This window comes from Chelonoidis abingdonii, chromosome 5 (genome assembly GCF_003597395.2).
Source record: "Chelonoidis abingdonii isolate Lonesome George chromosome 5, CheloAbing_2.0, whole genome shotgun sequence".
NCBI lineage: Eukaryota > Metazoa > Chordata > Testudines > Testudinidae > Chelonoidis > Chelonoidis abingdonii.
The window spans coordinates 100,446,226-100,550,122 of record NC_133773.1 but is presented as its reverse complement, the minus strand read 5'-3'; the positions used below and the strand labels follow the sequence as shown (position 1 = coordinate 100,550,122).

Here is a 103,897-nt window from a genome sequence, read left to right as displayed (position 1 = left end):
CCACTGCATTGCACCTCTTCCGCTCCAAGTCTACCAGTGATGCCACCTCCATCACACACTGGTCTACTTCTCCATAGACACTGTCTGGGCTGCCTCCTTGTGCATTGAAATGCCCTTCCCCAAAATTAATTGCAGAGCCATTGCATTAGTTCAAAGTCCATTCCCAGACTCATCTGGCTGGGGTGTCCTATTGCAATGATGCATGGCTTAGGCAGTTTGGCCGTTCAGGAACTATTGATAGGCATAAATAAGCCAGTTTATTTATTTATTTAACAAAGTATATATTTTTGTGCAAACTGCTAGTTGTTGCATGGCTAAAAGATGGAAATAGCATGTTCTTCAACAGTTATCCCTCACTTTTTTTCTTCGGTCAGTTTGTTTTTTCCTAGCAACCATTGTACTTGTCTTTAGTTAGTGTAATCTCTGTGGGTATGTCTCTGTGCAATCAGACGTGTTGTTGCAGCAACACGGTAGGCATACTCAAGCTAGCTTTGATAGAGGTAGTTCATCTAAAAATAGCAATGAAGTCAGCGGCAGCATTGGCTAGCTGGCTCAAATATGTACCCAAAACTTGTGAGTGGGCTTGTAACTTGGGCAGCTGCCCCAGGGCCAGCAGCTTCACTGCTAATTTTTCACAACTCGCTTAGACTAAGCTACCCCTACTAGCAATCACACGCTCCCAATATAGTTACGGAGCTAGCATTTTAGTCACAGGTTAATTTTTAGGAAAAGTCATGGATGTCATCGGGGAGTAAACAAAAATTTCATGGCCTGTGACCTGTCCATGACGTTGTTCTATACACTCCTTACTAAAACTAGGTGCTTGCTGGAGGCAGGGGGTGGCTACAGGCACCATGGGTTGCTCTGGGGGGCGCAGTGGCCCTGCGACCCTAGTGGCTGATGAGGCAGGCGAGAGGGGTGGTGCTGGTGGGGCTGGCAAGGCTCCCTACCCGGCCTAAAGCGTGGCTAGGGAAGTGGCCCATGGTCTCTGTGTCCCTAGGCGAGGCAACGGCCAGGAGGGCTCCGTGGCTCCCCCCACCACTCTAGTGCTTAACTCGTGCCTCTCAAATTTGACGCAGAGCACGGCCGGCCAATGGGAGCTGCATGGGCGCGCCTCCGGGCAGTAGGCTCTGTGTGTGAGTGTGTGTGTTGTGGTAGCCCAAGACTGCCCTGCCAGCAACTGGCCCCAAGGGCTGGCCCCCAATGCTTAGGCGGCCCGCGGGCCAGACTGCAAATCTGCAAGTTCCCGAAGCACAGAATCCGTGACTTCTGAAGACCTCTGTGATCAGACTCACAGCTTATTACGTGTACACATACCCTATAAGGACTGGTCTTCATTGAGCCAACACAACAAGGGCCTAAATTGTGAATGGACTGCAGGGTCACTGCTGCATAATACAATAAACGCTATCTCGTTCATGCCTCCCTGCTCAATGCAATGGTTGAATATTTGTTCACATTTTAAAAATGTGAATTACTATTTAAGTTTGGGTTGCAACCTCTTGAGGTACAAAAATGGGACCACCCACAATGAATAGAAGCTATACAAACTGGAACAGGCTGGCAGTTGCACTGAGCACCTTTACAGAATTTCTAGGGACAGCTACTCAAAAAAGGACAGCTGGCACTTGTTTACTGAAAACGCCTTATAGATTTTCTGAGACAGCTACCTCAGAAAGGGACAGCTGTCAGTGTTACTGAACACCCTTACAAGAGTATTCCCAGCGACAGCTACCTCAAAAAGAAGGGTGATCCAGGGAAAAACTGAACAGGTGGCAACCCTAAACCAACTGTTAAGAATTATTACTAACTAAGATGAAAAATGTTAATATAATTGCCACAAGTTTCTCAAGAACAGCACTACTTCATATTTTTTTACAGCTAGGGTTGACCAGATGGGATGAAGAAAATACTCGAGACATGTAGGGGGCAGAGTCCCACGCCGGTAGAGAAAAAAAAGCGGGAGTCCATGCGGCGGAGCAAAAAAACAACGACCAGAGATGTAGAAATATCGCGACGTGGGAACAAACCCTAAAAATTAGGAATGTCTGATCACCCTAATTTACAGCACCGTAGAACTTTAGGCCATATTGCAAATATGCACAATATCAGGTTATTTTCTTACAATCAGGAAACATAAACAGCTTCCTCACTCCATGTTAATCTCTGCTCAGCCACAATGGCATAGATACTATTTTTCCTATTGTTCATGCATACTGTAATGTGGTTACCCTTTTTCCCCCCTCCTAAAATACGATGCTACAGAAACATCCAGTGAGACATATAATATAGGCCTGGTCTACACTACATGTTTTCATATCCGAATTGTAACAGAGTTAAACCCGATTTAACCCTGTACCCGTCCACACAATGAAGCCTTTATATCAATATAAGGACTCTTAAAACCGATTTCTGTTACTCGCTTCCGACGAGGGGAGTAGCGCTGAAATCGGTAGTTGGCCATGTCGGATTAGGGTTAGTGTGGCGCAATTCGATGGTGTTGGCCTCCGGGCTGATATCCCACAGTGCACCGTTGTGAACGCGCTCTGGAAAGCCATCTGAACTCAGATGGCATTTGGCCAGGTAGACAGGAAAAGGCCTGGTGAACTTTTGCATTTCATTTCCTGTTGGCCAGCGTGGAGAGTCCAGCACAGTGGACCATGCAGAGACTTCACTCAGCACCAGGCAAACAATGCAGTCTTCTGAGAATCGAAAAAGAGCTCCACGCATGGACTGCAATGGGAGGTATTGATCTGATCACTGGTATGGGAGAGGTCCATGCTAACAGAACTCCGTTCCAAAAGATGACATGACCAAAACATTTGAAAAATTTCCAAGGCCATGAATGCAGCAGACGGCCACACAGGGACTCAGTACAGTGGCCGTGTGAAAGTTAGGACTCCGACAAGCCTACCAGAAAATCAAAAGAAGCAAACGAAGGTCAGGGGCAGGGCCGAAAACATGCTGCTTCTACACTTGAGGCGCATAGCAATCTCGGGGGGTCCACACACTACCACACCCCCTGTCCGTGATTCCGAGATGGGGGTGGTAATACTCAGGCCATAGCTGAGGATTCTGCGGGAGGGAAGACTGAGGAGGAAGGAGGAAGACTAGCTTGCAGAAAGGCGTAGCACTCCGTCTCCCAACAGCCAGGCAGCTTTTTCTCACGCCTGACGGGATTAACCCTCCCAGCTCTCCCAAAGGCCACTATCCACCAATGAAGCCATGGAAGGGACCTCTGGTGAGTGTACCTTTGTAATTATATAAATCGGTTAAAGCAAGCGTTTTAATGATTAATTTGCCCTGAGGACTTGGGATGCATCTACAGGCGCCAGTACAGTTACTGGAAGTCTGTTAACATGTCGTGGGATGGAGTGGAATACTCCAGAGGACTCTCCATAGCGCTCCCTGGAGGTATCCAAAAGCCTTTGCAGAAGGTTTTGGAGGGCAGCCTACCGTCCTCCATCGTGTAGGAGCATCTTGACCACATGATGCATGTAGCAGTATTCTGGTATCATGTGTGCATAAAGCCTAGCTGCGTATGGTCCCGGTGTTTGCTGGCATTGAAGCAACATCCGTTCTCTATTCGCTGTGTTATCCTCAGGAGAGTGATATCGTTCAGGGGTAACCTGGTTGAATATCCAGATTTAAATTAAGGGGACAGACATGCGCATTCTTCGTGGCTGTTTGTGCCTGTTGCTAAAAGAAATCCTCTGCGCAGGTAGCCAGCAGAGGGAAGGGGCCGGGATGTAGTTGGCGCTGAGCTTTTTCGCGTTTGGCTAGCAGGGATCTTCCCTGCTACAAGCCACGCGTGGAAGGGGGAGAAGAGGGGGGTGTTTTGCAGTGATCTTCCATGATACCAGCCATGTGGTGGGAGGAGGGTAAAGCGATCATCCAGAGAATTGGATGGGGGGTGGTTTTGCTGCTGTATGTTAACCAGGAAGAAGCAGCACTGAACAGGCTTTGCTTGCTATTTGGTAAGGAAGGCACTGGCTATATGAAGGCTGCAGAAGACAATGGCTTACCATGGCCGCATGCAAGCCGAATTCTGGCTGCCTGGACGTGGCGTCTGTGAGATCTCTACACAGAGCTGCGGTGCTCAATATTAAGATGCAAAATGCGACCTTGTAGTGAATTACATGTGCTATGTAAGGTGAATAGTGTTGTTCACCGTGAAGAGTATAAGCATTGTTCTGTAAAATGTATCTTTTTAAATACTTCTCTCCCTTTTTTCCCTCCCTCATGCAGCTGCACATTTTTCAAGCCTCCTTACTCCATCTCGAAGGCTATCTCAGATAAGGCGGCGGAAAAAAAAGATGCGAGACGAAATGTTCTCAGAAATCATAGAAGTGGCCGGCAATGAAAGAGCTCATGTAAATGAGTGGAGGGATGTGGTATCAAATTTACAGAAAAGATGCCAGTGAACGGGAGGACAAAAAGATGCTTGAGATGAGAGGTGGTGCAGAAGATCAGAGGTGTAGGCAGGAAGATCAGAGGTGGTGGGATGCAACTCTGGGGCAGCTGCCTGATCAAACTGACATGCTTCCAGTGTCTTCTGGAGCTTCAGGAACAGCAGCAGGATCACAGAGTGCCGCTGCAGCCCCCTGTATAACCATCCTCACCCTCATCATGTCCACATCCTTCTCACCCAGAAGTGTAAGAACGTGTGGGGGAGGCTCCGTGCACCTCCCCACTCCACCCCGTGGACAGCCCAACCAAAAGGCTGTTATTACTTTGAATTTTTTTAGTGGTCTTTTCCTTCCCCCTACTCTCCTCCCAAACCACACCTGGGCTACCTTGTCAGTTCTCTCCCTCTTTTATAATGAATTAATAAGAATATATGATTTTTAAATGATAGTGACTTTATTTCCTTAAAGCCAGTACCTGCGTCTGACGAAGTGGGTATTCACCCACGAAAGCTCACGCTCCAAAACGTCTGTTAGTCTATAAGGTGCCACAGGATTCTCTACTGTTTTTACAGATCCAGACTAACATGGCTACCCCTCTGATACTTCACTACCAGGAAGAGGCCAGACAACAGTAAAGCTCCACTGCACTGGGATCTGGACTCTGCAGGGCTGGCAGGGAGAAACCAAGCAAATGACAGTGAGGCTCACAGTCAGACCCAGGCTGGAAAGGCACTCGCTCGTCCATCGTGCCAGTACTCCCAACATCCCCACATTCAGAGGCTCCAGCCTGGATCCTGCCTGTCTGTGCCTGGGTTCACCCTGCGGTAGTAGAGTGACCTGATGTCCTGATTTTATATGGACAGCCCCAATATTTGGGACTTTTTCTTATATAGGCTCTTATTACCCCCCACTCCCTGTCCTGATTTTTCACACTTTCTGTCTGGTCAGGTGTTCAGTTTTCAACCCAACACCCAGTGGAAAAAAGGAGCCTCTCCAGCCCCCTGAAAATGAACGAGGGAGTAAGCCTGGGGGAAAGCAAGCGACAGAGGGAGGGAAGAAGATGGAGTGAGCCAGTCAAGGGCTCCAAGAAGGGGCGGGGCAAAGGTCCTCCCTTTTGTTCAGTCAGACAATTGGCGACTCTCTGGCTTCCTCTCGCAGACAAGCTGGGCGCGGGTTCTCCTGCCAGCCCCAGGCTGGGGCGGGGCGGGGCTGCGCGGCGGGCGGCGCTGCTGGGCCAGGCCCCGCGGGGAAGCGCGGAGCCTCCTGGGCTGTTCTTCCCCGGCCGGACGGAGAGCGGCACTGTGTCCCCGCGGCGTGGCGCACGCTCCGCCTGACCCGCCCCCGCTCCTGCCGCCGCTGCTGAGCAGCCTCCTTTTCCTGGGCAGCGAGCAGCTGAGGCCGCTCAGGGCTGCGCCACGTCGGAACTGTGTGAGGTAAGGACGGCCCCGGGGTCGCTATAGGGAGCCGGGCGCGGGTTGGGTGAGGGGCCGCGGCTGCTGGGGAGGAGCCTGGGGGTGGTTGTTCCGCCTCCCAACGGGGGCGAGCTGCCCGGCTTCCGGGGCTGGCCGATCCGGGCTCTTATGCAGAGCGAGGCCTTGTTCTACTTGCACAGGCAGATGCGTCGCGGCGCTCGTCCCCTCCCACCGCTGCTGGCCGCCCCACCTCGTCCCCTGGCCAAAGGGGCACCGGGAACTGCCCTCGTCCCGTCCTGTGTCGCCCGCCTTCCCACACGGGGCTGCCCGGGGGTTCTCCTCTGGCCCCTGCACATCAGCCCGCTGGACTCACCAGCCTGCTCGGTGCTGCCGCTGCGTTGGGGGCTGTGCAGCAGCCACCGAGCATAGTCAGAATTAATGACAAAACAGAGCAAGAATCCCAGTCCCAAATGCGCTGGAGATGAGCTGCCTGCGGCGGCGAGTATCGCCGAGGCAGCGCTTCCTGTGGGGTGGAAGGTTTCCCATCTTTTAGTACCCGTATGGGAAACACTGAGCAGCCTGATGGGGCTCCGCTGGCCGGACTTTGCAGACTAATTGACTAAGGGCTTGACTACACTGGGAAATTGACTGGATGCCCTGGAATTATTAGCGAAAAACAAGGAGGAACCTTTTGGCACCTTAGAGACTTAACACATTTATTTGAGCATAAAAGCTTTCCTGAGCTAGTGCATTTCTAAAGCAGAGTGATTATTCTGGAATAAAAGAACTTGTAACAGAGCAACTGCACCACCTACACTTTTAGTTGACGCTAGCACTGCAGTGGTGCGGAAGGATCCTGTGCAGTATACAAGTTCTTGGCTGTACACAAAGTTGCACTAGGAGTAGGACCTTCTTAACTAGTTAGTAACTGCCTTTTTGCCACACAGGAATGATAGCCCATCAAAGGCTCTTTTATTTTAAATCAATAAAAGTTACTCTAGTTCAAAATGGTAACTGTATCCCTGGGAGTTTAAATTGATTTAGGGACAGTATGGACATATGCATTCCATTTCTAATGTAATGAAACCAGTGCAAGAAGGCCTACTCTGCACCTTTCATGGCAAAAATGGCCTTCCTGTTTACATTTCTACACTTATTTTCTTTGGGGTTACGCAAACCAGAAATCAAACAACACTGGCAAGTGATAGGATTCCATTTGTGAGCCTCCAAGCAAATCTAGGTATTACAGTGGTGCTGGCAGTACTTGTAATATACCTCATGACCACACATCAAAGTGATTGGAAAGGTGCACAAGCATGGAAGCCAGTTGCAATACCAAAATTCCTGACAAGATTCACTCTCTTCTTGCTAATCTAGAAGTATGTGTAGATGCTATCGGTCCTCCAAACTTCCATACCCTAAATTACCTCACACCATAACAGCTGCCATGTCAGGGTGGTCTATTACAGCTTGTTTCCAAACACTTAGTTTGGCTATAGCAAGATTCAGATTTACTCAAATTCACCCCAAAATATAGATTTTTTTGTTTATTTTTTTGTGGAAAAGATTCTGAACATGTATAACTAGTGGAAATGTTTCACTAATTTGTTTTTAAAACCTTACAAAGTATAAGGAATAGCTGTTTGCCGTGTTCTCAATTCAAAAAGTGAATGCTTGATAACCTTAAAGCAAAACTAACAATGCACAAAATGATACTAATTTATTTTAAAGCAAATAGTATTTATAGACATTTTTGTTTTTGTTTTTAATAATCTCATGTTTGTTTACAATGTGATTTTTATGTTTTGTCCATTTTAAACATGATTTTAATATATGCTTTAGACTTGCATTACAGGAATAATGAGAGTGTAATTATGTGCTGCAACATGGCTGATTTTGGTAGAGATGTGATTTAAAGTATTGGATGGGAATATTGCACTCTTGTTTTCAATACTCTTAATATTTCTCCCTTAACTCCTTCCTACCCTTACTTTAAACTTGTTCTAACTAACGTAAACAACTTGAGTGCTAAGTTTTTAGACATTTACAGTTCCTCCTCTGTGATATATTTTTCAGCATGCTCATTACAACTTGTGGTTGACTTGTACCTAACTTGAAGTCATGGGTGGCAACCCTACTAAAAATAAAACAAAAACCTGAATACAAATCCTACTGGAAGTTAGCCTCCAGCTAAAGAAAATAACATTAGCAAAGAAGTCAGTTGGTTCCTTCTCCATATATTTCATCTCACTGACATGTTAATTTCAAAAGGGTCATTTAAATAAAAGCATTATTTAACATAGCAGTCTGAGGGTTTGTCTACACTACTGGCTGTAGCTGTGTTGCTGTAGTGTCATTTTCTAGATGTTTCCTACACAGATGGAAGAGATTTTTTTTGTCTCTGTAGGGAATATACCTCCCTAAGTAGCAGTAGGTTGGTCAGTGGAAGCATTCTTCCATCAGCTAGGGATGTAAATATTGTTTAAAAGGTTAACCAGTTAAATGATTAAAATTATATAGTTTAAATGATTAACTCATTAAAGGGAAAGGGCCAGGGGCTGCTCCTTGGGTCGGCCGGCTGGCTGGCGTGGCCTGGTGGCTGCTCTCTCTGGCGGGGCTGGGGCTAGGGCTGCTCCAGCTGTCTGGGGGCTCGGAATTAATGATTAAGCTGGGTTAACTGGAAAAGCTAATGCTTATCAGTTAACTGTTTAGCCGTTTACTATTTTACATCCCTATCATCAACCTAGCCACATCTACGCTGGGGGTTAGGTTGGCATACCTATGGCATTCAGGGATGTATTTTTTCCACGGTTGAGAAACAAACTCAACTAGGAGCAAAGAACTTCTTAAAAACACTTACAGTATTCTTTATGGTTCTCCCCATTCCCCTTTTCTATGTTCTTCCCTCACAGAATGTATTTATTTTCCCAGTTGTTTTTTTTATTGTTGGCCTTGTCAACGCTTTCATTTTTGATAAACTTCCCCATTGTTGCATTGGTAGTGGTACCAGTGGGCGTAATAATGGAAGCACAAATATATGCTGGAGGCCAGACTACACTAGTGTTGCAATTGCATTGGTGGAAGATTTTAACAAAAATACAAACGTAGGAAAGGCTTTAGGGCCCATCAGCCCCATTTTAAACTATTGGGGACCCAATTATAACACAGTTCTGTTTTGTACTGTAGGTGGGATGTTAACTGTGTTACAAAATAGAACCATGTTGTAACTGAATCACTGGATAATGGTAATATATTAATAGAGTCTTGTGGGATTTGTAATTGTCTTGCCCTTCCTCATAATCCCACCACTGCAATTACACAGCGCCCCACAGACCCCCACTGCCCAGCACCAACACACACACATCTCCCCTGGTGCCCCCCCAACAGGCCTCCCACTGCCTAGCATCCCAAAACACACAAACCTCCTCCACTGCCCAGCACCCTCCACCCCCTCACAGCCCAGTGCTCCCCCACAGACCTTTCAGACACTCCCCCACGCCCTGCCCCCTTCACTGGGTGCACTCACTGGCCCTTCTGAGAGGTGAGGTAACTGTCAACTGGGCTGAGCTGGCAGCGTGGCCAGAGCTGGAACTGGGATCATGCATCCCTGCCCCACAGCTTCAGCCAGGTGCTGGAGCCATGGCCCTGCGCCCCTGCCCTGTGGCTTGTGGTAGGGGCTGCAGCAGGGGCCGTACGCCCCTCTTGCAGCTTCCTAGGGCTGTGCACCCCTTTCCCCCATGTGTCCTGATATTTTACTCTTGCGATCTGGTCACCCTAATTAATACCGCCTCCCTGAATGATAGTAGCTTTATAGACAGAAGCATTCTTCTGTTGCCATAGCTGTGTCTGCACTGGGGGTTAGATCAGCATAGCAATGTTGGTCAAGGTTGTGTTTTTTTCACACCTCTGACTGACATAGCTATGTCAATCTAACTTCTAAGTGTAGAGCAAGCCTTAGGATGCAGCCTGCTGGGGTGTGAATGTAAAATACACTAGTCTGCTGTGCACTGTCACCGTGTGGACCCTGTTCCTGTGCACTAAAAGTTCCATGTAGATAAACCCCATCCGTAGACAGTCTTATTCCAGAATAAGAGTGCCGTGTGCCTGTTAGTTTACCCCACTTTCAAAATGCATTAATTTAAATAGGAACCAAGGCACTCTTTTTCTGGAATAAGTTTGTCCACACATGGAGTTATTCTGGAATAGTTAGCCATTACCACCCGAGATTGTTTAGCGCTTACTCTGTTAGGAAGTTTTGACAAAACAAATTTGAAAACATGGTTGACTGAGCTGGCTGGATCAGTATGTTAAGGTCTTTTAAAAATTGACAGCATTCTGAATTCATATGTCTAGTCTTCGATGGTTTTACTTTATTTTCTACCACTTCGATGCATCTGTGACAGCTTGTTTCACAAACATAAATTTGGGTTAGAAAGCGGGATAATCAATTTTAAGTGCTAAAAGAAAAGAACTCAGGATTTTGTCCATCAGCTATACTCCAACCTCTTCGTCCTGTTCTGGACACAACCTCTGATCTTTATATTAGAGATGAGTCTTGTTGGCTAAATTAATAGAAATGTTTCAGAAATCTTCTGGATTCTACTTTGAAACTACATTTTCAACAAGATTGGGATGGTAACGTCAGGAGCTTGTAAACTGTCAAGTCTTTCATCACTTTTGTAAATGCTTTCCTCTTTGCTAAGGACTGAGTTATGTAAAATATGCTCTATGTTTTAATCAAAGTTCTCCTTATACTTAGAAAAATTTCAACATACTTTGGTGCAAATGTGTAGATAATCTTCTTAAGAATTCCATAAAGTGTCTTTAGGAAATTAGGGCATCAGTCCTCCTCTTTCAACCAACCAACCATAACAATGGTTGTGGAAGAATGTTTAAACTTCCACAGTGTGCCTTAGGACTGTATCTCCATAGTCATGGTCCACTAATTTAACTAGATTGAAAACGCCACATAGCACCAGTGTAGACATGATTTAACGCTTTAGTTCAGTCTAGGAGGTCCAGTTTTAGCCTTATGCCAAAATATCTCCATTAGTGTTAGATGGGGTTTTCAACGGGTTAAGTTAGCTCTATTGAAAACCCCACTTAAGACTAATGTAGATACATTAGGGCTGTTGAGCTAACTTGACTGAAAAATGCACTATTTTCCTCATCTAGACAAAGCATAAAAAAGCTTAATCACTCTGGCTGTAAGGGATATATTCTGATTTCTGTGCACCACAGTTTCCCTGTTTGCTTAACTCCCCACATGGTGAGCTGAATCTCTTCCTGACCATCACACTTTCATGACAGCTTGAGAGCTACAGTGAGGACATAAGAACCAAATGAAAAAACTTATTTCTAGTTTGAACTCTGTTCTGTTTTTACAGTTATGGTTGGTGAGTTATGCCTATGTCTAATGCAATTCAGATTTTTCTAAATTAGTGACTAGAGATCCTTAGCTGAATTCAGAGTTATCTTTGTCCTTTAGAAAAGTGAGTTAAATCAGACTGAGCTTATTGCACAGGTGCCAGGGTAATTGTCAGTAAATGTTAGAATACCTGACTGTAAAAGAACTTATATTATCTGGTCTTTAAATTTGCTCAATGTTATTAGATTGTTGGAAAATTATGTACAGTGGTTTATTTGTATTTTGATTATTTCTCTTTATAAAAAAAAAAAAGTGCACCTACACCAACTGATTCCTGATTCGTGTGTTCAACAATATGGTTTCCTGACAAGAAGAAAGCAAGATATCAGATATCTACAAACTCTTCAATGAATGTAAACATCAGTGCTGGTTTCTACAAGATGTGAAGGGACTCACCATAGGGAACCTAGTACGGTGTAGTCAACAAAGCTCAAAATGTAAGTTCCTTTAGAATTATTATTTTACTTGAACTATAAATGTTTTTTTTTCCAGTCTGTAGAGATCTGTAGTCTTTCAAAACAAAAAAAGTAACAGTGAAATGTTTTGAGTGTATGCAGTTTGAAAAATAGAATGTGAAATAGACTTAAAAGAATCAATATTTCTGGTCACTTAAATGTCCTCTTTCAAATTTCTCTGAGTGATTTAAAATTACCATAGCAGTCATACCACCCGAGATTGTATGTTAAAAGCTATGCTGTTTAAGGCCATTTCTGTGTATGAACTGGAGGCCTCCACAGTAAAAACATATGTTTTTTCCACTTGTCTGTAGGTCTGCTTTTTTTTTTTTTTTTCCCTAGGACTGTTCTGTGCTCCACAGACTTTGCTCAAGCCTTGCCCAGCATCATGATGTTTAGATGCAAATTTCTGCCGCTGATTATTTCTTGGGGTTTTGTTTTTTTTTTGATCAATCATGCTTATTTTGGGTGGGCTTATTGAGAACCGTTGGTCCACATTTGTGTATGAAACTTAAAACCAAATTTGAGACCACTTCTAGTCATTAATCTCATGCAGAGCTCAAAAATTTACCTGACATGACTAAGTACTAAGAGAACTAATATCTTTGAAAAATTATCTGTACTTGCATTCCTCCCTTGATGGAGTGCCCTCTGTGAATTAAAGATTGCAACTTTCTAATGGTACAAAACTGAGCAGTCGACGCCCACCTCACTCACTCCATCCCCTCTTCCCCTTCCCTACCCTCACTTACTCGCTCATTTTCACCAAGCTGGGGAGGCTCTAACTATCAGTAGCCAGAACTTTATTGATTTGGGGGACTGTTGGAACATTGACAGAGGAGAAAAAGGAGTCACATTGAGCCATTGTCCTCTGTTAATGCCACCAATTAGCATCTGGCAGCATAACAACACTCCTGCCCATCCTTCCAGTGGACTTTAATATACTGACACCTGAATGGCAAACGAGAAATAATTGCTTTCCCTTCTGGGAGCTGTGGGTAGAATACTCGGCCATCAGGGTGTAGCCAGAGGGAGAGGCAAGAGAAGGCTTCATTCTTGCTTCCTTCCTTCCTCTTTCCTAATGTCCTGCTGTGGCAGTCTGTACCCCTATGTTTATTCTTTTACAGGATTATAATAAATTTGGTGCAAAGTATGCCTTGTGAGGTATCATTTGAAAACTCATAATCTGCTGAATATTATTGTCCTTTTAAAATATGTGTGGCAATACTGTGTGTGATGTTATAAGATTTTATTGCATAATGTTACTGAAGTATGTTGTAATTTTGGGGAGTGCCCACAGACCAATTCCTCAGAGACAGACAGGCTAACCAACACCCGACCCAGGTTTCAGCGAGATCAACTGGTTAAATGGCCATTCTTTAGCAGGAGACAGGGTGTGAGTGAGAAAACCTACATCTTGAACAAAGAAGCAGTTCGAAGTTCCCTCCAAACAGACTTTCATTCATGACTTAGCTGGAAACAGGTTTTGTGAAACAGCTGGAGATGCTTCTAGCACAAGAGATTAGATTATAAGAGAGGACAACGCCTTAGGGCACTCCTCCTTTTCTCTCTGTTCATGGTGTCAACAACTCCTGAAGTATAGGAGAGGGGGAATCCTGTTTGAAGAGGTGTTCAGCCAGTAAAAGACTGAAAAAAAGCATGTGGTGAAAAAAACCTTTGCTTTTAATTCACTTAGCTTGTTAAGTTAGGCCTTGTCTACAGTGCCACTTTACAATGCTACAACTTTCTCACTCAGGAATGTGAAACCCTGCCCTCCCCTGAGTGTTGCAAGTTTCAGCACTGTCAAGTGGCAGCGTAGGCAGTGCACCCAGGACTGGGGGCCACTTCCCTCGTGGAGGTGGGTTTTTTATAGTGCTGGGAGAGCTGTCTCCTAGCACTGATGCCGCAAGAGTGGCAGCACTTTAACGTTGCTAGTAAAGACATACCTTAGACGTTAGTTGTGTTTTACCTTTTATTTCCTTTGTAATCTCATTACTTTTAGGCTTGATGTACACTGGCAATTTTTTTTTTTTTGCTGAAAGTCAGCTTTTGGTGATGAAACAGCAGAGGTGTCCACACTGACAACCCATGGGGGAGGCAGGAGCTGAGGTCAAGGCTGCCGCCTCCCCCATCTTAGGACTGGTTGCTTCCTGCGGCTGTCTGAATTTACAAGGCCACGTCTATACGACGCGCCATTTCGGCGCGTTAAAATCGAAAGCTTGGAGTTCGATATTTCGCGTCTCGTCTAGACGGGGATATATCGAACCCAGAGCGCGCTTACATCGATTCCGGAACTCCACCAAAACAAACGGAGTTCCGGATTCGACATGGCGAGCCGCGCACATCGATTCGGCGTGGTGAAGATGGGTGAGTAACTCGATTTTAGATATTTGATTTCAGCTACGCTATTCTCGTAGCTGAAATTGCGTATCTAAAATCGATTTTCACGCGTCGTGTAGATGGGGCCCAAGAGAGCATGCCGACACATTCTCAATCCCCTCCCAGTGCCTGCATGCCCTCCCCACACACCACCTCTTGCTCCCAAACTCCCTCTCAGAGCCTACACCCCCCCCCCACCAATACACAGGCTCCCTATCACACACATTCCCCTCCGCACTTCAGTTGAAAAGCAGCTGGCAATGGGATTGAGAAACCTGCATCACGTGATGCTGTACCTGTGTGTGAGTAGACCAGGAGTGGTTGTTCCCACAGTGAAGCACTGTAAAAAGCACCCCAGGTTGGAGAACTGAGAGGATACAGCAGTTCAATGGTCCAGATTGTACCCGGGGGAATGTCACACCTGCTTCCTCAAAGCCTACTCCAGGTGAGGTAGAGAAGTTGCCAGTCGTTCACCACTCTCTTCCAGTCTGGGGGAAGGAAAGGTACGTTGGGGGTTGGAAGGGAGGAGAGACCAACAGAACCCTTGGCATGATGAGAAGAATGGGGGGCCCTGATTTGGGGCACGAGGGGAAAGGGAAAGGAACAGAGGTGCTGGCATAGTGGGGAGAATGAGGGATCCTGCTGGGGCATGGGATGCACATACAATCTGTGTCAGGAGATTAAGGAGATTTGCAGGGTGTCCCTGAAATAGAGATGGATGGGAGGCTGGCACACAGAGAGCTTGTAGAGTGAAATGGAGGATTGCAAGGAGCCCCTGGTGTGTGCAATAAGCTTGGCCTACAGAACCTACAAAGCATGCATCCCCCTAGATTTGTAAAGAATATATCACTTGCAAAGTGAAATTGGTTAAATAAATAGTTTTTAGACTGCACCTGATATTCTGGGGAGCAAGGTGGTGGAGCTGTCTCAGTAGCAATGCTTCCTAAATATTTCATAGTAAAATTTTCAAAATCAGTATATATATATTTTTCAAAATAGCTGTAAAGTAACTTAATATTGGGTGTGAAGAGAAAAGAAGAGTGGTAGTCCTCTTTCATTTTTATTCTTTTATATAGGGCATATCAATATGGATTTAACAGTTTTAACCTCAGTTCTATGTACTAAATTCAACAAAGAAATAGCAGTAATTGAGATGAGAGGGAAAGAACTTTTTTATATTAGCACACTTAACATATAAAAAAATGTATTTGTATACAGATAATTTAGATCTGTGACAACAGTGGTTTGGAACAAAGCAGAACCTGAAATATTCAGTGGAGGTATTCATGTGTGTTTGTATACACCTCTATTAAAAAAGGTGCCATAAATAGTGGGAGTGGCAAATATTTTCTTCTGCCTCTTTTCTTTACTTTTGCCATTATTGTCATTATTACTAGAGAGCTGAATCATAGCCTTACGAAGCTCCAAACAAGAGACAGCACATTGTTATGCTGTTCCTGGAGAAGGCCAGGAAGCAGATTGTGATTCAGTCAGTTGCAGCCAGCTTCTTAATCTCCCTTTTCCAAAGTCTCCTCCCCGCAGATGCATGGAGTGAAATTTACAGATGCAGATGCCATTAATTTTCACTCCTTGTTGTTTCTGTGGATACAGACTAACACAGCTACCTCCCCATACTCCCCCTGGTGTTGCTATAATAGCCACTGCACTGCAGCGCTCACCACCCCTTTCCGATTCTGAGGCAGATAGGCCTGTGTATAAATATTGAACAACACAGTTGTGATTTTTAGAAGGAAAAGACTTTTTTGTTCTGATTAAGTTAATCTAACCTTTCAGCCAGATTTTGTGTGTGCAAGTCAAACTGTTGAGTACCAAAATATGAAAGAGGAAGTTATAAGCATCTGTCTGTAGAACAGGAACTATTCTACCTGCATGGCTGAGTGAATGTATGATTGGTATTTTCGTATTGTTTTATTTTCAATTTTTTATTAGCCTTGCATTTAAAAAAAATTATTGTTGACCTTTGACTTTTGTAGGTTTTGTTGAGATAATGTCTGTAAACTGACCCATGACCTGAAGTGCATCAAAATATGTATAGACCCGCTGACTAGATATATTTTTGGATCTGTGAGATTTCAGAGCCCAGAATTGCTGGAATGGGGAGTTGGGTTTTTTTTGTTGTGTTTTGTTTACCTAATCATACCCCTTTGGGTGATGTCAGGGACTTTAGAAGAAGAGTATCTCATTCTGATTCATCCAAGAACTTAAAAGGAGGAGAAATCAGGCAAGCCACTGTCCTAAAAAAGTGAAGGAAAGGAAGAATCCTTAGCTTTTTGGCTAATGGCTTGTTGACTTTACTTCGTTGGCTTGCTTGCTTGCACTGGCTGCTCACCTCTGGCCATATGTTGCTTCCACGTCTGACAAAGAGGTCTGTACTTCCTCCATTTTCCCAGCTGGGCAGTGAGGTAGGAGGCCAGTAGAGTGCAATGTCAAAATCTACAATCAAGGAAATTCCAGTTGATGATGGGGAATGGGGTGGGGTGCATAGAACCACAACATTTATTTGAGAATGGCATTTATACAACAGTTCCTAAACAGCTTTTCTGTCTAAAAACTCACATTCATAAATATAATGAGTTAGGAGTTGTGAATTTAATCCTGAGAGGTCATGTTAATTTCATTTTGTGAGGGAAAGAAGGGAGAGAAACAGAATATTCCCTAACCACCAATAATTTGGGTAGATGGCCTTAATTGGCATCAGATCTGTAGTCTTGTTTAGCTTCATTCTCAGAAGGTTTTGACCATCCCTGTATCAGCAGTTTGGCCAGAATATAAATATGCCAGTTATCATTATGATTCATAGTTAGGCTTGGAAGGATTAGATTTTTATTGATACATGTTGATTTTACCGTACACTCATAAATCTTTGAAAAAATATTTCTACTGATAATTGAAATTTACAGATCAGCAAAATAAGAAACTTCTTGAGAATTTATTAGAGTTTGATTTAAGGCAATTTACTTTGTATATTTTAACATACGAAGTTGACAATTTTGTTTTAATGGCTATAAAGCTTTAACTTTTTTAATATCCACAAGTGTTTTCATTAAATAATTATTCCCTTGCCCCCACGCATACCAATTTCCCACAACTGAAAATTCAACTGTCCTTTTTTTAGGTCAGCATTAAATTAAAAAATTGTCCTTAATGTTTTTTCATCCATTGTTCGGATAATTTTGTGGATTTCTTTTGATCAATTTCATTGCAGTCTAGAAGCATTTTGATCTAAATTAGAAAGATTCCAGTTTCTTTAGGAAGTGTGGCAAACTCAAGACAATTAGCTACCAGGAGAGGGGTAGTAATTAGTCCCAGAGGGGTTAAAAGGCCTCTCCCTATGCATTGAGGGGAGATAGCCATGGGGAAAGAAGGTTCAGCTGGAACAGGGGTTACCAGGGAACTAATTAGCTTCAGCTGGCCCCAATTGCTGGGGATCTTTTTAAACCCTCCCTGGCAGGGAAGCGGGGGTGGGAGGGAGTGAGAGAAGTAGAGTAGCTGCCAGCGAGTAGGTGCAGCAGGACTCTGAAACTCTTCCTGCAAGGAAGATTGCACTCTCCCCAGAAGAAGAGAAGAACAGAGCAAGGGACTGACTGAGAAAGGATCAGCCAGACGCTGCACGACCGGGAAGGACTTTTGCTTTGCCCAAGCCTGTGGCTCCAAGGCAACAACGGACTGAGCCAGCAGAGGAGAAGCAGGTACTTTGCCACACATGGTGTTAGGAGTGGGATGGTTTAGTGAGTGAGGCTCTGTGGCAAGCCATCTCAGGGCAAGGTAAAATCACAAAAATAAATAAATAAATAAAAAAATACAGAGGACGTAGTGAAGGCGTTGATACAGACCACTGCAGCTCAACAAGAGGCTACCAGAGTACAGGTGGCGGCCCAGCAAGAGTCAGTACGTGTCCAACAGGAGACAAACCAGCTGCTGATGAGCCAGGCGGCCCAAGATCGAGCTACCCTGAATGAAGTAGTGAACCAATTGTAAGCCCTGACCACGCTGACGCATGGGGCCCAGGGGACCTGGTTGCTACAGGCAAGCAGCTATTTACAGAAGATGACAACAGATGATGATATAGAGGCATAGCTCCTTGCATTCAAGAGGACGGCACTGCGGGAGGCCTGGCCCCAAGACCAGTGGGCAGGTCTCCTGGCTCCATTCCTGTGTGGGGAGGCCCAGAAAGCCTACTTTGACATGACCACAGAAGCAGCTATGGATTACCCTCAGCTGAAGGGGGAAATCCTGGCGAGGGCAGATGTGACGCCAGCCATAAGGGCCCAGCGCTTCCACGAGTGGAAGTACCGGGATGACAAAGCACCGAGGTCCCAGCTATTTGACTTGATACACCTCACTCGGAAGTGGCTCCGCCCCAAGACCCATGGGCTGGAGAAGTTAATGGAAATCCTGGTATTGGACAGGTACATGAGGGGGTTGCCGCCGGACATACGGGGGTGGGTCCGCCAAAATGATCCCTCCTCTTATGATGAACTAGTTGCTCTCGTGGAGAGACACTTAGCAGCCCAAGAACTTTCTCAGACCACTGGGGAAGGAAGGCGCCAGAATCGGAGACCAGCCTCTGCGCCAAGGCCCCGGTTTGCCCTAGCTCCAGGCCGGAAAATGGAGGGGAGGCAGGAGGCGGAGGAGCAGCCAGCAGTCCCAGAGAGACTGGAGGAGTAGGGAGAAAGACTCAGGGGATAAATCCCAGCAGCCCGAAAAATAGGGGGCTGCCCCAGGTGGGGTACCGATGTTATGCCTGTGGTGAACTAGGGCATATTACTGCCCAATGCCCTAATCTAGGAGAGCCTATGCAATGTGAACTGGGAGATATAGGGGGACCAGGCGAGCTAATAAATCTAGTTGGGGTTGCGATGGTCCCTCATAGATACACTAGACCCATTAAGAGACCAGAGCATTAATAGACTCGGGAAGTGCAGTCACATTGGTATCAGGGAAGCTGGTCAGGCCGGGCCAACTATTCCAGGCCAAACGCTCAGGAATATCCTGTGTGCATGGGGATGTCAGCTATTACCCGACCATCCCCGTATGCATAGAAGTTCTCGGAAACCCCACTAAGTTGACGGTGGAAGTCGTTCCGAAACTCCCCTACCCTGTCCTTATCGGACGAGACTTCCTGGGGTTTGATGGCCTACTCCCCGGGGACGAGGGAGAAGAAAAGAAGGACCCTGGGACCCAAGGGGGTGTGGCCCAGATAGAGGACCCTCCCCCTACCTTCCATGAGTTTAGCCAGGATTTGTTCTCCCCACCGGGGAAGTCCAGGAAAACTCGGAGGGAACTCACTCACTCACTCATGCCCGTCACCCCAATCGGGGTATGGGCCGCCGACCACAGATCTCCAGAGTCTTCTATCCTGGGCCATTCTCTCTAGCTGGTTCCAAGTATAGCCCATCTTTTTGCCTCACATTCCATGTGCCTATGGTAATCCTAGTTGCAAGAAGGGTAATCGGCTTAGTGGCTTCCTCACAGCTTTCACCACCCAGTGTCATGCATCTTCGAGTTGAAGACCCTTCTTTTTCCAGGGTAAAAGTCTCTATTGTTGGCATTTCTGTAGCAAGTTGATTTTTTTTACGGGGTGGAGTTGCTATCCCCACGCCCAACCCTCCTCCTTTATCCTGACTTGGGACAGGCAGGTGGCCCCAAAGAACCTCTCTGGTGGAGTTGGAGGGAACGGAGGGTGGATAAAAGGAGGGGGACGAGGATCCTGACCCAGTACCTGAAGTCTACGCTGGCAGGGGAAAGAAGGGGCTCAGCTGACAGCAGGACTGGGTCGGCCAACTACAACCCAATCGTTCGGCCTGTTTCCCCAGGGACTGTTCCTGAGGGGGAGATGGAGGTGGACTCCCCCCCCCCCCCCAGAGCGGTAATAATTGTTGGACCGGGTTCCCCAGGGGCTGTCCCTGAGGGGGAGACGGAGGTGGACCCCCCCGAATTGGGAAAAATAGGGACCGCACGCGGGAATTTTGGTCAGGATCAGGCCAATGATCCCATATACCACAACATTCTTAAGGAAGTAGTCGAGGTAAATGGGGTCCCAGTGGAGGGGAGAGCTAAGGGCCCCGACCATACTTAAGGGCCCCTCTGGTACCTCTGGCCAATTATTGAGGTTCCATTTGAGCGAATAGCTATGGACATAGTAGGGCCATTGGAGAAGTCAGCCCGGGGCCATCAGTACATCCTGGTAGTACTAGATTATGCCACCTGATACCCCAAGGCCATTCCCCTACGGAATACCATGTCCAAGACCATAGCCAAAGAATTAGTCCAGATTTTTTCCAGAGTAGGGATACCTAAGGAGATCCTGACGGACCAAGGGACCCCCTTTGTTTCTAAACTGATGAAGGACTTCTGTACCATGCTCCACATATGGACCCTTAGAACATCGGTCTACCATTCCCAGACCGATGGCCTCATTGAACATTTTAATAGGACATTGAAAAACATGTTATGGAAGGTGATTAGTTGTGACAGAAAAGACTGGGATGCCCTGCTGCCTTATGTACTGTTTGCTGTATGGGAAGTTCCTCAGGCTTCCACTGGATTCTCCCCCTTTGAGCTGTTATATGGTCGACATCCCAGGGGCATACTGGACCTGGCTTAAGAAGACTGGGAAGAACAGCCGAACCCGGGGAGAAACATTGTGGAACAAGTGCTGCAGATGAAAGACCGAATAGCCCGAGTCACCCCCCTTGTGCGCGAACACATGGAGAAGGTCCAAGGGGCACAATGGACGTACTACAATCGTCAAGCAATGACCCGGAAGTTCCAGGTGGGGGACCGGGTGAAGGTGCTCATACTCACAGCGGAGAGCAAGCTCCTGGCCAGATGGCAGGGGCCATATGAGGTAGTAGAAGCTGTAGGAGAAGTCGACTATAAGGTCCGGCAGCCAGGTCACCAGAAGCTGGAGCAGATCTACCATATAAATCTGCAAAACCTTGGCAGGATAGAGAAGCTCCAGTAGTTGCGCTGGGGGCACCATCCCCTAAAGGCAATCAGCCCAACCTGGTGGGAATATCCCCAGAGCTGACTCCGGAACAATGATCAGAAGTGTTCAGCCTGATCAAACGCAACCAAGATGTGTTCTCGGAAAAGCCAGGTAGGACTACTGAGGTCCACCATCACATCTTCACAGAGCCCGGAGTGAAGGTGAACGTCAAGCCATACCGGATCTCGGAGGCCGAGAGAGGAGGTTAGGAAAGAGGTCAGGAAGATGCTGGCCTTAGGGTCATCGAAGAATCTCATAGTCAATGATCCAGTCCCGTGGTTTTAGTGCCTAAGCCAGACGGCAGTATGAGGTTCTGCAATAACTTCCACAAGCTGAATGAGGTGTCCCAATTTGACGCATACCCTATACCCAGGATAGATGAGCTGATTGACAGACTGGGAAAGGCGTGATTTATGTCTACCCTTGATCTTACTAAGGGCTATTGGCAGATCCCCCTGGCTAAGGCCGACAAGGAGAAGACGGCCTTTGCAACTCCAGAAGGACTATATCAGTACACTGTTCTTCCCTTTGGGTTGCATGGGGCCCGCGCTACCTTCCAACGGCTAATGGACAAACTGTTACAATCCCATGGGAAGTGCACAGCTGCCTACCTTGATGACGTCATCGTATATGGCCCCGTCTGGGAGACGCACCTAGAGAAGGTAGAAGCAGTCCTAGACACCCTGAGAAAGGCAGGACTGACTGCAAATCCCTCCAAATGTTTGATCGGGTTAGCTGAGGCCAAGTACCTTGGGTTTATAGTGGGGAGGGGCGTGGTGAAGCCCCAACTCAGCAAGTTAGAAGCTATACAGAAGTGGCTCCGACCACTCCGGAAGAAACAGGTCAGAGCATTCCTGGGACTAGTGGGGTACTATAGACGGTTCATTCCCCATTTCGCCACCAGGGCATGCCCGTTAACGGACATGACTAGAGTTCGGGGCCCAGACATAGTAAAATGGTCTGCTGCAGCCGAAGCCACTTTTGCAGATCTGAGGGTGGCCCTCTGCACAGACCCCGTACTAGTAGCCCCAGACTGAGGGAAGGAATTTATCCTACAAACGGATGCCTCTGAAGTAGGGCTGGGGGCGGTGCTTTCACAAATGGTCGAAGATGACGAACACTCCGTCCTCTTCCCCAGTAGGAAGCTCCTACCTAGGGAACGGAAATACGCCATAGTGGAGAAGGAATGCCTGGCAGTAAAATGGGCCATAGGAAGCCCCCGCTACTATCTGCTTGGACGGAGGTTTACCCTGGTCACAGACCATACCCCTTTGCAATGGATACACCAAAACAAGGACAAAAATGCGAGAGTAACAAGATGGTTTCTGTCGCTTCAACCCTTCCACTTCACAGTACGATATAGCTCTGGAACCCAACATGGCAATGCGGATGGCCTGTCGAGGGTGTACTGCTCTCTGACCCAAGTAGCCCAACCCTGTAGTGTTGAGCAGGGGGGCGGGATATGTGGCAAACTCAGGACAATTAGCTACCAGGAGAGGGGTAGTAATTAGTCCCAGAGGGGTTAAAAGGCCTCTCCCTGTGCATTGAGGGGAGATAGCCATGGAGAAATAAGGTTCAGCTGGAACAGGGGTTACCAGGGAACTAATTAGCTTCAGCTGGCCCCAATTGCTGGGAACCTTTTTAACCCCTCCCTGGCAGGGAAGCGGGTGGGGAGTGAGAGAAGTAGAGTAGCTGCCAGCGAGTAGGTGCAGCAGGACTCTGAAACTCTTTCTGCAAGAAAGATTGCACTCTTCCCAGAAGGAGAGAAAAACAGAGCAAGGGACTAACTGAGAAAGGATCAGCCAGACCCTGCGTGACCAGGAAGGACTTTTCCTTTGCCCAAGCCTGTGGCTCCAAGGCAACAAGGGACTGAGCCAGCAGAGGAGAAGCAAGTACTTTGCCACAGAAGTAATTCATATAACACATTGTAGCCAACATAAAACAATTTCGTAAGTTTCAGGGTATGGGGTATGCCTGTGGAAGGGAGAGGTATTGACTGCATCCTAACTTGTAATACAATTTGCTGAGACCTTGACTGATGATCATCTACACATGATAAGTCAGAAAGCTGGATTGACTCTGTGTCCTGTTTCTCATCCTCCAATTTCTTGATGGATGGCAGACACTTGCATTCAGTCCATCAAGAAATTAGAAAAAGACATGTATCAGAGGGTTAGCCATGTTAGTCTGTATCCACAAAAACAACGAGGAGTCCAGTGGCACCTTAAAGACCAGGGGTCGGCAACCTTTCAGCAGTGGTGTGTCGAGTCTTCATGTATACACTCTAATTTAAGACTTCGCATGCTGGTAATACATTTTAACATTTTTTAGAAGGTCTCTCTGTAAGTCTATAATATATAACCAAACTACTGTTATATGTAAAGTAAACAAGGTTTTCAAAATGTTTCAGAAGCTTTATTTAAAATTAAATTAAAATGCAGATATTAGTTTAGTGTGATCCTTGCCCTTGCTTTTCCTTGCTGAGTTTTCCAATGTCTGGATACTTTAAGCTACACACAGGCTTCTGAGTGATCAGTTGTTAACTGGCTGGAACCTCAGATCGGCAGCTGAGGTGAGTGGAGCTTGCCACTGCTCTGGGGTTTTGGCTGCTGGCTCCTGCCAGCTGGGGTCACAGCCCGCTGCCAGTCTGGGGTTCCTTCCCCCAGGCCAGGAGCAGGTGCTGAGTGGGACCAGCGGCGGGACCCCAGAACCCCAGAGCAGCGGCGGTCTGAGCGGCTCAGCCTGCCCTGCGTGCTGTAGGTTGCCGACCCCTGTTTATTTGGGTATAAGCTTTCGTGGGTAAAAAGATGCAAAAGACATGTCACTCATCAAACTTTGAAAACATTCAGGTACCTTGTATCATCAGGGTGCCCACCAATACCCTGAGTAAGGCAGTTATTTTGATACACATACTTTTATCCACTCACACAATACTACCAATTTTTCAGTATCATTCTTGGGATAGATGTCTCCTGTAGAAATTTCTAGAAATATCAGAGTGAAGGATATTGCCAAGTATCAAACGTGTACTCAGAAAATATTAGCCCTGCACATGTCTACAGTATACTACACTTTTGTTATTAAGCACAAAATCATTCAGACTCTGCATAAATCATGAGGCTAAAATTAAGAGGCAAATGCATACTACTGATAGGACAAAGGGATTACTCACTTCAGGTGCATGTCTTGAACCTTTGTAAAGAAACATTCACCAGATACTCATTTTCTGAGTAATTCAAATCTTTTTTTTGATGAATTAGTGTGTGTCACTGTCTTGCAGTGACTCATGAACGTGAGTACCAACCTTAGGGCGGACAGTTAGGAACCAGGGCACAAACCCCAAATTGGCTGTGATTTCTATACTTTGATATTACCAACCAATTTTCAAGTGTAATCTCCTCAGGCACTATAATAGCCTTAACATGGAGTCACAGACAGTTCCCTGGGGTGGTCTGATCTGTCTTCCCACACAGTTAAGTCTACCTTTGTGATCGATGGTCCCTTACACCAAGGAGCACAGCAATATTCAGGTTACTCTCAGGGCCAATTACCTACCCAAGTCAGTTGCACTTTAGATCTCACACCAAAGACAATGCTGGTAGCCAATCCTGTAATAAACTATCTAAAGATTTACTAAAAAGGAAATGAGTTATTTGCAAAGTTAAAGCAGGTAAACATATATACACAAATGAGTTACAATCTTAAGGATTAAAAAGGTAATAGAATTCTATAATAAGCAAGCTCTATATGTCCTTTAGGGCTAACCCAGGCTAAACAGCTAGGTCAGGGGTTCTCAAACTGGGGTCAGGACCCCTCAGGGGGTCATGAGGTTATTACATGGGGGGTTGTGAGCTGTCAGCCTCTACTCCAAACCCTACTTTGCCTCCAGCATTTATAATGGTGTTAAATATATTCAAGTGTTTTTAATTCATAAGCGGGGGGATCACACTCAGAGGCTAGCTATGTGAAAGGGGTCACCAGTACAAAAGTTTGAGAACGACTGAGCTAGGCATCGCTTGCTTATGTTTAGAAAACTTTACTCCTCTTCCCCCATCACTCCAGGCAGCACAGAGATGCAGTTCCTTCTTAGGGATACAGTAACTCCTCACTTAAAGTCATCCGGTTAACATTGTTTCATTGTTATGTTGCTGATCAATTAGGGAACATGCTCATTTAAAGTTGTAAAATGCTCCCTTCTAACCTCGTTTGGCAACTGCCTGCTTTGTCCACTGCTTCCAGGAAGAGCAGCTCATTGCAGCTAGCTGGTGGGGGTTTGGAACCAGAGTGGACTGGCAGCCCCCCTCATCAGCTCACTGCTCCCCTAAGTTCCCTGTGCAGCAGCTGCCCAGCAGGCTATCAATTGCTGACAGTTCAGCTTTCCCTCCACCTGCCGTGTGCTGCTCCTGCCCTCTGTCTTGGAGCTGCTCTATGAGACTCCTGCTTGCTGTGCGGAAGGCGGGGGGTGGAGAGACGGAAGAAGGGAGCTAATGTTAGGGTGTCCCCCTGCTTCTGCACCCCACTTACCCCATCTTTCATAGAGCAGGGGGGACACATGACAGGGCTCAGGAGGGAGGAAGCTTGTTGGCAGCAGCTGCAGTCTCAGCAAGCTGATTTAATTAACAAGGCAGTATACTTAAAAGTAGGGTCAGCATACTTAAAGGGGAAATGCGCATCTCTCTGTCTCTCTCACAGGGTGTATCTCTCTGTCTGGGATGCTGTCAGGGGTGGCTCCAGGCCCCAGCACACCAAGCCATGGGGGACACTCTGCCGGCGCCGCTGGTCTCGCGGCTTTGGTGGACCTCCTGCAGGCGTGCCTGCGGATGGTCCGCTGATCCTGCAGCTTCGGCGGACCTCGTGGGAGGTCCGCCGAAGCTGCGGGACCAGTGGACCGTCCGCAGGCAAATCACCGGAGGCAGCCTGTCTGCCGTGCTTGGGGCGGCAAAATCCCTAGAGCCGCCCCTGGATGCTGTCTCCTCTCCCTCCATTCCTGCTGCCTTGTAGAGTGTGAGAGTTAACCCTTGAGGGCTCAGTCAATTGCTAGTTCATTTAGCAGTAAGGCATTCCTTGGGAAATATTCACTCTGAGTCTTCCACTTCAACCAAGCTTCACAATCATCATTGCTGTGTACCAGTATTAAATTGTTTGTTTAAAACTTATACTGTGTGTGTATGTGTATGTATATAATATAGTCTTTTGTCTGGTGAAAAAAATTTCCCTGGATCATAACCCCCTCTTTTACATTCATTCTTATGGGGAAATTGGATTTGCTTAACATCGTTTTGCTTAAAGTCGCATTTTTCAGGAACATAGCTACAACATTAAGTGAAGAGCTAATGTATTTATTCTCTTCCCCTCTTCTGCTTCTAGCTCAAAACTTAGCTGATGGGAGGAATTCACTTACAAGACCCATCTTCATGGAGGAGGGCAAGTAAACAATAAATCTTTTGTCCTCTTTAATGTTGATGAGCCTTCCTTGTAAGGCAGGAACACCTTCTGTTGATGATCAGCATTTCACATGAGTTAATGTCTCTCTCCTGTCTGGTGATTTATACAGTTGTTGAGGCTTACAATGCAAGCACTCAAATATTACATTACAATAAGGAATACAAATATTATAAGTGAAATTAATGCATGCAACAACTCACAAGCATTCAGTAAAGTCTAACACTAGCTACGTTCTTATCATTCTAATACCTATTTTAACAATACAAATGTAGAGGTGATCCAAACTGATCAGCTGTGTAATTATCAGTATTCAGCTGAGGCATGAGGGCTTTGACATGAGGTGGAACCTGGTCTGCTGGTATCATGTAGTGGACAAATAACATAATTTCCAATTGCACTTCAGTATAGAGACCCGAGGGACAGCCTTAATTGTAGGTTCCAGGTAACATAACATGAATCAATCTGTATTTAAGGCCCTGTACTGAGCTCTGGATGGGAGTTCTTTCACCTAGAGTAAGATGGGGCAGTAACAGCATGCTTATGTAGATGCAGTGAAGGCTAGGGCTATGCTGAACATACAGAAATTGATTTCTAACTAGTTAGCCAGAGGCTGTAATATACTCTGCTCAAGGTTTAATTCTAGGTACCTCCATTGTACACATATCCAGGTAGAGTAAGCAGCTGTTTTATTTCAGCATTGATAAAGAACTGTGCTCCTCTGGCACAGTCTTAACTTCACTGTTTTCACACATACCTCTTCCCTGATAACTGCTTCATGAACACACATTTCTTGGAATTAAATATTCTCCCAGAAGATGATTCAAGTACACATGTGAGTGGGTGTGCAGAGTCCACTTTTCTGGAAATTGCTTTCTTAATAACTCTTCTATTCATAAAATCAGCTCATTAAGAAATGGGCATTTTCTGAAAAGTAAGATGGCTTTTCAAATCACAGTACCTAAGCAGTTATCCTTAGCCTGGATGAGAGTAAAGAGAGGCAGCTGCAGGGAGCCAGGTGCAGCTCTGGAGTGGACAGCAGTGAAATCACAGAGCAAGTTAGAACAGCAGGGCTGATGTAAAGTCATAGACCTTACATCAGTTGAAGATGAGTCATAGGGGATCTGTGATCCATCATGTCTCTCCCCCTAGAACACCCCTCCTTCCTCTTACACTGGTGGAGGAGGAGCTGCTGGCACAGGAGGTGGTGGAATTGTTTCCACTGGCAAAGGATCCCCTACAGAAGGGAAATTCTCCAATAGCTATTCCTGGCTGTTCAAGCAGCATGCAGCACTCTTAGCAGACTAGAGATGCCAACCCTACCACTCACTGCAACTGGCAGCTTTTTGGGTTATTCTTAGAATATAAAAGAGCTCCTGGATATAGCAAAATAGGAACTGCAAAAAAAGCAAAGGTGTGTTTCAGAGTAATAAATTGGGTTAGTATAAGCAGAGGGTGGCTTAAAAATGCAGCAGGTAATATTCTCAATTTGTGTTACTAGAAACCATGTTCTAAGCACAATGCACCACGCTAAGAGTGCACGCTTTTCTAAGGTGGAACTGCATTTAAGCTGAATTTATGCATTGTTTCATTAACTCTGTTCCTGGCTCTGTGGTAGCATGGCCTACATTTGTTATTCCTTCTTTAAATACTCCATTTTCAATGACATGCCAACCTTTGTGCGCAAGTCTGATTTTTTTTCAGTTTCCTCTTGTTTTGATGATTGAAACGCCCATTACTATTTGCCTAGGCTGACTTCACTTTTTTGAATTACCACTATATTCAACATAAATAAAATGCTTTCAGAGCACTACTTCTTATATATAGGACCTATTGGTGACTGGATCTTGCCAGGGCACTTGGTGGAGTGGAAAAGAGAGATCACCTTCTCTCCAGATAAAGTTGCAATATCTGCACTCTTCTGTGTACAGGGACTGCTTTCTGCGCAGAGGTTGAAACCATACCAAAAGGGGCAGAGAGGAGCTTCTGCCATGGCAGTAATTCTCCACAGCTGATCAGCAGAGCTGGCCAGAGGGAAGCACACTGCACCATCCTAAGGATTAATGTACAGAATGCACTCTCCCTGGATGTCAGGGAGTTATGGGCACAATCCCTCCGGGAGCTCCAAAGGCGGTGCTGCACCCAGAGCCGTCCTTACTCATACACAAACTACGCAGCTGCATAGGGCACCAGGAAATCTGGGGCACCAAATTGCCCCAAATTTCCTGGTGCCCTACGCAGCTGCTTACTGCTCCAGGGGCCAGCCTGATTTCCCGGCCAGCTGAGTCAGCCAGGAAAGCTGCCTCTACCCCCACCCCGTTCTCCAAAGCCCCTGCTCTGCCCTACCTCTTCCCACCCCTGCTCTGTCCTAGCCCCACCTCTACTCCACCCCTTCAACTGAGCTACCTCCAGGGGGATTCAGCAGGGGTCGAGCGTGCCCATGCACTCACGGGGAGGCAGGAAGTGGAGCGTCACGGCCCCAGCTCACTTCACTCTGCCAGCTCCCAGCCGCACCACCGGCTCGTGCTGGGAGGCGGTTCCCCCCTGCCTTCGAAGTCCCAAGGCTGCGAGCCAGGGGAGCAGAGTGGGCTGGGGCCGTGTCACTCCACTTCCCGCCACCCTGTGAGTGTGCAGTTGGGCCCACCATGCAATCACCAGGTGGCAGAAAATGGAGCAACCCGGCCCCAACCTGCTGCGCTCCGCTGGCTCGTGCTGAGGGGGCAGTTTCCCACTTGCCCCCAAGCCTGCTCCTGCCCCCCCACAAACCCTGGGTGCAGCATCCTCCCCCCAACCCCCCTCCTGCGGAGGCCTGGGGCCAACACCCCCGCTGGGGGGCTGTGTATGGCACCACAATGTCTAGGGACAGCCCTGGCTGCATCCCACCACCAAGGCAGGGTTTTGCTTATCAGGCACAGCTAAACTCACAATGATTAGACATTAGAGATGCCACTTCTAAAGTATTTGTGAAGAACTTATAAGAATTTGATGCTAGGCAGTTGTATGCTCTGCATAGACTTCTGAATATCATTAATGAGTAATACTGGATTTATTTTTAAAATATTGCCTCTAATGTTGGTGGGGGGTGTGTGGGTTGTATGTATAAGCTTGATATAATCAGCTTAGCTCATTTCAAAGGTTTCTTTCCTTAGTAGAAGTACAGTACAGATGCTCCCCGACTTACGCAAGCATTCCATTCTGGAACCGCTTGCATAACTCGAATTTTGTGTAAGTTGGAAATGTATACCCGACAATTTTGCACCCCGCCCCCTTCATCCCCCCCAAAAAACCCAAAACAAACAAAAAACCTTCCTATTTCTAGCTTACGGAACTTTTTCCGTAAGTGTAGATTTGCGTAAGTCGGGTTTGCGTAACCTGGGGCGTGTCTGTAACTCCTCATTTAAAGTGGTCCCATTTAACGTCGTTTCATTGCTGATCAGTTAGGGAACATACTTGCTTAAAATTGTGTAATGCTCCCTTATAACGTTGTTTGGCAGCTCCCTGCTTTGTCTACTGCTTGCAGAAAGAGCAGCCCGCTGGAGCTAGTTGGTGGGGGCTCTGAACCAGGGTGGACTGGCAGCCGCCCATCAGCTCCTCGTTCCCCTAAGTTCTCTGTGCAGCAGCCGCCCAGCAGGCTATCAATTGCCGGGCAGTTCAGCTGTCCGTCCCCCCACTACCTTGTGCTGCTCCTGCCTTCTGCCGTGGAGTTGCTCCCGGGAGCCTCCTGCTTGCTGTGTGGGGGAGGGCGGGAAAAGATGGCTGCTAATGTCAGAGTGTCCCCTCCCCTCCACTTCTTCACAGAGCAGGGGAGACACGACTGACTGTCGGAGGGAGCTTGCTGGCAGCAGCTGCTGTATCAACTTGCTGATCTACTTTAAAAGGCCATGTACTTAGAGTGGGGTCATGATGTCTTCCTTCCCTCCATTATGCTGCCTTGTAGAGTGTGAGGCTACATTAACAACAATGTGTTAACCTTTGAGGGCTCAGCTGAGTGCTAGTTCATCATTTAGCAGTAAGGCATTCCCTGGGAAATATTCCACCTTCTGCCACCCTCTGACTTTACCACCTCAATCAAGCTTCACAATCATCATTGCTGTGTACAGTATTAAATTGTTTAAAATTTATACTATGTATATCTGTGTGTGTGTGTGTGTGTGTGTGTGTGTATATATGTGTGTGTGTGTATATATATATATATATATATATATATATAGTCTTTTGTCTGGTGAAAAAAATTTCCCTGGAACCTAACCCCCCGTCCCTCCCCACTCCATTTACATTTACATTCTTATGGGGAAATTGGATTCGCTTAACATTGTTTTGCTTAAAGTCGCATTTTTCAGGAACATAACTAGAACGTTAAGTGAGGAGTTACTGTAGTTTACTTTCAAATGTTTATTTTTCATTGATGATACTGCATTCTGATTCAATGTTATAGCCAACATGGGAGATGTGAAATCATTTGAAAATATAGCTTCCATTTATTAAAAAAATACTATGCGTATTGAAAGAAGTGCTTAGTATGTAAGTGAACTTTCCTTCAAAAGGTGACTGTGTTCTGGTTTGAGCACCAGCTATAGGAGAACTAACTGTGGGATACTTCTGTGGGCCACTGTTAGATCCTTCACAGAGTTGTTTCTTCCATCTACCTCAGAGTTTCTCAGGTCCATAATCTTGACATCTAGGGAAAAATATGTAAACCAGACAGGTTTCCAATTTTATTAACTAAACTAAATAAATAAGCAAAAGTGTAAACAAGTCAGATTAGAATAAAGTGGGTAAATATAAAATTAATCTAATTATCAGGTTAACTAAACCATATCAAATAGAAAATTTAGTAACTGCCTGTACATAGTTCTTTGTAAAGTTGTTAAACTGAGTTTATAGTGTTTTCTGCTGCTATCAGTTTGAACGCACAACAATAAAACTTTGAAGTTCTGCATTATAAAGAAAAAGCAGTCTCAGTGTATACATATACTGGCTATATATAGATAACTAATTGCTTTCCATATTAGCTTGGTATAATAATTAGTGTGACACAAAGTGCTAGTTCATTTTGCCACCTGAAAGTCAAATAATTTTTTTTAAAAGAGCTTCTGCACTTTTTCACTTCATGATGTATAAGCACCTGAAAGGCTTTTAACAAGACTTCTTTCTGCTTGTTTTTATCTTTAGAAATATCAGAAATGTTAAGTTTAATCTTTCCTGATTTTGCTGGAAGACCTTTGGAAGATCTTGGAGATGTTTATTGTGATCTCTAACACCTTAATAGAGGAAGTGAGGGTGCTACATCTTTAACAAAGGGCACATTTCCCCAAAATGATGATTGGTCGTGGAAATTAAATGTGTTAACAAAAAAGGGTTTAAAACTGATTAAATAGTCCTTCCCCTTTCACTAACTTAACTTTCACTTTCTTGGATCTTGTAATACCATTTCACTAGTTCTTCTGTTTAGACAGGACCTGAATATCTAGTGTAAAAAATTTTAAAAATAAAAATAGAAGCTCTTCCTTCCCATCCCCTGGAAAAACAGAAAAGCAACCCCCCTCTCAAAAATATAAAATAAAAAACTTTTCAGACCTTTAAATAGTTAAGAGTTAATGCAGTGGAAATTCAGTTGCCTATTTTTAAACATTTCTCCATTCTCTTTCTAGGTCTGCTATTGGTAATGTGGCCATCGGAGAGATGAAAGGTATCTTGCCTTGTTTTCTCTGAACCTGACAAAATCAACATCATATGGGCAAAATAAAACAGAAAGGAAACTTGTTCTGAATAACAGAATGCCAAAGAAAAGGAAAAATCTGAGTGAGAGTCCCTCCAGGAAAGTCGTGGATTCGGAGAGAATGGCTGCTTCTGGTGAAGGACTGGTACCGCCTTCAGGAGATGTGTCAGTGTCACGAGCAATTTACAGTGTCAATCAGGAAGAGCTCTTAAACAACATGTCAGAAATGTTTTCTGACCTGGATGCTAGCGTGGTTTATATGGTGCTGTCTGAATGTGATTTTAAAGGTAAATAAAACATTTGTTATGTTAACAGTTGGATTTCATAGGCAAATTCTGCTCTCAGATAAGGAGTGCAGCTCCGATGGACTCCACTGTTTTTAGAGGTCAGAATTTAACTTTTAATGAATACATGTGTGTGAAGGGGGTGTTCACCACACATTAGTCCTGGAGGGGTCAATATAGGCAAGAGAGGTCAACTAACCATTGGCTGCACCCAAAGAGGAGCTGGGATGCGATGAGGCTTAACCGGGGATGAAGCTCTCCTGGACAGAAGCAGGTGGGGCTTCTGTAAAGCCAGGAAGCTGGCATCAGGTTGCAGTGAGGAAGCCTACAGTCATGCTCCCTGATACAGGGGAGCAGAGTAAGAGCCTGTACTAGGAGTGTGGGAAACAGTCCAGGGAAGGAGCAATAAGGGCTGAGAGAATAGACCTGAACTGCTGGTTCAGGGGCTCTTTGGTTGGAACCCAGTGCAGAGGGCGGGCCCAGATTCCCCTACAACCACTGCGGGAGTGGCGCACTTGCTGCAGTGGCTATGAGGACTGCCTGAGACTGTGGAGAGAGACTGGTGAGACCCTGGAAGGGGAGGATAATTGTGACTTGGCTGGAGGGCTAAGCAATGAAGGAGATGAATTGCAGCTCCTGACCAGTGAGAGAGGGGCCACAGAACGAGTGACTGGCAGTAGGCTGAGCAACTGCCGGATGGAACATGGATGGTGGTGAGCTAATTCCCTAGATGAGCCACAAGGAGACGCCATCAAGCAATGAGTAGCAAACACCCCATTACAATGAGTCATAATACTTAGGAATTTTATAGCACTTCCCATTAGAGCAGGAGTAGGCAACCTATGGCATGCGTGCCAAAGGCGGCACTCAAGCTGATTTTCAGTGGCACTCACACTGCCCAGGGCCTGGCCACCGGTCCGGGGGACTCTGCATTTTAATTTAATTTTAAATGAAGCTTCTTAAACCATTTTAAAAACCTTATTTACTTTACATACAACAATAATTTAGTTATTTATTATAGATTTATAGAAAGAGACCTTCTAAAAGTGTTAAAATGTATTACTGGCATGCAAAACCTTAAATCAGAATGAATAAATGAAGACTTGGCACGCCACTTCTGAAAGGTTGCTGACCTCTGCATTAGAGTGACCAGATAGCAAGTGTGAAAAATTAGGACAGGGGTTGTGAGCAATAGACGCCTATATAAGACAACGCCTGGAATATTGGGATTGTCCCTATAAAATTGGAAATCTGGTCCCTAACTTCCCATGTAGGATTCTCAGATTCATAACGTTTTTGTGATGATGGTAAGTAGTAATATGTTTTACTTAATGAAGTTAGGTGGCTTGCCGTAAACCATACAGCAAGACAGTGATTGAGAAGAGAACCCTGCTTTCCTGACTGACATTTCTGAGCTTTAACCACTGCACAAGACTGTCCCACATTCTGTATGGGTGTATGCTACATATCAATCTCTTATGATTTTACTAACCTGAGTGTATTGTACCTGTAGCTCTGTGTTTTGGGTTTTGTTTTTAAACTCCCATTTTGTGCCAGCATCACTGATCACTTCCCTGCAGCCCAGCTCATGCAGGATGCATTTATCTGTGTTTTGCACTGGAATCTTCAGCAGGCTTCCTTGGACTGATTTCCTTCTCTCATATTCCTTTGGGGTTTCCATTATCTCAAATTCCTTAGCCTCTTTCACTCTTTCTGGTAGATCTCTTCTATTTTTGTGTGTCACTTATCTATTTCCATTATTATCCTAAATCAGGGGTCGGCAGCGTTTAAGAAGTAAAAGCAGCAGAGAATCCTGTGGCACCTTATAGACTAACAGACGTTTTGGAGCATGAGCTTTCGTGGGTGAATACCCACTTCGTCAGATGCATGTAGTGGAAGTTTCCAGGGGCAGGTATATATATGCTAGCAAGCAAACTAGAGATAACGAGGTTAGTTCAATCAGGGAGGATGAGGCCCTGTTCTAGCAGCTGAGGTGTGAAAACCAAGAGAGGAGAAACTGGTTCTGTAGTTGGCAAGCCATTCACAGTCTTTGTTCAGTCCTGAGCTGATGGTGTCAATTTGCAGATGAACTGAACTCAGCAGTTTCTCTTGAAGTCTGTTTTTTGCTGCAGGATGGCCATCTTAAGGTCTGCTATAGTGTGGCCAGGGAGGTTGAAGTGCTCTCCTACAGGTTTTTGTATGTTGCCATTCCTAATGTTTGATTTGTGTCCATTTTTTCTTTTCCGTAGAGACTGTCCAGTTTGGCCGATGTACATAGCAGAGGGGCATTGCTGGCATATGACGGCGTTATTACATTGGTGGACGTGCAGGTGAATGAACCGGTGATGGTGTGGCTGATCTGGTTAGGTCCTGTGATGGTGTCGCTGGTGTAGATATGTGGCAGATTGGCATCGAGGTTTGTTGCATGGATTGGTTCCTGAGCTGGAGTTACTATGGTGCGGTGTGCAGTTGCTGGTGAGATACGTTTCAGGTGGCAGGTTGTCTGTGGGCGAGGATTGGCCTGCCACCCAAGGCCTGTGGAAGTGTGGGATCATTGTCCAGGATGGGTTGTAGATCCCTGATGATGCGTTGGAGGGGTTTTAGCTGGGGCTGTATGTGATGGCCGGTGGAGTCTGTTGGTTTCTTTCTTTGGTTTGTCTTGCAGTAGGAGGCTTCTGGGTAACGTCTGCTCTGTGATCTGTTTCCTTATTCTCGTGGGGTATTGTAGTTTTGAGAATGCTTGGTGGAGATTTTGTAGGTGTTGGTCTCTGTCTGAGGGGTTAGAGCAGATGCGGTTGTAAGAAGTAGTGTGGCGAGTCTTCATTTATTCACTGTAATTTAAGGTTTCACGTGCCAGTAATACATTTTAACGTTTTTAGAAGGTCTCTTTCTATAAGTCTGTAATATATAACTAAACACTTGTTGTATGTAAAATAAATAAGGTTTTCAAAATGTTTAAGATGCTTCATTTAAAATTAAATTAAACTGCAGAACCCCTAGACCGGTGGCCAGGCCACTGAAAATCAGCTTGTGTGCTGCATTCAGCACACATGCCATAGGTTGCCTACCTCTGTTCTAAATACAAGTTCACTGGCACTTGACACATAGGTAATGGGCGAAAATGCAGAGTGCAAGTCCAGGAGGAGTTATTTTGGGGTAGGGATGTCAAATACAGAAGTATTTTTAGCTATATATATAATGAATACACACAAAGTGGGATTTTACCAGGCATATTGCCAAGAAAGGGAAAGAATGAAATGTCGTGTGAAATATCTGAAAGCTAGTTATCCCCCTCCCCCCATTTACATCCATTCTTATGGGGAAATTGGATTCGGTTAACATCATTTCGCGTAAAGTCGCATTTTTCAGGAACTTAACTACAACGTGAAGTGAGGAGTTACTGTATTGTTACCTAACCTAAATACTATTTTTAATGTTAAGTGCAGACATTTACAAAGTTTATAATTTAACAGACTTTTCATGCCATTTAGCTATATGATTCTTACCCCTTTCTAAATTCAAGTGGATATCTTCACCAATTAAAAATGTTCTTTAAAAATTTGTTTTTTAAAAAATGCGTGGTAAAATAATAGATTTATCTTGAGATTGACTGAGAATACATTGGGTTATTAATATACCCACTAAGGGAATTGTCATTTGCAATAATTTTGGTAGATATGTAAAGTGTAACAGTTGCATGTTTTATTCAAAAGAATCTATCGACAAAGATAATCCTTTAAAAATAAAAACCAATAACACCCACGCACGCAGGTCACTTGTGTGACTTACTGAAGGAAGCATGCTTCATAAACAAAATGTTAGCAAAAAAAATGGATTTTAGACCAATGATTGAAGTATTAAAGATTTCCCTTTGCTTGTCTTTAAGTCTGCGCTGTTTGTGCGTGTGTGCATGTGTGGGTTTTTTTTTTAAACACCTCCAGTGTCTTTCCTGTCCTTCAATATATTCCTTGTTGTGTTTCTCTATACACATTTTGTCTGGATGTGTTTTCAGATAGGCCTGGCCAAGTACTCTGAGGGAGCAAATAAGATGGAAGAGGAGACAAAAAGTCTGTTTCTCTTCTCAGTAGATTCATTTTGTTGTCTTTCGCATGGAGGGTTGGTTTTTGGTTATTATTTTATCATCTTCCTTCTGTGAACAGATTCAAAAAGGGAAACTTATCACTTTCACTTTTTAATGGATTGGTAGTTGCTGTAATAAACAAGGAGGAAAGGCTAGCAAGATTCTCTAATTAAAGGGAAGATCTACCCAGCTGTGTTGAAAGAGCTGGACTTTAGAAAAAAACCTTTTTTTGTTTGTTTTTTTTAGTGTGCAATTTCTTTCTATGTAGCTCTCTGGAATAAACAGAAAAGTTCCAGCTTATTTGAGTCCTCTTAAGACTCCCACATCCCCTTGCCCCCAATTTTTTTTGTCATTAACGCTTTTAACTAGCCCTGACTATAATAAAAAAAAAAAAAAAAAGGTTTCTGTGCCTATCTTTTTTTTTAACTTGTACCTCTACAATTCTCCTTTTAGTGGCTATTTCAATTTGTTTAATCCTATTTCTCCTGTGTTGTATAGACTAGAAACAACTATTCCATTTAATCAATCTGTGTAATCTTTTTCTTCGTACCCAGAGTTAAATTTAGCTTCACAGTTTATTTACTTTTTTGCATATTATGCTTTTGTAGTGAAGTGTGTGCAGATTCAGTTTGGTCTTGTCCCCAGTGAGCAACATTTGTTGTAAAGGTCGGAGGAAGAGTGTGTTAGCAAATTATTTGGTAAAGTTTCTGTTTACTATCTCTGAAATTCAGGGTTTGATATAAATAATATTTCTTGAATTATACATTGTAAAAAGTTATTTAAATTGAATTAAAATTAGGCTTTATTCCTTACCATGATCATTTGCTTTGATTTATTTTCTTTATCTTATTTAACAGTTGAAAATGCTATGGATTGTCTGCTAGAACTTTCCACAGCTGCTAAGGGAGTAATATCTTCAAAAGTCTCAGGTTTTGATTCAATAGCATCATCTCTATCTCTTGTTAACCAGCAAAGCTCTGTTGCAAATGAAATAGTGGGTGAAAGTTGTGCAAAAGAAGATATTGTGAACTTTAAAGAAGAATCAGAAGAATCAGAAAAGATCTCGTCACCTGATATTCAGCTGACTGAAGAGCTAGATCCCTTGATACAAACTGCTTTTGAGAAATACAGTCTGAGAGACAAATTGTATGATTCCACAAATGACAAAATCACAGGAAAGCAGCCTGTGACATTGGACCAGAGTAATTCTAATGGCATTAATGAATTTCCTGAGAGTGAAAAATCCAGTTTAGAGTTTAATGTCCTGCTTTCTCTGCAGCAAGCAGAGACAGAAAATGAGAAGTTAGAAAACTTCTCCTCTATGTTAATCTCAGAGGGTCACAAATCTTCTCAGCCAGCTGTAAGTAAATCTAGCATTCAGACAAAGGATAGTTCATCAGCTGACATGGACATTTTTGCACAAGTATCAGTAAGATCTAGTCTGCCAGAAATTAATACTGACAATGCTCCAGAAGTCATTAAACCAGCAAACTCGGAAGTGGCTTGTAGGAATCTTAATCAATCACAGAATATTGTTTCAGACCATGGAAGTTTGAATACTTCTGGTCATTTCTTCCAGGGACTTGGAGAAGCTGGTACAACAGCTAGTGGAAATTCCAGCTCAAAATGCCTTGAACAACAGGACGGTGTAATGGCTGTGTGTAGTAGCCAAAAAAGCATTTCTCTCCCTGAAGTGTTTGAATCTCTTGAAGGATCCAGTTTCAAATCGCCACAACTTGCAGATGTTCAGCAGGGATGGAATTTACATTTTTTTCCACCAACACAGCACCCTCCACAGCCTCCTTGGAATCCAATGGCTCCTGTGTTTTATCCATCAGGTGGAAGTCACAGCTTTGTAATTCCAGTAGCTATCAGTCCGGGACAATGGAGGCCTGTTTCAGACTGCAGGACGCATGGCAAAAGAATGCCTTTTCCTCCTCCAGTGGTTTCACATGTCTGGGATAGCAACGCATCTCCGAAGGTATGGGGAAATCAAGATGGAATCCAAAAAATGAATCTCTCTCAAGTACACCAACCACCTGTTTGTCCGGTGATGAGAAAAAAGACACATCTTGTAGGTCAAGTACTTGTTCTTCTCAGAGGGGTTCCAGGATCAGGAAAATCCTTTTTGGCAAGGTAGAATGTTTGTTTATATTATGTGTTTATAAGAGAAATCACTTAACGCAGTGGTCCCCAAACTGAGGTGTGTGAAGGAATGTTTGGTGGAAGCTTGGTGGGGCCTAGGCCAGCCCTCACGGGGTGGGGAGGGAGCGCCACTCAGGTCCACTCTGGCCCCAGCCTGCAGGTCCGGCCTTGGTCATCAACTGTAGCTCCCAGTTACTGACCTGCTCTCAGTTGCAGTCCCTGGCTTGCAGCCTCGACAGCGCCCTGCACCCTAGCTGTGGCCCTGCTCCCAGCTGAGGCCACAGCTGCAGCACTGGTACCACTCCCGACCATGGCCCCCAGCTTTGACTGTAGCCTGGCCCCGTCTCCTGACTGTAGCTCCCAGAGTGTCATGGACAAAAAAGTTTGGGGACTACTGACTTAACAGTTTTATTGTAGGATTTATTAACAAGAGAAAGCAACAACAAAAAATAGTTTTCTGGTGTTTGCAAATGGCCTGATTTAAGTCCCAATTCATCATCATGTCCAAGCTGTACTGAGACATAATGGACATCGATAATTGCAGGGAGCTGAGCCAGTTGCATCTTCCTGATCCTTGGCCAGCTGTTGCTGGTGGAGGTTAGAGCAATTGGGGGCCTACTCTTAATATCTGTCACTGGTACAAGCTCCATAATGGAGCTTATGCCAGCAGAAGATCGGGTAAATAGAGCTCAGCTCCACCATGCCCCTCCTGTCCCTGGGCCAGTTGTGACATGCCCCCACCTCCACATGGCATCAGGGATGGGTTTAGCTGAGAATATGTCAGGTCTGACAGGTTTACAATTGCTGACATTCCCCCTGGCAGAATTCTGTGTAATCTCTGGCCTGTTTTTACGTTCATATTAAACCAAATAAGTAGTGTATAGTGAACTTGAGAATCCAGTCCTTTGTTTTCTGGGCAACTCCCAGAAAGCTTTTTGATAGTTAGACTTTTAATATACATCTAGTAATCAATTTCAGACTTCTGGAGAAATGTCATACTGCCAGTTATGCAAATAAAACTTTGTGTGGGACTATTGATGCAGAAGCATGTCATTATATACAGATATTTATTTTTCTATTATTATTATTAGGTATTTTTTAAAATTATATTTTTCCTCTTGCATTTTTTCTGTCAAGTTAGTCTTTAATTTCTTTTCTCTTACTCTATAGTATGAATTCTTGAAGTGTCTTCCCCACTCTTCTTAGATATGTTTTTACTCCAAACTATTATCAATTTTTTTCAATTACTTTAACTGTCTCCTTCCATTAAAAATATTTGAGGGTCTTGTCATCCCTAGCACAATATTCTCCTGCACAGAATACTTGGGATATGAGTTACATGCTCAATCTTCCAGCAGGGCATGGGGTTCCGCCACTCCACTGCTGCCTAAAAGAAATAGGGGCATTCTGCTTCCAAAATCTGTGAATTCCCAGGGTTTGCAGAGGTATAAGACCATCAACATGGAGGCTTTATCCTTCTCTACCCCCTCCTATTCGTCCCTCCAAAACCTCCCCTCTGCTCCTCAGCAGAAGGATCTGGAGGAACCACATACCCTAGGGCGTTTCCCAGCAGCTGCTTTCATATGGACCAAATGCCTATAACCTCCCCATTAGAGGGTGACAGTTATATTGTCACCTACCCTCTCTCTGGGGCTGAACCTTCCCTCAGATGCATTTGCTCCCTGTGTCCCTGGGAATGAATCAAGATGTGTGTGCAGGAGTCAGTAAACCTGTCATTGAGATGTATCTATTACTGGTTTGGAGGGTGTCTGCCAGGTCGATGGGTGTCCACCAGTGGATAAACCATGTATAGCACTCTGCACATGGCACAAGAAGAAATTTTGAAAGCACCTAAAGCACTGTCCCTTTTTCACAGAAAGTGCTACAGGATCTTTAATATCCATAAAGAGAACAGAAGACTTCAGTTTGAAAGGTCTTGTTCAAAAAATCTGCACACAGTAGACTACATGAAACTTAATTTTTCTGCAGTGAAAGAAAGTAGGGTTGAGGCAGCCTTGATAGGAATGAAAACTGCTTTTTAGAAGCTGAGGCTTAGATCACTTAGAGCTCTGTTGTATACCTTATGTAAACCCTAAAGGAGTTAATATTTGGTTCACATATATTGTTGATAAAAGGGGACAGAAATTGGAAAAATGTATTGTTTTATCTTTGTGATATTTCACAGGGCTTTGCTTGAGGATAACCCAAGTGGAATCATTCTTAGTACTGATGATTACTTTTACAAAAATGGACAATATCAATATGATGCAAATTGCTTAGGAGAAGCACATGAGTGGAACAGGAAACAAGGTAAGAACTATATAGGGGATTAGCTCAGTTGCTTTGCAGATTGCTGAAAGCTATTATAAAAGCAGGCTTTCCTGTAATTGCACCATGGGATGAGCTTTAATCACCTTTTAGAGGTATAAATTTTAAATAATATTGACAAAAATAGGATCCTAGACTCCAGAATGGCCTATCTAATGTGCTGTTTGCTAACAAATGTCCAATTCAGCGTTGAAGGATTATTTTCTCCTGGAATTATATCAGGGTATATATGTTGCATTAGTTCTACTTATCAGGTGGTAATCTGTGCTAGCTCTCGGGAGGATTCCTTCCAAGATTAAGATCAATAATCATTATTTGCACTCAGATGCTATCCATGACATTGGATGTGTTACACATATGGCACTTATCCAGATCTTTTCCCTGCCTTTGAACTAATGTTCCTTACAGAGCACTACATTATTGACAAAAGTTAGGAAACAACCAAAAATAGAGGAAACCAGTAAATGGCGATTTTCACCAAAAAAAGATTTTTTTCTGTTTCTCCTCCTGAAACTCTTCACTAAACAATTATTTTCAAGCTTTTATATGCTAAATTTTACATATGGTGACATTTTTGCAGGTATGTTCTAAACCTATTCAAAAAATGAGTTTATAGGAAAAGTACACACTTAACAGCAACTCTGGTTGTGCAGGCTACTTTAATACTGCCTTTTGTTATTTTTTTTAAAGCAACTGATAAACATTTTATTATTGTGTGTAAAAAAAAAAACTACACTTTTTTATTTTTCATATTTTATACAGTTTACAGAGTGGACTTATCTTAAGACTGTTATAAAGCCAAGAATTTTGTATGCAACAAAGAAGTCCACTTGAAGGTGATCATGTAGTTTTTAGTATAATTTACTGATTAGTCATATTGGTGTATTATACATCTGCATTTCCATTCCTTTATTATCATACATGTATTATTTCAATGTGTAATACAATATAATTGTAGTTTTTATGTTTGGAGGGTGGTGAATTTAAATAAAAAATGTGCTTGGGTGGCAGAGAGATCAGACTCCAAAAATAGTTATTTTGTCAACTGGTTAAACATGGTGTATTTTAAAAAAAAATTAAAATTAACGTTAGATGTCAATTTTTATTATCAAGAAATTAACCATACCTTGTTCTTTTATACTTGTTTGTCTTTCAGCCAAAGAAGCATTTGAAAAGAGAATCTCTCCTATAATAATAGACAACACAAACATACAGGCATGGGAGATGAAGCCTTACGTTGCTTTGGTTAGTATAATTTGAGCAATGTGAAAAGAGATTGGTAACTAACCTGAGAATATTTTAAAGTGTGGTTACGGGGCTCAGTCCAGCTTCTGTTTGCGTTCAACAAGAGTTGGATCAAGCTCACAATAAAAAAAATGTGTGAAAACGGTACCATATAATTAAATATTCTGCTTTGTGTAGGTCTGAGTGTTTTATCTGCTTATTTTACTGTGAATTTTTCCTGAGCTGCATAATTATGCTTACCTAATTTGCTAGCGTAGACCAGGTCTTAGGAATGGCAGAAATTCACAGTACTCTTCTGGTCCTTCTATATTTGGAGACTAATTCTGAATACTTAGGTCAATAATTTCAAACCGGTATACATTTTTAGGCTTTTAACAAAAAGTGGTCTTTTTTTTTTTTCTAAGGGTGCTATGCATGGGAACACGCTGTGACGGGCTGGGTCACAGGAACTCCCTCAAGACAGTCAGTAGATGTGTTGGGATACCACTGAGAACAAACCCCCCTGCCAGAACAGGCTTCCCTCCACTCCTGTCTTGCTGAGTTAGACATTTCAGTCAGCTTCTTAGTTAATAGGGACTTTCCCAGCACTCAGTATTCAGTCTTTTTGGGAGCCTAAACCCTGAATAATCTGTTTTACTCTGTATAAAGCTTATACAGGGTAAACTCATAGACTGTCTGCCCTCTATAACACTGATAGAGAGAGATGCACAACTGTTTGCTCCCCCAGGTATTAATTACTTACTCTGGGTTAATTAATAAGCAAAAGTGATTTTATTAAGTATAAGCATAAAAAGTAGGATTTAAGTGGTTCCAAGTTATAACAGACAGACCAAAGTAAATCACCATGCAAAATAAAACAAAACATGCAAGTCTAAGTCTAATACAGTAGGAAACTGAATATAGATAAATCTCACCCTCAGATATGTTCCAGTGAGCTTCTTTCACAGACTAGACTCCTTCCTAGTCTGGGCCCAATCCTTTTCAGACCAACATTGTCACTTATGGCCTGGGTCCAGCCATCACTCACTCCCCCGTATCTTTTGTTCCAGTTTCTTTTGTTCCAGTTTCTTTCAGGCAGTTTCTTTCAGGCATCTCTTTGGGGTGGAGAGGCTATCTCTTGATCCAGCTGAAGACAAAATGCAGAGGCTTCCAGGGCCTTTTATATTCTCTCTTGTGGGCGGAAACCCCTTTGTTCTGTGCAAAATCACAGCAACAAGATGGAGTTTTTAGCCACCTGGGCAAGTCACGTGTCCATGAATGTCCAATGCCATTGTTTACATGTTAGTTTGAATGTTCCCAGGAAACCTCAGATGTGGATTTGCGTCTCCCAAAGTCCTTTGTCAGTTAAGTGTTTCTTGATTTGGCACTTACTCAGAATAGTCCTTTCTCTAGAAGCTGACCAAATGCTTCACTGATGCTACTTAGAATCAAACACATTGAGATACAAGTACATAGCCTATATGCATAACTTCAAATACAAAAATGATACACACATACAGACAGCATAATCATAACCAGCAAAGTACAACCTTTCTATAGACACCTTACTTGACCTCCTTTGTACAAGATTTGGTGCAACTATAAGACCTTTGTTGCAACAATGATCTATACAGTCATAGTTTTGTCAATAACGTCACACACACATTTTACTACTTAGATTTTATTTAGTTTTTAAAGTAACTTAACTTAGTGAACTATTTTACAGGATCCAGTACTAGAGCTGGTCAAGAATTTTCCAACCGAACATTTTCTGGGGAGGTTTCTCAGATCCAGGGTAGATATTCTGATTAAAACTTCCTTATTTTCCATTGTTCCATTCATCACAATGTTTGTAAGATACTTTATATTTAAAAGGTACTTTTAAATCCTTATATTAAGGAAGCCCACTTATGCTTGTTAAAAAGAATACCAAGGAGTGGAAATTGTCTCTTTGTTTGGAACTCCCACTTGTGATATGGTGTTGAAGCCTACTTTTAAAAGTCATCCATGTCAGTATTGCGGACAAACCAAACCAGACCCTCAAATTAGAACTAATTGTCAACTTTGTTGGCAGCCTCAGCCAAGAGACTGAGAGTTGAATTGGGATGAGGATTGATCTACTTTCTTATTCCTAGAGGTTTTCATCCTAGTCTGGGTTTAGGCACATCAGTGGGAAAGTGTTAGAACCTTCTGCTGCCATTTTCTGTATTATAACTGGTTTTGTTGATAGAGGACTTAACCAAGTCTTAACTTAACTGTCAGATTGGTACTTTTCAGCACAGTAAATTAACTTAAAAAATAAAAAAATAGTTCTCCTCGGGATTTCTCTATACATAAATACCGTTGTACATATAAAAGCACTTCTTTCCTCAAATGAGATGAACACAGGATTGAAGTGGTTAGTAAAAAATATTCTACCTTTGCTGCATAGAATCATAGAAATGTAGAGATGGAAGGGACTTCGAGAGGTCATCAAGTCCAGCCCTTAGCATGTGTGATGGACTGGTGAAAGGTGGGACTTGTTTTAGATTCTTTTTATGAATGGAGTCTAATTTTATACCTGGTCATAGCTACAATGTTAATTGTGGAAGGTTTTAAAAAGGTACTTTTGAGTGCCATCAGTTCATGGCTATCTTCTTGGTAGTGTTGCATACTGCGTGAAAGTACAAGGAAAAGACTTCAGGTTCCAGGAAAGTGCTTTGATATATCTCCAGGACAATAGGAATGGTCCTGAGGTTAGAAATGGGTGACAGTCACCTCCCAAGTGATTTCTCTTGTCTAGATTTAAAGCAGATTTGTTTTTGCCTTGAGAAAATACCACATAGTATACTAGAAAGAGAAAGGGCTCCATGCTTGCAGCTAACTGAAATAAGAAAAAGTTGAAAAAAAGGAAAGAGATGGTTCTTAAAATAGTGAGATTTTTCAGAATGTTGCTTGGACAAAACTAAATTAGCTCTGTCATGTAGACACTGTGATTGAGATGTGAGATACATTTCATTAATTTTAAGGGAAGATACTGTATCTAAGTAACCTAGACTGCTTTGAAAAATCCCTATCTGTGTAACCACAAATGAAACCTGGTACATGGTTAGTGTATTTTTGGAATGCTTAGCTTGTTTTGTAAGATGGGAACGTGATATGTGTCTGTTTTGTACATTGTGTGCTTTTTCATGGAAATATGACATCACTGATGTATTTTGTATTCTATTTGTATTTTTATTCAGTCTCAGCAGTACAAATACAAAGTAATGTTCCGAGAGCCTGATACTTGGTGGAAGTTTAAACCAAAAGAGCTTGAAAGGTAAAAATACTGTAGAAGACATAGAAGTAAGCTGCTTCACCTTTCATTTATTCTCTTTAAAATAACTTTTTTTTTTTACTTTGACAATGGCCATTGAGGCTCCAATACATCAGTAAGCCCCTTGTTAACAATTGAACAAACACCTAACTTTTTATTTTAACTGTTCTGCTTACAACTTTATGATGTCTGTGCAGAGTTTGAGAAATTCCTTTAATTGTTTTGTTTTGTTTGTTTTTGTATCCAGTTTCAAAAGAAATTAGCTAGCACCCAGAAAGGCACCTTTGTCATTTATATGACACTTTAAATCTTCAGAAAGCTGTGCAAATGTATATTCATCCCTAAAATATCTCTTGGAAATCCAGGCACAATGATAGATCCAATAGGACCCCGGGGTCTGTCCTTGCATTGAGTGATCTATTCTGCTGTTAGCCTTCCTAATTTCAAATGTCCCTCCTACCTTATGCACTAGAGTAGCAGTCATGTCCTGAAGTGAGCAGAACAAGCTCCTGGGGACAAGCTCTGCTGAACCACCAGTGGAAGCTTGGTTATACCTTTTCCTAGGCATTACCATCTGGGTTGAACACATAGCTGATGCAGCTCTCAGATGGTGGGTGCTTATTGGGATCCTTCTAGAACAGCTGTGAGTTACTTTCCTTCCATGGAGTGGTGGGTATCATCATTTCTTGCTGCTAGGGCTTACTTGGGATTTTCTCTCCTCCCCTCAACACCAGTTCCCCTCTGCTTGCCACTCTGGCCAGGATTTGCATACCCTAGCTCAGGTCGTTGCCAAGCAAATTGCTTTCTGAGACCTAATAAAGTCAGTGCAAATCCTCCTCAGAGGGATAAGATATACTGACAAATGGCTAGAAGCAAGGAGATCAGAGTAGGCAAATATGTTTTCTTCCCACTCTGAGAAGTTCTCAAATGAGTATAGCCTGCAGGAGGAGGACTCTTGTAGGCAGAATCTCCTTTATACAGTTTGGCTCCCTTCCTCCTAACAGAAGGTGAAACACCAAGCATCTGGTTTACAACATCCCAGAAAGCTGTTTAAGAAAAACATATTTTAGCCTTATTCTTAGGTTTATTATAAGCAAAACTAGAAATATAACAGCATGAAGAGAAATCATTCCATATTTCAGTCTGTTTTGTTTGATTCTTTAAAATCTGGAATGTTACTTTTTTCATGTTTTAATCTCTAGGCGAAACATTCATGGTATATCTAAAGAAAAGATCAAAAGAATGTTGGAGCATTATGAACGTTGCCTTACTGTTAACTCAATCTTGAATTCTGCTATCCCAAACAAATCAGAAAATGCTGATTGGAATGAAGATCCTTGTCAGGGGGAAGGTTATGGGTAAGACTTACTTTCTCTATGTTCCTAAATAAAAAACTTTGTTACACAATTCCAATCTTAACTTTTGAAAAAAAACCAAAACAAAACAGTGGAGGCTGGCTAACTCCTCCTAACCAGAACTGTTCAAATTCCCCCTTCCCTCCCCCCCCCCCCCCAAATTAACGAAAATTCAACATTTTTTATTTACACAAGGTTAAGAATTTTAGAAGTGAAAAGTTAAGGGAATCAGCCATTTCTTCATTTCTATATGATACACTATTAGTCCACTAGATTATAGCTGTCCACCAACCTTAACTTTTTCCTCTTGTTTTCTTCTGTACTAGAAATATGCTACTGGGTGTACAGTATAGATTTTTATATACTAGCTATTAAATGTGTAATAAAGTTTTTAAAAGGAGTATAGTTCTATATATGTAAATACCCTAGGTCTTCATTTTGTACTTATAGAGTGGGATGTTGGTGGCATGGATTATTTTTATGATTAGGATTGGAGTGATCGATCTGTTTGGTATTATGGAATATATTTATTATATGGAGGCTTATGTGAGTATATGTAGACTGAGAGTACATTTCCAACCATATTTTGTAAGCAACTAACATCTGTGATCTTCTGTAGTGGATAATGTAGAATGTGTTTATAGTATCTTGGAAATGGATCCCTCAAATAGAATAATAGAACTGTAGTGTTGAAAGGGTCTTTGACAGGTCATCTACTCCAGCCCCCTGTGCTGAGGTAGGACAAAGTAAACATAGACCATCCCTGACAGTTGTTAGTCCAACTTCTTCTTAAAAACCTCCAGTGATGGGAAATCCACAACCTCCCTTGGAAGCCTATTCCAGATCTTAACTACCCTTCTAGTTAGAACATTTTCCCTAATATTTAACCTGAATCTGCCTTGCTGCAGATTAAGTCTATTACTTCCTGTCCTACCTTCAGTGGACATAGAGAACAATTGATCATTGTTCTCTTTGTAACAGACTGTAACACATTGGAAGACTGTTATTCAGTCACCCTCAATAATCTTTTATCAAGACTAAACATGCCCAGTTTTTTTAACCTTTCCTCATAGGTCAGGTTTTCTAAACTTTTTATCATTTTTGTTGTTGTCTTCTAGATTCTCTCTCTAATTTCTCCACATCTTTCCTTAAAGCATGGTGCCCATAACTGAACACAGTACTCAGCTGAGGCCTCATGAGTTCCGAATAGAGCAGGACAGTTACCCCCTGTGTCTTAGGCCAGGTCTACACTGCGACTTTAAATCGGTTTAATGGCCGATATACTGATTTAACGCTGTATCCGTTCACACGACGTCGTCATTAATATCGAGTTAAACGGCTCCTTAAATCGATTTCGGAACTCCTCCCAAACGAGAGGAGTAGCGCTAAATTCGATAGTGATAACTCGGATTAGGGTTCATGTGGACGGAAATCGACGTTATTGGCCTCCGGGCGGCATCCCAGAGTGCAGCACTGACCGCTCTGGACAGCAATCTGAACTCGGATGCAGCGGGCAGGTAAACAGGAAAAGCCCCGCGAACTTTTGAATTACATTTCCTGCTTGCCCAGCGTGGAGCTCTGATCAGCACGGCTGGCGATGCAGTTTGAAATCGAAAAAGAGCTCCAGCATAGACCGTACGGGAGATACTAGGTCTGATCGCTGTATGGGGAGACAAATCTGTTGTATCCAGCTCCGTTACAGAACACGAAATGCCAAAGCGTTTGAATAAAAAACTCCAGGATACACAGCGCTGTGTGACAAGCGTAACGGGAAGCCAGAGACTCAAATGGACGCTCATGAAGGGAGGGAGGGGGTACTGAGGACTCCAGCTATCCCACAGTCCACAGCAGTCTCTGAAAATTATTTGCATTCTTGGCTGAGCTCCCAATGTCTGTAGGTTCAAACACAGTGTCTGGCGTGGTTCAGGGAACAGCTCCTCAGTTTATTTCCCCCCACCACCACGTGAAAAAAAAAAGGGAAAGATTGCTGTGCTATGGCGTTTGCTCAATGCACTCCGCGAAAAAGGCGCCAAAGGGTTGTCTGCTGCCTTCACAAAGGGAGGGGTGAGGCTGTACCCAGCACCACCCGGGGCAGTGTTTTCTGCCCCATCAGGCACTGTGCTCTCAACACGGAAGTGGGAACTATGGGATAGCTGAGGAACAGCTACCCACAGTGCACCGCTCCTGAAATCGATGGTAGCTTTGGACCATGGACGCAAACAATCGATTTCGGGATCCCACTGTGGACGCGCTAAACCGATTTTATTAGATCTGTTTTGTAATATCGGTTTAAGCTAATTCGAAATAATCGTGCAGTGTAGACGTACCCTTACATACAATGCCCTTGTTAATACACCCCAAAATGATATTAGCCTTTTTTGAAACTTCATTACATCCCTGATTCACATTCAGTTTCTGATCCTCTATATCCCCCAGATCCTTTTCAGCAGTACTACTATCTAGGCAATTATTCCCCAATTTATAGTTTTGCAGTTGATTTTTCCTCCTTAAGTGTACTACTTTGTACTTACCTTTATTGAATTTCATTGTGTTGAATTCAGAACAATTTTTAATTTGTCAAGGTCATTTTGAATCATAGTTCTGTCCTCCAAAGTACTTGCATCCCCTCCCAGCTTAGTATCATTAGCTAATTTTATAAGCATGTTCTCCATTCTGTCATCCAAATCATTAATGGAAAATGTGGAATAGTACTGGACCCAGGATTGACCTCTGCAGGATCCCACTACATCTGTCCTCTTATTTTAACAACGAACCATTGGTATCTACTCTTTGAGTACAGGCTTTCACCCAATTATGCACCCATCTTATAGTAATTCCATCTAGACCGCATTTCTCTAGTTTGCTTATGAGCAGGGATCCCAGAAATCCGTTTGCGATGGAAAAATGCAGAATTTGCATTTTTATACAGAATCTTTATTTTTTTCACAAGATGTAAAAACATATACTATAGAATTCTGTTTATCCGAGCCTCCATTATCTGTCCCTCCGTATTAACCAAACCAGGATTGACAGCCCGAGCCCCAGGCCACGAGAGCCCTATCTGTCAGCCCTACTGCTCTCCGCATTATCTGAATTTTTGATTTTCCAGTCTAGCCGCAGCCCCAATTTGAATGGATAAGTGGGGTTCCACTGTATATTAATAAAATAGTGTGTTCAGTTGATACCTATATACAGTATATTGTGAAGAGGGAAACTAAAGTTCAGCATTTCATTTTAATCACAGAAAAACTTGGATTTTTATGTTTTCTTTTATCAGAGAATTTTGTTGTATTTATCACAGAAAACAAAGATCCCTGCTTATGAGAATGTCATGAGGGACTGTATCAAAAGCCTTACTAAAATAAGAGACATCATGTCTAATATTTTCTCCTATTCACTAGGCCAATAATCCTGTCAAAGAAGGAAATTAGATAGTTTTGGCATGATTTGTTTTTGATAAATCCATGCTGGCATTTTCTTATAACCCTATTATCCTCTGGGTTCTTATCAAATTGATTGTTGAATAATTTTTTTCAGTATCTTTCCGGGTGTTGAAGTTAGGCTGACTGGTCTATAATTAAGGCTGCAAGTCTGTCACAGAAGCAGGGCTGGCTCCAGGCACCAGCTAAGCAAGCAGGTGCTTGGGGCGGCCACTGTGGAGAGAGGCCGCACGTCCAGGTATTTGACGACAATTCAGTGGAGGGTCCCTCGCTCCCACTCAGATCGAAGGACCTCCCGCTGAATTGCTGCAGATCACAATCGCGGCTTTTTTTTTTTTTTTTTTGGCTGCTTGAGGGAGCAAAACTAGAGCCGGCCCTGCACAGAAGTCATGGATTCCGTGAGTTTCTGGAACCTCCATGACTTCTTCAGCAGCCGATGCGGCTGGCTCCAAGGCTGTCTGAGCCTGCCGCACCAGCCACTGCTGGGACAGTCTCGGGCCGCTGCGTCCCCCCTGCCCCGCAGAAGCAGCAGTGGGGGTTCCGGGCCCTACAGCACCGGCGGGGGTCCCAGGCCACATGCCTCCACCTGGCCACCCCTCCCCAGCACCGGTGGCGGTCCCAGCTACCTGCTGCTGCCCGGCTCCCTCTCCCTAGCACCTGCAGAGGTCCCAGGCTGCATGCCACCACTGCCTTCCCCTCCTCCTTCCCCCAGCACCCAAGATTTAGTCAGGGATATATAATACAAGTCATGGACAGGTCACTGGCCATGAATTTTTTACTGCTTGTGACCTATATATGACTTTTACTAAAAATACCTGTGACTAAAACGTGACCTTATCTATAATTCCTTGGGTGCTATTTGTTCCCCTTTTTAAAGATAGATACAGTACTATGTTTGCCCTTCTCCAGTTGCCTGCGACTTCACATGTCTTCCAGGAGTTCTTGAAGATAACTATTCGGAGATTGCTTCAGCTAGTTCCTTAAGATCCTTAAATGCTCAATATGAGTTTCAACAGGCATTGCCAACCTGAATACATTTAGCCTGTTCTTTCCCTGTTTTGTCTTGCATTCCTTCCACCTTGTTAACATTAATTGTGTTGAGTGATAATAAACGGGATTTCATTTTAATCTAGTTATTTATTATTTTGACATTTTGCATAAATTTTTGTATGCATTAGGGGGTACTGTTAAAGTCAGGTTGGCTGTGAAAATTAAATGGAATTACAATGGATTGTAAAACATCATATGGCAATGCGGACTTGGCTAAAACCCTTGCCTGTTAATTTCTAGAGTTTTTATTGAACATCTGAGTTTGGGGAAGCTATGAAACTCATGACATTTTAACATAGTCACTATATCTGTTTGTGGCAAATTGCCGGTATTGTTCTCTGGGTCTCGCGCTTTCTCTTCTCTGGGGTAGGTTCAGGGCGCTATTGCTTGCCTCTGAACCAGTTCTTAATCATTCCCCTAGTGTCCTTGGAAGAGGGGAGTGGAGAGGGAGGGACCTGGGCCCGCCCTCTACTCCAGGTCCCAACCCAGGGGCCCTGGGGTTGTGGTGAACCACTTGACTAGCGGTTTCTTCCCCTGGGTTACTTCCCTCTCATACCCGTCAGCTTGTGAAGGGCTTCTCGCCTCTCTTCTATACAAGCCTGGTGCCCCTTACCTAGGGTTTCTGTTGGGCTTCCCAATCCACCGCAGCACTCCTCCAAACCTTCTATTTCTCTCTGGACAAACTCTTCTCTTCTGCAATCTGCACTCTGCTCCAATCCAACCTTTCTCCTTCAACTACCACCCCCTGTCTGACTGAAGCAGGGGTTTATATCCCATGACTGGAGTCAGGTGCTCTGACTGGAGTCAGGTGCTCTAACTGGCCACAGCTGTTTTAGTTAATCTAAAGCAAACCTTCCTCCCTTGGCAGGGAATAAGGCCCCCTGCTAACACTCTTATGCTGCCCTCTGGCCATGCTGTATCACATGTTGCAAAGGTGGGAATATCATGCAGGCTAGTCCTCCTGTTGGAAATTGCAAGTTGGGGTAAAGCGAGATAGGGATTACATTTTTCTCTTTACATTAGTCTATTTGGAATCAAGGAAGGGCTCTTATCAAGTAAATATCTGTGATGTTTTGTTTTATTAGTGGGGAGTGTTCAGTTTTGAGCTAGTTCTTTTTTAACCTGTTTTCCTCTTCCTAGATTTCATGGATTGGGCGTGTGTGAACATTTTATGTATGTCTCAGTTCAATGATTGTATAATATCCTAAACTAAAATATGGGACCCTGGTTTAAAGAGCTTATGAGCTTTAATTTAAATTTATTTAGTAGCCAAGCCAGAATAGAAGTTTGTGGGGAAGTGGGGTTGGCTTGTTGTTGTTTTTTTTTCTTTTAAGTTTTCTTTAAACTTCTTCTGTTTAATTCTTTGTCTTATAGGCAAAAAGAGGTACATGCGTATGTGAAAGAAGAGAGACTTTTTGCTTCAGCTTCGAAGCCTCCTGAATTAGCTGAAGAGGAGAAACATGCATCTGCTACATCTTCAGCAGTAGAAAATAACTTAACAGATAAATATTTTCAAAAAGAAGAGGAGGAAATTGAAAATAATTTAAGAGAACACGTTTCTGAGAATAGCAATATTCAAGGTGGCGTGGATATCAGTTTATCAGATTATGAAGAAAAAGAAGTGCCTTTGGGGCAAAAAACTGTAAAGAGAGAAGAAATACATAGAATTACTGAAACAGAAACTACTAAAACTAATGAGGTGAAATCTGTAGAAACCACACACTTGCATATCTGTTCCTGTGAACATATTCAAGAACATAGTGACAAGATTCTGGAAGTTCAAACTGAAAAAGATCAGTACAATGAAACTGAAGTAGAACCAGTAGTAACACATGAAAGGAACATTATGAAACAAAATGGTTCATCTTTGGATGTATCAGTGAGGCCAGAATTATTAAACTTTCTGGGTGACTGGCCTGTAGAACAAACAATCAGGCAGAGAACTAAAAGGACTAGAAGAACAGATAAATTTTCGATGAAGCGTGATAAAGAGGATAAAGCAACCAGCCAGCATCTTCTTGATTCCCATAAGTCACAAGTGGACCTGACAGATATTCAGCAGGAAGTACTACCTGGTGAAAAAAGACAGGGGGAGGAAAATTTAGTCTCTGACTCTTTCTGTGTTCTTGGCTCAGATAAAATTACCCCAGAATTGCAAATGATGGGAGACTGGCCTGCTATGAGCTCTTTGCAGCAGAGGCAACATAGATCAAGGAGAATATCAAAGAGAAGTCTAAGTGAATCTGATGAAGCTGGAAATAATAAATGTGATATACACAAAAATGTTCTTGACACAGTGGATATGCTTCATGGAACGTCTGTGAACACTGAAGAGCTACAGGACACAGTGACATCAAATTTTCAAGAACCTGAAAGAGTAGCTAGTGAAAACATCAGTGAGAAAAAGCCCCAACACAATAAAAGAACACGGAAGCATCATAAATTAGCCCTCACATTTACCAACAGCAGTATGGCCCTCTCCAAACCAGAAGAACAGTTGTCAATGCTTAATTTGCTGGAAAAGGAAGCTGAAAAACACATCTGTAAACAACCAAGCAGGTATTCACAGACTGAGCCACAGGATTTTGCACTCTTATGGAGATTAGAAAAGAAAATTATTATTTCTGAGAATATTATTTCCGAGAATACCAAAGTGTTACATGGCAGATTAGATGCATTCAGACCAAAAGATATGGATGCTGCTTCAAGTTCTCGAGAAAAAATACCCTATAGAGTTATGTATGATAAAAGCACACATGTGGAAGAAAGTGAACTTACTAGCATTGATGAATCTGAAAATTTGAATGTTCTTTGTAAACTGTTTGGGTCCTTTTCATTTGATGCATTGAAAGACTTGTATGAAAGATGTAACAAGGACATTGTCTGGGCCACAGGCCTGCTATTGGATTCTGATGAAAAGTTGTGTAAAGGCGAAGACATTGAATTCTTGCAGGAGGCAGGAACTGAGCCAGCTACTACAGACCTTGAATTCAAGGCAAATACAAACTATGGAGAGAATCTTAAAAATTCTGAACAAACCAGTCAAATAATTGGGACTAATGGTATCACTCAACTTTCAGAAAACAATTTATCAGTGTGTTATGCAGAGAGTGAAACTGCGGACATACTTGAAACAGATGCTAAAATATCTGACTCACTAACAAGACTTCCACCGGGTGCTTCAGTAAAACTCAAAAATACCAAGGACATTGCTCCCAGAACTCAGGCAGAAGGTTCAGGAACAGATATCATCAAGCAGTCTGTTTCAGAGACACAGAAAATAAACTTAAAGGCGATGAGCCTTGTTAATGAAACAGAGGAAAAACCAGTGGTGTCACAACTTGATGTGGGGTTATGTTTACCTGAGAATTTACATAAGGTGTTTAACACTGCTCCAAACATTTTGAAATCCAAATTAAATAAGGAGATAGACAGTAAACTCTCAGAAACGTATCTAGAGAGTTCCAAAGTAAATAATATGATTCGTCCGTTACTGCAAATGGATCAAGCACCTTTGAAGAACTGTGCAAGTGATGTAAAAGAACTGGAAACCTATAAAGAAACTCAGGGGAATGATATGATAGCAACTGGAGGCGATAGGGAAGAAAGCAAACCTTCTAATATGGATGAAGATAGAACCAAGATATTGAACCCTGCTTCATTATCCTCGGGATCCATGAATATAAATTGCCTAGAATTGGCATTACCTCCTGAACTAGCCCTTCAACTGAAAGAAATATTTGGGCCAGTTGGCATTGACTCAGGTAAGGACATGAAAAATAATTAATACAAATATATATGTAATGTAGTTCTTTTTTTTAAAAAAAAAGCCATTTTAATTTATTTATTATGCTTGCTTTGAATTCCTCATGATATTGTGGTGCTATTCAAAGGCTCTTGTTCATTTAAAAACTGAACTGAACCAGAATGTTACATAAAATATAGCAGCAAAGATAGCTATAATTTCTTTTCAATTTTTTGTCTCTGCCCACATATACATTTGAAGTGTATTGCAAGAAAATATTTCCACTTGTCTGGCTTGGAGGAGAACCTACTTTCCGTCTCCCAAGGGTGGAGAGGTAGATAATGATGAGGAAAAATTTTGATTGGTTGGGAGAAGGAAAAGAGAGAGAGAGAGAGAGAGAGAGAGAACACCTTTGATGGAACAAGTAAATGGGGAAGGGCGATGCCAAATCAGAAATGAAAGAAAGTTTGAGAGAGAGAGACTAATATGAAACATTTTTTAAAATGAAAAATTAGTCTGAGAGAAAACGCATTGAAAACCACCTGAAAAACCACCTGAAAACACATCAAGATATAGAATGAAAAGGAGAGAGATGAAGAGAAAATGGAAAGAAAAAACAAAATAATCATCAAACACACAAAGTCCACTGGGGACTGTTGTGCCAGCCAGGCATTGTTTGGTGAAGTTCCCAGATCTGGCTCAGTCCTGCAAATCACAAATCTGTAGGGTGGCCCCACAGGCAGTTCCAGGTGGGGTCAGGACCTTCATGGGATGGAGAGTTTGAGAACTTGTATCCATCCTGGCAACATGCTGAAGAGCATGCAGCACCACTTTTGCATGTAGTGAGGGGCTGAAGAAAGGCCAGATCTTTATGAGATTGTGGCATCTGGCACAATATCAAACCATTTTTATGCTCAGGGTTTGGTGCTGACTGTGCATATGGAATGCCTCTAGCCACTCCAGGTCTGCCTGTAAGAGAGTCCAGGTTTCTGACCCATATAGTAATACAGGTAATACACAGGTTTAATTGATATTGAAGTTTGTTTGAAAAAACAAAAGGAGGTTTAGTAATCTTTGAAATTATTTTTCATAATGTTTACTTGATATAACTTGTTGAATCTATAATTTATTGATGGGTTTGGCTTTGAGCAAAAAAAAAAAAAAGACCTGTTCTTAGGTTGGGATAAAAAGGGGGAGCGGGGTGTTACTATATTTCTCAGACCTGTGCCTCTTTCTTTGCAGGCTTTAAATCACTCTCCTTTTCTTTTTGAGACAATGACAGGTGTAATAGTATCAGTTAGGTGTTCCGGGGAAAGATTACATTATGCTGCTACCATGGTCACTCTTGCTGTCTGACTAGTGTAGAAAAGAATTCTTGGCTTTTATGCTTCCTAGGGAGGATGCTTCTCTAAATTGAGTATGATGCAGGGAACAATGAGGACACTAATGCCTGATGTATTCTTCAGGGATGATTATCCATGGAGAGAGATTAAATTAGGGAAAAATGCAGCATCACAATTGGTCACAAGATTCAGAGTTAATTGCAAAGACGTTAAATGCAAGGATGGACATATAAAAGAAGAATATGCATTAAAAATTATAAGAGCATAAAAAAGCCAGTCATTCCAATAGTCAGGTTTAAACAAGATGCAATTAATATTAACTTGCCCTCTCCTGCCCCTTCCAGATTGTGTTGGTTTATGAATCCTGTTGGGTGAGGGCTCAGAACTCAGTATCTTTATTTAATTTGGAAGTCACTGCAGTTTTCAGGCAGAACATTTTTATGTAAAATTCCCTAAATGCAAAATAATTAGTGGTAAGCCACAGTGCTATACTTGATAGGACTAATTTTTGTACAGTGCTTTAATGAGTATATTTTCTTTCTTCCATAAGGATCTCTAACTGTTGAGGATTATGTGGTTCATATAGATCTGAATCTGGCCAAAGTGATTCATGAGAAATGGAAAGAATCTATTATGGTTGGTAGGCTTCTTTCTTATAAGAAGTTACACTTGGGCTTTGTCAAACTATTTGTTTCTCTTTCTGCATTTGTCTAAATATTTATATAAGGTATTTATATATTTACTATAACAGTGAGAATATTAGCTATACTGTGTAAAATACATAGGGTAAGTGGACATGTAGCATAGAGGAAATCATTATTTTAGTTATATAGTATTGCCTGCCCCTGCAACAAATAAAACCCAAAGGCAGTACAATACTAATCTCTTAAAATACAAATGTAAAAAACAAACTATGGAGTATAATTTCAAAATGGGCATCAGTGCCCCACTCTCATGCTTCTAAAATACATTTTTGGAGGGAAGGGGAGAAAGAGGAAGTCATTGACATTTTTCAGATTTTGGGAGGGATAAGATGAAGAGGATTTCAGGGAAGAATAAATTTCACACCGTAAGGCATACCATAGCAAAAATTAGATTCATTATGGGGGAAAAAGATCATAACACACAAATTTTCACAAAAAGATCAGTTAATGTCCAATCTGTTGTTATGTATTGCCCATTGTTTAAACATGAATTTTAAAACCATCCACCAACAATGACATTTGACCTTAAAAAGCCTTGATTTTATTCTTAAAGAGGACGTCTCAGTGCACATTACTTATGTACAGAAAACAAATATATTTATATTAACTGAGAAAGGTTCTCTTAGAGTCTCATGTCATCATAAATTCAGCCAGAGTAAGAAGAAACAGTGCTTCAAACTACATCTGATTTTTTGGAACAATCTTCTCTTGGTTTGTCTAATCTTTTTAATTTAATTATGAGTTCTGATGTGTTATCTTAGCAGTACTTTGATCTGTCACTTGAAAAATAGTATTATTTTCAAAACTTTACTTTTTAATGTATTTCTTATCTTAGATATATACACATTTTTTTCAGATAAAAAGTTTAAAAATTTAATTTAATTTGAAACCTGTTTACCTGAAAAGTAACATTTGTTAAGTTAATATTAGGGGGAAAGCTATATCTGTGGTTCACTGATGTGATTTTTTTTTAATATTCATATTTAGAAGAGACAAAGGATGGAAGATGAATATTATAAGCTGCTTATGCAAGGTACAGTATACTGTTCCCTTAAATTACTGTAATAATGCTCAGTTCTTGAAAACTAAAACTAGTTAAAAAATTGTGAATTGTTGAAAATCGACTGCTTCTTTTGTTAAGTTCAGCCTGCATTTAGTGGACTTGATATGGTACTCACCATTATCTTACAACTGAAGCAGTAGTAGTAAAAATAAACAAACCCCTGACTTTAACAATAGCATTAAAGCACTCTGTGAGGATTGGCTTTTCTCATGTCTACCTGGGACCAAAATGCATAGGGTGAGATTGTGACTGAGTCTGTATGGATGTTCAAAGGCCTGATACAATCTCCATGGGTAAAAGAGACACTGAACCAGGCTAGTGCTACAAGTGGGGCTACCCTTCTGCAAAAAGAAAGGGGGAGGGGCCATGGCCTTAGTGAGCATCCCATCCTTTCACCTTGGTCACTAGAACAGGCCCAGCATGGGGGTAATGCATGTGACCCTCTTTCAGATGGTGGTGGATCTGCTAATCAAGCATTCAGTCCCTCAGCTCCCCAGGAGGAATTCTTCCTCTGCAAAAAACACCCTCTCCACTCACCTACGACCTGGGCTATGACTTCAAGCCACAATCTGATCCTTAGACTTAAAGTTTTTGCCTAATAGCTAAACTGTGCCATTAACATTGCAAGAGAAACACATGTCCAAATACTTAAATATCTGTTCATAAGTTGTGGATGCAAAATATATATACACACAAAAAGGTAACTGTGAGTATAAAAAAATCCCACACATGGTCATATGCAGTTATCTATTTGCAGGTGTAAGTTAGGTTCCAGCATATAAAAATTCCATCTGGAGTGTTCCTTTTTTACTAGTTAGAAGAAAAATGAAGCTTAATAGACTTTGGTGAGGAGAGAGTGAGGAGGAAAATGTAGGCGACGTAATGTTATTTTTGCTAAAAATATAAGTTGCTTAAATAAAATTAGATTATTCATAAATAAATTAATGAAAATGTAGTAAGGTGAAATGTATTTTAATTACTTCGGGCTTTGCTTTAATTAAATACATAGACTTTTTCATTTTGTCACCTTGAGATTTTTGTTGCTTTTGTACTGTTTGACCAATTAGATCTGGATGACCCGAATACAATCTTATCTCAGAGCACAGATAGTAAACTGCAGAGAAAGAAAATGGGCTGTTCCTCTCGATCATCAACAGAGACACACAGTGAAAATCTAGCAACATCAGAAATTTTCCCTTTTATGGATCACTGGAATGCACAGACTCAAAGAGTATCACTCAGAGAAATAATGTCTGAAGAAATAGCCTTACAGGAGAAACAGGACCTGGTATGAATATTGCCACTTTTTAGGATGTCTAAGTTGTATCACACTGATGTTTTCTCCTCTGCACAGTTTGGTATGGTTAGAAGCCATATTTTGCTTCTATAGTTGCCTGTCTTTGTACAGGCTGACTAGTGCTGAGTTTCTGAGATAGATGTTAATTAATTTTATTAATTGTTGTTTGATAGCTAGAGTTTACTTAAGGTGCTAGATAAAAGCCAGTTGATGATTCTGTTTAAAATAAATCTGTCATTTGAAAGTTTAATATCTTAATTGTTTCACAAACAGATCATGCTATATCTCGGTGTACAGGTTAGCATTTGCATTTAGTTGAGCTGCATTTTTGGTTGTTTACTTTTAAAAATGTATTTATCAGATTAGCTTCATGCATTCTTTGTGAGACAGCCATGCAAAAATTTGTAATTAGCACCATGCCATGCTTGTTCAAAAAGAGACTTAATTGCTTGTGATACTTTTTAAAAGAACCCACAGCATTCCAGAGAGCTGACACATGTAAAGGATATTGAAGATGTAATTCTCTCTCAATTTGGCACACACTTATTATTCCCTAAAGTTTTTTTTCTTTTACATTTTCTTAGTTTCCATTTAGTTTTCCCCTGTTTTCAATTTGAAGCTTGTAATGATCTAGCTAACTGCGCTACTCTCCTTCAATGGATGCAATGACAGATGAGTGCAGTTATGTCTTTCTTTGTTATTCTGTTGCCCTGTATGTAGTTGTCCTAAAAATAGAATGTCCCTAGTTCTGTTGACACTGAAGTTCAAATAGAATAAGCCTGTATTTCTGAAGCAGAGTATTGTGGGTTCTTTCCCTTATGCTTATATGTGGCTTACTGATAATTATTGTGTCCACAGATTAATTTAAGCTTGGTGTAATCTGGCTCAATTTTGTTTTGATCGCTTTTTTTTATATGAGTACTGGAATTGTCAGCTTTATTTATTTCAGTTTTATAATTAAGGACCTGTCATATCATGTCCTCTAGGTCAGTGTTTCTCAACCTTTTTGATACCAGGGACTGAGCTGCTGCCTTCCCAAACTATGGCAGGGAGATCTGAGGGACTGGTGCTGGTCCATGGACCAATCACTGAGAGATACTGCTTTAGGTGACTTCTGAAATTTGAATGCACAATACATTGAAACAACCCATACCTGCCTCAAAACAAAACCAATATTTCCCATCATCAGTAAAACAACCATAACTCAACCCCAAACACTCAGTATGCTCCTTGCCCAATTGCCTAGGGGAAAAAAGATGGGCTTTGCAGTATGCCTGGAATGTTCAGGAATCTGGACACTTATAGACCAGCAGGGTAGCAAATTCTAAAATTTAAGGCCCTCTTGAAAAATACCTTACCATCTGCCTTCTCTCAGTTTAAATTGAGAGAAAGCTAGCTTAGTCACTTCCGATGATTGCAGACTGTGTCAGTACAGTATCACACAGCATGATATGCCCGTGCACCAGATGAGAGTGTGTGGCTGATGCTTATGTGTAATTAAAATCTTTAGCATGATAGGTGCCAAGGTAGTGAATACATTTTTTTGGTAATAACAAATTAGTTACATTATTGGATCAGTTTTATTAATGTTGATTCCTCTAATGATGATTTTACCGTTTCACTTACTTTACTTTCTGGATTAGAAACATGTTCCTTCCATGGCTAGAAAGGACTGTGCTGCCAGTTTGAAGGAGAAGCAACTCTTTGAAATGTTCCCAACCATAAACCAAAACTTCTTAATGGACATCTTCAAGGACAACAAGTGAGAGATCTTTAAATATTTCCTTTGCAAAATGCTGCATAGTAATAACATACAGTACATGGTTATTCTGTCACAATTAAGTGCCCAAAAAGTTAATACTTTGTTAAAGAATGGTTCTATCCCAGTGATTCTCAAACTTTTGTACTGGTGACCCCTTTCACAGAGCAAGCATCTGAGTGCGAGCCCCCCCTTATAAATTAAAAACACTTTTTTATATATTTAGCACTATTATAAATGCTGGAGGCAAAGTGGGGTTTAGGGTGGAGGCTGACAGCTCACAACCCCCGCTATGTAGTAACCTTGCGACTCCCTGAGGGGTCCTGACCCCCATTTTGAGAACTCCTGTTCTAGCCAATATAACAAAAATAAGTTTAGCTTTAATTGAAGGCCAAACTTTGTGGTCCTTAACAGCAAAGATTTGTTTTTTTTCAAATGTATACATGTTTTCACTTGTTTTAATCTTGTCTTACTACTTTGAGAAGACTCGTCTCTCATTCCCTCACTTTCCCTCTACTACTATTCCTTGGATGATGTTGACTAACTGGAGCCACTTTCTATCAATGGTTCTGCTAACTCAAGGAGTAGCCATCCTAAGAATTGACTTGGAGAGATTGGCAAGTAATGGGAACAGTATGATCAGTGAGAATGGCACTCAGCCGGGGGAAAATCTACTGTGGCCTAACATCTGCTGCTAATTCTCTACTCCTCACCACCGCAGCTATGAAGCAGGTTGTGGCAGTGTCACCTCTCCTTCCATCCATTCTTGCATCTGATTCTTTCAGCTTCTTATCCTTGATGTCCAGCTACCACTTGAAACTCAAGACTGTGAAAACTGAGGTCTCTCATTCTTCCTAAAACTTCCCTTCTCCTTCTCTTGCTATAACCCTTGACCATTCTCACTATCTTTCTCTTCACACAGGTTTCTTCGTTCCTGCATGTTCTCCCTACACATCTAGACTGTCATCAAATTTGTAGGTTATTTCTCTTCAGCATCTCTAAAATTTGTTCTTTTCTCCGTCTCATCAACTCAAATACTTGTCCATACCTTGGTCATCATTCACTTTTGCTGTTGCAGCCACCTCCTCTCTCACTTCTCTGTAACTTCCTTTAGTTCATCTAAAGTGCTGCTGCTAAAATAGTCATTCTCATCCACTGCTCAGGCCATTTCACAGGCCTCCCTGAATCCATCCATCGGTTTCCCTTGACCTTTTACATTAAGTTTAAGGAACCTGTCCTCCCTTTCAAGCCCACACAAATCCACTTTTGTAGCATCTTTGTTTTCATTTCTTTCTTTCCTCACAAGTTGCCCTCCTAACTCCTTCCTCGGTATCCTTGCCTTCGTGGCTTCTTCACAACACCTCATTGATTTAAAACTGTCTCCCCCTTATCAGACTATTGAACAATATGAAAAATAGAGGACTACCAAAGTTGTGATAGAAAATTTATTCAATAAATCTATATAGCAAAGGCTGATTGAAAATAAGACTCAGTATTACATGGTTTGCTTAATGCTCAAAGGTACAATGTCAATATATTCTTCATGATTTTTTAAAGTTTTTCTTCTTATTGGTTATAAATTCCCAGAAGCTTGAAAATGAAATCTGTTTTCTTCTCACAATTATTTTCTCAGCCACACTGATGCACATGATTGTTGTTGTAGTGTAGGTCGTGAGTGCTGGACTATTGTCTATGATTTCTTTTTTCTTAACAAGCACTTACTTCTGTTTAAAATGCACACAAAGAATACCATGACCTTTGAAAACAGAAATAATAAAGTTCTGTTTTGATTCTACAGATCTTAGCAGTGTCTGTCCCTTTTAATTACTGTCTGTCAAACAGCACTTTGTACATCTGTTAGCACCAGGGCAAGTATGCAATTCAATGAATATCTGAGTCTGGTGATGTAGTACAAGGAACTTTGCTGAACTAGTGAGTAGAAAAGTGACAACTCCAGTACTGTTATGATAGCATTTACTCCCGTAGCTGTATGAAGGTCTACTGTATATATTTTAACAAATGCAGCTGCTGTTAATATGCATTGGGACAATATATATGCAAAGTTACTGATATTTTATTGACTCTCTACAGCTACTCCTTAGAACAGACCGAGCAATTTCTGAACTGTGTCCTGGAGGCAGACCCTGTAAAAACAGTTGTAGCTCAAGAGATTGCTCAGGAAAGTGACACTCTGCCTTCCTGTAGTGCTATAAAGAACCGAGAGAAAAAGGTACAAGCCAATTTTTTTCATAATTACAAATATATATACTGAAGTCCTGTATCAGTGTTATAGTACACATTTTGCTGCAACATTTGTGGTTTGCATTTTTGTCACAGTGAATGTGGATATTTTTGACATTAGCTTCTTCCTAGAATGTGAAGCACTGAGTAAAGAACACTCTGTTCTACTGAGATTTTTAGAATGGCACTACTAACCTGTCTTTTTACAATTTAGCAAGCTTGAACCATAAAGCTCTATTCTTCTGAAGTTTAGCGGTTTTGATGTTTTGCCTAATTTTCTCAGTCACATATGCACACTCCCTTCCTTCATGGAATGAATACTGAGATTGGGCAGGGAAAAGGGCGCTTAGAACATTCCAATCAATCAGAAAAATCGATCCGAAAAATCCAGTCTAGAATTGGAAAGTTTGCACTTGATCAGCTGCCCTCCTCCCCCTTTCTAAAAGGTATTTATTTTAAAGATCCAAAAAGATCTTTATTTAAAAGATCTTTTTGGAATTACCAAGGCAGCATCCTTCAGTTTAATTGAAAGCAGGGACTGCTATTTCCTCAGCTAATGTAATTAGCTCCATCATCCTCTTAGAGATAGAATCACAGAACTGGAAGGGACCTCGAGAGGTCCCCTGACAGCTGTTTGTCTAACCTGCTCTTAAAAATCTCCAATGATGGAGATTCTGCAACCTCCCTAGGCAATTTATTCCAGTGCTTAACCACCTTGACAGTTTGGAATTTTTTGCTAATGTCCAACCTAAATCTCCCTTGCTGCAGTTTAAGCCCATTGCTTCTTGTCGTATCCTCAGAGGTTAAGAAAAACAATTTTTCTTCCTCCTCCTTGTAGCAACCTTTTACATACTTGAAAACTGTTATCACGTCCCCTTTCAGGGTACGTCTATACTACCTGCCGGATCGGCGGGTAGTGTTTGATGTATTGGGGATCAATTTATTGCGTCTCATCTGAACATGATAAATTGATCCGCTAATCGACGCCCATACTCCACCTCAGCAGGAGGAGTGAGCGGAGTCAACAGGGGAGCCGCGGCAGTTGACTCTCCTCCTTGAGAATGGCCAGGTAAGTCGAACTAAGATACTTTGAAATCAGCTACGCAAATAGCGTAGCTGAAGTTGCGTATCTTAGTTGACTTCCCCCCATCCCCGCTAGTGTAGCTCAGGCCTTAGTCTTCTCTTTTCCAGACTAAACATAGTTCATGTTTTCTAGACCTTTAATCATTTTTGTTGCTGTTCACTGGACTCTCTCCAATTTTTCCACATCTTTCCTGAAATGTGGCGCCCAGAACTGGACACAATACGTCAGCTGAGGCCTAATCAGAGTGGAGTAGAGCAGAAGAATTACTTCTCATGTCTTGCTTACAACACTCCTGCTAATACATCCCAGAATGATGTTCATTTTTTTTGAAAGTGTTACACTGTTGACTCATTCAGCTTGTGATCCACTATGACCCCCAGATCCCTTTCTGCTGTACTCCTTCCTAGTCAGTCATTTCCCGTTTTGTATGTGTGCAACTGATTGTTCCTTCCTAAATGGAGTACTTTGCCTTTGTCCTTATTGAATTTGCTTACTTGTGCTTGTACAATTTCTTAGTAATAAAAAATTAAACTCCTGTATGTATGAATTAGCCTGACAAACAGAGACTACAAACATGGGGGGGGGATATTTTCATTTGTCACATATCTGTCAGTAAAACATGACAGTTTTACTTGTAATGTGTTAATATTTTTCTCTCAAGCTTGTTTTCCTGCGATAAGTTTATATTTTCTATACTGCAATGAATAAATATCACATAGCCCATGTTTCAGACACAAGTAATCTCACTTAGAGGTCGATACTGCTCTAGTGAGATCAGTGGGAGTTTTGCAGTGGACTTCAATGGAATTTGGATCAGGCCTTATTGCAAATGTTACCTGTCGCAGGCAAAAAAATCCAAGGAGGCTGAAGATGTCCTGAATGAGATGGTGTTCCAAGACATTGAGTACCCTGGGTATGATGACTTTAGAGCAGAGGCTTTCCTTCACCAGGAAAAGAAACAGGAATGCTTAAAAAAGGCAGAGGAGGCCTATCGCATGGGTATGAAGCCTGTGGCAGCATTTTATGCACAACAGGTAAAAAGAGAAAAGTGCGTTGTGTTTTAATTTGAGGATGTACTAAATACCCAACTGAATGCGATTTGAACATGAATTCACCTACTGCACTTGTTTGGATTTGCTTTATTATTAAATGTCCCAAAATAGGCAAATCTTGGGAAGTCCCCCGACTATCACAAATGCATTCATTGGTTAGAAAGTAAATTGTAGTTTTACACTGATCTGAAAGCTTGTGTAAAACTAATATTTTTATAGTGCAAATTTCTATTGAAAGTTTTAAAACTATGAAATACTCATCACATTTTTGCTATACAGTGATATAGTAATGTTACTATAAAATCATTTTTCTAGGGCAGTCAAGTTTTCGCCGTTAACTCACACGATTAACTACAAAAATTAATTGTGATTAAAAAATGAATTGCAATTAATTTCACTGTTAAACAATAGAATACCAATTGAAATTTATTAAATATTTTTGGATGTTATTCTGCATTTTCAAATATATCAATTTCAATTACAACACAGAATACCAAGTGTACAGTGTTCACTTTATATTATTTTGGCTATATGAATCTTTAGTGCATCTGACATATAAATTTCTTGCGATGCTGGCTACAATGGTGCCATGCAAACACCTGTTCTCACTTTCAGGTGATATTGTCATTAAGAAGTGGGCAGCATTATCTCCCATAAATTTCAACAAACTTGTTTCTCTTAATTGGCTGAACAAGAAGTAGGACTGAATGGACTTGTAGGCTGTAAAGTTTTACATTGTTTTGTTTTTGAGTGCAGTTATGTAACCAAAAAAACCCCTACATTTGTAAGGTGCACTTTCATGATAAAGAGATTACACTACAGTAGTTGTGTGAGGTGAATTGAAAAATACTATTTCTTTTATTTATCATTTTACAGTGTAAATATTTTAATAACCAACAAATATAAAGTGAGCAATATACACTTTGTATTCTGTGTTGTAATTCAAATTAATATATTTGAAAGTGTAGAAAACATTCAAAAATATTTAAATAAATGGTATTCTATTATTGTTTAACAGCGCGATTAATCACAATTTTTTAAATTGTACAATTATTTTTTATCACACAGTCGCGATTAATTTTTTTAATTGATAGAGCTACATTTTTCTAACAGAATATTTAATATTTTGTACATATTGTGTGCAATTTTATTACCTATTACTCATATTGGTGAGTTGAGAAATTTTATTAAAATATTTAGTATCTGATCCTTTTTTTTTTTCAAAAGTAGCTTTGTTATATTTCTAACCTAGATATTGTTATGGCTTGTTCAGGAAGATTCTAAATAGTGATGTCTGCATGACTGTTGAACAGAAATATAATTTCAACCACTATTCTGCCTCTTCATCATGGACACAAATTATAAGTGAAAATTTGCAAAATAAAGAATTTATTCTAGGGCTTTTAGAGAAGAGCTAACTGTTACCTTCACTCTTGTGAAATACTTGCCTCTTGTGTTTAATTTTTTCTTTGTACTTTCAATTTGAGGCAAAAATTGTAAAAACTAGATTTTGTTTGTGAGCCTGAGTTTTGAGACTTGAATGTTTATGGTGTTTGCCTGTGCTTTCAGCTCCCTACAAGTGAGGATTGAGGGCTGGTATCTCTGAATCTGCCACTAATACTGGGCAGTCACTAGAGAAACTTTAAGACAAAATGTGACCTGCAGTCTCTTCTGCTTATTACACCATTAAGCCAATATCCTAAGAGTATTTCCACAGTTCCTAAAACTGTGTCTGCTGACCTTCAAGGTCACTCTTTGCTGCTACACTCCCTATAGTGGTGGTATCTGAGGGTTTTAGATGAAGTGATTGTGCTACAAAACAGAAGTACATTTATAGCCATTACAGAAAATACTCAACATATCATGGATCAGAAATTCAGGGCAACTGTAAACAAAGAGCCCAATCTTGCAGACACAATACCAGTGTTATTGCTTAGTGAGTAGTAAGTGTCTATGGGATTGGGCTCTTAGTTTGGGGTTGTTCCAGATTCCTGGTCCATGATAAACTCTCAACTCAGGCTACTCATTGTAGTAATCACTGAATAGGTAATACATGTTTGTAAGACTGCACCTGGGTCTGCAATTTAATATCTCCCCTGCAAACCTCTTTTTATTTAAAACATCTTTCTCATTTTTTTTAAAGATTGTTTCTGTTCAGCTGCTCCCTGCTGTATTGACAGTTCTAGTGCTTTTTCTTTGTCTCTTCACCCTCTTCTCCTTAGCAGGCTGCACTATTCCCCTGATAGAGGTGCTGCCTCCATCATGGAAGATTTTCCATAAAGAAAACCAAGAGATTTGGCACTTACGGAGGAAATGTTCGCAACTGCATGGCTAATCTGATCTGAATGAATACATTCTGTGGACTCAGACTAGATTTAAAGTATTTGAGAGGCTTGTTCTGGCCTGTGGGCCAATTGTTTGAGACTTCTGATTTAATAAATGTACAGCTAATATTTTCAATAGTGCAATACCATTGTTAGGATAGAATATTAACTAACAAGTTAAAATTCAACACCGAACGGGGTTTGTGTGTTCATGTAGGCATCTTATACTGTTTATTTCTTTCTCTCTGACTTTCCTTCATTTTCTTGTGTCTTCCATTCTGATCTCTTCTCTGTGCAAGCTTTGACCAGTGTCCTGTGAGCGAGTTTGATTAAATCAGCACGTCTCCCTCTAAATAGGTTTTAGTGACATACTTGCAGAATTTCAGTTGTGATTATAGTTCACAGTTTGATGCAATGAAATTTAAAAGCACCCTGCTTGTGCTGTCATCTTGAATCCTGATAACCAGTATGGAGCTTAGATTAAGTCGTAGAATTTAACAGTTGATGTGTTTATGAATAAAGGGTCGCCTTCATGAGCAGAAGATGAAAGAAGCAAACCACGCTGCTGCTGTGCAAATCTTTGAGAAAGTAAATGCATCCCTGCTGCCTCAGAATGTTTTGGATCTGCATGGTCTTCATGTAGATGAAGCCATTAATCACTTGTCCAGAGTGCTGCTGGAGAAAAGCCACGGTAGGAATAAACTAATAATCAATCCACGCACAGTTATCTCTTTGACACTATGCTCCGGAGGCCAAAGTAGAAAGAATACATTTTATAAACAGGGAAATATAAGGGGTATGAGTATTAATAATAAAGGCAACTTAGCAACACCTGAAGACAACTTGGTTTTATTGTAACTTCAGTGATCCCCAGTGAACAGTGGTATTTTGTGTCATGCAAATACAAATAAAATGTGCTTCTCTTTTCCCTTTCCCACCTCTATTTCTCTATTATTTTGTATTTCCCTTTTTACTACACTTTATTCTCATTTTTTCTTTTCTTCTTCTTCTCGTCCTTTATCAAGAAGATCAGTGAATTTCTCCTTTATGGATTTTTCATCCTGACTTTTTTCATCAAAGTTAATCACATCCCCTTCCCTCCTTTTTCCAGTCATCTTTTCACTCTTCTCTTTCAATATTTTGTTGTTGGGTTTTGTTTTTTTTTAATCTTAAGAAAAAGTGTTATGCTTGCAGGCCAGCATAATCCAACAATGTCCTAACACACGTTTTATACAAAAGTGTTCAGATTTCTGAATGATCTTTTAATGGCCTTTAGGATAAAATTATCACCTGCGTATTGGATTCTCTCAAGTTTCAGAAGCATTGTAACTTTCCTAAATGTCATTCTGTGCAGTTGTGCATGAAGGGTTTTTTTAATTTTCCTCCCAGTGAAGCATTCAAGTATTGCAGGAATGTTCTTTTCTTAGGAAAAAAAATGTAATAAAAATAAATGCAGAAAATACTAACTTTACATCTTTACACACCTGGAATGTTTTATAAGAAATACGTACCTTGTAAGGCACAACCATGTGAATAGAAAACACTTCTAAATGATCTCTTTAAAAACAGTTTCCTAACACAGGGGAAACTGAGGTGTTAAATGGGGCCTTTCACTTGCAATATGAGTGCCAGAATTAATTAACTCAAAATTTGCTCATCTCATCCATACTAGTCATAAAATGAGACTTCTATAAACCTGTGGTCTCCAACCTTTCTATGCACAAGATCACTTTTTGAATTTAAGTGCAACCCAGGATCTACGCTGCCCCTTCCCCAAGGCCCTGCCCCGCTCACTCCATCACTTTCTCTCCCCCGCCCTCACTCACCTTCACGAGGCTGGGTCAGGGGGTGCGGAAGGGGGCTGGGGCCAAAGGGTTCAGCGTATGGAGGGATGCTGGGTCAAAGGGGTTTCAGCATGTGGAGGGGGGCTCCGGGCTGAGACTGGGGCAGAGGGTTGGGGTGCAGGAGGAGGTGAGGGGTGCAAGCTCTGGGAGAGAGTTTTGGTTCAGGAGGGAGCCCCAGGCTGGGACAGAGCGTTGGGGCGCAAGGTGCAAGCTCCGGGAGGGGGCTCAGGGCTGGGGCAGGGGGTTTGGGTGCAGGGTGGTGGCTCCAGGAGGGGGCTCAAGGTTGGGCTGTGAGAGGGCTGCAGACTCCCACTGGATAGTTCCTAGGCAGTGGTACAGTGGGGCGAAGGCAGGCTCCCTGCCTGACCCTGCCCCATGCCACTCCCGGAAGTGGCCAGCTGGAGACATGACTCTGGGCACTGCCCCTCCCTGCAGGCACTGCCCCCGCAGCTCCCATTGGTCACAGTTCCCCATTCCTGGCCAATGGGAGCTGCGGGGACGGTGCTTGCAGGCAGGAACAGCGCATGGAGACCCGTGGTGCACCCCTCCCCAACCCAAGGAGCTGCAGAGGCATGCTGGCCACTTCCGGGAGTGGCATGGGGCCAGGGCAGGCAGGGAGCCTGCCTTAGCCCCACTATGCTGCCAGACTTTTAGCGGCCAAAGATTGCGATTGACTGTCAGAGGCTCCAGGATCAACCAGTCAATCACGATCTACCAGTTGGTGACCACTGCTATAAACCTGAATCTCTGCTTACGAACGTATTGTATATTTTCCCGTTAATCCATAGAGTTTAAATGTCCTACAGCTCAACACTTATTGTCAGCAGCTCTGGAATGCTGGCAGAGTCGTCCTTGCTCAGTAGCCTCCTGACTCTGAAATATTTGTTTATTTGTTTCAGTTTACATAAAAAGAGACCCATCCCTGGCTCTAGGTGCTTTGAAAGTTATCAAAGATCACAGATAATACAAAAAAGAAGTAGATAAAGGGGAGAGAGCAAGATTAGGATAGATCCTACAGAAAGTGCCAATCTGTAAGTGGTCCCTTCAGTTTAAAAAAAAAAAAAAAGAAAGAAAGAAAAAGTTAGCATCTCTGATTATTTAGTTATAAAATCCAGATTAATTTAACTCTTCCTTCCCCTCCCCAGTATTCCCCTTCCAGACAATATAGTAATAGTAGATTACTGCAACCTTTTCTAGAGGCAGAAGATTTGTGACTACTAGCGAAGACCTAGAGAAAAGCCCTAGTAGAGCCCATGCTGATGTATTGCAATGCTATATTGATCCTTAGGATGTTCCCAAGAACCTGCTCCAGTGTTTGAGAAATTACTGCCCTGCTAGTCTGACTTAGATTCAGAGGTTAAAAATTAATGTACAGTTTCATGTTTCTTCCTCATCCTATCTTTGTGTGTCTTATGAAAATTATTTCAGTTAAAAAATTTCTTCGTGCAAAACTGATACAATTTGTTTAGATTTAAGAATTTTGCTTCATGTTCATGATGAGTTTGTTCTTGTAAACATGTTCTGTACTAAAAGTGCTGGGTTTTTTTATTGTGCTCTTTTAACTATCTTATGTTCTAACTGGCTGTAAGTTCCAAAAACAAGTCTGTCATGAATAATGAATGATATTGCTATAAAATCATGAGGTTTCTGTGACAGAGCACAATGTATAGGTTTCAAGATATAGTCCAGATTTGAACAGTTCATTCAGACATATTTCTTAAACTCTAATGGCAAATTTAATTTACTTTTATGCCAGAGGAAAAATGGATGGTAGTGATGCATACATAACGGTTAAAGCTAATGTAGGAAAACAGAATTGTAAATCACTGCGGTGAAAATTTTCAGATGTATGGATAAGAAAGTTCTGTTAAATGCTGAGTCTGTGCAGAGAGAACATTGTAACCGTTACAATTCCTCCTGTAACAGAATACAAGCAGACTGGTGGTAAACCATATCTGTGTGTGATCACGGGAAGAGGAAACCATAGCCAGGGAGGAGTTGCTCGCATCAAACCAGCAGCCATTAAATACCTCACAAGCCACAACTTCAGGTGAGCTTAGATTTCTGTTACTGATATTTTGAACCTACATTCAGCTAACTAAACACTGAAATGTGTTTTAGAAAACTATACAATTTGTAAAATAATTAAGGCAGATCTACTATCCTAATAGTTTAAGATTGCCAGGCGTCCGTTTTTTTGACCGGAACGCCCAGTCTAAAAGAGACCCTGGCAACTCTGATCAGCACTGCTGACCAGGCCGCTAAAAGTCTGCTTGGCTGCAGCAGCAAGCTGTGTGTGGTTTCCGGAAGTGGCTGGTGTGTCCCTCTGGCTCCTAGGTGCAGGAGCAGCCCGGGGGTTCTGCACAGTGCACCCACCCAAGTGCAGCCCCTCCCATTGGGTGGGAATCACGGCCAATGGGAGCTACAGAGTCAGCACCTGAGGGTGGGGGCAGCACGCAGAGCCCCCTGGCTGCTGCTTTCCTGCGGTAAGCACCTCCCAGAGCCTGCACTCCAAACTCCCTCTGCACCCCAACCCTGAGCCTTCTTCCTCTCCCAAACTTTCCCAGAGCCCGTACCCCCTCCCGCACCCCAACCTCCTGCCCCAGTCCTGAGCCCCCTCCTGCATCCCAAACCCCTCGTCCCTGGCTCCACCCCAAGCTGTAGCCCTGACCCCTGCACCCCAATCCCCTGCCTCAGACTGGAGCCCCCTCCTGTATCTTGAACTTCTCATTTCTGGCCTCACCTCAGAGCCTGCACCCCCAGCCCAGAGCCCATATCTCCTCCCAGACTGCAACCCGCTGCCTCAGCCGGACCCCCACCCACACTCCGAACCCCTTGGCCCCACTTCCCAGCCTGGAGGTTCCTGCAGCCCAAACCCCTCATTCCGGGCCCCACCCCAGAGTCCATGCCCCCAGCGGGAGCCGTTGTTGTACTCAAAGTACTATACAGGATCTTTTCAGGGGGATTAAGGCAAAACGCCACATTTATTAGTAATACAGGTATTAATTAATACTCTATCATATGCATATGATATATTACAGTCATTGATTCACACACAAGACAGACACAAACACACTCCGTCTTGCTGTTGTTACCAACTAGTTGCTCCCCTTAACTGCACTGGCCAGGTGAGTTAGATGGGGGAGGGGTGGAGCCGGGCTTCTGCCGAGCCGATCCGGATCGATGCTCCGATGGTGACAAGACGAGACCGGGGTCCTTCTGCAAGACACCTTGTATTTATAGCAGCTTCCCTCTTATGCAAATCCAGACCCAGATTCAAATCTGGGTCTGTGTCGTTGGTCTGTGCTTTGTGCTGCTTTTTTTTCTGGGTGTTGTCCAATGCTGCTCAAAGAGGGCGTTTTCTAAAGAAGGTGCTTGCTTTAATCCTGAGGTCGTCAATATGTCTGCTTTTTATTGGCCACCTGACAAGTTGTATTGTCCTTTGCTCTGGCTTCCATTCCTCTTTAACTGTTGTAGCTGTCTGGAGGTGGGTGTCTTCCAAGCCTCACTCATTCACACCTCATTCAGTCAATGGGGCAATTGATTACAGAGTGTGGGGGGGAGATTTTATTCTACTTCTAGCAAAAGGCACATGTTTCTTCACTGGGGTAACTATATTATCCTTAGGGCTATAACTTTGATACAAAGTTTTCTACCAATTTTCTAATACAAAGTTGTATGAGAGAGGCACAATGCCAGTCATATGAAATACAAATTAAACAGTTAACAGAAGTTACAATGCAGGCAAGTGTAGTGAATGGTGAACAGAACTTACATTAATAAAGTGAACAATTAAAAACAATTTCATTTATCAGTTCTACACCCTCACCCCCTCCCTGCCCCAGCCCAGTGAAAATGAGTGAATGAGCAGTGTGGAAGAGCGTGAGTGATGGGGGAGGGAGGATGGAGTGAATGGGGCAGGGCCTTGGGAAGGGCAGGGGACAGGACAAGGTGTTTGGTTTCTGCAGTCAGAAAGTTGCAACCCTGTAGTCCAGTGGAGATAAAATTTCATGACATAAAACTGTCCCCATAAGGAAGTTCGATACAGTTTCTTCTGTCACGTTTACTTTGGAAGGTAGATGAAATATTTAGATGAGTTTATTTTTATGTACATAATTGAGTTACTGTCGAGGTTACTGGAGCAAATTATGCCAAAGACCCGTTTTAATCCTCATAAGTACATCCTTCAGGTGACAAGCCTTGCTTCCTGCACCTTACCCGGGGGAACCCTGTAGTCCATCCACTCTTAGGCTGGATCTCTGGGCTGCATCCCTGGTCCCCAGCCAGGTTAACAACATAAGTTCAACTGGCACCTGTAAGAGTTTCCTTTTGGAGCCTGTGACAGCTCACTTTTGCATTTGCAGTGGCACAGAACCAGCATCTTCAAAACCAAGCATTATGTATTCATTCCCAAATGATACGAAGCAAATGTGCACAGGGAAAAATAATGAGGCCTACACATGTGGATATTACTTAAGCCTGGTCTACACTACAACTTAGGTCAAATTTAGCAGTGTTACCTCGATTTAAGCCTGGACCCACCACACGACGAAGCCCTTTTTTAGACTTAAAGGGCTCTTTAAATGATTTCTTTACTCCACCTCTGACGAGGGATTAGCACTGAAATCGCCTTGCTGGGTCGAATTTGGAGTAGTGTGGATGCAATTCGACAGTATTGGCTCCAGGAGCTATCCCAGAGAGCTCCATTGTGACCGCTCTGGACAGTGCTCTCAACTCAGATGCACTGACCAGGTAGACAGGAAAAGGCCCACAAACCTTTGAATTTCATTTCCTGTTTGGCCAGTGTGGCGCGCTGATCAGCACAGGTGACCATGCAGAGCTCATCAGCATGATGTGCACATTGCCGGGTCAATTTCTTGTTTTGATCCACTCCATCTATCTTTTACATGTTAGACTGGCAGCAGATGGTGCAGTACAACTGCTAGCCATCGTTATCTCCTGGGTGCTCGGCAGAAGATGCTGCATTACGATTGCTAGCCATCTTCATCTCCTGGCTGCTCACCAGAAGACAGTGCAGTACGATTGCTAGCCATCATCATCTCCTGGGTGCTTGGCAGAAGATGGGAATGACCTGAGTCACTCCCATGTCTGACCAGGCGCCCCGACCGACCTCACTGAGGTCGACTAAAAAAGCACCCAGGAGTATGATGATGATGGCTGCCACTCGTAATGCACTGTCTGCTGCAAAAAGGCAATGAGCTGCTGCTGTGTAGCAATGCAGTCTCACGTCTGCCAGCACCCAGGTGACGTATGGTGATGGTGAGCTGAGCGGTATCCATGCTTGCCGTGGTATGATGTCTGCTCAAGTAACCCAGGAAAAAAGGTGCGAAACAATTGTCTGCCATTGCTTTCATGGAGGGAGGGAGGGAGGGAGGAAGAGAAGGGCCTGACGACATGTACCCAGAATCACCCGTGACACTGTTTTTGCCCCAGAATTCCAATGGGCAGCGGAGACTGCAGGAACTGTGGGATAGCTGTTCACAGCTACCCACTGTTTAATGTTCTGGAAGTCGACGCTAGCCTCGGTACTGTGGACGCAGTCTGCCGTGTTAATGCACTTAGAGCATTTTGTGTGGGGACACACACAATTGACTGCTTAAAAATGCTTAAAACTGCTTAAAAATGATTTCTAAAAAAACGACTTATATAAATTCGACCTAATTTCATAGTGTAGACATGCCCTTAGACCTTTTAAACTTCTTCCTTCAGCCCAGCTGATTCTATCTCTGAGTTGGGAGAAGCAGATAACACTCCTGGAGTTTTGCCTCCCTTCCTCTGTGTGCATTTGCTTGCCTGTCAGCTTTTCACTGACACACACTGGGAGCCTTTCTCAGATTACCCAACCCCTCCTCCTTTTTTCTAGGATCTTGAGGTCTTCGATCTCCTCTGATCCAAGGTTTAGGTTTCTGAAGAGTAAACCATTCTAACTTGGATGGAGTCAGACTGGTAGTTTCTGCTCTATTAATGGCCCAGCCATTGCTATCTTGGCTGCTTTGAAGGTGTGTTCCTGAAGCGGTTTTATCTTTGATATCGTTATCTTTGATAGCAAGTAACCCATCATAATTAACCACACAGAAGCCTGCATGTATTCGTAAGAAATACAGATATTTCCCAGTTTGTCATTATTATCCATTTCCAATCAGTATTACCAATCCATGAAGGGAAACAAATTCTTAGAAACATATTAAAATTAACATTTTTATTAAGAGTGTATACACGCATGCCAAACATTTCATATGCTTTGCTTACCTATACTTTTAAAAATCTATAATTTTTTTTCCCAGAATACTCTTAAACTATCATTGAATCAGAGAAATAAGATAGAGAAAATACCTATTAGTTCATCCAACAAATTGACAGTGCAGTATTATTCCCTGTTGTACTTTTTTTAGTTCTTTGACCGGTCATTAGAGATGTCTGCACTGAGGTGATAGAGGAGCACTCATGTTGAGAGGGTGCAGGGTTTTTACCATCTTGTCTTTAGCTTTGTAATCTGTTTGCAAGGTGGTGAAAAGCCTGCAACCAATCCTCTAGAGCAGGGGTTCTCAAACTTTTGTACTGGTGACCCCTTTCACACAGCAAGCCTCTGAGTGCGACTCCCCCTTATAAATTTAAAACGTTTTAATATATTTAACACTTTTATAAATGCTGGTGGCAAAGTGGAGTTTGGGGTGGAGGCTGACAGCTCGCGACCCCCCATGTAATAACCTTGTGACCCCCTGAGGGGTGTCGACCCCCAGTTTGAGAACCCCTACTCTAGTGCTCTTACTATTGGTAGCTCCCAATGGAGAATTACTCCAGTGCCAGATCGCCAATTGGAGAAGATCTGAGAATGCACAGTGTAGACAAGACTTACCTGTACATGTCCCAAGCAATGAAGCATGTGGCATTTCAAATAATTCTGCAGCCTATGAACAGTTTTTTCTAGATATTCAGCCTACAGTTTTCCATTTCTGAATTTCATTGAGCTATAAATAAATTCCTCTCCCTTCTGTTATATCTTCGAATATATTCCTCATAAATCAATCCCTGCAAACCTCTGAACTCCCTCCAGTTTGTTACTATTTCTAGTTATGAGGTACCCATACCAGTGTAATATTCAAGCTATCTAAAGGGTGATCATTGTCTCCTTGCTCTATGAAGTGATTCATCTACATATCCTGCCCCAAAATTGTATTGGCCTGTTTTGTTGCCATATCGCACTAGAAATGCATGTCTGATTCCTCTTCTATTATCACTCCAAAATCTCTCTTCTTAGTACTTCTTTCCAAATTTTTCCCTCTCACTGAAAATCTGTTTGTCTTAGATATACTACTTTGCTTTTTACAAAAATTAATCTAATTTTTTATTTTATGACCGTGTTTCTGATCTCTTTAGGTCCGTTTTTATTTCTTTGTCCTAACTGGTCCTTCAATTCTATATAATCTGTAAAGTTCGTTAAACACCTTCATTAATGATGATCTCTAAAAAAGATGAAGTACAATCTGTTTAACATCAACACTGCAGTGCTACCCTAGACACCTCTCTCTGATAAACGACAATGTCTAAAATCATCCAAGTTTGTCTGCCAAAATTTGTACTTTATAAATTCATGCCGTGGAGTTTGGTCAACACTGCACATTTCTGAAAATCGTACCATCAGTGTTGTGTGATCTTTCTTTTTCCCACCCTTAATGTTTGTTTCATTATCCTATTAGGAGTTGAAGTTAGATTTACAGGATGGCAGTTACTGGAATCCTCTTCTTTCTCTTTCTGAAGATGAGTACCACATTTGCTTTTCTTCAGAAGAATAGGGAAGAGTGGGAAAGATAAAATCCTAAAAGCAGATTTTAGGAGGAGGATTGGGCAATTTTTTCTCTCTCTCTCTCGTTCCAGTTGCCAAAACCCTACTGTTCACAGCTCTCTGACCGTACCAAAACCATCCCATGTAAAACCTTCCACTCTATAAATAGAGGATGTCCTGATTTCTTCACTTTGGAAATCTTGTCACCCTACTGTTGGATGACAACTTTATTCACTTTCTAGGACTAGGAGATATGGTGCTGGGCATAATATAAACTTTGAATCTTAATTTTCTTTTGTTTAACAGGTTCACAGAAATAAAACCAGGCTGCCTGAAAGTTACGCTGAAGTAAAAGGATGGGAAGAAGGGGAGTGTGAAACTAGAAACTTTAAACAGTATCAGTAATTATAACTTAATGTACTTTAAAAACAGTATTTTAATAGAAATTTTTTCAACTTATTTTATAGCAATTAGTTTTGTCAGCATGTGTTTCCAATAAAATGGTAAGAGTGAAGTGTATTTTTTCATAACTCCAAAGGGAAGATCCTCTTACAGAGATTGTAATACGAGAAGTACAGACCTGCAATACTGCTGAACAAAATGAGAAGTGTAGACCTACAATACTGCTGAACAATAGATGCAGTGTTAAAGAGAAATTAAGGTCCTGTTTTCAAACACTGCTTCCTTCTCAGTGAGACAGAGCCTAAGGTTATTTCTGGCCCAATACATTTTAATAATTGTGGATTTTGTAACTTTAAAATATACACAGTAAAAGTTAACTTGTTTAAAGATAGTTATTGTGTGTTTTAGAATTTTGAGTTGAGATTTTCAAAGGAGCCTAAAGGAACAAGGTATCTAACCCCCATGGAAATTTGAAACCCAAGGCAGGTGGGTGCCTAACACTCAAAGGCTCTTTTTGAAAATCTGAGCCATGATCTTTAAGTGGTGGTTTCTTGAAAATACAGGCCAGTTCTGCTGTTCTTATTCATACAGAATTCTTCTTGAAGTCAATAGGAGTTGTGTGTTATAAGGACTCTGGATTGGGACCTAAAGTCTGTTAGGAAATTTTATTAATGCACCTAAATTCTTTAAGGAGAAAAACATAACCTCGTAGTCTCATCTCCACCTACATTTTATCTGTGTATAATAAAATAAATAAATAAATAGATAAATTGGCACATCTCCAGTAGTAAATATTATGTTTAACTGCATGGCATTTCAAGCACATTTTCAAGCAGCAAAACAGATTATAGTAGTATAGTGGTAATTGCTTAACTGGAAAGATCAGATTAGAGGAAGAATTTCTTTGACATTAGCAGTACTTCAGGATCCAGAAAATGTGCTTATAATGCCTCTGCTCCCCCATACTTAGAAGATATTTTTCAGTAAACAATCAGAACAAAATGGAACATCTTAAAATATGCTTTTATTATAGTACGTAACAGCCTTGAAAATTGAGAGGCATAAATTTCCTTTAATATAATAGTTTTTAAAGCTTTGCTGTGAAACTTTGTTTTCATAACAATTGAGTTATGTACTGGAAATAATGTTAATAGGTGAATGTGAGGTATTTTTCATATTCTTAAGTTAATATGTCAGTAAATTGGGGGGGGGGTCAAAACAGTACCCTTTGTTTGTGCTTACACAGAGTTGTATGCACACAAATAACAGAATTTACATGCACCACCCCATTTGTACGTGCCATTGAGGCCTCGGGGGTCAGGCAGCCTTGGACTCAGCTAGCCTGGCATGCCTCCAGTGCTGCAGTGTCCAGGCTGTTATGTTTAGCATGCTAGCTTGAACTGAGCTAGCATGAGTCTGTCTACCCATGCTAGGAATCACACCTCCCAGCTGCAGTGTAGACATACCCTCTAATAACTGTGTTTTGGTTTGTGGTTACTTATGTACGCGATTTCTCTCTCCGCTTTAGCTCTCTGCCCTGTTCCTGTAGGCAAAATGTTCAAATATAAAAGAACCCTGCTGTTCAAGTCCTTAAGAGCAGAGTTCTTTTTATGCTTCTGCACTGTGCACGAGGGGCTGAATATGGTAACGGGCAGCAGTGTCATAACATAACATAAATAGATCCTTCTCTGTGGAAATCAATGGCCAAACTTCCATTGATTTCAGTGGTGCATAATCAAACTCTAAGGTACCAATTAAGAAATGCATTTTAAACATGTGCTTAAGTCTCATTAAAGCAATGGGACTAAAGTATTCTGCTTTGCTGAATTGGGACCTAAAAAGGAGGAGAAAACCAGAGTGGAAGAGGAGTGGTGGATATACAAAAAACCTCCTCTCTATCTTGGATTATTTGCCTATTTTTCCAGAAGAAACATTGAAACTTTTTTTTTCATTTTTATAGCCTTTGTTTTGAGAGCCCAGTAATTTATTTTATAATGGGAAGAACTGTTTTAAATAACTGTATTTTAAAATATTTTGAAGTAGGTAACATTTTTTGGGACTTCCAGCCTTTGCGGTGTCCTTTTAAGAAGAAACCAGTGACATAATTTTTACTATGAAAATTTCAAACTTTAAAGTATTACCACCATCACTCTGAAAGAACATAGACTGTTAAAATAGGTATGCCCCAGTTTATTCTTTTCCTTTTATTTAACAGGACACTGTGGAGGTTAGTAGGCCAAAAATATGACTCCTTTCTTTTAAAAATACTTGTTCTTAAAGTTCACTCAGTTTATTAAATTAAAAAAATGCTTCAAAACTTTTTCCTAAAGAAAAGTTAATTTCAGCAGCTTAGCATTCATGAGCAGTTCTCAATAACAGACCCATACATGCACAGGCAGTGAAAGAAAACATGATTCTGTAAAGGAACAGATTTGTTTAAAAAAAAGTAAAATAAAGATCATCTTTCAGAGTTCCAGGGATTATAAAAAATAGTAAGGCAAAACTGATTTTTAAAATACTTTTTAAAATACTTTGGTCCTTTTTATTAATGCTTTTGTTTTTCTTTTATAGTTTGTGATTCAAGTTCTTTTAAACTTTAAATATTTTTCTAGGCTTAGGTCATCTTAAACACAGTCATAGCGGTACATTTTTGAGGTTAAGTTGTTGGAAACCTTTGTAATTCAGGAGTCCTCATTCTTACAGTTTTATAGATGCCCCATATTACCTTGTAAGGAGACCATTTTAATAATCATGCACTGTATATAAGTGATATTCATTGCATGCCCTACAGAACTTGTATTTTAATTAAGTTTTACTGTGAAGAGGTGGAATTTAACCACATTGACATCCAACGTGTTCATCAATCATGTGCAGAACATGTGTGGATAAGAGGATAATCCCAGTGTTGATATTATTAAACCAATGTCGTCGTAAATGTGCTGAGATGCGTTAGACAAAGAATTTACATTACCAGTGCTTATATCTTTAAATGTAATGCACATTTCTAGAATGGTAATTAGCCCTCTTCACAGAATGAAGAGAGGATGGAGTAGAACACACTGAAAAAGAAGAGTACTTTGACTTTTCACAGTTCTGTGGCAGCAAGGTTATTTTTCTTTAAAAAGAAAAAAATGATCTTGCTATCTCAACTAATGGCCAAGCTCTGATGAGGATTAAATGACTGATACCTATGGAAGTGCACATAATAAAAGTACAGGTTTGCAGCTATCAGTTGTAAAAGTTATTAGGACCTGTATAATAGATGATATATACTTCTATTTTTAAAATTAGAATATGAAAAAAAGAATTTTATTTGTATAAAGTTGTACATTTACTGTTAACTAGCATGCTCATTTTTACTGGAATACAGTTTTGTAATTTGCATTTGGGGTTTCTTATGTCAAAATGAATTTACAAATGAAATCTAGATTAATAAAGGAATTTTACCACAAACATGATCTTCAGTCTTTCCTTCAAAGACTAACATTGTCAACGTTTGAAATAAAATAAAATTTGTAAGAAAGCCTGTCTTTGTTTCTTTCTTGAAGTCATCTTCTGGGATACAAAGTAACAGAGTCATGGTCTAATTTTCAGTGAGGTGAATGGAAAGTGAGTGCTCAGCATCTCTGAAAATCAGGTAATTGGTTCAGTATTCCTTTGTGTTTTTTCAGTAGCTGAAAAGAAGCCAAATAAGACTAGATCCTTCTGTTCTTTGTGCAGGTGTACTAGAGAGAGAAAGGTAGAAGGAACCATTTCTCATCCACTCCCAGTGCACGTCTGCAGCCGCAGGGTAAGATAGATTCCAACCTTGTGTCAAGAGAGTGCTAGGAGCAAAGCCGAGTTGCCATACTTACAGCCACTCTACAAACTTAAGGGGGCAAGGAGATGCAGCTGGTGGCATGTGTGCATGCTAGTGCTAGGGTGAAGTACATGCTGAGGTTGGCACTGTTCCCTTGGTTTGAGCCATCCTGTTCTGTACAGGCAGGATGGCTCTGGTAGCTAACCGGTTACAGGCTATGCTTCATCCTTATACATATTTAGCTCCAGCTGTTGAGGAAAAGAATTAGTCCTTATCGCCCAGAGGAGAAAGAAGAGTATCAAGAGCCTGAGTAATCCTCAGAGGTTTTATTGATTCATCTTCACCTGTAGTCAGCTGAAGGTCACTCAGCAACCTGCAAGACCTGACCCTAAGTCTTCACTGATCAAGGGACTTCAACAGGTAAGGAGGCAGCCTATCAAGTTTGGAATCCTAAATTACAGCGCAGGGCCACTCTCCCTGTGGCTGAAAAGGTGAGAGCAAAGCTAATGAAATGTTTATTTTCATTGCTGTGCAAGGAGTTAACTACTTCGGGTATGGCTACACTTACATTTTTGCAGCGCTGGTAGTTACAGCTGTGGTCGTACAGCTGTGTAGGGCCAGCGCTGCAGTGTGTCCACACTGACAGCGACCAGCGCTGCAGTGTGGGCACACTTGCAGCATTTGCAGCGCTGTTGTTGAGTGGTGCATTGTGGCAGCTATCCCCAAGAGCACCTCGTCCATTTTGGGCGGCTGTGGTTTGTGGAAGGGAACGGAACGGGTGTCGGTTCATTCCGCTTCCTGTTCCAACGACCCCGTGGTGGCATCGCTTCCCTTTCAGCCGTTTGTCGACATTGTGGAGTCTGCCCGCGTGATTTTCCAGTCAAAAAGAAATTGAGAGCCCGAGCTGCTGGAGGACGTTTGCTGATGAATGTTGCCAGCACACATCGTTGGCAGTTGAGCTTTCCTTTAGCTCCAGAGTGACAGTGAGGAGACTTCAGATGATGAAATAGATTAGCTGAGCCCTGACACAAATTGCTGTGTGGCAGTAACGGACTGCTCAGCACCGCTGGAAATGCACCTTTGGGCTCGGGAAACAAGCATGAGTGGGGAATCACATCGTCATGCGAAGTCTGGGATGAACGATCAGTGGCTGCAGAACTTTAGGTGAGAAAGCACTTTCATGGGGACTGTGGTGCTGAGCTCGCCAACCCTGCAGCGCGCAAGGACACGGACTGAAGCTGCCCTGTCATGGAGAAGCGGTGTGCTATTGCAGCTGGACGCTTGGCAACTCCAGACAGCTACCGATCGGTCGCAAACCAGTTTGGAGTGGGCAAAGTCGACCGTTGGAATAGTATGTGATGCAACGTTTGGCAGGGCCATATATCGATCCTGCTAAGAGAACCGTGGACTCTGGGGAATGTGCAGGAATCCTGGAATGCGCTTTGCACAATGGGGTTTCCCTAACTGTGAAGGGAAAATAGATGGGACGTCAATTCGCTATTCTGCACCAACCCGCACCTGCTGTTAATCGGAACGGGGTATTTCTTATGGTTCTCCAGGCGCTTTGTGGATCCACCGTGGTGTTTTCACTGACATTTACCACAGGATGCCTTGGAAGGTGCATGATGCATGCATTTTTCGACAACAGTGGCATGTTCAGGAAGCTGCAGGCAGGGACCTTTTTTCCCAACAGGAAGATCACAAGTGGGGGACATCGAAATGCCCATTGTGATCCGTGGAGACCCCGCTTAACCGTTAATGCCTTGTGGCTCATGAACCTATACAGGAAGCTTGACAGGAGCAAGGACCGGTTCAACTACAGGCTGAGGGTGCGACGGCTGGGAGGGATGACCTGTGAGATGTGCTTTTGGCCGTTTAAAGGAGTGGAGAAAGTCTCCGGGAAGCTAGAGCATTGGGGGATAAGCAGCATCCCGCGATTTATAACGCGGTGCTGTATCCTCCATAATATTTGTGAGGAAAGGGTGAAACCTTCAGTGACGAGGGACCTCCGAGCTTCAACGCCTGTGAGGCTGATTTGCACAGCCAGAAGCAGGGTACCTAGAAGGCCCAGCACGTGCTTCAAGGATTAGGATGCCTCTAAATGAGCAATTGAGGCTGGAAAGCCAACCAGTAATGTTTCGGGTGCCTTCCACAGGAGTGAAGTGCAGTGGTTGCATGATTTTGCAGGTGCCTAATTTTTCCACTTGTGTACAGTATGTTACACTTTCTGTAATAATAAAAATGTTGAAAGACAAGAAAATCCTTTATTAAAAAACACATACATAAAAAGGGCAGGGGGTAGGGTTGATGAGCAGTAAAGTCAGGAGGTATTTGAATATGTCCTTTCTTTGAGTGTTCAATGCCTGCTGCACTTCAGGATTAATAGTGCTGTGATGGGGTTGAGTGCAAGGCGTAAGGGTCGTAGTTCTCAGGGCTATTAGTAGTGAACGTATGGGTGTGGGGGCAGATGGTGGTGGTAAAGAAAGGCATGCTGGAGAAGGGTGCTTTTGAGGAAACAGTGGGCACCATGGGTTGAGCTTTGGATGGGGGAGAAGGCACGGTGTGCTCTGCCTGATGGCCTAGCATTGACTGCATGAGGTCTGTGTGCGTTCCAGGATCTTAGAGCCGATCTGTGCTCTCTTGTAGCCAATTCTTTTTCTTTGGCCAGCCTTTTCCTTCTCTTGGCGCTGTCTCTTTTTCCTGCTCTTCTTCCTCCAGTCTTGCACTTTTTATTATCTGTTGGAATTACAGATTCATAACTGCTTTCACCCCCGCTCTCCTTATTCTTCTCCTTGTTTTTTTCTTAATGTTCTGGTTTTTCAGAAGTCTCGCTGAGGAGCAGTATCAAGCACTTTAAAAAAACCAGAGAGATAAACTTTTACTACAGAGCCTGTATTGTTAAGACTATTTCTAGCATCATTTACACATTGCGAGCATAGCCCAGAGAGGCCGCAGCTGCAGAGAGAAATGTGAGTTTCCCCACTGCGTCTCACTTGGGAAGGGGGCTGCTGACTCTGGATCAATGGGGTTTCTGTGACTTGGGAAAGCAAAGAGCAGCTACAGGGAATAGCACTGACCTACACCCACATTCTGCCACAGCAGTACTCCTCAGAGCCAGTCTTGCACCGTGGCTCACCTTGGAAGGCGCTGCTTGACTCTGGAATCCAGTGGCTTTCGTGTGAACTTGGGAAAGCCAAAGAGCAGCTACAGGGAAATAGCACTTAACAGTATCCCTGCATTTTCCACAGAATTTTAACCTCCCCAATATCTCGCTGCTCCGGGTCACCTGGGAAGAGCGGGAGGGTCTTCTACAGCTATGTGGATCCGCCCTGGTCCCTACGCAGCTTGCCTGTGTGCAGCAATGGTCCCCCCACCCCTCACGGCACAATGGCGCGGACAATGTTAGCCTGACTGGGACAAGGACCACGGGCTTCTCCCTATAAACTTGCGGAAGCGCATTGCCACTCGATCTGGCTGAACTTTTGAAGAGTTACAGAGGCAGATTACGCGACGTGATAGACCAAATCAATGGGCTATTCCACATCTAGGGCATGCTTGCAGGCAGCCATAGCCCCCCTCCTCCCAAAACATTTCCCTCCTTATAATAAAAGCTTCTTACCGGAAACAGGCTCCTCTGCTGGTTCCTCGCTACCCAGATCCAGCTGGCTGCGACTGGCTAGCTTCTTCCTGGTTGGAAAATAGCTCTGGCTGCATGACTCCTGGGAGTTATCCAAACACCTCAGTAAGCCTCACTCTCGGGTTCCTCTACACCCTCCCTCCTCTCCAGGCTCTGAACTGTCCATCGTGATCCTCGGATTGGCAGTGGGGTTACATCCAAGTATCGCATCCAGCCTTGTAAAAACGGCAGCTCGTGGGGCAGCACCTTGAGCGTGTTTCCCTGCACGTGCTTTGCAGTAGGCACTCCGCAGCTCCTTTACCTTAACTCTGCACTGCACTGCGTCGCCGGTCATAGCCCGTGTATGCATTGACTTTGATATCTGGCCTAGGTATCATAATTTCTACGGCTGGAGCGGCAGTGTGCCTGCACAGCTTCCTCACCCCAAACACTGATGAGATCCTGCAGCTCGGCAGTGCTCCATGCTGGGGCTCGTTTGGGGCATGGGCATGGTCACTGATTGATTGATTGATTGCACTCCATGCCCTCGCTGAGCAAACAGAGGGGATTTTTAAAAATTCCCAGGGCATTTAAAGGGCGGGTCACCTGAGCCCAGGACAGTGGAGTGCGAAACGATGACCAGAGAGGCTGAAAAGGTATGCTGGATCCTCCTAATACCCTGGAGGCCAATTACAGCGCTGGTGAGTGTCCACACCTGATGACCAGCACTGCATCACAGCGCTGGATTCGCTACACCCATAGCAGACCAGGAGTACAGCCAGCGCTGCAGACAGGGAGTTGCAGTGCTGGCTGAGCTTTGTAAGTGTGGACACCGAGTAAGTTGCAGCGCTGTAACCCCCTCACCAGCGCTGCAACTTGCAAGTGTAGCCAAGGCCTTCTAGTGTACCTATGTGTATACACCCACACAACCCCTCCCCAACACTAAGAGAACATTGTGAAGGTTGCAAAGTCAAGCACTCAGACATTAGGAAATGCCAGAATTAAGATTGCCAGTGTAACCTTAATTCATCTTCCTTCTGTGTGTGCATTCTGATAGTCTTTAATTACATGGTCACATACTGTTTTTTCCACAGGACCCCTGCCTCATTCAGTGCACAAGACGGATGGTCCTCACTGAATGCGCTGCTATTCAATATTTCATTTTCTCATTGTTCAGTGTGTTGCCCCAGCTCTTATTTAGAGCACACTAGTCAAACCCTGATCGGAAGACAGAATTAATTTCTTCATGGGCTTTTCTGCGTCCCTTGTCACTATAGTATGAGTGCTCTGCAAGTGTTAATGAAGGTACTTTCACACCACCTGTGTGAGATGGAGTGGTAATTCCCGTTTTACAGATGAGGAACTGAGGCACAAAGAGATGAAGGTCAAAAGTATTCACTAATTTTGGATTCCCAGTTTGAGATGCCCGACATGATTTTTCAGAGTCCTTAGCATTAAATGTGTTTGAAGCACAGCTCCCAGTGACTTCAGTTCTAACTGTGAGCACTTAGCACTTCTGCAAATCAGACACAAGGGTCTCCATGTCAGGCATCCAGAAAATGAACGCACAAGTAGTCACTACCTGTAAAAAGTTTGTTTTAAGTGACTTGTCTAGCATCATATAGTAGAACTCTGTGGCAGCACAGGGATAGAATCCAGTTCTCTGGGGAAGCATTCACCCACCTTAACCATCCCTCTCTCCTCATGGGTATCTAGCCAGCAGCTCATGCACAACTTGTCTGAACCAGAGCTCCTAATCTTTTCCCCACAAGTCCTCTTCCCACCTCCTTTCTCAATTACTGTGTAAAACACTGCCATTCTGCCTGACACTCAGTCCCAGAACCTGGACGTCATTTGATCAGAGACCTCTGTCTAGGTCCTCACATCCAGGCTATATTTAAAATTTCATGCAGATTTTTTTTCCACATAACTCTTAAGATACGGCTTCCCCTATCCATTCACGCAGCTAAAACTTGTGTCCAGGCTTTCATCATCTCAGTTACTGCAGCATCCTTCTCTCTGGCCCTGACAAATTCAATCTTGCCCCAGCCCCAGCCATTCAGAATGCTGCTGCAAAGATATTTTTTCTAGTCTGTCACTTTGACTATGTCACCCCTCTCTGAATCCCTCTGCATGAGTTGTTTCCCTTTCAAGGTCCTTCATGGCCTATCCCCATCCTACTATAATTCACTATCATAATGTCAACTCCTGCCTCCAATAAGCCCAGGAGGCCAGCCTCCATTGCCTCCATGTTACATTTTCAAACAATCACATTCATACTTTCTCGCATGCTGTCCTTGATGCTTGGGAGGAACTCCCTGTGAACATCTACAAAGGTACCTCCTTCAAATCCTTCTTTAAAACTCCCCTTTTCCATGATGCCTACAAAAACATGACAATAGTCAGGCCCTGCCTATAATACAAGTTCTTGCACTACCCTCACCACTGGTTTCTCAGTGCCTTCCAGGGGTGCATTAAGCAGTGTTTCTAATGTATCGCCTGTGGTTCATTAGCTCTCATCCTTTCCCCAGGGGGGAAAATGTGTGCAGTGTAGTGATTTGGTAGGGCAGGGTTTTTCAGGAGGGAGGTTGTTTTTAATATGTACATGCTGCTTCGTGTTTATGTTGGAGAAGGCACATCAAAGAAGTACATCTTGCACTTGGAAAGGAAGATTGTGAGGTTTGTGATGTCTTTAGTTCTTGTGTGAGTTTGTTCCCCCATCTTGGATCTGCACAGATGATTAATCTGCAATGAGGGATAGAAGTACATGTACATATTGACTGTCTCTTTGTTCTGTGTTTTTCTGCAGCCCTTAGTAAAATGGAGTCCTGATCCATGGCTGGGGCTCCTAGAGCCTATGATATTACAAATAATAATAATAGGAGTGTCCCTTGGGTTCTGGGCAAGCTGACAGTGACATTGAAATGGTGGGGAAGGGTGGGTCAGCAGTTGGGGCACTGGCTTAGGACATGGGAGCCCTGGTTCAGTTCTCTGCACCACAATGGGCAAGTCACTAAGCCTCTTCGTGCTTCAGTTCCCCATCTGTAAAATGGGGATAATATACAGGGATGTCATGAGATCTACTGATGAAAAGAAGAAATGGGCATTATTATTAAAATTCTCAATTTGCAGTTAAATTATTGAAATTTGTATTTTTATAGGAAAATATTTTAAAGGGTTCATTTGTTTTCAATTGTCATTTTATTGTGATAGCTGTGTGTACTACACACACACACAGCTCTCGGTCTATCCCTTTTTAAAGGGTTTTGGCACTTGAAGTTCTATACACACTACTCTATATGAAGAGGAGAGTCTTATATTCCATGTTGGAAGCTTTATAAATTAATTTAAAACTGCTTCTTTAATTGAAATAATTTAATGCAGCAACTGTTTTACAGTCTTAACCAGCTTTTTCCTCTGGATCTTTCTACTGCTATCAGTAATCGTTGCACTGCCAAAAGTCGGTCATACTAAAAGAAAGTCTGCGGTAGAACCAGAATCCTGGCTCAAAAGGTAGATGAACAGAGAAAAATGGCATGAAATGTTGGTCACTAGAGAGCTACTGCCCTCAGGACTCTATAAACTAAAAAGTTGGTCTCCAAGACACCTTGACTTTTCCACCCTACCGTAGATCTGATTAACCTGATCCTGCCATGTATAAATAGGGGAGGAGGTAAGAAACTCTGCTCATCTCCAAATCGGAAATGGGATACTATCTTTCCTAGGACATAGACTGTGCCCTCAAACCAGACTCCCCCACCTAGATGAGCAACTTTGAAAACCTGAGGATTTATTGAATTAAACATGAATAATACAAATAGGTCAGCATTTTTTGTTACTTATTTTTATATTACATCCAGGTCATGTAGAAGCTGAAAGGGGGATTGGAAGTTTTGGCAGCTTCTTCAGGAAAAATAGGAGCTTCGGTACCAGTTATATAGCAGGCACATTCTGTGGCTTTGAAATCACAGCAAATGCAGAACATTGCTTATAACAAAGAATTTGGCAAAACAGCAGTGTGTCTTTGCCACCACTAGAGGTCACAGTTGATATAACACAAGGTCTGGCCTGTAGGATTTTTTTTGTTAAAAGTTGTTCTTGTTATTTATACTGTTAAAAGAGAGAAAAAAGATCCACCATATTGCTCTGTACCCTGTCCCTCCTCCCAGGCTGTTTTGTTACCTCGTTCATTGTGTTAGGTCTAAAATTAGATTGCAAACTCCTTTGGGGCAGGGACTGTGTTTGCTTATTTATAGTCCAAGCTGCCTGGCACGCTTTTGGGCACAGGAAAATACTAGAAAAACTGTATAATATATTAAACACATTTACAATATCACCCATCACATTAAAATGAGCAGATTGATGTAGCCTTTTGGAGTCAGCCGTAGCATTTTTACACAGGCCCAAGAAACAAGTCCACCATTGTTGCACTTATATGCACAGCACTGGCCTAAAGAATTTGGGAGTATGAGCAAAATGAATCTTTTGGATACATCCCAAACTTAAGTGGTTCATTTATATTTATGAAGGAACAATGGTCTAATGGCAGCCGGGAGATCCAGATTCTAATGCTCACTCTGCCACAAAATGTGTGTGTGTCCTGGGGCAAGACACACTCTGTGCCTTAATTCCCCATCTGTAAAATGAGGATAATAATACTTCTTCCCAACCTTTGTCTGTCTGGTCTTTTCAAATACGCTCTGCTCCTCTGTGTTTATCATCTTCCACTATGCATTTGTGTAGCACTTGCAACAATGAGGCCCCATTATTGGCAATGGCCTGTAGGTTCTATTGAATAAGAATAATATTAAGTGTGTATATATAGTAGAGGGAGAATTTTTATCTCCTCCTGCCTCTAGCCTATTACTTCCTACTAGGATAGTGGAGTCTGGCTGCTTGTTCTTTTTATGCCTAGTGATCAGTTGTGCTTGGGATATGGCTACTTTTAAAACGCTATTGTGGCACAGCTGCAGCAGTGCAGTTGCACTGCTGTAGATATTCAGTGTAGACATGTACTACAGTGATGGGATGGGTTCTCTCTTGTAGTCAATCCACCTCCTGAGGCTGTAGCTAGATGGGCAGAAGCACTGTCTACACCTAGCTACATCTCTCGAGGTGTGGACATAGCTATGCTGATGTAAGTTTTCAATGTAGACGAATCCTATGTCTGCATTTGCAACTTATATCATCATCGTTATGTCAGTCAGGAGTGCAGTGACAAAATCTCCAGAATAGTCACGGCTATGCTGATAGAAGACTGCTTCTGTCAACACAGCTAATGTCATTCGAGGCGGTGTTCCAGTCCAACCCGCCCCCCAACTCCTTCTGTTGGTGTGTAGGCTGTGTCTACGCTAAGGGGCTATGCCAGCGCAGAGTTTTTAGTGCAGATATAGCTTTTGTCTACAAGGCTTTTTTCACAAGGAAAAGGGCAAGAAAAGATGTTTAAACAAAAACCGAGTGTTATCTTTACATATCTGGTTCCCCTAAATCAGGGGCTCTTGTGACTTTGGGCTTTGTCAGAGCCCAAGACCTGCTCTGCGGTGAGTGTATTTTTAATATACAAATCTCTCGCTCTCTATAAGTTTAGTATTCTACTAGGATTTTTTTTTAAGTCTTCAACTTGCATTCCAGAATAAGATTACAAGCAGTACACACTCTCTCTTGTGTTTTATGGGAAATACAAGTCCTTTTGCCCCTTATGCTCATTGATTTTACACAGTTATTCTGCACTTACTATGTATCTTGCCTAGTGTATGTGAGTGTGCGGGAGGGGCTGGAGTTGAGCTGCCCATTATGAAAAGGTTGTGGTTTTCTTGAGCACGGTAGTGCAGTTTTTGTATTTGTATTAGTCACTGGAGGAAACAGGAAAGGCAGGCGGGTGGGTATTGGAGGCTCTTGGGGTCAGTGGATTGTATGTATTTGTGTTCTGTTCATGAGAACCTGTAAAAGAGAAAGTATTTTCCTAGAGGAAAGGATGATGGTGCCTCAGATGAAATGGGACCTGCGCTTCAGCTACCCCAACTCCTGAGCAGGGTGGATCAGAAACAGTGTTTTGAAGCTACAAAACAGCCACACCCCCTGCTAATGCAACCAACAGCAGCCTGCATTTTAATCTGCTGCTGAAGTACATACCACTGAGTTATATTTCACAGTCATCTGTGCTTGAATTGTGGGCAAAAAGCTGGTAGACTCCCTCATTATGCCACACGTCCAAAAAGAAAAAGCTTCATCCTCCACAACCCTTCTCCCCTAATAAAACCTTTGGAGCCAAACCCCAAAGTTATGCTATCTCTTCTCCCTACAAAAATAAAGGTTGGGGTCAACTTTTTCTCAATTCTTCTTCCGCATTTTTCTTATTTCCCCTCCCGTCCAACCTGCAGCAATGAGAAGGGAAAATGCTGCACAACCATCTCTGCCAGCCCAAGAATTCTAGTGCTAAGAATGTGAGATAGGAAGAATAGGGAACTGAGATAAGGAGAGGTTATGACTTTCCTAAATTGAAGAGGAAAAATATCACTTTCCTTTTGGTTGTAGAATAGAAATGTCAGTATATGCTTTGAAATAAATTAACAAAGCATAATGTGTGGAGCCAGATCTACCCTGCATTTGAACAGATTTGTGCTGCTTTAAGTCTGGCTGATCCAGGTGTAGGAGGATGTCCCCAATGCAAAGCGATCTTCAGATGGTGTAGGGCCCTGCAGCTCTTATGCCACCTACTTGCTTTCCAACTGGACAGGACAGATGACATGACTATGGGCACCGGTTGTGCTCTGGTGATCTCATGTTGCTGGAATGCCTACGTGGGGCTGTAAATAGCTCTAAATAGACTGATAAAAGGTGGGAGAAATCAAGTGCTTTCACCATTTTACACAGTCACAAAGAGATGAAGTCTCACACACATGCACAGTAACACGTGTATGCATATGTGGGAATTAGGACATCTTTAGACACACTGTTTTATCTTTGAAGAGGGGAATTTAACTCATTTTCAGCTGTTTTATGTTTTTATGGTAGAACATCAGTGGAAATAATATTTAAACTGGGGGGGAGGAATTAAGTACCTGTAATTGTAACAGCTAAACAAAATTTCAAATTGAAACCATTTAAAAGAAATGAGAAGTAGAACTTCACAGTACCATAGAGGAAGGCTCATAGAAAATAGCTTCCTCCCAGCTGCAAATGCCACTACTTCTTCATTGTGGTCATAATGGGAATTCCAATAAAAAGATATCACATTTTTTTCTGCCCACCAAACATCAAAAGCAAAAGGTGTAAATATTAGACTGGGCACGCAGCATAGAACACATACAAACAGTCCTTGGTATTTGTTCCCAAAGAATATTGGTCTGTTATTAGTAACCAATAAGTAGGATAAACTCTTTAAAAGTGGTAAAGAAACAATTTGACACTTTTAGCCACTTCTATTAAAAAGCAGATTATGGAGGGTTCAAAAGGTAGGGAAACATCCACCTTTTTGAGGTTATCTATAGTACAAATTACACACAAAAGCTACATTAAAAGATCAATTACTAAGAACATTGCACTGTCAAGCACTCAGAAATTAGGAAATGCCAGAATTAAAGTTGCCTGTACAACCTTAATTTGACCCCCTTGTGTGTGCGCATTGTGATCTAGTCCAGTTACATAATCATACTTTTTCCCCACTTCATCCCTACTTCATTCAGTGCACAGGATGGACAGTGGTCACTGTCACAGGGTAACTGCACCTGTGTTTCCTCTCTGTCATCCCTCTAGGCCACCCCTGTAAGGTTTCTGGTTCCCAGCCATCACCTCTGTTGGGCAGAAACCTCTGTCTCTCTCTCTTGAACGGAATTTTAAGGCTGCACAGTTCCCTGCCTTACACTGTGAGATCCCCAACCATCCAGACTGCTTAAAGTTCAGCACTTGTGCTTTGCTTTCGCTTTAGTGGCTATGAACAGTGTATTGCCAGCACTAATAAGTTACAACAGAGTTCTTTCTAAGCAAGTATCTTTTATTCTGAAGGTGAAAGCATGATAGAGAAAACACATAGAAAACAATAAATGTTTCTATACACATGCTAAAAGCTTACCAGAGGTCACCCATCAGTCTTGTGAGGGCCTATGAGACCAAAGTCTTTCCAATCCTTCTCCAATGTTTGAGGCCTTTGTACAGAAGGTCCTGTTTATTCATCCTGATCAGAAAAAAGACTCTGACTGAGTCAATTTAACTGCAGTCTTTTCATGCCCAAACCCCTCTCTTTGTCTGCTGTTGTATGGAAAATACAGCCTGAACCAGTACATGCAAGCCTCTTCAGGACTTGTTCCTCTCTGGAGGTGTCTTTAAAATCTAAGTGATTTGCCTTTAATCACCCTGTGACAGGGTATCTAAACCCCTCACCAGACAGGCGGGGATTAAGGATGCTTGGGTTGGAGACAGGGTTTAAAAGCCAGCCATGCAGCTCAGTCAGGGACTGGCAAGCCAGGGAGGAGGACATGCCCTGAAAGCAGTAACGGAAGACTGGAGCCGAGTCTGCAGGTGAGCAGAGGAGCCACAGCATCAAGCGGCTAGGATGAGACCTGGAAGCCCAGAATGTGATGTTCCCCAGAGATGGGCATTGGCTGGATGGGCTAAGGATTGGGTCGGAACCCAGTAGAGTGGGAGGGCCCTGGTTCAAGTATCCCACCTGCAGTGTAGCCATGATGTGGGATGGCTCCTGTCTGGACTGTGTCCACTAGACAGGATCACCATCCTGATGACTGTAACTAGTAGAAGGGACTACCACCACCTGAACTCTACTAACTAGGCAGGGGGCTGTGCCCCTCCCCTCTGCTTATACACCCCCACTGTTTTTGGTTCCTGGTGGAGCTGTGGTAACCCTCCACCACTGAGTAGAACATAATCTTACACGCAATCCCTGGTCCACAGTGATAACACAATATGGGCTTCCAAAGATACTGTATGTGTTTGCAGTATCAGTTATACTCACTTAAGGAGCAGCTGTCCAAAATTTTGTTTTCTCCTCATTGTTCAGTGTGTAACCCCATGCTTTATTTACTGCACACTGTTCACACCCTGCTATGAAGACAGAATTAATTTCCTTGTGGTTCTCTCTTTGGCGTTCATCACTATAGTATCTTAGTGCTTCACAAATGTTAATGAATTTATTTTTGCAAAACCTTCATGATGAGGTGATGTTATCCCCACTTTACAACTGGCAAACTGAGGCAGGGAGAAATTAAGGTTAAAAAAATACACTAATATTGGATGCCCAATTTGTGACCTCGGACCTGATTACTTATTACGTGGCACTTTATATGTTTAAGGCACAGTTCCTGTTGACCTCAGTTGCAGCTCTGGGTGCTCAGCAATCAGTGACCCAGAAAATGAGGAACACAGTGACCATGTGTGAAAAGTTTAGTTTAAGTGACTTACCCAGCATCACACAAGAGTTCTGTGGTACGATCACAAATAGAATCTAATTCTCCAGGGCAGCGGATTTAACGGTGCTACCACCCTTTCTTTTTCTGTCGTTCTCTGCCTCAGACACTATACACTTTCCAACTTCCACAACAAAGGAGGCCAAGGTCACTATACTCTCTAGAGCAGGCCCAGCCTGTGCACTGAAGGAGACAGGGGTCTTGTGTGTTTGTGCTGCATTGTATCATAATGCATACACATGGGGATGTATTAAGATTGCACGGACAACCTTAATTCTGGTATTTCCTAACTTTTGAGTGTTTAACTTTGCAACCTTAATAATGTTCTTTTAGCATAGTTTTTGTGTGTGTAATATCCCAAATTAAAAACAAAACCCAGATTAAACCAACTGTCTCTCTCCCTTCCAGTTGCCAACCCCTCCTCCCCCACATTGTTATCTCCACTGGCTCACAGTCCTAGGGCTGGTCTACACTGGGAATGTACAGTGGTATAATTACAGGGTGTGAAAAATCAACCCCCCTGAGAGACATAGCTATACTGACCTATATGCTGCTGTAGACAGCGCTAGGTTGATGAAAGAATTCTCCTGTTGACATAGCTGGTTCTTGGGGAGGTGGATTACCTATGCTGACTGAAGAACCTCTCCTATTGGTATAGGTAGTATCTACACTGAGTGCTATAGCAGCTCAGCTGTAGCTGTACCACTCTCTTGGTTTAAGTGCAGGCATAGTCCTAGTCTCCTTCCCCAGGTTCTTTGTCCAATCTCAGTGCCTCCTCCACCCCAACTCCTTGCCCAATCTCTTTACCCAGCCAGTCCCAGTTCTCCCCCTGCACACAGCTTCTTGTCAAAGATGTCTCCCCTCCCCTCACCTTCTTTCCCCCCACCACAGTGTTTCCCAGTCACAATCTCCTTGTCCTGTCAGTTTCAGCCTCCCCCTCCCCCAGCTCCTCAGCCAATGTCAGTTTACTACCCTTAACCACTGACTCCCCCATTTCCCTTTCAAGCTCCCAGACTTAGTCTCCTTGCATGGGCAATCCCAGTCCCCATCCCTGTCTCCCAGTCCCAGTCTCCTTCCTCATGTCATTGCCAGTTTTCAATTCCAGTTTCCACCTCCAGGCTCTTTGTCCCAGTCTCCTGCCCAAGCCCTCCCCACTAGCATCCTAGGTTTGGTTCTTGTCCCCTGTGCATTTGAATCAGATTGCATCCTTCTCCGCATTGCCTTTGTGCCAAGGGGAGGCGGGGGTGGTCATTGAGAGCACAGGTGAAACAGGCTCCCTGTTCTCAGCTCCAGTGCTCATCCCCACTCTGGCCTAGAGCACCTGGAAGCAGCAATTGCAGGGAAAATCTGGTTTCACTCCAGTAGTCCTGGGCTGGAGGGAGCATTCTCAGCTGCTCTGTGGGGAAGGTACATGTGCAGTCTGTGAGTACTAAGAGCGAGGAGGGGCTGGAGCATGCTTAGTGAGGATTGAATCTGTGGAGATTTTAGCTGTTAAGACTTAGCAAGTCTTTACTGAGCATATGTAAATTGTGATATTGCAAAGGCTTATAACTTAGCCAAATTTAGGTGGATTTTCACAGGAACAGCAAAAGGCATATACCTGGCACAAAGCCCACCCCATCTCAAATTTCAGGTCCCTGCTCACAATGACGGGGCTGCTAGAGCTTTCCGAATAAAAGGTTACAAGAATTTTTTTTAGCGTTGAAAATCAATGTATTTTTCCCTTGCCTCATTTTTCAAAATGGCTGAACTGTTTTGTCTGAATTTTTCCAGAAAAAAATCAGCCCAAGGCAGACATCTGGCATGGGAAATTTCAGGCTGAATGGATAAAGCCTGGCAAAGTACAAAGCAACTAAAAACACGATCTTGTAATGGGAATTATCATGAAACCTAAATAATAGGGAGCACTACCAGCTCCACCTGTAATGTGCAACAGTTTAGCTTACAGAGCAGTTATATAACTCTTTTGATTCACTTAGGGCTCATCTTCACTGGCACTGTTAAAGCGCTGCCGTAGCAGCACTTTAACATGGTTTGTGTAGTCATGGCACTAGCACTGGGAGGGAGCTCTCCCAGTGCTCTAAAAAACCCATCTCCACGAGGAGTATAGCTACCAGCATTAGGAGTGCTGCTCCCAGCACTGGTGCACTGTCTACACTGGCGCTTTACAGCACTGAAACTTGCTGCCTAAGGGGGCTGTTTTTGAGCAAGAAAGTTGTAGCGCTGTAAAATGCTAGTGTAGACAAGCCCTTAGGCACCAAGCAACAGTATACTACCAGGCATAGTACTGACACTGTCACGAGTAGTTTTAATGTAGTACAATCTGCTCATGAAAATGCCTCCTCCTGCTCCCCACCACCCCGAGTGTAGTTCTTTTACCATGAGTAATCCCACTGAAGTCATCGTGCTTGTTCTATATATCTTAGGTAAATACATGGTGTCCGTTACTGCAGTATCTGAATATCTCACAATCTCTAATATGTTTATCCTCACAACACCCCTGTGAGGTAGGGAAGTGTTGTTATCCCCATCTTACAGATGAAGAACTGGAACACAGAGGCACAAGAGTATGTCTGCACAGCTCAGGGAATCAAGCCTCCCAGCCTGGGTTGACAGACTTGGGCTCATGGAGCTTGTGCGACCTCACCAAAAATAGCTGGGCAGACAGTGTTTTGAAGTTGTAGCTCAGGCTCTGAAGTTCACCACTTTCTTAGGTAAAATAAAATCATAACATGCTGGCTAGAGACTAAACTTAACTAACAAGTTACTCTCTTGTCTAAAGAAGTTTTATCTCACCCAATGTTCTCTTCAGCATTTTCAGTCAAGCCTGGCTGAGTCTCCTTTTTCCTGAAGCAAAATCATTGTCCTTTTGCTTCCTCTGCAAAGGTGCCAGGGTGTCTTCTTTGTCTCCCAAATAATAGTGGAGCAAACTTTTGAAGTGCACCCCAAGATAAGGTTCCCCCCTCTCCCCATTGTGTTTTTCTTACTATTAAACCCTTTTTTGAAGTTCATTCTTACAGTCCTTTATTTGCATTTGGTTTAGACTTGTGGTAGGAGACCCATTGTAAATGAGACAATACTCCATTTACAAGAAAACGGATAGATGAGTAAACATCTCTTGTCTGAAAGAGAACCTCTTTTTCTCCTTTGCTGGTGACCAGCCGGTAGACACTTACTTTAAGAACATATTTTTCAAGGTATATACATAACTCCTTACATAGCAGCTGTACATACATTTCACGATGATATTAATGACCAGTGTGTGAGTCGCTCTCATATGACATTCTTTGTTGCTCCAAAACTTAAACACCAGAATCCAGAGGTTTTGCAACCCCCTTGCCAGCTGGCATAAGGGGTTCTTGGGTCACATGTACCCCAAGTGACTTGTCCAAGGTCCCATCAAAACCCTGTAGTACAGCACAGAACTGAACTGTAGTCTACCATATCCTATACTAGCAACCTAACCACAGAGTCATCCTTCCTTCCTTCCTTCCTTGTTAATGTTGAGAACATAGTGTGTAAATCAATTATATGTAAAATTGAGCACAGCTCTAGTTTTATTATTGATTAAAGTTTTTACACAGTGTCCAGACAGTTAATCATGAGTGTTATATAAACAACTTAATAAAATTAGTTTGTACAACGTTAAGACATCCTAGGCTATGAGGCGGGCTTGCAGGCATCGATGTAAACGGATACCTTAATGGAGATTCCTTCCCCAAATCATTTAAAAGTAGTTCACTTTACTTTCTGAGCATACTACTGAGGAGGAAACAGCAGTGTTTTCTGTCACTTAGAGCTGCCCAAAGCATAACTAAGAGAAGCTGAAAACGAAAAGGAAATCAGACAGTGATTATATGAAAGAAAATTCTGGGTTTAATCTCACAATCCATATTGACATGAGTAGTCCTTATGCAAGTAGCAGGATTGTGCTTCTCAGTGTTGTAGTATGCATGCTATTTGAATGAGTAAAGATTGCATGATCAAGCCCAATGACTTTATCATAGGAACTGTTAAAAGAACACCACAAACTTGTATGTAAATCAGGTTGTGTTATACATTAGTGACCAAAAAACTTGAGTAATGTTATATTATGTAACTTGATATAAACTGATTTCACTTGAATGTTTCTCTTTAGTTTCTGAACCATTCTTAACTGATTTTCAATGCAAAACCAAAATGCAGTCCTCTGCACCTCCCCCACCAGTCTTCCACAAGTAATAGGTGGTTTCTGCAAAGCCCCAGCATTGTGACTCATACTGCATTTCAAAAAAAGGAGAACCAATATATTTTGTTGTGTGCTAGTGTTAACAAAACTCTTTCATGGCCAGATGTTCCCTGCCACTGCACAGCACGGAAGGGAAAAAAAGGAGCAGAAAAACATCAAGAAAGACAAACAGACAAGTCCTGAGACTCAAGGAAGGGAGAAGTGACAGCTATGCTGTGTGATTCTACTCTTGCTCCTGATCTTGGGGGTTCTCTTGTAATTTAAACTGGTTAGCCATAAGTAGAAAGAGCCATGGAGCAATTGTTGCCTACAGCATGCTTCCCTAAGAAAGGTCTCAAATTTTTATTGAAAAAAGTAAAAGAAGAAAAATATCTTCTACCCAAATCTTCCTAGAAACCTCTAGGTTGAAGCGGGTTCCAGGAAGAACAGTGAATTTTGCAATCTGAAAGTGGAGGGAATGGATGGAAATCAAGATAAATTAAAACCAATTTCTTACTCCCAGGTCTGCTTTTTCACAAAATTCAGTTTAGCTGAAAGTTGTTTATGAAATATTTAGCAGATGGCTGTGTTATTTCAACCAAAATGCAAACAGTTTACCAGATGGTCTTCACGGGTTAATCAGTAATAAAAAAACAAGAAACAAATTTGCATTTCTAGGCAACTGTTTTGTCTGTAACTCCTAAAAATGGATGGTGATCACATCAGATGTTTAAATCAATAGAAGTTGAGTGCTGTATTTCCTATCCCCGATTCAGACAAAACACTGAGTTCCAGGGGAAACATCCCAAGGCATCTTAGTGTATTATAATAAAAGAGACTGATTTGCTCTTTATTATAAAATACTAACAATATTTATGGAAACTTTTAGCCTGAATGCACAAACTAGTCTTGGGAAATATGAGCCTGATTAAGTGGATATAAGAATTAAGAACTAAGATAGTTTATTTGTAATCAAGTGACTCAAGCACTCTTATCTAAATCAATGATGTGCTGAAACCCCTTGTCAAAAAAATTGATAGGAAGATCAAGGTGATTTTCCTGTCTTCCAGAGTGACATCCTTTCTAGATTCTAAATCATCCCTTCCAGAGGTGACATCCTGAAAGCCTGCAAAAGTTCTTTTGAAGATCAATTGTTTCCATTGAAATAGACTAGGTTGCACCAAATGTCAGGTGTGTCATACAAATTCCCTGATGAGGATATTTCTGGGCCCACTACAGAGTCGTCACCCTCACTCCCTTTTCAGATTATACAACAATGTACTGTCCTAAACTCTGCAATTTGCTGACTCTATACTTTTCAGAACAGAGTATTCCAGCAAATGACCTTTGTTTGTCAAATGATGTTCCCTTCTTTCTTAAACATGATTATCAGAATGGGGATTTTAATTTAAATGGGAAAACAAATAAATAGATTCCCAAGTACTTCATGCCTAGACTCTGAAAGGACACTCAGTGCTTTTGTGTGGTTATCTCAGCAGGCTTAAAACTTGTCCACACAGTAAAGTTTTTTTTCAGTATATCTTTAGATAGTGTTGGCATAAACTGCCTTGTGTCCACAGACAAATAGCCTTTTGTTTTTTTCACTTTATCTTGCATCTTATTCTGCAGTAATGAATCCTCTTTGGAAATGACATAACTATTTTAGAATGAATTACACCACTACAAGGTTTGTGTGGATGGATTCCTGTGACAGAGTGCTGGGCAACAACTGCTGAACCAGCACTTTGATCACTGCAGCTCCAATTAAACACTGCAGAACAGACCTTGTTAAGAAGAGCTGTGGCTAATTGGTGAGTGGAGAAGAGCTGGGAGGCTAATTAAGCCATTAGACAGAGGATACAAAAAGACACAGGAAGGAGCTTTGGCAGAGGGAGAAAGGCAAAAGAGAGATTGTGATTGCTTGTCTAAGGAACTGAGGGTCCCCTAAGACTGTAGGAATAAGGCTGTAAAGTGTACAAGGGTGGTGAGAATGAACATATAAATAAACTGCACTGTGTTTTTTACCAGCATATATGTCTCTGAGCTTAGGATTTGAGCAGAGGCAGGAGTGAGTGGGCCCTGCCAAAATCCCCATTTTGAATTATTAACTATATTGCTTCATGCAGTTGTCCCATTGATGCAATGCAGTATGTAATATCTATATTGCCTTGTCTGGTTACATGCATGCTTTCCCCTGCTCTGGGAGCATCTTCTGTTTAAATGCAGGCATACACTCAAGCATCTCTGTTTGCAACTCTAGCTCATGGCAAGTTTGCAGTCCCTAAGTCTAGTGCAGCCATGTGTAACAAGGTGATCTGCTCCTTTCATGATTGGGGGTGGGGAACAGGGAGCAGCTAACCTATACTCCAGAGAGAAGCCCAGAGGCAGGTGCTGGGAATCAGCTGACCCATGCTGAACAGCACTTCATAACTGGCCCATTCTCTCAGTTGAAGGTATAAAGGAGGACTCAGCCCCATGGGGGGAGGTGATTCGGGAGAGAGTAAGATGTGTACTCTCCTGTAACCAGAGCAGGAGGCTCCTGTGGATCCCCCTAGAATTGGAGAAGGCCCTGCCCAGTAGCTGCCAGAGGGCCCAGTCTGAAAACCTTAAACCAGATTGTTGTTTCTGTCACTTTTTGAACATTTTTCTTTGTCTGTTTCCAAAGATAATAAACAGAGCCCTGACGAAAGTGACAGAAACTAATCTGGGCATGGCTGACTATTGATCCCCATCTGATGATAAGGACCATTAGGGTATACCACCATGCCCTGTTCTGCTTGGTCTTGTCAGAGACCCTGGAATTCCTTGCCTTCAGAGGCAAACAAATACTAAAGAAATTATAGGTTGCTGGAGAAGGAATTTTGGGAATTTAACACTAAGTCCTAGAATTTCAGTAGATTCTGCTAGGTATCCCACAATCCACCATGAACAACAACTCATAATGCATAGAGCCTAGCAGCAAAACATTGTCCCTGAGGATAAAGGTACACTTATTTTTAAAGGTGCAGTGCTATCTGAGTCAGAAGGAAAGTAGTTTAAGCAATTTTAGACAAAGTATAGTGGACACACTCTTTTGGTTTAGGAGGGTAGCCGTGATAGTCTATATCAGCAAAAACAATGAGGAGTCTAAGGTACCGCAAGGACTCCTCATTGTTTTTTCTTTTTGTTTAGTTATACCTGTATAATTATTGCAAAACAGCTACACTGAAAAAAATTTCCTGTGTGGTCAAGGCCTGAGACTCCATCTAGACTCCATACAAAAAGGGTGTGTTTTTAACTCATGTTAGCTCATACTAGATTAACACAATTGAGATGCCCTCTTAATTCTAATTAAGGGCTTTTCTGCACACAAAAATTGTATTGCTTCAACTAAACCAATATAGATAAAGCAGTACAACAACCCCCCTTCAGTATAAACACAGCAATACTGGAAGGCACCTTTACACCAATATAACTGTGTACACACAAAGGGTTGTACTGATGCAATTATTTAGGTAGAAAATCACACCCTTAGTTAAATCAGTAAAACAAACAAACAAATGCGTAGACCATGTCTAAGATGTAGGCGAATATGTTTCAAGCCATTTTGTCTGGTCATGTCGTAGCCTAAAAGGGAGCTGACTTGAGGCAAAAACATAGCCAGCCAGCTAACATGGGTTCAAATATATTAACCTGAGGCTTTGTCCACATGAGAAAGAGTGTTGTATTGAATGTTCTGATAAAATGATAAACTATCACTTTAAATTCTCATGGGTTTTCTTGGTCTTGCTTGCAGACGAGAGGCTCTGTAGGGAAGTGTGTGACCTGAGTCTTTCAGCAGCACTCCAGAGGAAGTTGGGCTGAGCTGTAACTCTTTGCCTTAAAGAGTAGCCTGCTTTCTTTCTCTCTGTTTTTGTTACTTGTATGTTAAGGTTCTAGATTTTAAGAAATAAAGTAATGTTGCATTTCAACCTTCCAGAAAGAGTATTTGATGTTTTATCTATCTTTGTTTGTAACCTATACACCTCCTGGGTGTGGGGTTCTGTCCCATCTAGTGGCACTGACACCTCTTAGAGAGAGAGAGATTAATGAGTCTGCTCTACAGCCTAAGCTAACATCCATGTAGCTTTTAGCTCATGCAGTAGAGGCTCATGCATTTAGCTCCAGAGGTTCCAGGTTTGTATTCCCGCCCACCGCTGCTGGGGGTCTGTTGGCATTTACCAGGGCTGGCTCCAGGCACCAGCCCAGCAAGTAGGTGCTTGGGGTGGCCACGGGGAAGGGGTGGCATGTCCGGCTCTTGGCGACAATTCGGCGGCGGGTCCCTCACTCCTTCTCAGAGTGAAGGACCTGCCGCCGAATTGTCACTGAAGACTGAAGTGGTGGCAGTAAAGCTCCTGCAGATCGTGATCGCGGCTTTTTTTTTTTTTTCTGCTTGGGGTGGCAAAAACCCTGGAGCCAGCTCTGGCCTTTACACTATGGATATAACAGAAAGTTCTTCTTCGAGTGCTTGCTCATATCCATTCCAGTTAGGTGTGTGCGCGCCGCATGCACGTTCGTTGGAAGACTTTTACCCTAGCAACACTCGGTGGGTCGGCAGGGCGCCCCCTGGAGTGGCGCCGCTATGGTGCTGGATATATACCCCTGCCGACCCAGCCGCCCTTCAGTTCCTTCTTACCACCCGTGTCGGTCGTTGGAACAGTGGAGCGCAGCTTAGCTGACCTCCGCTTCCCTAGCTACTCGTAGTTCTTGTGTAT

General features: G+C 42.5%; 1 protein-coding gene across 6 annotated transcripts; it reads left to right on the top strand.

Moving 5' to 3' along the window:
- Positions 1-5,723: 5,723 nt before the first annotated feature.
- On the top strand, positions 5,724-78,115 carry N4BP2 (NEDD4 binding protein 2). 6 transcript variants are annotated; one of them, XM_075066507.1, is made up of 21 exons: positions 5,724-5,837; positions 11,503-11,686; positions 26,463-26,519; positions 32,189-32,543; positions 37,479-38,757; positions 40,952-41,076; positions 42,251-42,339; positions 44,045-44,113; positions 45,543-45,619; positions 46,819-46,974; positions 52,836-55,225; positions 57,100-57,185; positions 58,241-58,286; positions 59,384-59,604; positions 59,887-59,910; positions 61,257-61,375; positions 63,464-63,602; positions 65,543-65,731; positions 68,596-68,764; positions 71,844-71,967; positions 78,028-78,115. In XM_075066507.1, exons 4-21 carry the CDS (start codon positions 32,315-32,317, stop codon positions 78,071-78,073), a joined length of 5,577 nt encoding a protein of 1,858 aa, XP_074922608.1. In that variant the 5' UTR covers positions 5,724-5,837; positions 11,503-11,686; positions 26,463-26,519; positions 32,189-32,314; the 3' UTR covers positions 78,074-78,115. The 6 variants fall into 6 exon arrangements, with proteins under 6 accessions (XP_074922608.1, XP_074922607.1, XP_074922609.1 ...); XM_075066506.1 differs by lacking the exon at positions 26,463-26,519; XM_075066508.1 differs by lacking the exons at positions 11,503-11,686; positions 26,463-26,519.
- The last annotated feature ends 25,782 nt before the right edge of the window (positions 78,116-103,897 follow it).

Excerpts from the sequence above, each read along its gene's own strand:
- N4BP2 (XM_075066508.1), top strand. The coding sequence starts at position 32,315 with ATGCCAAAGAAAAGGAAAAATCTGAGTGAGAGTCCCTCCAGGAAAGTC. Across the intron at positions 59,605-59,886 it reads TACAGGAGAAACAGGACCTG|ATCATGCTATATCTCGGTGT; the intron begins GTATGAATATTG and ends TTTCACAAACAG. Across the intron at positions 68,765-71,843 it reads GCTGCTGGAGAAAAGCCACG|AATACAAGCAGACTGGTGGT; the intron begins GTAGGAATAAAC and ends CTCCTGTAACAG.